Consider the following 144,179-nt stretch of genomic DNA (forward strand, 5'->3'; position numbering starts at 1 on the left):
GAATCCTCCCCAGCAGGGAGGCGCCGGAGAAAAGATGGAAAGGCCTTACACACTAAACTGTGAGTCTAAAGGTACAGGAAGAGGCTTGTCCCAGAGGGTCAAATCTTTACCAACAATTCCTCCAGACTCGCAAACTGTCCTTACACAAAAATATCCCCAAATCTCTCAACACACTTCCTTTCCCAGACCTAAACATCGAGTCTAAAGCGACAACACCAATAGGTGGTTATCACAAATAGGGCCAACAGTGACATGGATCCGAGCTTAAAATGCTGCCTAAATTGCTTCCATATCCGAAAGGTGGACACCACCACCTGGTTCGACGAATACCTCACCGGGGAAAACGGCAACACGGCTGTAACCGATGCACCTAATCTAGAATCCCTACACAAACCCGCCTCCACCTGTACCCATATGGGAGCCCGGATCACTGAGTCATCTCACAACTTCTTAATATTGGCGCCCAATATTAGAAAAGCAAATTGGGCAACGTTAGACCCCCGACTGCCTATCCCCCTGAAGAACTACTCTATGTATCGATGAAGTACTCAGGGAGTCCGGTAATAATAGCTTCATTGAGAATTTGGAGGCAGTTTCGTCAACACTTCGGGTTAGGGGCAGGGTCAAGGGAAATGCCAATTCGGGGGAACCACAGATTTGAGCCAGGGAGGTGGGATGGAAATTGTCGGAAATGGGAGGAGAAGGGGATTAAGACAGTAAAAGATTTGTTTCTTAGGGGTCGGTTTGCAAGGCTGAAGGAGTTGGAAGCGAAGTATGGGCTGGAGCAGGGGGAAATGTTTAGACACATGCAGGTTCGAGATTTTGCCAGAAAGGAGCTTCCCGGTGGAGCCAGCCTCCACATTGCTGGAGGAGGTGCTGACGACAGGGGGACTGGAGAAGGGGGTAGTGTCAGCAGTCTACGGAGCTATTTTGGCAGAGGAGAAGGCACCACTGGAAGGGATCAAAGCAAAGTGGGAGGAAGAGTTGGGAGAGGATATGGAGGAGGGGTTCTGGTGTGAGGTGCTCCGGAGAATGAATGCCTCCAACTCGTGCGCGAGGTTGGGGCTGATACAGCTGAAGGTGGTATACAGAGCACACCTCACAAGGGCGAGGGTGAGCCGATTCTTTGAAGAAGTAGAAGATGTGTGTGAACGTTGCATATAACCACATCCCCCTTTTTTTCGTGTTACATATTTTCTGTACAGTGTTAAAGAAAAATTGAACAAAAACAGGTAAATATGTGATGACATGTACAAGTTATGATGACTGTGATGACGATACAAGATCAAGGAATAGTTATGATGACGTTGAGGATTATACAATACCAAATAATAGTTATGAATCCAAAGTTCATGAATTTACACGGTCGAGTGGCTTTCTTGTGCTGTTATGGAAGTGTCGATGTTGATGTTGTCATTCCCTTGTGAATTCCGTCAGTGTCCTGATGTGTACGTAACCAAGAAGTCATCAGGAGGTGGTCAAATGGTCAAATCACTTCATTGTCTGAGGTGAACTCTTTTCTTTTTATGTTTGTGGTAGCAATTCTTGATGACATCTTTCCTGAAAGCTGGTTTGCTTGTCCGTAGTGTAGCAAATATGAATTGGTAAGATGCGTTGACATGCATGTCTGTTTGCACTCTCGTCATTGTTCTGAGCTGAGCAGTAACATTGTCCTTCATGGGCAGAGTTGTACCATGTCGTACCAGTTGTTGTTCAATTGTTGTTGTCATTGTTGTTATTGACGTGTTTGTTGTTGTGTTAGTTGCGCTCAATGACTACATTCGAGTCCTTCACAAAGTTACTTGTGTCAGTGACCTTTGTGGCATCTGCAGTTTCATTGAGCATGCCGTCTCTGATTCCTCGGCGCTCCCCGTCTGGAGTCATGTCCGGTTCACTGGAATCATCTTTGGCTTGTCGATACTCCCAGTCTGGAGCCCTTTCTGGTTCACCTGAATCACCTTTGGTTTCTTGGTGCTCCCCGTCTGGAGTCATTCTTGTAGAGAGGCTCGAGTAGATGAGGTTTGAATTAACGTGGTGTCACTGGAGTCACTAGTAGCCTCACTTTGATTGTCGAGTGTCTCTGTACATACTAGCTGAGATCTGTCAATCTTGAGAGGTTGCACATCTTGAATGGGAATTGCGAAGCCTTTTTGTCACTTAAGACCATAAGACATAGGAGCGGAAGTAAGGCCATTCGGCCCATCGAGTCCACTCCGCCATTCAATCATGGCTGATTTCAACTCCATTTACCCGCTCTCTCTCCATAGCCCTTAATTCCTCGAGAAATCAAGAATTTATCAACTTCTGTCTTAAAGACACTAAACGTCCCGGGCTCCACCGCCCTCTGTGGCAATGAATTCCACAGACCCACCACTCTCTGGCAGAAGAAATTTCTCCTCATCTCTGTTCTAAAGTGACTCCGAAAGTGACTCCCTGTCGCACATACAGTGGGTAGACCTTCAGTGTCTTCTTGTCGATTAGATGAGCTGGGTAGACTGTCAGAGTCTTCTTCTGGTGGCTCAAATAATCTGGGTAGACTGTCATAGTCTTTTTGTTGTTCATGTGAGCGTGGTAGACTGTGATAGTCTTCTTGCTGTGCACTTGGGCGTGGCAGACTTGCATCGTCTGCTGCTGGTTGCTCAGATAAGGTTGCTAGACCTTCATGGTCTTGTTCATGCAAGGACTGCGCTCTGGAGTCTTGCGTTGCTTCCATCGTGGAGTCTGTCAACGAACTCGCTTTGGAGGCTTGTACCGCTCTCTGTCTCTTGGCGTCAGGCCGCAGCAGAATCCTGTACTCATGGGTCGGGATGTCGTCTATGCTGGGCTGAGGATCCTCAAATCCGAAGAACTCGTCCATGACTGTGTCGGATGCTTCAATGTATAACACATCTCGTTGCGATTCGGATTTGGTACTGAGTTCGCCACGTCCAATGATGAAATCATCGTCTGAGTCGTAGTCTTCAAGGACTAAATCATCTTTTAAGGCGGTGCTAAATGCTTGTTGCAGGGTTCTGTGGGGGTTGCTTTCAGCTACTGGTCGAAGTTCAGGCATTGTGCTGTCGTTCCAGGTGAAAGAATTGTGTTTTCTGGCTCTAAATTTTTTTTCTCACTATTTTCGGACATTTTCCCTTTAAGTGGGTGTGGTCCGGGGCCTCTGACGTCATGACGCTTGTGATGTAGAGCATAAGAATGTATTGCACATGCGCAGATCGCTTTTCCTTCACTGTGCGCTCTTTTCGCAACTGCGCATGTGCGGCTCCTTGCGCAAGATGGCTGCCAATCAAAATTGCCGTTTGCGTCTGTTGCAAGCCTACCTTTGCCTCATGGTGAGTATAGACACCAGTTTTACCGATTTCTGTTGTGTTCACCTCGCCGTAGTTTTCAAACTTGTCCAGGACTATATGGAAGTCTCTCTTGTCCTGCCATTTGGAGTACTTGAAGGAGCTGAGGATTTCTGTTGCATTTTCACCCACAATGAAGATGTACCTTCTCAGCATCGGCCATGCCATCTAGGTCGGATGCTACCATGTAAATCTCAAATCTCTGCTTGAATGCACGCTAGTTGGCACTGAGATTGCCGTGGTATCTGAGCTGCTGAGGAACCGGAATCTCGGTCATCTTGCCTGGGTGCTGTTGCTGGTAGTCATGGATCTTGTTGGGCTGAACTATATAGATTCAGCAGGCACTACTGGTACCATGTTGTGTTATGTTATCTCGGATAGCACAGGCTGCAACTCAATGCAGCTTTGACCAAAAGATACTCCAGACTTTGAAGTAAGTTCAATGTGATTTATTGAACCATTAGCACAGTTCTCTATGAGTACGATTCTCCTGCTAATCTTGCACAAGTAACTCAGTCTAACTAACCAGTCTGCTCTAAGCCATGTGGTGGGGGTGTGATGCTTCTATTCTGCCCCTGTCCCACTCTCTAAGTGTCACCTGTGGAAAGAGACAGAGCATGTGTGCCCTGCCCTTATATATGGGTTGTGTAATGCCCCCTTGTGGTAGTGTCACCTCTGGGTGTTTTGACTGCCCATTGGTCGTGTCCTATTCTATGTGTTCATTAGCTGTATGTCTGCAAGTCATGACATTTCTGGTGCTCCCTCTAGTGTTTACTTAGTCATAGTGTATTTACATTAACCCCTTGTATTTACAGTGATGCATATCACCACACCTAACAGCACCTCTTTCGGGGCTTTTGGGAGGAAACTCACGCAGACACGGGGAGAACACCCAGACTCCACACAGTGACCCAAGCCGGGGATCAAACCTGGGACCCTGGCACTGTGAGGGAACAGTGCTAGCCACTGTGCTATTGTGCCGCCCCCAAGGCTGTTGCTTTGCTGGTTTGCATCAGCCAAATACCTTATAATATCTCCTCCGGGCTTAACGTGGTCTCTAAATCCTTCCGAATCTCTCTATCAACCGCTGGAAAGGTCAACTCATCTAAGAACCTCAACATATCCGAAATTTCCTTTGGGGGCTCCGACATGTAAAGATTCCTATAGAATGCCTCAAACGCCTCATTCACTTTGACCGGGGCAGAGACAAAACTTCTGCTCTAATTCCTGACCTGTATGATCTCCCTGGTAGTCTACCTCAAGAAAGCATCCATCAGCCTCTGTCACTCCGTCCTAGCTGCCCTATCCGTCTGCGCCTGAGGAGATTATGTTTCCTCTGATAACCTCGAGGGCTTCCTACAACGTGGAGGGTGAGACAGACTCACTTTTGTTGAACCTAATGTATTCTTCAATGGTGATAACAATGCGCCCACAAAACCCCTTACCCGCTAGCAGTGATGCATCCAACCTCCACTGTGGGTGCTGAGCAGGACCTGGGGCGAAATTCTCCCGAAACGGCGCGATGTCCGCCGACTGGCGCCCAAAACGGCGCCAATCAGACGGGCATCACGCCGCCCCAAAGGTGCGGAATGCTCCGCATCTTTGGGGGCCGAGCCCCAACATTGAGGGGCTAGGCCGACGCCGGAGGAATTTCCGCCCCACCAGCTGGCGAAAACGACCTTTGTTGCCCCGCAGCTGACGCGGAAATGACATCTCGGGGCGGCGCATGCGCGGGAGCATCAGCAGCCGCTGACAGTTTCCCACGTATGCGCAGTGGAGGGAGTCTCTTCCGCCTCCGCCATGGTGGAGACCGTGGCGGAAGGGAAAGAGTGCCCCCATGGCACAGGCCCTCCCGCGGATCGGTGGGCCCCGATCGCGGGCCAGGCCACCGTGGGGGCACCCCGCGGGGTCAGATCGCCCCGCGCCCCTCCCAGGACCCCGGAGCCCGCCCACGCCGCCTTGTCCCGCCGGTAAGTTAGGTGATTTAATTTACGCCGGCAGGACAGGCAATTTATCGGCGGGACTTCGGCCCATCCGGGCCGGAGAATCGAGCGGGGGGGCCCGCGAACCGGCACGGCCCGATTCCCGCCCCCGCCGAATCTCTGGTGCCGGAGACTTCGGCAACCGGCAGGGGCGGGATTCACGCCAGCCCCCCGGCGATTCTCCGACCCGGCGGGGGGTCAGAGAATGTCGCCCCTGATTCCGGAACCAAATCCACAAAGTGCGCAGCATGGTCCGAAATTACGATGGCCGAGTGCTCAGCCTTCCTCACCACAGGAAGATGAGACCAGTCCAGCAGGAAGACGTCTAGCCTGGAAAAAACCTTATGCACATGGGAAAAAACAAAAAGTTCCTTATCCTTTGGGTGTAAAAACCGCCACAGGCCTGCCCTCCCACCTGTTCCATAAAGGCCAACAGTGCCCTCGCTACCTCCGAAGGAGCCAACGACTTAGGCCTAGATCGATTCAACCTAGAATCAAGTGCACAGTTAAAGACACCACCCGGGCGGCACAGTGGTTAGCTCTGCTTCTTCATGGTGTTGAGACCCGGGTTCGATCCTGGCTCCAGATCACTACCCGTGTGAAGTTTGCTCATTGGATTTGTTTATTGCCACTTGTACCGAGGTACAGTGAAAAGTATTTTTCTGCAAGCAGCTCAAGCCCATCATTTAGTACATGAAAAGACATTCTTCCCATGTCACCCCCCACAACCCACTCGGGGAGAAGACAACTCAGTCACCTCGACTGTACTGTGGCTAGCCTAAGAGCCCCTCCAGTAACAAACAGGAGGAAGATCATCCAGCAGAGGCAGCAGAAGAGGATGCTGGGAGAAGTCAACTCAGTCACCTCGACTGTGGGTATGTGAGGATGTGGTGGAAGCAGACACATTAGCAACATTTAAGAGGCATCTGGTTGGGTACATGAATAGGGAGGAAATAGAGAGTTAAGGACCAAGTAAGGGCAGAAGGTTTTTTTTTAAGTTAGGGCATCATGATCGGCACAGGCTTGGAGGGCCGAAGAGCCTATTCCTGTGCTGTTCTTTGTACTTTCTATTTAAGCATGTGGGGTTAGATCAACAATCCACCAAGCAGCTGTCTCTGGAGTAATAAAACTGTCAATCACTGGCTAATACAAGGTATTGCTGTGTGTAATTGAATGGTAGAGCTGCATTTCAAAGGCTGTCAAGGGATTTGAAGCCCTTTGAAGTATACTCTGCTTTCCAGGAAGCCTCTGACACTTGTAACAGCTGCTGCTTTAAACACTTTTGTCTGAGGCAGCAGATGTAAGGGAAAGGTAAGTGAAAGTGCAGGGATCTTTACTATTCTGCTGGACTATTCTTCAACTTTCAGGCAGGGGTCTCTGATGGTGGGGTCTGTTGGGGAGGTGGACAGGATTTATGTTGTGGAGTGGAGGATGGATTTTGGGGGGCACCTCGGTCATGCATCAAACCCACTTGACCCATTGAGCGGTCCACAACATCAGGGCCACGCTTGGGAAATTTGCTCCCATTTGCCTTCTCCTGCCGCCATGGGGCATGTAGCTCGCTGCCCCTGCCAGCAGGCGATCGGAGCATTGGAACGATCCTGTTTTGGGGCTGACACTCCATTCACCACCAGATCAGGAAATGCGCTACCGGCACCAGGTAATGGAGTATCACCCCATTTAGCGTTGAGTTGGTAAGACCCCAAGGTTCTATCCTTAGTTACTTTAATACCATTCATGGATTATGTGAGTTCCCCATTGCTCTTATTCGTTTACCATTGTCTGCATTAAATTTCATTGGCAACATTGCTGCCTACTTACATATTTTATCCAATTATATTGGTAGAACTTGTAATATCTTCAAATCCTGCTGTCATTGTTTTGCATCATCTGCAAATTTGACCTGTTTTCTTTGCATTGCTGAATCCAAGTAATTGAGGCAAATTAAAAGTGGTAATGGCCCCACAGATATTTCCTAACGCACTAAATATTTCCAGCATTTTCTGTTGATATTTCAGGTTTTGAGCATTTGCATTATTTTGCTTTTGTATTGTAGCCGTAGTCCCTGTAGCACCATCGATCACACACGAGGCGAGACGTAAAGAACTTCAATCGAGGCTTTATTGAGCAGACTTGTTCAGACACGTTCCCCAGCAGCTCACTCACAGAATGCAGCTGCGGGGATTACCCAGGTTCTTATATCCCTCCTATCTGGGTGGAGCCCAGTAGGTGGAGGATCCAATCGGGATCCAGCATCTGTCCTCCAATAGCTGCTCGGCATTCCTGGTGTACCGTATTACCCCTAATACATACCACCACATTCTCCCCTTGTTAAAAAAGAACCCTGCTGGGTGGTGGGTGGTATGGTGGTAAGGGTTTACAGGGTCGGTACCTTAACCATTGAACTATATACAATCATGCCGCTTTTACTGGGCCACCGAATTATTCACATTTTACCCGATTTGCAGCGTTAACTATTTACAACAATGCCGCTTTGCTGGGCCACTGAATTATATACATCTTAAGTCGATTCGATGAGTCGAGATGGTGCTCTGGTCGCCCTTTCCGATTGTCTCAGCCTGGGTGGTGGTGGTGCTGGCTCGGGTCCGTTCGACTCTGGGAGCATCGCGCTGTCCCCTTCTGTTTCCTTACTCCTGGACGGGCCTGGGAGGAGGACCGATCCCCCCGGGAAGGGGGTAGCTGTGGGATGCACCGGCGGGAGTGAGGGCGAGGTGATTTGTGTTGGGGGGGGGGGTGGGGAGCTCCGGCGGGCGCCAGGTCGGCCGTCTGGGTACGCCACGTAGGCGTACTGCGGGTTTGCGTGGAGTAGATGTACCTTTTCCACCAGCGGGTCTGATTTGTGCGCCCGCACATGTTTCCGGAGCAGGATGGGTCCCGGGGCCGCCAGCCAGGTCGGCAGCGACGTTCCGGAGGAGGACTTCCTGGGGAAGACAAGGAGGCACTTGTGAGGCGTTTGGTTAGTGGTGGTGCACAGCAGGGACCGGATAGAATGAAGTGCATCCGGGAGGACTTCCTGCCAGCGGGAAGTTGGGAGACTCCTAGACCGTAGGGCCAGTAGGACGGTCTTCCAGACCGTTCCGTTCTCCCTCTCTACCTGCCCATTCCCCCGGGGGTTGTAGCTGGTCGTCCTGCTCGAGGCTATACCCTTGCTGAGCAGGAATTGACGCAGCTCGTCACTCATGAAGGAGGACCCCCTGTCGCTATGGATGTAGGCGGGGAAACCGAACAGGGTAAAGATGGTGCCGAGGGCTTTAATGATCGTGGCCGCGGTCATGTCGGGGCAGGGGATGGCAAAGGGGAAGCGGGAGTATTCGTCAACGACGTTAAGAAAGTACGTGTTGCGATCGGTGGAGGGGAGGGGGCCTTTGAAATCCAAACTGAGGCGTTCAAAGGGACGGGAAGCCTTTATCAGGTGAGCTCTATCTGGCCTGAAAAAATGTGGTTTGCATTCTGCGCAGATTTGGCAGTTCCTGGTGACTGTTCGGACGTCCTCAACGGAGTAAGGGAGGTTGCGAGCCTTTATGAAGTGGTAGAAACGAGTGACCCCTGGGTGGCAGAGGTCCTCGTGGAGGGCTTGGAGACGGTCCACTTGTGCGTTGGCACAAGTGCCGCGAGATAGGGCATTGGACGGCTCGTTCAGCTTTCCGGGACGGTACAAGATCTCGTAGTTGTAGGTGGAGAGTTTGATCCTCCACCGCAGGATCTTGTCGTTTTTTATCTTGCCCCGCTGCGCATTATCGAACATGAAGGCTACCGACCGTTGGTCAGTGAGGAGAGTGAATTTCCTGCCGGCCAGGTAACGCCTCCAATGTCGCACAGCTTCCACTATGGCTTGGGCCTCCTTTTCTACTGAGGAGTGGCGAATTTCTGAAGCGTGTAGGGTCCGGGAGAAAAAGGCCACGGGTCTGCCCGCTTGGTTGAGCGTGGCCGCCAGAGCGACGTCGGACGCGTCGCTCTCGACTTGGAAGGGGAGGGACTCGTCGATGGCGCGCATCGTGGCCTTTGCGATATCCGTTTTGATGCGGCTGAAGGCCTGGCAGGCCTCTGACGACAGGGGAAAAGTAGTGGACTGGATTAGTGGGCGGGCCTTGTCTGCGTACTGGGGGACCCACTGGGCGTAATAAGAAAAGAAGCCCAGGCAGCGTTTCAGGGCTTTGGTACAGTGGGGGAGAGGGAACTCCATGAGGGGGTGCATGCGTTCGGGGTCGGGGCCTATCACTCCATTACGCACTACGTAGCCCAGGATGGCTAGACGGTTGGTGCTAAACACGCATTTTTCCTCGTTGTACGTGAGGTTGAGGGCGTTAGCGGTCTGGAGGAATTTGCGGAGGTTGGCGTCGTGGTCCTGCTGGTCGTGGCCGCAGATGGTGACGTTGTCGAGGTACGGGAACGTGGCCCGTAAACCGTGCTGGTCGACCATTCGGTCCATCTCTCGTTGGAAGACCGAGACTCCGTTCGTGACGCCGAATGGAACCCTTAAGAAGTGGTATAGCCGCCCGTCTGCTTCAAAGGCAGTGTACTTGCGGTCACCCGGGCGAATGGGGAGCTGGTGGTAGGCGGACTTAAGGTCCACGGTGGAGAAGACCTTGTACTGTGCAATCCGATTGACCATGTCGGATATGCGGGGAAGAGGGTACGCATCTAGCTGCGTGTACCTGTTGATGGTCTGACTGTAGTCTACGACCATCCTTTGCTTCTCCCCTGTCTTCACTACTACCACCTGGGCTCTCCAGGGACTATTGCTGGCCTGGATTATGCCTTCCCTCAGCAGCCGCTGTACTTCGGACCTGATAAACGTCCGGTCCTGGGTGCTGTACCGTCTGCTCCTAGTGGCGACGGGTTTGCAATCCGGGGTGAGGTTCGCAAACAGGGAGGGCGGTTCGACCTTGAGTGTCGCGAGGCCGCAGATAGTCAGTGGGGGTATAGGGCCGCCAAATTTGAATGTTAAGCTCTGGAGGTTGCATTGGAAGTCCAACCCCAGGAGGGTGGGAGCGCAGAGGTGGGGAAGGACGTACAGCCGGTAATTTTTGAACTCTCTCCCCTGCACCGTTAGGTTTGCGATGCAGAACCCTTTGATTTCAACGGAGTGGGACCCCGCCGCCAGGAAGATTTTTTGGGTGCTTGGCCGAATTACAAGGGAACAGCGTCTTACCGTGTCCGGGTGAATAAAACTCTCCGTGCTCCCCGAGTCGATCAAACACGGCGTTTCGTGGCCGTTCACCAGCACCTTTGTCGTTGTCGTCTGGAGCGTCCGGGGCCGCGACTGGTTGAGGGTCACCGATGCCAAACGTGGTTGGTGTATCAGACCGTTGTCTTCAGGCAGTGTGGAGCCGGCCACACCGGGGTCCTTGCCTGTCAGCCAAGATGGCGGCGTCCATGGATCGCACGCGGTTGGGGGTGGACAAAATGGCCGCTCCCATGAGTCGCACGCGGCCGGGGGTGGACAAAATGGCCGCTCCCATGAGTCGCACGCAGCCGGGGGTGGACAAAATGGCCACTCCCATGGATCGCACGCGGCCTGTGGGTAGGAAGATGGCGGCGCCCGTCCCCCCCTCGTGGTGTCCGGGGTCCAAAATGGCGGCGCCCGTTGGCCGCCCGTGGGTCGCTGGGAGAGTTGAGCCCGTGGTCCCATTTGTTCCCCGGAGATAGCGGCGACCCCACGGGACTGGCACACCGCTGCGTAGTGCCCCTTTTTACCGCAGCTTTTGCAGGTGGCCGAGCGGGCCGGGCAGCGCTGGCGGGGGTGTTTTGACTGCCCGCAAAAGTAGCAGCTGGGGCCCCCCGGGTGGTCTGGGATTCTGGCTGCGCACGCTTGCGGAGGGGTTGGGGTTGCCGGGGGGTCGGTCGCGGCAGGGGTCCACGGAGCCCAAGGGGCTGCAGCGCGGTCGGGGGCATAGACGCGGGCGTTTTGGGAGGCCACGTCGAGGGAGGCTGCGAGGGCCCGTACCTCTGTTAGTCCAAGAGAGTCTTTCTCTAAAAGTCTCTGGCAAATTTGCGACGATGCCAAACCTGCTACGTAAGCGTCTCTGATCAGGAGGTCCGTATGTTCGTTCGCCGTAACCGCTGGGCAGTTGCAGTTTCGTCCCAGGATCGTTAGAGCGTTGAAGAAATCGTCCAGCGATTCCCCGGGGATTTGTCGTCTCGTCGCGAGCTGGTAGCGTGCGTAGACCTGGTTGACGGGCTTAATGTAGATCTCCTTCAGCAAGTTGATCGCCTCTGGGAATTCTTCCGCGCCCTCGATGAGTGAGTAGATTTCGGGACTCACCCTGGAATGCAGGACCTGCATCTTCTGGTCTTCGGTTTGTCTGCCGGAGGCTGTTCGAAGGTCTCCCTCAAAACACACCAGCCAGTGTTTAAACGCGGATGTTGCGTTTGCTGCGTGGGGGCTGATTCGCAGGCACTCCGGGGTGATCCGGAGCTCCATATTCCTTTTTAAGTCTGCTCAATAAATTGTAGCACCATCGATCACACACGAGGCGAGACGTAAAGAACTTCAATCGAGGCTTTATTGAGCAGACTTGTTCAGACACGTTCCCCAGCAGCTCACTCACAGAATGCAGCTGCGGGGATTACCCAGGTTCTTATATCCCTCCTATCTGGGTGGAGCCCAGTAGGTGGAGGATCCAATCGGGATCCAGCATCTGTCCTCCAATAGCTGCTCGGCATTCCTGGTGTACCGTATTACCCCTAATACATACCACCACAGTCCCAAAATCGGAGTCATCCCATTTAGTACTTTTCCCCATCCCAACACAATCTCTCTAATAAGAACCCATTTTAAATCGCATTTGACGAAGTCAAGGATGAGCTGGCTGTTTGAGGGTACTTGTGAACGGTGTGGGAGGAACCCGGCTAATCGTGCACATGTTCTGGTCCTGCCCGAAGTTGGAGAAATTTTGTGGGTCGTTTTTCAGCCCCATGTCATCGATACTGCATGAGTTTGGAGCCGTGCCCCCTGGGGATCATATTCGTGGTATTGGACCTCCCGGAGTTGCAGACTGGAGCGGGGGCAGATGTTTTAGCCTCATTGATTGCTCGCAGGCCGTTCCTGTTCGGGTGGAGGTCAATCCACCCTGTGTCTCGATGTGGCTGGGGGATCTAATGGAGTTCTTACATCTTGAGAAGGAGAAATTTGCTCTAAAAGGTGCAAATGAGAGGCTCCAGGCTTCACAAGAGATGGAGTTTGTTTATTTTGCATTTCGGAGAGCTAGTTACTGCCAACAGTTAGAGCGAGAGGCGTTGGTGCAAGGTTTATTGTATTTGGGGGTGTAATTTATTTTTTTGTTTTGTAAAATGTTAATTGCTAAAAATTTGAATAAAAATACTAAAAAAAAAAACCCATTGCAAATGCTTTGCTATTCAACTCTTTGGGTTACATTTTACAATAAAATTAAGAGCAATGAAAATGTAAATAAAATGTAGCTGGGAATTTGTGGGGTGGCAGACAGAAGAACTAATGCCAGGAGAGAGATGGTAACCTATCCTTGCAGCTCGGTGGAGGTTGTTGGTCTTCTTCCTCAATTTTATGGCAGTCCTTGTTGTCATGCTGCCCAAACTGACAGCTGCTGCCACTGTCTCCCAGCAGCCCTGCTACTGGCCAACTGGCTCACTCGGGGGAACAGGATACCTGTCGCTCATCGATGGCATCAAGGAGCCTGGTTGGGTCGGCATCGCCAAAGTGAGGAGCAAGTCTGCGTGTTGCCATGCTTGTGTTCACTGGGAGTGAGTGGTGAGGGAGCGCCTAAAAGCAGCTCCCCCTTGTTAGCGGCGAGCTCCTGAAGCATGGGTCAGGCGATTCAAACAGCAAGTAGCGGTGAGAAGCAGGTGGGGGCTCATTTTCAGCCGTTAAGTACAGGTCGCAATCTCGCCACCACGGCCCTCGAGAAACACCCCGCCAATCGCAGCCAAAATGACCCTTATTAATGTTTCCGTTAAATTGTGCTCTATGTCTGCAATTCATGAAATGACTCCGAGTCATGAGGTCAAGGGTTTAATGCTCAGAAACATAGGTGCTACTGCTGAACCAAGGATAAAATGTGCAGCATTCAGCTGCTGCTAATGATCTTGGATATACCTCTTGGTCTTTGGAGCAGCAATAATCTAGGATGACACTTTAGCACAGTACGGAGGTTACAGAGATACCATCTTGTGACTTGAGCCCACAGCCTTGTGAATAAGAGACAAGAGGCGCTACCAACTGAGCCATAATACAAGAATAAACTGTTGACTGGCTTATCTGGCAGAAGGCCTGAAAGGGTTTTCTGGCATTGAAGCTTAATGTACTGACCTAGACAGCTCCAGGAAGGGCTGTCCCAGTTCTTAATGTCTACAGATCAATGTGCAGCAGATGGCATTGCCTCGCTTGTGAAACAATGCCTCTGAAGACAAGTGCAACCTGAGGTGTATAGATAGCAATGCTATTGTCTGTAAGCATCGATTTCTGAGTGATAACAGGTGCAGAGGTGTCTCTGTACCTGAAGGTGTTGACCTAGAAAATCCATGGGGGTGTTGGATTATGGTATAAATATTGGAATGTGCGTCTGTTACCATTCCCATGGGTTTCTGGGGTGACAAACAAAAGCTTTGTGGAATTCCGAGCCATTGGTAGTTGAGGCGGTTACTGACCAGAATTTTCTAAACATGTAGGAGATGCTCAGATTCTGATTAAGAATGGGGGGGAAAAAAATACTATTCTTACCTGACCCTGTGTCAGGGGCCACATGTAATCTTTTTAAAAAGTATTTGTTTTGTTCATCTTCAAAGGTCTTTGCATCCTGCCCTGTAGGTAAGACATGTATGAGACCGAGTGTAATTACACCAACCTGCCGTCAGGTCCCAACTGAAGGCAACAGTATTGAAATTTCTGACTGAGGAGTGGGATTTTACATCACTCGAAATACATTCACTTTCTCAGGGATAAAATCGGGGCATCCTTGACCCCCCCCCCGGCCGCTCACTGTTGGTTGGCCTTTTAGTTGCAGGAAGAGGGCAAATCCTCCCCTCCACAGTGCCATTTCAGAAGCTTTGCCCTTGGCTGAGGATCTGGTGTATCCGAGTCCCTTATGAATGTACGACTTTGCTGGCAGTTCCCTGCCAGAATTAATTTGCGAGTTCACATTTTCAGCCTGTCACCCTTTTCATGAATTGACTCGCCTCTTCCAATTCACACAGCACTAAGGGAATATGGAATAGTTTCCCATTTTTTCATTATGGTTAGCTGCAATTTGCATTGCCAAGACCTCAGGAAATGTAGCTTCAATATTGGAACAATTGTAATAAATATTGAGGTAGGTCAGAAATGTTCCCATCCCAAGTGGAGCAGAAGTACACAGAAAGTAGGGATTGGAGCATTGCCCAACTCATAAGAATTATTGGGACCTGATATGCGTATTTTGATTACAATAATTTGGGTTGTGCCTGCAATAAGGTCATTCCATCTCTCGAAATTGCAGGAAATTCAGGCATGCAGAGTAGGAACATAAGAGCTTTAGGAACAGAAGACCATGTAGCCCCTTGAGAATGTTAAGCCGTCCAATTGGATCATTTCAAATCGACTCAACTCTATTTCTGCACCATGGCTCCATATCTCTTAATACCTAAACCTAAAACCCAACAAGGTCAACATTCCATTAGTGTTTATGGGCGGCACGGTAGCGCAGTGGTTAGCACTGTTGCTTCACAGGGACAGGGTCCCAGGTTCGATTCCCGGCTTGGGTCACTGTTCTCCCAGTGTCTGCGTGGGTTTCTACCGGGTGCTCCGATTTCCTCCCACATGTTCCAAAAGGTATGCTTGTTAGGTGAATTGGACATTGTGAATTCTCCCTCAGTGTACCCGAACAGGTGCTGGAATGTGGCGACTAGGGGCTTTTCAGCAGTGTTAGTGTAAGCCTACCTGTAATGATAAAGATTATTATTTCAATGATGTGTATATTAGGCAACCAATCACTTTTGTGCCATTTAGAAAATATTCCGCTTTATGTTTCTTCTGTCTAAACCTCACACCTGCACATATTGAACTTCATTTGGCATAGTTTTGCCCACTCATTAATCTGGTAATGGCTCTTTGCAACTTCCTGCTCCTATCTCCACACTTACTATCCCTTCCATCTTAGTGTCTGTTGCAAACTTAGATGTACAACTCACTGTTCCTTCTTTCAAATTATTATTAAACATGGTGAAATGTTGAGCATCCAGAACAGATTTCTGCGAAAGTCCACAAGTCACAACCTGGTAGACAGAGTATATACCTTTCATTCCCCACTCCAACTAATTTCTAACCCTGGTCAAAATGCCACAATGTGCTTTCATTCTTACGGGGAGCCATACGTTCCAATTTGCATCTGCCACATGGGAGGCACACACCAAGCTGCAACAAGCTGGAACTTTACTACCCGGGTTTATGAAGAACGACCACTTGAGTAGCATGTTGCTCAGCATCTGTTGAATCATATTCAGACAGAGGTTACCTCCTTAATGAAAGAAGGGGAGGGAAGGGTAAAGGTAAAAACTGGCAGGAACAAAAAGAAATTCAGAAATGTTCAAGCTTTTATAATATGTTATTCATCTGAACACAATTACAGTACTTCACATTTATTGTTTCAATGTTCTCTCTATTGTAGATTTGGTGTTGCAACTCAAAAAGAAGTTTCTGCAGAGACAGTTATTTTGTAGATATTCTGGCTGTACACTGATGTTTATTTCTAGCTAACAAAGGTCTTTGAAGTTCTGCCATTTCCTGCTCACATGGCTGTCTTCCAAAACTCTGATCAAATCACTGTGCATGCATCAATTACTTAAGAATGTAAGACTTTATTTAAAGGTGAAGTATTTATTAATAGGGGTTAACCAACATTGATATCACTAGTACGTCAATCAGTTCACTGCTGTCATCACAACTTCCTTAACTCACCACAAACCATTATTACGATCCCAGACCAGACCCCAACAGTGGCTAGGATACTGGACGAAAACCCCAATATTTTAGTTTACTTGTAAGGCTCTGCAAATGGAATGATTCACTCCAGGCGAAATTGCATGAAGAAATAGAGCTTTGGTATTTTAAAAATAAAATTTTATTATGAATACAATATTAAACATTTTACTCCACACCCGAAAAGAAAAGCTTACTCCTCAAACACCACTACTCAATTTCCCATTAAACAATCAGGAAAGAAACATACAGCTCTCAATCTACCTTACTGTGGGAGAATTGTGGACTCAACATCAGGCAGATCAGAATTCAACTCCTCTCTCCAAGGTTTCTCCACAAAAACTGCCTCTCCAATGCTTTTCAAAATGTCTCTCTGCGTTCCTTGGCTCCACCGTGCAATGACTGAACTGAAAAACAAATTATCTTTGCAGGCTGTAAAGCACATAAACTCCCCAGGGACTTTCCCAGTCAACCACAGTCCATTAGTCCAGACTGAAAACACATTCCTTTGTCAATTTCACCTTCTGGCAGCTAAAAGCACCCAAGCCCTGCAAAACAGAATTATTTTTTTAAAAACATGAGCACTGCAGTCAAACAAACTTTATCACAGGCTTTTAACCTTCAAATTGCCGAATACTTACGAGTCTAATATTCCTAAAGTCTTCCAGTCGTCATATCATGGGCGGTACAGGGTGGGAAGTGCTACTTGAAGCAATACTCACGGAAAATGCTGCAAGTGCTCGGGAGACATTTTGCTGCAAAATTATTAAAGTTTAGCTAGTTAAATAATTTTTAAAAACTAGTAGCTGCACAACTTTATGAATTCGTAAGATCCTTTCAATACATGGGAATCCTTTTGGTAGTTGCGCTCTAGATAGGGGAAGAAAACCAGTAGAAATGGGAGGAAGGCACAAACAGGTCTGCAACTGCAGGTGGACCTGTTAGAAGGAGGCAAGATCATAGGAATTCTTATTCTCACAACAAATAAATTAGGTTCAGGACTATGTATCTGCAATTTTCTGAGGAGCTGTGTATAAGGAGGTTGTGCTGCCCTGAGGGAAACCATCAGAGTTATCTCGCCACTTGCAACAAGATCTGCTACCCATGGCAAAAGCTGGTACTGCATTAATTGTTTCTCTCAAAGTCACTGCAGCCTGAACTTCTTTGCCTCCGACACCTTCCAGCATACAACAAGGTTTAAAAAATATATTTATTTATTCATGAGATGTGGCTTCGCTGGCGAGGGCAGCATTTATTTCCCATCCTTAATTTCCCTTGAGAAGGTGCTGATGAAAAGCTTCCTTGAACCGCTGCAGTCCATGTGGTACAGGTACACCCACACAGTGCAGTTAGGAAGGGAATTCTTGGGTTTTGATCCAGCAACAATGAAAGACCCACAATATAATTCCAAGTCAGGATGGTGTTTGGCTTGGAGGTGGTGATGTTTCCATGCATCTGCTGCCCCTGTCCTTCTAGCTAGTCACGGTCGAAGATTTTGGAGGTGCAGTCGAAGGAGCCTTGGTGAGTTGCCATGCTTCTACCGTGTCGGTTGTGGAGGAAATGAAGGTTTAAGATGGGGGATAGGGTGCCAGTCAAGCGCTGCAGTGTCCTGGAAGGTATTGAGCTTCTTGAATGATGTTGCCGCTGTACTCAGTGGGTTGTGCCTTATATGGCTGGTCCAGTTCAGTTTCTGGTCAATGGTAACCTCAGGATATTGATAGTGGGGACTCGCCGATGGTAATGCCATTGAATGTCAATGGGAAATGGTTAGCTTCTCTCTTGTTGGAGATACTCATTGCCTGGCGCTTGTGGCACGAATGTTACTTGTCAGCCCAAGCCTGAATATTGTCCAGGTCTTTATGTAGAGTTGCAAATGGTGCTGAACACTGTGCACTCATCTGCAAACATTTGCATTTCTGACTTTATGATGGTCATTGATGAAGCAGCTGAAGATGGTTGAGCCTTGGACATTAGCCTGAGGAACTCCAACAGCAATGTCCTGACACAGAGGTGATTGACCCCCAAAAACCACAAAGATCTTTCTTTGTGCCACATACGGCTTCAGTTAGTGGAGGAGTTCTCTCAATTCCCATTGACTTCAGTTTCACTAGGGGTCTTTGATACCACACTTGGTCAAATGTTGCCTTGATGGAGGAGTCACTCTTAATCTCACTTCTTGAATTCAGCTCTTTTGTCCATGTTTGTGCCAAGGCTGTAATGCGTTCAGGAGCTGGGTGGCAAAATCCAAATTGAGTATCAGTCAGCAAGATATAGGAACATAAAATTTCAGCTGAACAATCTCTGCTTCCCCACATCTAGTGCTCCCATAAAGTGATTCTTTAGCATGGGAGGTGGTGCTGTTACAGCTGGGAAAAGGATCCTTGGGATCCTCGTGGTCAGCGACCTCTAGGAGTTCATGCTGAGCTGCAAATTAGTGGCTGCTGAGTAAGTCAGAGTCAACTGGTGTTTATGGGACAAGAGTGGTTCGTTGAAGGTGTTGGCGAGAGAGTAGATATGCTGTCACCCTAATGGAGGACAACATGTTCTAGTCCCATTCTACAAAGCCTTTGCTATTGGGCTACAGATTTGTACATGCACTGATCTGTGGAAGAATAGTCTAGGAATATATGATCTGATGGAAATTTCTATCCCGTTGGTCCTCAACTGGTCAAAGGTGACAGAGAGGAGAGCCTGAAAGATGCGAACACTGGTGCCTGCCACTTGCAAAAGTCTATTTATGGCGTGTGCCAATACTGCACACACACTACATGCTGGTAGAGGGGTCCTGCACAATTACCCATGTTTTGGGCACCCTTTCGAAAACAGTCTGACACATTCATCAATGACCTGAGCATATTTCTCTTTTAAAGCTGTGCAGCTGTAGTCTGTTCCTATCTCCCAGCAGAGCTAAGACCGAGGTCTGCTCTCAGATGATCCTTTTTCCTAGGCTACCCTTTCCACTTCTTCAGCTCACAAGTGCTCGGAGTTCAGTTCATGGTAGCGAAGACTGTTGTTAGTCTTTTGTTGTTAAATATCAGATTTCAGGACGGCACGGTGGCGCAGTGGTTAGCACTTGTAGTTTTTACCTCACCACTATTCTTAGAATTCCCCCTATACCAAAAAAGGGCCGATTTATTCTAAATGGTGAGCAGGGATTCTCCTTCCCCGACTCCTACGCAGACTTTGGCGGATGCTATTCGGGTCAAACTAGTGTTTCAAGTTATCCCCCGGTATAACCCGTATCTTCGTAGAAGAATTTTATCTACTTACCACTTAGTAACTTACACACGGGTCCAGCTTGCTAAGTTAAGTAAAGTAAACTTTAAAGAGAAAATAATAACCACTCTTTCAGGTTATCAATTTGAATTTAACTTTATTTTCAAGTTAAAAGAGAATAACTAATTTTACAGAAAGGTAGAAAGATCTTTTCCTGTTCGGACCAGTTGCAGACTTTCAAGTCTCGCTTGGCAATCAGGCTTCTTTAACTTTTGGTCTTCTGCTGAGTTCTCTGGGCTGCTCGGTCTATCGATGTTGCTTGTCCCATTACCGAGGAAGGTGCTCTTCTGATTATCTGCTCATTATCCCCAGTTTTTATAGCCATTTGGGGCCCCTTAACCTTTGAACCTGGCACCCTTCAGTCTGTCTGCATGACATTTGGTAGGCTAAATTTTAGCAGTTTAGAAGCGTGGTTGTGCTTGTAGAGATAGTGCAGTTTCATCCTCCCTAGCTCGCCATCCTTAACTGCATTTTTCTCGCTTTGCTTGACATGTCATGAATTTATGTGCCTTAGTTCGCACTCTTTTGGTTTCATGTCTTTTCTGATGCACTTTTTCTCTGATTCGACTCAGGTCATCTTCAGGTTAAGATAATGTCATGTTAGTGTTATCCCCCCTGACTCTAACTTTATCTGCTTTGGCCATCTTCAAAAGGTTTCAACTTCAAATGTGATGTAGTTATAATGTTACCTTGTCACCATTTAGTTTCCTCAATTTATTAATCAGTTGTTTCATTTTATTACTTTTCACACTTTAACATTTGTTCCTTATCTTGTACTTTTGATTCTGGCTGCTTTTCCTAATTGTTCAATTAAGTAACTTCTTACTAAAGGTTTGTGAGATACTGTTCCTTTTCATATAACTTTAAGAGTTTTTAAGTCAATCAAATGTATTTTCTAACTTTGTGAATTAAAATGAAGCTCCTATCTGTTTTCATCCCTGTCTGTGAAGTTGTCTTTCAAAACAGGCTGCTGCTGTTAACCCCTTGTGGGACTTCTCCTTTTCATTTAAACGCCTTAGGTATTCTTAGTGTTATTTTCATGTTTCAAATTTCATATTCTTCCAAGTTTTCACAACACACTGCTGTCTTATGGCTCCAAGGATTGGATTCGATCCTGGCCCCAGGTCACTGTCCATGTGGAGTTAGCACATCCCCCCCCCCAGTGTTTATGTGGGTCTCACCCCCACAACCCAAAAAGATGTGCAGGGTCAGTGGATTGGCCACTCTTTTGAGGTCAACCAAATAGATGGAAGGAAACAAATGTAGGGACAAAGCAAAAAGGGCCGCTCCTGTTAGGGGCATTGCCCAAACGTAACAAAGATCAACGGAAACTTAAAATCAAATGAGAGTGCAATTAAAGGGGCAATAAAGCACTCCACCCCCTGTGGGGCCCACCGGGCATGGAAGGCCTCAATGGTGCCTGTGGACACCACATGCTCCCTTTTTAGGGACACCTGGCCATGAATGTAGTCGCAAGAGAGGGGCCGACAGTCTGGTCAGACGAGCCCCTCCCACAAAACTCTGCAAGCATTCTTGCTGGACGGATCTGGGGAGAAGAGGGTGATGTAGGAGCTTCGGATTTGGGCCCTGACTTCCTCCAGATTCAAGATGAGGGACCCATCATCGGCCAGCAGCAAAGGAGTTTCTGACGGACCCTACGCCTTTTTCCAGCGAGTAAAAGGGGGAGCCGCGGTCCATGTCCGTCCGTGAGGATCTTTCTTCAAGCAAAAGTTCACTCATCTTGGCACCATCGCCGTACGCGCCGTGGGACCTGATAGGTTGTAGGTCCTGCACCGTGCCCTTTTTCTCTCCGTACACCAGCCGCAAGGCCGGGTCCTCATTGGATTGACCGACTCCGGGTCGAGCACGTCCTTCTTCAACTCCCCAACCCTGGATTTCCGTCTCTTTATCGACGTCCTGGCTGGAGTCAGGATGGAGAGTCCGCCAGACGTCCACCACTGCACGACAGCCGCACCGGGTACCAAGATGATCCTTTGTCCTGAGGGTGCAATTAAACGCCCCCCCCCCCACCCCCGGCCAGGACGATGCGCTCGCCCATGGCGATGGTGCCAGGATGAGTGGACATTTGCTCGAAGAAAGTCGCCTGCTGCTGGCCAGCCTGGGGAGCACCTCTCCCTCCACCTCGCGGACCGTCAGGTGCAGCAACCGGCCTGGCACTGTCTCTTGACCCTCAAGAACTCCGGTTGAAAATGTTTGGCTAACAAGATAACCACCCCACCTAAACGTGAGGTCAGGTGACTCATGTAGACCCCCCCCACTCGCCATGTGGCTTTGTCTCACGGAGTTGTGTGGGTTTCTTGCAGGAAGCATGGCACATACTTTCCGTCCCGGATGACCCTCCGGGCAGTCGCCATCTGGGATTGAGTACCCTGCCACATTTGAGTGTGGAGGACTGTACGGACCCACCAACTAACCCTGGATCTGCCTCGATCCCACACCCCAGATGTTGACAGACGGTTCCTAGTGTGCTCCTCTCAGGATTTCGGGCCAGAGAGAGGTGGTGGCTCAGCCCTGCTCCTCTTGCGGAGCCGGGCCACAGGACAGATCCGGGATCAATTCCGGGAAAAGCTCCAGAATGGAGATTGAGGCGCCCGGTGTCGGAGGTTGGGGCGGAGAGGGAGGACCTTGCACGCCACCACTGCCCAATGACCCTTAGGTCAGGGATCTGCCCAGCCCTCCGACGTGGTGAAAACGAACGCCTTCGGGGTGCAAAATTGCACCGGGTGAAACGAGCCCTCTGGGGTCCCACTTGCAACCGGCCCTGAGGTGTCCTGATGGAGAGGGCTGAGACAGCTCAGGGGTGAATATATGCTTCTCTTTTTCAGTATTCTTTTTAAAAAAAAATATGTTTATTCAGATTTCTCCAACAAAATTTTTAACAAACCCCCCCATAACAAAAAGAAAAACAAACACAACAATCGAAAATAATACAAAACTTATACATTGGGTTTCCCCCATATACAGTAACCCCCCCCATATGACATTCAAAGGTACCCTTGGGGAAGCCCCCCCCCCACCCAAATACCCCCCCCCCCCCCCGCCCTTGGGTTGCTGCTGACCTCCTCCTAACGCTCCGCGAGATAGTCTAGGAACGGTTGCCACCGCCTGAAGAACCCCTGCGCAGACCCTCTCAAGGCAAACTTTATCCTCTCCAGCTTGATGAACCCTGCCATGTAATTTATCCAGGCTTCCACACTGGGGGGCTCCCCGTCCTTCCATAATAGCAAGATCCACCGCCGGGCTACCAGGGACGCAAAGGCCAGGATACCGGCCTCTTTCGCCTCCTGCACTCCCGGCTCGTCCGTTACCCCAAATAATGCCAACCCCCAGCTCGGCTTGACCTGGACTTTCACCACCTTGGACATAGTCCTCGCGAAACCCCTCCAGAACCCATCCAGTGCCGGGCACGACCAGAACAAGTGGACGTGATTTGCCGAGCTTCCCGAGCACCTCCCACATCTGTCCTCTACCCCAAAGAACCTACTCAACCTCACCCCTGTCATATGCGCTCTATGAGTAATCTTGAATTGTATTAGGCTGAGCCTGGCGCAAGAGGAAGAGGAATTAACCCTACTCAGGGCATCAGCCCACAGACCCTCATCTATCCCCTCCCCAAGCTCCTCCTCCCACTTGCCCTTTAACTCCTCTACCAAGGCCTCCTCCTCTTCTTTCAGCTCCTGATAGATCGCTGAAACCTTGCCTTCCCCAACCCATACGCCCGAAATCACCCTGTCCTGAATCCCCTGTGCCGGGAGCAACGGTAAATCCCTCACCTGCCGCCTCACAAACGCCCTCACTTGCATATACCTGAATGCATTTCCCGGGGGTAACCCAAACTTCTTCTCCAGCGCCCCTAGGCTCGCAACGTCCCATCTATAAACAGGTCCCCCATTCTTCTAATCCCTGCCCGATGCCAGCTCCGAAACCCCCATCCATCCTTCCCGGGACGAACCGATGGTTCTCCCGAATCGGGGACCAAATCGAGGCTCCTACCTCGCCCCTATGCCGTCTCCACTGCCCCCAGATCTTCAACGTTGCCGCCACCACTGGACTCGTGGTGTACCTTGTCGGCGAGAGCGGCAGCGGTGCCGTCACCAGCGCCCTCAGGCTCGTGCCCACGCAGGACGTCATCTCCAACCTCTTCCACGCCGCCCCCTCTCCCTCTATTACCCACTTACGGATCATCGCCACGTTGGCTGCCCAATAACAGCTGCACAGATTCGGCAGCGCCAGCCCTCCCCTGTCCCTGCTACGCTCCAGAAACACCCTCTTTACCCTCGGGGTCTTATTTGCCCACACGAAACCCATGATGCTCCTACCTACCCGTTTAAAAAAGGCCTTGGTAATCATAATGGGAAGGCACTAGAACACAAAGAGAAACCTCGGGAGGACCATCATTTTAACCAATTGTACCCTGCCCGCTAGCGAGAGTGGCAGCACATCCCATCTTTTGAAATCTTCCTCCACCTGTTCCACCAACCGTGTCAAATTGAGCTTGTGCAGGGCCCCCCAACTCCCAGCCACCTGGATCACCAAGTACCGAAAGCTCCTTTCCGCCCTCTTCAATGGTAGGTCGTCTATCCCCCTTCCCTGGTCCCCTGGATGCACCACAAAGAGCTCACTTTTCTCCATGTTGAGGTTATATTCCGAGAAGTCCCCAAACTCCCTTAGGATCCACGTGACCTCCACCATCCCCTCCACTGGATCTGCCACACACAGCAACAGGGTGTCCGCATACAGCGACACCCGATGTTCCTCTCCCCCTCGGACCAGTGCCCTCCATTTCCTGGACATGGCCAAAGGCTCAATTGCCAATGCAAACAATAAGGGGGACAGGGGGCACCCCTGCCTCGTCCCTCGGTACAGCTGAAAGTACTCCGACCTCCGCCGATTCGTAGCCACACTCGCCACCGGGGCTCTATATAGCAGCCTGATCCAGCTGATGAACCCCTCGGAACCCAAACCTCCTCAACACTTCCCAAAGATACTCCCACTCCACCCGGTCGAAGGCCTTCTCCGCGCCCATAGCTGCCACTACCTCCACTTCTCCCTCCACCGATGGCATCATAATCACATTGAGGAGCCTCCGCACATTAGTGTTTAGCTGCCTGCCCTTTACAAATCCTGTCTGGTCCTCATGGATCACCCCCGGGCCACAGTTCTCAATTCTCGTAGCCAGCACTTTTGCCAGCAACTTAGCATCCACATTGAGGAGCGAGATCGATCTATACAACCCACATTGCAGTGGGTCCTTGTCCCGCTTCAGGATCAGAGAGATCAACTCCCCGTACATTGTCGGGGGCAGGGTCCCCCCCTCCCTTGCCTCATTGAAAGTCCTCACTAGCAACGGGCCTAGCAGGTCCACATATTTCCTATAAAACTCGACCGGGAATCCATCTGGCCCCGGGGCCTTCCCCGCCTGCATGTTCCCCAATCCTTTAACCAGCTCCTCCAGCCCAATTGGCGCCCCAAACCAGCCAGCTCCTGCTCCTCCACCCTCGGGAACCTCAGTTGATCCAAAAATTGTCGCATCCCCTCTTCCCCCGCTGGGGGCTCAGATCTGTACAGCTCCTTATAGAAGTCCTTGAATACCTCATTTACTCTCACCGCACCGTATTCCCCCCGCTATCCTTAACTTCACCTATCTCCCTCGCTGCCTCCCTCTTACGAAGCTGGTGTGCCAGCATCGGGCTTGCCTTCTCCCCATACTCGTACGTCGCCCCCTGTGCTTTCCTCCACTGTGCCTCTGCTTTCCCTGTGGTCAACAGGTCGAACTCCGTCTGGAGGCTCGGCCGCTCCCTGAGTAGTCCATCCTGGGAGGCCTCTGCATATCTCCTGTCCACCCTTAAGATCTCCCCCGCCAACCTCTCCCTCTCCCTGCCCTCTCTCTTCTCCCTGTGGGCCCTGATGGAGATTAACTCTCCCCTGACCACCGCCTTCAACGCCTCTCAGACTACCCCCACCTGCACCTCTCCGTTGTCATTGGTCTCTAAATATCTCTCAATGCACCCCCGCACCCTCCTCATCCGCCAATAATCCCACATCAAGACGCCACAGCGGGCGCTGATCCCTCTCCTCTCCTAACTCCAGCTCCACCCAGTGCGGGGCGTGGTCTGAGATGGCTATGGCCGAATACTCCATTCCTTCCACTTTCGGGATTAGCGCCCTACTCAAAACAAAAAAATCTATCCGGGAGTAGGCTCTATGTACATGGGAAAAGGGGCCAGGGGCCTAGCAAACCTCCATGGATCCACTGCCCGCTTCCCCACCAGTATTGCAACCCCTCTGTTCTTCGCATCCAGCCCCGAATGGAATACCTGTCCTACCCATCCCTTTCTCAGCCTGACCTGATCTGCCACCTTCAAATGTGTCTCCTGAAGCATGGCCACGTCTGCCTTCAGTCCCTTTAAGTGCGCGAACACCCGGGCCCCCTTAACCGGCCCATTCAGGCCCCTCACATTCCAAGTTATCAGCCGGATTGTGGGGCTGCTCCTCCCCCCCCCCGCTTGCCGACTAGCCATCTCCTTTTCTAGGCCAGTCACGTGCTCGCACCTCCAGTCCCCCAGATGGCGGACCCCCGCCCCGACCACCTCTCCTATTTCCAGTTCCCCTTTGGCCAATGCAGCAGCAACCCTATACCCCCCTCTCCTCCCCCCCCGCTAGGTCCACATCTGGCTCTTTTGCTCCCCCCATAACACTCCCGTAAGTCAGCTGATTCCTGCTGACCCCGGCCTCTCCCGCCATTCCCTCGACCCCCCCAGTGTGGGAATCCCCCCTCCCCCTCCTCCCTGGCAATAAGTGTGCGCTCCTCTCCAGTACCGCCCCCCCCCCCCCCTCCAACCCCCACCCCCGTCCTTCCCTAGCGCGGGAAAAAGCTCCTTTTGCGGCCCTACCCCATCCCCGGGCCTCCACTCCCCCTCTTCCCTCGTGGGGGTCTGCCCCTCCAACGCCCACACTCTCCCACAGTCTCCCCATCAAATCCCTTCGCCCATCCCCATCCAGCACCCAACCAAGGGAACATTCCCTAAGCGTAGTTAAAACCATATATACAGCAAACATCCCCCCCACAACAACAAACCCTCAATTTGAGTCCAACTTTTCAGTCTGTATAAAGCTCCAAGCCTCATCAGGCGTTTCAAAATAGTGGTGCCAATCCTGGAACGTGGCCCACAATCGCGCTGGCTGCAGCATCCCGAACTTCACCCCCTTCCGATGGAGCACCGCCTTAGCCTGATTAAAGCCAGCTCTCTTCTTGGCCACCTATGCACTCCAGTCCTGGTAGATTCGGATCTCCGTGTTCTCCCACCTGCTGCTCCGCTCTTTCTTGGCCCATCTCAAGACACACTCTCTGTCCATAAAGTGGTGAAACCTCACCACTACAGCTCTTGATGGCTCGTTGGCCTTGGGTCTCCTTGCTAGGACCCGGTGCGCCCCATCTAGCTCCAGGGGCCTCGGGAAGGCTCCCGCACCCATCAGCGAATTGAGCATCGTGCTCACATATGTCCTGGCATCGGGCCCCTCCACTCCTTCAGGGAGACCCAGAATCCGAAGATTCTTCCTCCTCGACCTGTTCTCCAGGTCCTCAAATCTTTCCGCCCACCTCTTGTGCAGCGCCTCGTGTGCTCCACCTTCACCGCCAGTCCCAAGATCTCGTCCTCGTTCTCCGAGGCTTTTTGCCGCACCTCTCGGATCGCCGCCCCTTGGGCCTTCTGGGTCTCCACTAGCTTCTCAATCGCCGCCTTCATTGGTGCCAGCATTTCGGTTTTCAGCTCCTCAAAGCAGCGTTTAAGAAACCCCTGCTGCTCCTGCGACCACTGCGCCCATGCTGCTTGGTCTCCGCCCGCCGCCATCTTGCTTTTTCTCCCTCTCACTTTTCGCTGCTCCAAGATCCCTTTTTTCACCGCTCCACGCCTGGTCTGATCCATATACTCCATAGACAAGGTCGGGGGGACCTTGCTGTCACCTTCCCACACTGGAAGCCATCGAACAATTGCCGTTGGGGCCCCTCTAGAGAGCCCAAAAGTCCGTTCCCGGCAGGAGCTGCCGAACGTGTGACCTATCTAGGCATGGCCGCAACCGGAAGTCTTTTTCAGTATTCTTGAGGGGTGGGGTGTGATGTCGAGGGGCAGGGATTGGCGCGTCACCCTCTCCGCACCAGGGGGATGGCCACAATGTTTTTCTCCCCCCTCCAAGGAGTGGTGCCATTACAGGCGTCAATGGGCCTGGATGAGGTGGAGCGTCCGTGGGGCTAGCAATTTCAGGAGCCCCCCCGAGCCAGTCTTCTGGGGCGCTGGTTTCTCCAGGCCAATCCCCTCCTCACCTTTTTACGGGTCTTGTGGCCTGGTGGATGCCTTCCCTCCAGCAGCCAGTGGTGGGGTGGTAACATCAGTGGAGGGAGAGGGACAGAGGTGATCAGCCCTCTCAGCCATCAGGAAAAACACAACTTTCCCGTACATGCAAGAGGTGGCTACAAGGGCCCCGAACGCACGCCTCTATGGTCATGGCGGGGTGAGCGTAACACTTGACCCCGAGCTTCCGGTATGTGCCTGAGGGGGGCATTCTTCAGGCCAAAAGGGAGCGGCACCACCTCGGAATGTACGTCCCGCAGTAGATGGAGGTGGGGGAGAAGAAGCTCTGTAGGGAGATAAGGCGATGATGCCACCGCCCCCACGTAGGTGACTTTAGTCAGCCCTGTCACCGGCGTCAATGGAGTGGCCTTTAGGGCAAGTGCCACACACCCCCTGATGTGGGCTTTCTCGTGATCTTAAAATAAACGGGAGGGGGGATGGGACTTAAGTGGCGGAGGACCCTCTTGAGACCCACCACTGAGAGGGCCATACTTTCAAATGCCCCGCCTTACCTCCCTTCGGAGCTCCTCCTTCCCCACCTCCATCTATTGGGGGATGAGAAGAGAGAGGTGGGATTCTGCAGAGGAACAAGGAAAGGAAGGAGAGAGAGAGAAAGGGACATAGTGGGAAGAGGATGATGGCGGTACAGAAGGGCGAGGCACCGAGGATGGGCTGGTGTCTGTGATGGGAGATTCCTGTGAAGCTGGAGAGTAGGAGGATAGGGGAGACCATAAGACTAAGTAGATCTTCAGCCTGGGAGGGGCTCAACAAATACAGTCTGTATTCCCACCCGAGGACGACCAGACTGTTGGAAAGTAGATGTTGGTGTGCGAGGTCTTCAGCCCGGAAGGGGCCCGGCAAACACACCGTCCGTGTTCCCAACTTTGAACGACCACATTGATGAAAAATTAGAGGTCGTCCCTGTTGAAAGTTGCTCGTTTGCGAGGTCTTCAGCAGGAGGAGCTCAGCAAACACACCGTCTACTAAATCCCCCTGCCCTGGGACGAGCACACATGATAAAAGAAGAAAAAGGCTTCGTCCTCGCTGAAGGCAGTTGTTGATGGGTGGGAGGACCGGTCCGGGCAGGGCCCTAAACCCGGCAGTGGTTTCGCTCTCACCTTTGTCTTGAAGTTGTCTTCTTCTTCTCCTTCCTTCCCGCCTCCCTCCAGTCAGCTCAGCAACAAACAGCACTGGGAACAGGCAGCAAACTGATGAGCAACAGAGAGCAGCAGCCACTCTCCACCATAGCAACAACTCCAAAGTCTGCATTGTAGGTGCCTGCTTCGGATTGGCCCCATATTTAGAAAAATAAAAAAGAATATCAGATTTCATGCTGGTTGAAGAAAAATCAACTAATTGTATCTTTTGTAAACCTCTCAAATCCAACTTGGGCAGCACGGTAGCTCCAGAGTCCCAGGTTTGATTCCCAACTTGGGTCACTGTCTGTTTGGAGTCTGCACGTTCTCCCCGTGTCTGCGTGGGTTTCCTCCCACAAGTCCCGAAAGATCTGCTGTTCGGTAATTTGGACATTCTGAATTCTCCCTCTGTGTACCCAAACAGGTGCCGGAATGTGGCGACTAAGGACTTTTCACAGTAACTTGTTAATGTAAGCCTACTTGTGATAATAAAGATTAATTATTGTTCAGGGCGTTGCTTTCTGAGCATGGGTAAGAGGATGTGGTGGTGAATCTTGGGGAGGGTTGTCACCCTCCATCAATGTTGTTGTATGGTCTGAGTATTTTCAATGACCTGGGGGGAAAAAGAGGGTTAGCCTGTAATGGTGAGTGTAAACAGTGGCAGAAGGGTGGCAGCTCCAGCTTGCCCTGCTGTGTGTGTTTGCGAGCTAAGCTGTCTCCAATACTCGCTCTTCACTCTGCCAATAATGTTGAGGGCGCTGTGGGTCCTTTAAGTTTGCGATATGGCAGGGTCGTCTCCTGAGGTCACCCTGTTGGGAGTTTTCTATAGGCCTCCGAAAAGTTCCAGAGATGTAGAGATAAAGATTGCAAAGATGATTCTACATAGGAGCGAAAGTAACAGGGTAGTTGTTATGGGGGAACTTTAACTTTCCAAATATTGACTGGAAACGCTATAGTTCAAGTACTTTAGATGGGTCTGTTTTTCTCCAATGTGTGCAGGAGGGTTTCCTGACACAGTATGTAGATAGGCCAATGAGAGGCGAGGCCAAATTGGATTTGGTACTGGGTAATGAACCAGGACAGGTGTTAGATTTGGAGGTAGGTGAGCACTTTGGTGATAGTGACCACAATTGGGTTACGTTTACTTTAGCGATGGAAAGGGATAGGTATATACCGCAGGACAAGAGTTATAGCTGGGGAAAAGACAATTATGATGCGATAAGGCAAGACTGAGGATGCATCGGATGGCGAGGAAAACTGCAGGGTATGGGCACAATTGAAATGTGGAGCATGTTCAAGGAACAGCTACTGCGTGTCCTTGATAAGTATGTACCTGTCAGGGAGGGAGTGGTCGAGCAAGGGAACCGTGGTTTACTAAAGTAGTTGAATCACTTGCCAAGAGGAAGAAGGAGGCTTATGTAAAGATGAGATGTGAAGGTTCAGTTAGGGCACTTGAGTTACAAGTTAGCCAGGAAGGACCTAAAGAGATAGGTAAGAACAGCCAGGAGGGGACATGAGAAGTCCTTGGCAGATAGGATCAGGGAAAACCCCAAAGCTTTCTATAGATTTGTCAGGAATAAAAGAATGACTAGGGCAAGAGTAGGGCCAGTCAAGGACAGTAGTGGGAAGTTGTGCGTGGAGTCCGAGGAGATAGGAGAGGCGCTAAATGAATATTTTTTGTCAGTATTCACATGGGAAAAAGACAATGTTGTTGAGGAGAATACTGAGATACAGACTACTAGACTAGACAGAATTGAGGTTCATAAGGAGGTGTTAGCAATTCTGGAAAGTGTGAAAATAGATAAGTCCCCTGGGCCGGATAGGATTTATCCTAGGGTTCTCTGGGAAGCTAGGATGGAGATTGCAGAGCCTTTGGCTTTGATCTTTATGTCGTCATTGTCTACAGGAATAGTGCCAGAAGACTGGAGGATAGCAAATGTTGTCCCCTTGTTCAAGAAGGGGAGTAGAGACAACCCCGGTAACTATAGACCAGTGAGCCTTACTTCTGTTGTGGGCAAAGTCTTGGAAAGGATTATAATAGATAGGATTTATAATCATCTAGAAAGGAATAATTTGATTCGGGATAATCAACACGGTTTTGTGAAGGGTAGGTCGTGCCTCACAAACCTTATTGAGTTCTTTGAGAAGGTGACCAAACAGGTGGATGAGGGTAAAGCAGTTGATGTGGTGTACATGGATTTCAGTAAAGCGTTTGATAAGGTTCCCCACGGTAGGCTATTGCAGAAAATACAGAAGCATGGGATTGAGGGTGATTTAGCGGTTTGGATCAGAAATTGGCTAGCTGTAAGACAGAGGGTGGTGGTTGATGGGAAATGTTCAGCCTGGAGTTCAGTTACTAGTGGTGTACCACAAGGATCTGTTTTGGGGCCACTGCTGTTTGTTATTTTTATAAATGACCTGGAGGAGAGCGTAGAAGGATGGGTGAGTAAATTTGCGGATGACACTAAAGTCGGCGGAATTGTCGACAGTGCGGAAAGATGTTGCAGGTTAGAGGGACATAGATAAGCTGCCGAGCTGGGCTGAGAAGTGGCAAATGGAGTTTAATGCAGAAAAGTGTGAGGTGATTCATTTTGGAAGGAGTAACGGGAATACAGAGTACTGGGCTAATGGTAGGATTCTTGGTAGTGTGGATGAGCAGAGTTCTCGGTGTCCATGTACATAGATGCCTGAAAGTTGCCACCCAGGCTGATAGGGTTGTTAAGAAGGCGTACGGTGTGTTAGCTTTTATTGGTAGAGGGATTGAGTTTTGGAGCCATGAGGTCATGTTGCAGCTGTACAAAACTCTGGTGCGGCCGCATTTGGAGTATTGCGTGCAGTTCTGGTCGCTGCATTATAGGATGTGGAAGCATTGGACAGTGTGCAAAGGAGATTTACCAGGATGTTGCCTGGTATGGAGGGATGATCTTATGAGGAAAGGCTGAGGGACTTGTGGCTGTTTTCGTTAGAGAGAAGGTTAAGAGGTGCCTTAATAGAGGCATACAAGATGATCAGAGGATTAGATAGGGTGGACAGTGAGAGCTTTTTTCCTCGGATGGTGATGGCTAGTACGAGGGGCCATAGCTTTAAATTGAGGGGAGATAGATATAGGACAGTTGTCAGAGGTAGGTTCTTTACTCAGAGAGTAGTAAGGGTGTGGAATACCCTGCCTGCAACAGTAGTGGAGTCGCCAACACTAAGGGCATTTAAATGGTCATTGGATAAACATATGGATGCTAATGGAATAGTGTAGACGGGCTTTAGATTGGTTTCACAGGTGGGCGCAACATTGAGGGCCGAAGGGCCTGTACTGCGCTGTAATGTTCTATTGTTTTGACATTGATTGTGACCATCTGCAATTTCCTGGTACCAGCAGTGGACGAGACTGTTGGTGCTCTGGTCACTAGATGGTGCTGAAAAACGCTTATGGTTTGATGGTAGCGAGGATTGTTACTCTATTCAGATTTTTTGCTGATTGAAGAAACAGACCATAACTACTGTGCGCGTTTTAAAATATAGTAACTTGAATATTGGTATAGAAAGAAACGCATTACATTGTGGACATGATGGACCAATCCCTCGGTTGATTTTATTGCACTAAAAATATTCATACCTTAAGTGTTTAATAGTCAATATCCTGTCCTCGGTTGTGAATGAATAATTAATTGATGCAATTCGAATGAAGACATTAAACCGCGGGATTAAAACCCATCTGAATTATTATCGATAAACACTACGGTTTAACCTGTACTGTTCGTACAATGTCCGTCGTTGTTCCTTTAAGCACTAAAGTTTAATAATGTAAAGGCTCCTTCAAGTTTTGATTGCAATTTGTTTCCTCGTTTGAAACTTTCAGAAAGATTTAACCGTGACGACGAACACTATTTTATAATATCGCAATTAAAAGTTGCACAGTCATCCTTAAAAAAAAGCAAAATCGGAGGCGTCAACTTAATTTAAAACCAGTCAGTAATCCGGTAATGAGTTTGCAAATTTTTAAGGAAACGGTTAAGCGCCCGTTTGAAAATAAACTCACAGTCCTAATGTATTCATGAAGGCGCCGAGCACCCGAAAGTATTTAAAGAGAAAATCTTCAGAGGGGAGAGTTTTGTATTGGTGTTAGATGAAGTGAGGATGTTATAACTTTCCCGCCGAAGCCCCCCGCCCGGGCTGGCTGTGTGCAGCAGCGGCGGGGGCTCCCGCGCGTTCAAACCATCGCCGGGGTGGGTAATCGAAATTGCCGCCAAGGTCGGCGGGTGCCGATTGGCCGGCGGGTGCTCTGACGTCATAATTGGGGGGCGGTCCCGTCGCCGATTGGCCGGCGGGATTCGGCGCCAAATTCCGACTAGTATTTGAGAGCGAAGCCGGCGCGCGGGCTGGACAGCAGCAGAGACCCCGAGACAGAGGTACAGCCAGACTCAGTCAGGAACCTGCCCGCTCAAAGCAAGCAATCTATTTCTACAACCTCATACACGTCAACGTTACTTCAAAATTTAGTTCTCTTCTGTATTTTTTGTTGCATCTATCCCAATCCTTCCAACTAGTCAGCAGGTCTGATCTTGTATTTAAAAAAAGAAGAACCACTATTTTATTTTAAAACCAATCAATCCGTCCAGTTACCAAAATGCTGTCAGTCCGCACCCCCCTCGCTGCCAAGAATGAGAATGTCGTCTCTGCTCAGATGAGCAACCTCTCTCTGAAGGAGAATACGGTGAGTATAAAAATAAACTTGCAAATATGCCGGGCGGTCCTTTTTAAAAAAAACTTAGTGGAGTTGACTGCTTTGTTGTTACTCTTCTGCAGCCGCCTTCTTTGAATAGCACTCGAGTCCTGGCCAGTAAAACAGCTCGCAAGATCTTGGTGGACGCTGATGTCAAGGTATGTTTAAAGCAGAGGCGTTTGAGTGTGACGCTATTTAAAAAAGAAATATTCTACCCAGCCTCTCCCCTCCAACTCTTATTTAGTGCAATGATGTGCTGTTCCATTCTGGCGCCAAATAGTTGTGCGCCTCCCCACCTCCATCCAGCGTTTACTGCAGGGAATTCCTAATGCTTTCTGTAAACTAATCTTTGTGTTTATTACAAATAACAATTTAACAACAAGGCAGCACTTTAAACTCGGTTACTTTTTTTGGGGGGGTGGGGGGGCGTAGTGAATGACGCCAAAGGTAAATGTGGAATGAACCAGCGATTTTGTGACTTTATAGACGTGACCTCTTAAAAAAATTATTTTAATGTTTTTGTCTCCAGGCACAATCTGAAAACTTGATTAATTCCTCGAGGTTAGACGACGAGCCTTTGTTGAGGGACAATCCGCGCCGTTTTGTCATCTTTCCTATACAGTACCACGACATCTGGCGGATGTATAAGAAAGCAGAGGCTTCCTTTTGGACCGCAGAAGAGGTATATTATTGCCGTAAAAAGTATTCAATTGCGATTCTTTCACCATCGATTTTGATATCTATTCTGTTTCCAGACCCCCACCCAGAATGTTCTGAGTAAAGTCTCCAGTGGCCTCAATTCTTTTGCTAGGTAACCCCTCTCAATGTTATCCCAAATAGGCCACTAGGAGGAGGTGTCCTCTCCCTATCTCCTTGCTTTTGATTTCTTCATACGTGTTGCACAATGCCGAACTGCTTGATCAATACGAAACATCCAATCAGATTTTGGGAAGCTGCAATACGGGCAATTGACTCCTGTCTGGAATATACTGTGGCAGCAATTGGGTTCATAACTCACCTGTGGAAGTTCACGACGAAGTGGCAGTGTTAAACGTTTCCAGAATTGCTGCCATTGCTTTATGACCACGTCCATGGAGAAATTGTTATCCAGATAATACTCTTTCATGTTCTCCCCCCCCCCCCCCCCCCCCTAAATAATAATTGCTTATTGTCACAAGGAGGCTTCATTGAAGTTACTGAGAAGTCCATAGTCTCCACATTTTGGCTCTGGCGCCTGCCTTCACTCACTGACCTTCCATCCATTGCATTTGCTGGGGGGGTGATCTGTATTTATCGGCATCTGCCCTTTTGCAATAGCCCCATGCAAGTAATAACCTTTTTTACTTTGCCCATACACATCAATACATGCCTTTAAGAATCTACCTACCTGTCTAAAAAAATATTCAACGACTCCCATGGCCTACAGGGGCAGCGTTCCAAAGTTACACAACATTGAAATAAATCTCTCTTTCTCTCCTCCTCCCCCCCCCCCCACACACACACCACCCTAAAAGGATGACCCTAATTTTAAAATAATGTCCCCAAGTTCTTGACTTGCCCAGAAGAGAGTGCTTTCCACGTTGTCACGAGCAGTTAGGATCCTGTGCACTTCAATCCAGTCATGCTAAAGTTTAGCATTTCATTAGCCTCTGCCAGATTTTTGCCTGCTAATCTGATATCCACCCCTCTGATATCCACCTGTAACCTCTATCCTCACCTCAACAGGTCCTGGCCCTGGGTCACTGTCCGTGTGGAGTTTGCACATTCTCCCAGTGTTTGCAAAAGATATGTAGGGTAGGTGGATTGGCCATGCTAAATTGCCCCTTAAATGGAAAAAATGAATTGGGTACTCTAATTTAAAAAAAAACATACTTTCTACCTATCGTATGAGTTCACTATCCTCCATTACCTAGCTCCCATGAAACACCATTATCTTGACAACCCTCTTACCCATGCCCTCGGATGGTATCTGCTCCCTAGGGGCTGGTTTAGCACATAACTAAATTGTTGGCTTTGAAAGCAGGCCAACAGCACGGTTCAATTCCCGTGCCAGCCTCCCTGAACAGGCGCTGGAATGTGGCGACTAGGGGCTTTTCACAGTAACTTCATTTGAAGCCAATAAGTGATTATCATTTCATTGTCCCAATCACTGGTCAGGGGTGGGATTCTCTGACCCGCTGCACCAGTGCCCCTGCCAGAGGTGAGATTCTCTGGCTCACCAGCTGGGCAATGGGGTTTCCCTGTGGGCAGCCTCGTGCTGCTCCAAAATCCCTGGGTGTCATTATGCTGCTGGTGCGACAATCCAGCCCCGGATCTTTGTAATCCACAGCATTCTCATTCCCCTCCAACTTCTCATCCTCCTATGCTCACCCAATTTCAAAGTTCATCATAATTCTACAGCTACCAATCTACTTGGATGCTATTTCCTCAGAAAGAAAGAAACATTCCACATTAATACTTGTGCTTTTGTAACAATTTTTGCTTTTTTTCCTGAGTAGCATTTTATTCTTGAATTGTGTACTATATGACTAATGTTTATAAATAACAGGTTGACCTCTCGAAGGATCTTCAGCACTGGGATTCCCTGAAGTCTGAAGAGAGACATTTCATTTCTTACGTCTTGGCATTCTTTGCAGCAAGTGATGGCATTGTTAATGAGAACTTGGTAAGAATTTGTTCTTTGACTGGAATTCCATTCTCTGGGGCATCTTTATTTGAATTGTTGAGTTTTATGCTTATTTAATCGTTTTATTTGTCATAGGTGGAACGTTTCAGTCAAGAAGTTCAAGTGACTGAAGCTCGTTGCTTCTATGGATTCCAGATTGCAATGGAAAATATTCACTCTGAAATGTACAGTCTTCTTATTGAAACATACATTAAGGATTCTCAGGAGAGGTAATTGGATTCTCAGTGCATTGGAGATACATAGGCTACTCTGTTCATTTTAAGCATTTAAAAAAAATCAAATTGTGTATCTTCCTAGGGACTATCTGTTCAATGCAGTTGAAACTTTGCCATGTGTGAAAAAGAAGGCTGACTGGGCACTGTACTGGATTGGTAACCATAGAGCAACATTTGGTAAGTACAGTGAGTATATTATTTGTGGAGGAGAAATGTTTTTTTTCATTCAATTGTGTTCACCACTATCGCCACCCTGCAATCTAACTAGTCCTCTACACAATGCATGTTTACTCCAGATAGCCATCTAATCTGGCAAATCACCCTCTTTGTAGCCCCATGTCTGATCTATTTGATCATGGCTGATATGTTTCTCAGTCCCATTCTGCTGCCATGTCTCCATATCCCTGATCACCTTGTTAATCAAAGTCCTATCTATCTCTGTCTAAAGGTGGCCTCAAATTCCTCCTCCATTTTAAAGGATTGTCTCTTCAGCCTGAGGGTTGGCAACAAATGTTGGCATTGCCACTGATACCCCAACAGCTGGTGAAGGCATTGAAACAAAAAGACAGCTTCTAACAGTGGTCCAAAAATGTGCATGGATTGTAAAACATGCAAGTTCAGAGCTGCATGTGTGTCAGTACCCTGAGGAGATCTGACATGTGTGCTGAAAGGTTCAGCACAGCTCGTGGAGGCGACTTGGGCCAGTGTGGAATTCCTACATACTTGCTCTGAAAATGTTACATGCTTTAGTATCCAGCCTAACTGATCAATCTGTGTATAACAGCACCATCCATTATTCATCCATACTAACTCCAGTCACTTGCCGGAAAGATTTAGACTTTAAAAATAAAACTTGACTGAATACGCCAGCTACTGTGAAAAGGGGGCATGTGCTCCCTTTCATTGTCCAAATGTCTCCGGTTATGCTGATGCTGACCCTTTGTTACTTTAGCTGGGGTCCTGGTTGAAAAATCTTAAAACGCCAGAAACCAGGAATTGAAGTTGTGAAACCTTTCTTGACATCTCAAATCATCATGCAGCACGGATTCAACCAGAATAGCCCACCTCTTCACAATCTTGGCACTGGGGCGACAGATGAATTTATAAATGCTTTATTATAAATATGTCCCATGTATGTTTGGAAATGCATTATATTGGAATAAATTACTGAGCTATTTGTGAATTGGTATTTTGATTAAAATGTGTCCATTATTATATGATAGTTAACATTTGAACATTTTAATTCACCAGGTGAGCGAATTGTAGCATTTGCTGCTGTTGAAGGAATCTTTTTCTCCGGATCCTTTGCTGCTATTTTCTGGTTGAAGAAACGAGGGTTGATGCCTGGGTTAACGTTCTCCAATGAACTTATTAGCCGAGATGAGGTATGATTCTTGAGTGAGTTGTTCATCTAGTGCATTCAAGTCTTTCATCCTGGACTTGACCATGACTTTTTTAAAAAATACATTTTATTCAAGATTTTTTGGCCAAACATAAAACAGTACACAGTTTTTCTTTTTAACAACAATAAAACAATATAAATAACAGTGGCCAGTTTTAAACAAATAAATAATATATAAACAAAAACTAAATGGCAACTGCCTTCTCAAAAATAGTTACACTCAAAGTACAATCTAACAGTCCCAATATACATTACCTAAAACAAATTCCTATACATATACAATAACATCCCTGAGAGCCTGCCTGGGTCCTCTCCCCCTCCCCCCTGGGTTGCTGCTGTTGCCTTCTTTCTTTTCCATTCCCTCTATCGTTCTGTGAGGTAGTTGACGAACGGTTGCCACCGCCTGGTGAACCCCTTAATACAAACTTGATCCGTTCTAGCTTTATAAACCCAGCCATGTCATTTATCCAGGTCTCCATGCCCGGGGGTTTGGCATCCTTCCACATAAGCAATATCCTGCGCCGGGCTACTAGGGACGCAAAGGCCAAAACATCAGACTCTCTTGCCTCCTGTACTCCCGGCTCTTCTGCGACCCCGAATATAGCCAACCCCCAGCTTGGCTCGACCCGGACCCCCACCACCTTCGAAAGCACCTTCGCCACCCCCACCCAGAACCCCTGTAGTGCCGGACATGACCAGAACATGTGGGTGTGATTCGCTGGGCTTCTCGAGCATCTCCCACACCTACCCTCTACCCCGAAAAATTTACTGAGCCGTGCTCCAGTCATATGCGCCCTGTGTAAAACCTTAAATTGTATCAAGCTTAGCCTGGCACACGAGGACGACGGGTTTACCCTACGTAGGGCATCAGCCCATAGCCCCTCTTCGATCTCTTTCCCCCAACTCTTCCTCCCATTTCCCTCTCAGCTCATCTATCATGATCTCACCCTCGTCCCTCATTTCCCTATATATCCGACACCCTACCATCCCCCACCCATGTCTCTGAGATCACTCTATCTTGCACCTCCTGCGTCGGAAGCTGTGGGAATTCCCTCACCTGTTGCCTCGCAAAAGCCCTCAGTTGCATATACCTAAACGCATTCCCTTGGGGCAACCCATACCTTTCTGTCAGCGCTCCCATACTTGCAAACGTCCCATCCAGGAACAGGTCTCTGTTGTACTACCCCAGCTCTTTGCCATACTCCAAATCCATCCATTCTCCCCGGAACAAACCTATGGTTATTTCTTATCGGGGACCGCACCGAGGCTCCCGTCCTTCCCCTATGCCGTCTCCACTGCCCCCAAATTTTTAGTGTTGCCACCACCACTGGGCTTGTGGTGTATTTCTTCGGTGAGAACGGCAACGGTGCTGTCACCATTGCTTGTAGGCTGGTCCCCTTGCAGGACGCCCTCTCCAATCTCTTCCACGCCGCTCCCTCCCCTTCTCCCATCCACTTACACACCATTGAGATATTGGCGGCCCAGTAATCTCTACTACGCTGCAAGAACCCCCTCCTCCCTCTCAGGGTCTTCCCGGCCCACACAAAACTCATAATACTTTTCTCAATTCTCTTTTTAAAAAAAAAAAGCCTTCGTGACCATCACCGGGAGGCACTGAAACACAAAGAGGAATCTCGGGAGGACCACCATTTTAACCGCCTGCACCCTACCTGCCAGTGACAGGGATGTCCCATCTCTTGAAATCCTCCTCCATCTGTTCCACCAATCGTGTTAAATTAAGCCGGTGTAAGGTTCCCCAATTCTTGGCTATCTGAATCCCTAAGTACCGGAAGTCTCTTGTTACCTTCCTCAGCGGTAAATCCTCTATTTCCCTGCTCTGCTCCCCTGGATGCACCACAAACCACTCACTTTTCCCCATGTTCAATTTGTACCCCGAAAAATCCCCAAACTCCGCATTATCTCTGGCATCCCCTCCACCGAGTCCGCAACATACAACAACAAATCGTCCGCATACAAAGATACCCGGTGTTCTCTTTGCCACCCCCACCCAAAACCCCTGTAGTGCCGGGCATGACCAGAACATGTGGGTGTGATTTGCTGGGCTTCTCGAGCATCTCTCACACCTATCCTCTACCCCCAAAAATTTACGGAGCCGTGCTCCAGTCATATGCGCCCTGTGTAACACCTTAAATTGTATCAGGCTTAGCCTGGCACACGAGGACGATGAGTTTACCCTACGTAGGGCATCAGCCCACAGCCCCTCCTCAATCTCCTCCCCCAGCTCTTCTTCCCATTTCCCTTTCAGCTCATCTACCATGATCTCCCCCTCGTCCCTAATTTCCCTATATATGTCCAACACCTTACCATCCCCCACCCATGTCTCTGAGATCACTCTATCCTGCACCTCCTGCGTCGGGAGCTGCGGGAATTCCCTCACCTGTTGCCTCACAAAAGCCCTCAGTTGCATATACCGAAATGCATTCCCTTGGGGCAACCCATATTTTTCCGTCAGCGCTCCCAGACTCGCAAACGTCCCATCTACGAACAGATCTCTCAATTGTGCTACCCCTGCTCTTTGCCATGCTCCAAATCCTCCATCCATTCTCCCCGGAACAAACCTATGGTTATTTCTTATCTGGGACCGCACCGAGGCTCCCGTTTTTCCCCTATGCCGTCTCCACTGCCCCCAAATTTTCAATGTAGCCACCACCACCGGGCTTGTGGTGTATTTCTTCGGTGAGAACGGCAGCGGCGCCGTCACCATAGCTTGTAGGCTAGTCCCACTGCAGGACGCCCTCTCCAATCTCTTCCACGCCGCTCCCTCCTCTTCTCCCATCCACTTACACACCATTTAAATATTGGCGGCCCAGTAGTACTCACTTAGGCTCGGTAGTGCCATCCCCCCCTGTCCCTACTACGCTGCAAAAATCCCCTCCTCACTCTCGGGGTCTTCCCGGCCCACACAAAACTCATAATACTCTTCTCGATTCTTTTGAAAAAAGCCTTCGTGACCACCACCGGGAGGCACTGAAACACAAAGGAATCTCGGGAGGACCACCATTTTAACCGCCTGCACCCTCCCTGCCAGTGGCAAGGACACCATGTCCCATCTCTTAAAGTCCTCCTCCATCTGTTCCACCAACCGCGTTAAATTAAGCCTATGTAATGTACCCCAATTCTTGGCTATCTGGATCCCCAAGTACCGAAAGTCCCTTGTTACCTTCCTCAACGGTAAATCCTCTATTTCTCTGCACCTGGATGCACCACAAACAACTCACTTTTCCCCATGTTCAATTTATACCCTGAAAAATCCCCAAACTCCCCAAGTATCCGCATTATCTCTGGCATCCCCTCCGCCGGGTCCGCCACATATAGCAACAAATCATCCGCATACAGAGATACCCGGTGTTCTTCTCCTCCCCTGAGTACTCCCCTCCACTTCCTGGAACCCCTCGATGCTATGGCCAGGGGCTCAATCGCCAATGCAAACCATAACGGAGATAGGGGACATCCCTGCCTCGTCCCTCTGAAGCCGGAAATAATCAGACCTCCGTCCATTCGTGACCACACTCTCCATCGGTGCCCTATACAGCAACTGTACCCATCTCCAAAGCCGCACCTCCCACAGATAATCCCACTCCACTCTGTCGAATGCTTTCTCAGCATCCATCGCCACCACTATCTCCGCTTCCCCCTCTGGCGGGGGCATCATCATTACCCCTAGCAACCTCCGTATGGTCTTGTTCAGCTGTCTCCCCTTCACAAACCCGGTTTGGTCCTCATGGACCACCCCTGGGACACGGTCCTCTATCCTCGTCGCCATCACCTTGGCCAGAATCCACGTTTAAAAGGGAAATGGGCCTATAGGACCCACATTGCAGCGGGTCTTTTTCCTACTTTAAGTCTCCTGCAGCATAACCACATCTGCCTTTAATTTCTTTAGGTGTGCGAGTACCCGTGCCCTTTTAATCGGCCCGTTCAGCCCCCTCACATTCCACGTGATCAGCCGGGTTGGGTGGCTCTTTACCCCCCCCCCCCCCCCCCCCCCCTTGTCAACTAGCCATCCCCTTTTTTAATCCAGCCCCTCACCCGGTTCCCACATACCCGTGTTTCCCCCCTCGACGGCGCCCTCCTGCCTCGACCACCCCACCCTGTACCAGCTCCCCCTTCTCCCCAGCAGCAGCAACCCAGTTAACACCCCCCCCCCCCCCCTTTCTAGCGTAGTTGCACCCCCCATGTTACTACCAGAAATCAGCAAACTCTGGCTGACCTCGGCTTCCCCCATGACCGAGGCCCCCACTGCGAGGCCCCCTGCTTCCCTGTTCCCGCCATGATTACCATAGCGTGGGAACAAAGCCTGCGTTTCCCACTTGGCCCCGCCCCTAATGACCGGTGCCCACTGTTCCTCATCCTCCTCCCCCCCCCACCACAACATGGGGAAGAGAGAAGTTACAGGGTCGCAAGATTAACAACTTGAAAAATCATCCCCTCCCCCTTTTTCACCCCACGTAATCACCCCACCACTTTGTCCCAACCGTTCTTTTTCTTGCCCGCCTATTCCAGCTTCTCATCCACAATAAATATCCATGCCTCTTCTGCCGTCTCAAAGTACTGGTGCTTCCCTTGGTGTGTGACCCACAATCTTGCCGGCTGCAACATTCCGAATTTGACCTTCCTTTTGTGAAGCACCGCCTTAGCCCAATTAAAACTTGCCCTCCTTCTCGCCACCTCCGCACTCCAGTCTTGATATACGCGGATCACCGCGTTCTCCCACCTACAGCTCCGAGTTTTCTTTGCCCATCTGAGGACCATCTCTCTGTCATTATAGCAGAGAAATCTCACCACTATGACTCGAGGTATTTCGCGCCATAACTCGATAAGCTCCCTCCACCTCCCAACGGGCCTGTCGGGGCCTCCGATCCCATTAACGAGTGAAGCATCGTGCTCACATATGCCCCGACGTCCGCCCCTTCTGCGCCTTCAGGAAGACCAAGAATCCTTAAATTCTTCCTCCTCGCATTATTCTTCAGCACCTCCAGCCTTTCCACACCTTTTGTGTTGTGCCTCGTGCATCTGTCTTCACCACCAGGCCCTGTATGTCGTCCTCATTCTCAGCGGCCTTTGCCTTCACGACCCGAAGCTCCTGCTCCTGGGTCTTTTGCTCCTCCTTTATCCCTTCAATCGCCTGTAATATCGGGGCCAGCAGCTCCTTCTCCTTTTTTAGTTCTTCCACACAGCGCTGCAGGAACTCTTGTTGGTCAGGGCCCCATACCAAACGGCCACCTTCCGACGCCATCTTGCTTTGTGCTTGCCTTCCTTGCCGCTGCTCTAGAGGATCCTCCGCAATCTGGCCGCTTTCCTCCTTTTTCCATCCGTATCCAGGGGGGATTCCCTTCTGGTTTACCACAGTGTTTTTAGCCATTAAAATTGCTGTTGGGGCTCCTATTAAGAGCCCAAAAGTCTGTTCCACCGGGAGCTGCCGAAACGTGCGACTTAGCTGGTCATCGCCGCACCCGGAAGTCACTTGACCATGACTTGGTTGACCTGGTTTCCCCTTAGCTCAGATTCCTAAGCTGCTCCCATTGGTGCGAAGTTAGTTTTTTTGGTCTCCTTTTTGATGGCGAGTACTTTTTTCCTGCTTGTGAAAGCATCAACTCCAGTGTTGGTTTTTTGGGGCTATGCCTTTTTCCCGTTTTCAGCTTCTTGACTGGAGGAACAGAGAACCTGTTTAGTCCTTGCAGAGGTGGTTTCACCAGTTGTTTAAATAAGTTTTGGTCTAATTGCAGAAATATTCTATACTGGAGTAACTGTCACTCAGTTGAACATTTTGTAAATTTTTTAATACTAGAATGTGCTTAGTATTGTGGCTGTATGATGTCCTATTACAAATGGCAGTGCTCTATTCGCAACGCAGATTTTTTTTCTCTCGTTACTTCAGGGTCTACATTGTGACTTTGCCTGCCTGATGTTCAAGCACTTGGTACACAAACCCTCAGAAGACCGGGTGCGAGCAGTTATTCAAAATGCTGTCGAAATTGAGCAGGTAATTGATTTTGTTTTAACGTCTGGATTGCTAGGTTGAAATTGACATGGCGATTTATTTTATTGACGTGCACCAAGTATTGTAACACCCAGCTGATATCTAAGGTTCTGCTACTTCACTTCAGACTGGATCCCAACATCATGGTGCTCATGTGCTGTAATTCTTCAATTGGAAAGCCACTAACTGGGCCTCTGGTGAGCTTGGTGGCCAGTCTTGCCATTGAATTACAGACAGGAAATCAGTGAGCTTGCAGTGTCACTATGCATATGAGTGACCAAACACTCAATTGGGATGTACTTCATTTTGCAATGCCCACTTTTGTCCATTATTATTCTTTATCGATGAGGCTTTTGACAGGTGCGCACTAACATGCAGAAGGTATTCACTTTGAAAATCTTCTGGTCATGCACAGCCTATTAAGCACTTCCAAGAAGCTTCACCGGCCGTTCATGGGAGGGGAGTAGTTAGCCAGCCCTCCTTGTGCTGCCTCTTTGAAAATGGCAGCATTTCCAAAGGTGTGAAAAGGCTGACTTGCGATCTAGACATGCTATTCTCAAAGTACACCTCCATCTGACTGTCCCCAGATGTTTGGAAATATGAATGAAGTGTAATTTACAATGGGGTGAACTGAATTGGTAGAAAGATGCAATGAAATATAAATTGTTTTCCTTTTTCAGGAATTTCTGACTGAATCTTTGCCAGTAAACCTGATTGGAATGAACTGCACCTTAATGAAACGTTACATTGAGTTTGTAGCTGACCGATTGATGTTGGAACTGGGTTTCAGTAAGGTATGTTATAACTAGATTAAATCTACAGGGCTAAGTTCAAATGAAAAGGAACCATGTTAATGGCTTCTGTCTCTTTGTAGATCTATAAAGCTGAGAATCCATTCGACTTCATGGAGAACATTTCTTTGGAAGGCAAAACTAACTTTTTCGAAAAGCGAGTTGGAGAGTACCAGAGAATGGGTGTGATGGCTAAGACAGCTGATAATGCATTCACGCTGGATGCTGACTTTTGAAAGGACTTTGCATATGTCTGATGCAGACTGGATTGAAAATCCACTTGAGCTGGTGGTTCCAGAGATCACTGGTCACTAACCTGTATGATTTACATTTCAGAATTAGTGAATTGCACATTCTTTTAATAGGCTTCTGAACTCTGTGGCAGATGTTCACATTACCTCCGAATATGTAATTGTAAAATTGCATAGTTTACACAACAGTCAAAACTACATTGGTGCATGCCATATTAATGGCGCAGGAGCATTTTGGTTATGCAGTAGTATTTTGGTGTCAAAATGGTTTTGGCAGCCAAAGTGCTTACCCTTTGTTTAATACAGTTATTGTTAATTTTTATGGTGTACATATTTTAATGAAAATGCACTTTCTGAATAAAATTCAAAGCTACTTAATTTACAGTGCTTGTGTTCACTGGCCTGTTTTTGGTGTCCAGCAGGGGGTTTGGGTTCACTGGGTAGACACAATGGAAATAGTGGTGATCAGTAGGATTAACTAATGAAGGAAGGTGGGTCCTTTCCACTTTGAAGAAACTGTCAAGGGTGTATCAAATGGTAAAACATTTAGTCCTTCGAGCCTGCTTGCCCATTCCAAGAGTCATTGATGGATCTCCACGATCCCTTTAATTTCCATAGTACCTAAACACCCACTGACCTTTTGCTGTGACTAGTCAATGATTGAGAATGTTCTTTCTACCCAGGCGGGAGGACTCTGGGCCTTGCTTCATTTTCATTTTGCCCTAATAAATAAATAAGGAATGCTGGTCTTGCAGCATCTGGAGAAATGGTATTTCAGATCTGTAACCTAATTAAGGAAAAAATGGAGATGTTCATTTTTACCAAATTGCAGGGGCAGTGTGTGGGAGGAAGGGTAAGGTGTGATAAATGAGATTAAATGATGGTGCAAGATGGTAAAGAAAATGCATCTAGAGGAACTAAATGGCAGGATAGGTGCATCTGAACCACAAAGTAGAGGGAGAAGTAGAAGCCAGAAAAAAAAACTTGCATGATGGGGAGAAGGCAGGAGAATGGGAATGTGAAACATCAGCCAGGATTGAATGGTGGAGCAGACATAATGGTTTGGCCTAATTCTGCTCCGATGTCTTGCGGTTTTATGATTTCTGAATGCAATACACCTGGCTGGGGTGTTTGCTGAATATTGTGTGGTGTTCCATACCATTTGCAGTTGCCTGAATACTGCAAGATCAGGACAACATTTCATGCTTGGGTTGAAAAGTGCCAAATAACAAGTCCCAGGCAGTGACCATCTCCAACAAGAGAATCTTAACCATTGCCCCCTTGACATTCAATGACATTACCATCGCTGAATCACCCATCATCTACAAGCCTGGAGTAAGGTGGAATATTCTACTTTCTTGGATGTGTGCAGCTCTGGTGCACTCCAGCTCAAAACCATCTGGGGGGAAAAAAGCAGCCTGTTCAGCACTCCATCCGCTACTGGGGTAATGGCAGCATTGTATGCCGTTTAGATATGTTGCAGCCTCCTTCAAGTGCACTTTCCAAGCTTGCAACCTATCTTGCCGAGGAGGAAAGGGAGGGGGGAGGCGATGTGTCCAATATGTAGGATGAGTTTGGGGATGGGGGCAGAGTCCATGGGTCACGATGGACTCTGGGGGTAAGGGAGGTGCCAGCCTCTGGTGAAATATGGAATGTTCACGGGTTAGACAGCCAGTTAAGCTGTCCTGGGTATTCACACGTTTGAGAGCAGAGGTGATAGAACATAGAAAATACAGCTTGGAACAGGCCCTTCGGCCCACGATGTTGTGCCAAACCTTTGTCCTTGATTTATCATAGAATTTACAGTGCAGAAGGAAGCCATTCGGCCCATCGACTGCACCGCCTCTTGGAAAGAGTAACCCCACCCAACACTAATGGCAATTTTGGACACTAAGGGCAATTTATCATGGTCAATCCACCTAATCTGCACATTTTTGGACTGGGAGGAAACCGGAGCACCCAGAGGAAACCCATGCACACACGGGGAGGATGTGCAGACAGTGACCCAAGCCTGAATCGAACCTGGGACCCTGGAGCTGTGAAGCAGTTTTGCTATCCACAATGCTACCGTGCTGCCCTTAAGAACAAATTAATCCACACTATATCATTTTACCGTAATCCATGTACCTATCCAATAGCTGCTTGAAGGTCCCTAATGTTTCCGACTCAACTACTTCCACAGGCAGTGCATTCCATGGCTGCAGGAAGGTGACAATGGCAATTAAGAATTATGAGCTCAATCAAAATTGGGAGGCCACGTTTTGGGGTCTCTGAAAGCAGTGGTCCGGGGGGGAATTATCTTGTTCAAGACCCATTATGCGGTGGGAGAAAGGCTGCAGGGGCAGTTTGACCTGAGGGCAATGGATCAGGCCCGGGGTGGGTGCAGTATGTTGCGACAGGCAGTGTCGAGGGAAGTCTTGTGAGTTAAGTGGGTCCCCAATTATGCAGACAATGCCCGCCCACTAATGAAGGTCACCATCTTTCCACTGGCAACTGAGGCCCGCCAGGCCTTCAGCTGCATCAAGGCGGACATCGCCAAAGCCGCTATGCGCACAGTGGACGAGTCCGTCCCCTTCCAGGTGGAGAGCGACGCATCAAGAGGTTGCTCTCGCCGCCACCCTCAACCAAGCAGGCAGAGCAGTAGCGTTCTTTTCGCGCACCCTCACCTGAAATTGGACACTCAGGTCGAAAAAGAAGCCCAAGCCATCGTGGAAGCCGTGCGGCACTGGAGGCACTAACTCGTTGGTAGGAGGTTTACCCTCGCCACCGACCAACAATCGGTAGCCTTCATGTTCGACAATACGCAGCGGGGCAAAATCAAGAACGATAAGATCTTGAGGTGGAGGATCGAACTCTCCACCTATAACTGCGATATAGTATATCATCCTGGGAAGCTCAACGAGCCCCCAGATGCCCTGTCCCGCGGCACATGCGCCAGCACGCAAGATGACCGACTATGGGCTATCCACGATGACCTCTGCCACCCGGGGGTCACCCGGCCCGTCCATTATATCAAGGCCTGCAACCTGCCCTACTCCACTGAGGAGGTCAGAGCCATGACCAGGGACTGCCCAATCTGTGCGGAGTGTAAGCCGCACTTCTATCGACTGGATAAGGCCCACCTGGTAAAGGCATCCCGACCCTTTGAACGCCTCAGTATCGATTTCAAAGGGCCCCTCCCCTCCAATAACCGCAATACATATTTCCTCAACATCATAGATGAGTTCTCCCGCTTCCTATTTGCAATCCCCTGCCCCGATAAGACCACATCCACTGAGTGCTGAATTTGGTGCATTTTGAGTGCTATAGTAAGGGTTTGGTGACCGAGGGAGTTAGGTGAGGAGGGAGTAAGGTGCTCCTTTCATTTTGTTTCTGACATTTCCACAAAGAGTGAGAAGAGAGCCAGGAGTTTACAGAAAGTGTAGCTGACTGGGAGCAGAGTCGGAGGGCGGAGATCTAGTTAGTCCACAGGGCAGCTATATTCTGTCAGGTAAGAGGGGATGGAGGCTAGGCCAGTTGTATGCTCCTGTAGGATGTGGGTGGTGAGGGATACCACCGGTGTCCCCGCTGACTATACCTGCGGGAAGTGCACCCAACTTCAGCTCCTCAAAGACCGTGTTAGGGAACTGGACCTGAAGATGGATGAACTTCGGATCATCCGGGAGGCAGAGGGGGTGATTGAGAAGAGTTACAGGGAGGTAACCACACCCAAGGTACAGGACAAGAATAGCTGGGTTACAGTCAGGGGGAAAAAAACAAACAGGCAGACAGTGCAGGGATCCCTCGTGGCCGTTCCCCTTCAAAACAAGTATACCGTTTTGGATGCTGTTGGGGGGGATGACCTGCCGGGGGAAGACCCTAGCGGCCAGGTCTCTGGCACTGACTCTGGCTCATGGGCTCAGAAGGGAAGGGGGGAGAATAGAAAAGCAATAGTTGTAGGAGATTCAATGGTTAGGGGAATAGATAGGAGATTCTGTGGTCGCGAGCGAGACTCCCGGAAGGTATGTTGCCTCCCGGGTGCCAGGGCCAGGGATGTCTCGGATCGTGGCTTCAGGATCCTTAAGGGGGAGGGTGAGCAGCCAGAAGTCGTGATGCACATTGGTACCAACGACATAGGTAGGAAAAGGGGTGTGGAGGTAATAAACAAGTTTAGGGAGTTAGGCTGGAAGTTAAAAGCCAGGACAGACAGAGTTGTCATCTCTGGTTTGTTGCCGGTGCCACGTGATAGCGAGGCGAGGAATAGGGAGAGAGTGCAGTTGGACACGTGGCTGCAGGAATGATGTAGGAGGGAGGGCTTCAGGTATTTGGATAATTGGAGCGCATTCTGGGGAAGGTGGGACCTGTACAAGCAGGACGGGTTGCATCTGAACCAGAGGGGCACCAATATCCTGGGAGGGAGGTTTTCTAGTACTCTTCGGGAGGGTTTAAACTAATTTGGCACGGGAATGGGAACCGGATTTGTAGTCCAGCAACTAAGGTAGCCGATATTCAGGATGCCAAAGCGTGTAATGAGGCAGTAGGGAAGGGAACACTGACAAAGGAGAGTACTTGCAGGCACGGAGATGGGTTGAAGTGTGTATACTTCAACGCAAGAAGCATCAAGAATAAGGTGGGTGAACTTAAGGCATGGATCGGTACTTGGGACTACGATGTGGTGGCCAGCACGGAAACTTGGATAGAAGAGGGGCAGAAATGGTTGTTGGAGGTCCCTGGTTATAGATGTTTCAATAAGATTAGGGAGGGTGGTAAAAGAGGTGGGGGGGGGGGGGTGCATTGTTAATTAGAGATAGTATAACAGCTGCAGAAAGGCAGTTCGAGGAGTATCACCCTAATGAGGTAGTATGGGTTGAAGTCAGAAATAGGAAAGGAGCAGTCACCTTGTTAGGAGTTTTCTATAGGCCCCCCAATAGTAGCAGAGATGTGGAGGAACAGATTGGGAAACAGATTTTGGAAAGGTGCAGAAGTCACAGGGTAGTAGTCATGGGTGACTTTAACTTCCCAAATATTGAGTGGAAACTCTTTAGATCAAATAGTTTGGATGGGGTGGTGTTTGTGCAGTGTGTCCAGGAAGCTTTTCTAACACAGTATGTAGATTGTCCGACCAGAGGAGGGGCAATATTGGATTTAGTACTTCGTAATGAACCAGGGCAAATGATAGATTTGTTAGTGGGGGAGCATTTTGGAGATAGTGACCACAATTCTGTGGCTTTCACTTTAGTAATGGAGAGGGATAGGTGCGTGCAACAGGGCAAGGTTTACAATTGGGGGAAGGGTAAATACGATGTTGTCAGACAAGAATTGAAGTGCATAAGTTGGGAACATAGGCTGTCAGGGAAGGACAAAAGTGAAATGTGGAACTTGTTCAAGGAACAGGTACTACGTGTCCTTGATATGTATGTCCCTGTCAGGCAGGGAAGAGATGGTCGAGTGAGGGAACCATGGTTGACAAGAGAGGTTGAATGTCTTGTTAAGATGAAAAAGGAGACTTATGTAAGGCTGAGGAAACAAGGTTCAGACAGGGCATTGGAGGGATACAAGATAGCCAGGAGGGAACTGAAGAAAGGGATTAGGAGAGCTAAGAGAGGGCATGAACAATCTTTGGCGGGTAGGATCAAGGAAAACCCCAAGGCCTTTTACACATATGTGAGAAATATGAGAATGACTAGAGCGAGGGTAGGTCCGATCAAGGACAGTAGCGGGAGATTGTGTATTGAGTCTGAAGAGATAGGAGAGGTCTTGAACGAGTACTTTTCTTCTGTATTTACAAATGAGAGGGGCGATATTGTTGGAGAGGACAGTGTGAAACAGATTGGTAAGCTCGAGGAAATACTTGTTAGGAAGGAAGATGTGTTGGGCATTTTGAAAAACTTGAGGATAGACAAGTCCCCCGGGCCTGACGGGGTATATCCAAGGATTCTATGGGAAGCAAGAGATGAAATTGCAGAGCCGTTGGCAATTATCTTTTCGTCCTCACTGTCAACAGGGGTGGTACCAGGGGATTGGAGAGTGGCGAATGTCGTGCCCCTGTTCAAAAAAGGGACTAGGGATAACCCTGGGAATTACAGGCCAGTTAGTCTTACTTCGGTGGTAGGCAAAGTAATGGAAAGGGTACTGAAGGATAGGATTTCTGAGCATCTGGAAAGACACTGCTTGATTAGGGATAGTCAGCACGGATTTGTGAGGGGTAGGTCTTGCCTTACAAGTCTTATTGAATTCTTTGAGGAGGTGACCAAGCATGTGGATGAAGGTAAAGCAGTGGATGGAGTGTACATGGATTTTAGTAAGGCATTTGATAAGGTTCCCCATGGTAGGCTTCTGCAGAAAGTAAGGAGGCATGGGATAGTGGGAAATTTGGCCAGTTGGATAACGAACTGGCTAACCGATAGAAGTCAGAGAGTGGTGGTGGATGGCAAATATTCAGCCTGGATCCCAGTTACCAGTGGCATACCGCAGGGATCAGTTCTGGGTCCTCTGCTGTTTGTGATTTTCATTAATGACTTGGATGAGGGAGTTGAAGGGTGGGTCAGTAAATTTGCAGACGATACGAAGATTGGTGGAGTTGTGGATAGTAAAGAGGGCTGTTGTCGGCTGCAAAGAGACATAGATAGGATGCAGAGCTGGGCTGAGAAGTGGCAGATGGAGTTTAACCCTGAAAAGTGTGAGGTTGTCCATTTTGGAAGGACAAATATGAATGCGGAATACAGGGTTAACGGTAGGGTTCTTGGCAATGTGGAGGAGCAGAGAGATCTTGGGGTCTATGTTCATACATCTTTGAAAGTTGCCACTCAAGTGGATAGAGCTGTGAAGAAGGCCTATGGTGTGCTCGCGTTCATTAACAGAGGGATTGAATTTAAGAGCCGTGAGGTGATGATGCAGCTGTACAAAACTTTGGTAAGGCCACATTTGGAGTACTGTGTACAGTTCTGGTCGCCTCATTTTAGGAAGGATGTGGAAGCTTTGGAAAAGGTGCAAAGAAGATTTACCAGGATGTTGCCTGGAATGGAGAGTAGGTCTTACGAGGAAAGGTTGAGGGTGCTAGGCCTTTTCTCATTAGAACGGAGAAGGATGAGGGGCGACTTGATAGAGGTTTATAAGATGATCAGGGGAATAGATAGAGTAGACAGTCAGAGACTTTCCCCGGGTGGAACAAACCATAACAAGGGGACATAAATTTAAGGTGAAAGGTGGAAGATATAGGGGCGATGTCAGAGGTAGGTTCTTTACCCAGAGAGTAGTGGGGGCATGGAATGCACTGCCTGTGGAAGTAGTTGAGTCGGAAACATTAGGGACCTTCAAGCAGCTATTGGATAGGTACATGGATTACGGTAAAATGATATAGTGTAGATTTATTTGTTCTTAAGGGCAGCACGGTAGCATTGTGGATAGCACAATTGCTTCACAGCTCCAGGGTTCCAGGTTCGATTCCGGCTTGGGTCACTGTCTGTGCGGAGTCTGCACGTCTTCCCCGTGTCTGCGTGGGTTTCCTCCGGGTGCTCCGGTTTCCTCCCACAGTCCAAAGATGTGCAGGTTAGGTGGATTGGCCATGATAAATTGCCCTTAGTGTCCAAAATTGCCCTTGGTGTTGGGTGGAGGTGTTGAGTTTGGGTAGGGTGCTCTTGCCAAGAGCCGGTGCAGACTCAAAGGGCCGACAGGCCTCCTTCTGCACTGTAAATTCAATGATAATCTATGATTAATCTAGGACAAAGGTTCGGCACAACATCGTGGGCCGAAGGGCCTGTTCTGTGCTGTATTTTCTATGTTCTATGTTCTGTCATTAGAGCCCTGCATAGTGTCTTCACCCTGTTTGGTTTCCCCAGTTATGTCCACAGCGACCGGGGTTCGTCGTTCATGAATGACGAACTGCGTCAGTACATGCTCAGTAAGAGCATCGCCTCGAGCAGGACTACCAGTATAACCCCAAGGGAAACGGGCAGGTGGAGAGGGAGAACACGACGGTCTGGAAGACCCTCCTACTGACGCTGCGGTCCAGGAATCTCCCAGTTTCTCACTGGCAGGAGGTCCTCCCCGATGCGCTCCACTCTATCAGGTCCCTCCTTTGCACGGCCACAAACCAGACTCCTCATGACCGCTTGTTTGTTTTCCATAGGGGAGCTACCTCCGGAGCCTCGCTTCCGTCCTGGCTGAAGACACTGGGACCAGTCCTCCTCAGAAAACACGTCAGGAGCCATAAGACCGACCCTCTGGTGGAGAGGGTCCAGCTCCTACACTCCAACCCCCAGTATTATGTCGAACACCCTGATGGCCGACAAGATACCGTCTCCCTCCGGAACCTGGCCCCCGCAGGCTCCACCACCACCACAGCCCCCTCACTATATCCGCCCAAACTACCATGTCCAGTGCCCCCACCCCTATATGGCTCCCGCACTCCCTCCCGCCCACCACACCAGTCCACAGGAATGAAGCTCCAGAAGAGGCGCTCCGAAGTCCACACATGTGCCCGCACCGGCCCCACCTTCGCTGCCAGCATGGGTGAGCCCGACACCCGGACCAGCAGCAACACCACAATCCGTGCGCCGGACTGGCTGAACTTATGAGCCCGTCACCCCCGCTGGACTTCATTTTTTTTAACAGGGGGTGAATGTGGTGAATGTTTAGTACTAGTAATTCACCAGTGTATTAGTATCATGTTCTGCCATTGTGTTACAGCTATGTTATGTTGTTAACCCTGTGGGCTCCACCTTTGGGCCATTGTGTGGCTTCACCCACAGGGGGTTATGTTGGGGCATGCACGAGCTCCGCCCATATCTCCTCCCCGTGAAAGGATGTATAAAGAGCAGTTGACCTGTAGGCAGTTCCCAGTATTGTACCAGTCGCAGGCAGGCACTGCTCTAAGCTGATTAAAACCACGGTTTACTTCTACTCGTGTCTTTGAGTGAATTGATGGTCGCATCACAAGCATACTAGATAAAGGAAACTAGCGAAATGTATGACCGACTGGTAGAAAGGGCCGACACCGCACTAGACACAACAAGAAAGAAATGGGAGGAGGACCTGGGGATTGAAATAGAGTGGAGTCTCTGGAGCGAAGCACTGCATAGGGTCAACTCCACCTCCACGTGTGCAAGGCTCAGCCTGACGCAACTAAAAGTGGTACATAGAGCCCATTTAACAAGAACCCGTATGAGTAGGTTCTTCCCGGAAGTGGAGGATAGATGTGAACGGTGCCAAGGAGGCCCGGCCAACCACGCCCACATGTTCTGGTCTTGCCCCAGACTTACAGGGTACTGGACAGCCTTCTTCTAGGCAATGTCCAAAGTGGTGGGGTTAAGGTGGAGCCATGCCTGAAAGTGGCAGTCTTCGGGGTTTCAGACCAGTCAGATCTATTCCTGGGGAGGACGCCCTTGCCTTTGTCTCCCTGATCGCCCGCCGCAGAATCCTATTTGGCTGGCGGTCAGCAGCACCACCCAAAGCTGCAGACTGGCTGTCCGACCTCTCAGAATCTCTCCAAATGGAGAAAACCAAATTCGTCATCCGAGGGTCAGACGACGGCTTCCACAGAACGTGGGAGCCATTCACCCAATTGTTCTGAGACCTGTTTGTGGCCAATGAACAAGCAGAATAGCCAGGTAGCCAAAAATCAGTGGAAAGTAGCCAAAGCATGAGAGGGAGAGATAGACCAGGAAGTGGGGGGGGGGGGGGGGGGGGGGGTGCAGCTAAACCTAAGAAAAAAAAAGAGGAAGGAAAGGCGAACCATAGGAGGGGGGAGGGGGCAGAAGCGGGGGCGAGGGGGGGGGGGAGAGGGAAGGGACAGGGAACAATAGAGGAGAACCAGGGAGGTGGGGGGGGGGGGTAGGGGGGGAGGCAGGGAAACGTTAACAAACTTGGCATCTACAGGAACAAAGAACAAGGAGAATGCAGGAGAAAAACGGAAGGAACGGCTGAAGTGAAGGTGAGCACGATATGACAACGGCAGCGAGATCCGTCCGGGAGAAGCAAGCGGCAACACTAACACCAGACCCATTCGAGTATTTTCTAAATGGGGAAATGCTTAGGAAGTGCAAAGGGATTTAGGAGTCCTAGATCAGGATTCTCTTAAGGTTAACCTGAAGGTTCAGTCGGCAGTTCGGATGGCAAATGCAATGTTAGCATTCATGTCGAGAGGACTTGAATACAAGACCAGGGATGTACCTCTGAGGCTGTATAAGGCTCTGGCCAGACCCCATTTGGAGTACTGTGAGCAGCTTTGGGCCCCTTTTCTAAGGAAGGATGTGCTGGCCTTGGAAAGGGTCCAGAAGAGAGCCACAAGAATGATCCCTGGAATGAAGAGCTTGTCATTTGAGGAATGGTTGAGGATTCTGGATCTGTACTCGTTGGAGTTTAGAAGGGTGAGGGGGGATCTTATTGAAACTTACAGGATACTGCGAGGCCTGGATAGAGTGGATGTGGAGAGGATGTTTCCACTAGTAGGTGTCATGTGAGAGCACCTTTAAGAAATGGATGTTTATCGGATGGCTGCAGTGATGTAAGAGTGTGGGTGGAGCTGGGCTGTCTGTCTGCTTTTACTTTCACTTCGGGCTGTCTGCTACAGGGTGTGTTTTTAGTTTCGTTTTGAGAGCTGGATAGCTGCAGTCACAGCAAGAAGCTGTATTAGTCTCTCTCTCTGCAATCTAAAGGCTGTCTCTAGATCCTTTGGTGAGTTAACAATAATACCTGTTTCTGTGGAGAAGTTAAACCTGATGTCTTTCTGTAAAAAGTTTTTTTTTTGTCGCAGAAGGCTGTGGAGGCCAAATCACTGAGTGTCTTTAAGACAGAGATAGATAGGTTCTTGATTAATAAGGGTATCAGGGGTTATGGGGCGAAGGCAGGAGAATGGGGATGAGAAAAATTTCAGCCATGATTGAATGACGGAGCAGACTCGATGGGCTGAGTGGCCTAATTCTGCTCCTATGTCTTATGGTCTTATGTACAAATTGTACACTCTGGATGTTAAAGTTGTGTTATTATGTTAAACATGTTTGGAATAAAATACCTTTAAAAATAAATCTTCAAGCAAACTGCTAATTAATTGTTCTGGCCATTGGATAAATTCCTGTTATTTTAAACTCTGAGGTTATTTAGCAGCTCAACTGATGATTGGTTTGTGTGATTCCTAATTTAATAAGGCAATGGGAGTCCACAGCGAGACCAGTTCACACATGAGGCCCAGTCAATCTCACTCGTACTCCTCGAGGAGGACGGGGAAACAACCGTCCCCGCACCGCACGTCCCGTGCTGGTTAATACACCAAACAAATCCAACATTTACACTTAATTTTCACCATCCAGGGCAGCACGGTGGTGCAGAGGTCCCAGGTCCGAATCCGGCTCTGGGTCACTGTCCGTGTGGCATTTGCACATTCTCCCCGTGTTTGCATGGGTTTCGCCCCCACAACCCAAAAAGACGTGCAGGGTAGGTGGATTGGCCACGCTAAATTGCCACTTAATTGGAAAAAATGAATTGGGTACTCAAATTTATATTTTAAAAAAGTTGCACCATCCTGGGGCGGCACGGTGGCGCAGTGGTTGGCACTGCAGCGTCATGGTGCCGAAGACCCGGGTTCGATCCCGGCTCTGGGTCACTATCCTTGTGGAGTTTGCACATTCTCCCCGTGTCGGCGTGGGTCTCACCCCCACAACCCAAAGATGTGCAGGGTAGGTGGATTGGCCACGCTCAATTGTCCCTTAAATCGGGAAAAAAAGAATTAGGTACCCTACATTTATTTTTTTAAAGCTTGCTTCGCCCTTATGACCTGTGATTAGTTCAGTCTTTCAGTACTATTAACGTTCTTGTATAGGCTGCACAGTCAAATTATAACTGGAAATTTTGTGTAGATTAGCTACATGCAGTGCTGCCACCTTGTGGGCACAGCCACTAACAGTGCATACCAGGGACATGGGGCTGGATTCTCCAAAAATGGGGCTATGCCCCCACGCCTGTGTAAAAACGCTGGTGTTCTACTCCAGACTTTCCTTGAAAATATATACAGCTATTCCTGCAGAGGGCTGGCAGGGCCCCGGGGAACTTCACGCAGATTTGGCTGCGGTTACGGGCCCCTGCACATCCGGTTCCGAGTCCGCGCACGGCAGCGGCCTCCGGCGGCCGAGTCGAACGCGATGGCGAATTCAGCCGGCGGACCTGGACCAAAATCCAAGGTCCCAACGATTTGCCCTGCGCCGCTCCATCTAACCTGCCCAATTGTCGCCCCAGCCGCCCATAAGGCCCCCCCCCCCGGTATTTGATCCCCCCGCTCCCCACCAGGGCGGCTGCAGACCGAGTCCGCAGCCGCCGCGCGACAGTCCCGACCGGCCATACGTGGTTAGAACCACGCCGTCGGGAATTTGGCCGGTTGGGACCGGAGCATCGCTAGGAGGGCCCCAGCCACTTTGCGGAGAATCGCGGGAGCGAAGCCGGGCCCAATCCTCGCGTAAATGTGGATTCTCCGCCCCCGCGCCAAACGCAAATTTCGGCGCGAGGCTGCGGAGAATTCAGCCCATAGTATATGGTGTTCTCTGAAGTTGATCCCATCTAGGTTATAAAGCTTTTGTTAAATTTGTTTGTAACTAATAGCTAAGTTGCTTTACAATTGGTTTCAGTAACAATTGAAGATAACAGTGCCTATAGCATTGCACACACTACCCTCTAAACAAGTCCCGAAAGACATGCTGTGTCTGCATGGGTTTCCTCCGGGTGCTCCGGTTTCCTCCCACAAGTCCTGAAAGACGTGCTGTTAGGTGAATTCTCCCTCAGTGTACCCGAATAGGCACCGGAATGCGGCGACAGGGGGATTTTCACAGTAACTTCCTTGCAGTGTTAATATAAGCCTGCTTGTGACAATAATAAAGATTATTATATTATTATAAATGATACGCTGGCTTTCCAAGCATACAACTATAAGAAGGAATGGTAGTGAGGTGGAGAGGTTTGGGGAAGAAATTCTTGAGTTTATGGCCTTGGCACCTGGAAGCAGAGCTGCCAATGGAGGAACAATTAAAATCTGACATCTAGGAGGTAAGAATTTGAAGAATGCAGAGATCTCACAGGTGGTAGGGCTTTAAAGACGGGAAGTGGTGTGGCCATGGAGGGATTTGGAAACAATGATGAGAGATGTTGCATGACAAGGAGCCAATGTAGATCAGTGAGTACAGGGTTGATGGGTGAATGGAACTTGAACTTGGCAGGGGTATAATTGGACAATGCCATGGAGGCAGAATTAGGTGGTCTTGATGATGGCAAGGATATGATCTGAAGTGCAGCTCAGTCTAATATGACACCAAGTATTAAATAGTCTGGATCTGACCTCAGTTGACAGAGGGATGGAGTTGGTGACTAGGGAACTGATTAGCGGGGGGCGGGGGGGGGGGGGGCATAGTGTTTTCAGTCTTCCCAATATTTAATCAGGAAATTCCTGCTCCTCCAGGACTGGATATTGGACAAGGAGTCTGATAATTTCAAGACAGTGGAGTGATGCTGAGGTAGACCTGGTGTTCATGTAGATGAGGCATAGGATGGGATCAATCTTCGGGGAACACTGGAAGTAATGTTTCATGAGCGGAACGAGGAGCTGTTGCAAGTGGGACTTTGGCTATGACTAGATAGATAAGAATGGAATACAGTCCCAGCTGGGTGACAATGGAGGAGCACATTTCTAACTTGGATTCCCTTCTTTAGCTCTCAAACTACCGTTTAGTCACAGTGTTAAATAATTAGGTCCTTCCCTTGACAACCTCATCCTGACAAGACCAAAGTTTGTGTCCCATGACAAACTCTTCCCCTCAGCGCAGAAAAAGGCCATTTGACTTGTTAAGTTTGTGCTGTTGTGTTTTCTCCCACATCAGCTACCTGCTACTATGGTACAACAGTGGCAACACATCAAAATGGGATTGGCGATCACTGGGATGGATCAGGACGGACTCCCTGAGCCTGAATGGAGACCACCAGGGTTCACTAGGCAGTCTCCCCTGTCGTGTTGGGTGTTCCGCTATACAAAAGAACCAACACGGTTGTAGATGGTACAACTCTGTTTTATTATTCTTGATAACATCTACTGTATACTTTTGGTTGTGGTTCGTACTTTACCAGTTAACCTGCGGACCCAGCCCTTGCACTATCTTAGAGAGGCACTCAGCACATGGTGTATGTCTGAGTGGCACGCCCTGAGCTCTGTGCTCTGAGCTATCTCCTGGTGGAAAGAGCGGGAACTGTGGTGTTCCCTGTTTTATAGTGTGTGTGCTCTCACTGGTGATTGGCTGTGATGTTGCGTGTGTGTTGATTGGCCCGTTGATCTGTCAATCAGTGTGTGTGTGTTTGCACCATGATATGTTTATATGAATATCATGACATCCCCCCTTTTCACAAGAATATGTGCCTCTATGGTAATAAATATTGGTGTGTACTGAGTGCAGCTGAATATGTGTGTGCAATATTTACAATATGTACATGAGGCTAAACTATATACATAGAAAGGTGTCAGGTGCAACATAGCAACGAGGTTGTACCACAAACAAAACAAGTGCAATCATTAAATATCGAAAGAGAACTCCTGGAACGACAAAAAGAGAAACACATTAACATTGTTGCACAACAATTCAGTGAGTCCAATGTGCAAACAGGCTCATAAGTCCAGCCTAGTAGGTGGGCGACGAACTCGGGTTGACCGCCTCAAGGGTGGGTCAAGATCCACCGGCTGAGGAATGGGCCTGGCCACGGGCGATAGAGGAATAGGCATAGTGGCAGGAAGCTCCACAAAGCTGACATCAGGGACAACAGGAGGGCGTGGCACAGGTGCATGATCACGTAGCGAGTGCGGAAGCAGCCGAAGGGCCCGCCGATTATGCCAGCGAATGGAGCCATCAGGCATGCGAGCCAGGAACGAGCGGGGAGCCACGTGGCGGAGAACTTCGGCAGTTGCCGACCAGCCACCCTCTGGTAGGTGTATGCGGACGTTGTCTCCAGGCGCCAGGGCAGGAAGATCAATTGCCCGAGTGTCATGTGCCACCTTCTGCTGAGCACGCTGCTGTCGCATCCTTTGCAGTACTGGAGCATGGTCGGGTTTAGGAACATGAATGGACGGTACAGTGGTCCTAAGGGCGCGACCCATCAACAGCTGGGCTGGCGAGAGGCCAGCAGGGCTAAACAGAAGTCAGATCCGGCATCAGTAGCCTTGCGGAGGAGCCGCTTCACGATATGGACGCCCTTTTCCGCCTTGCCATTTGACTGGGGATGCAGAGGTCTGGACGTCACGTGTGTGAAGCCATACGAAGCGGCAAAAGAAGACCATTCTTGGCTTGCAAAACAGGGCCCATTGTCCGACATGACGGTAAGCGGAATGCCATGGTGAGCGAAGGTTTCCTTGCATGTTCTGATTACAGCTGATGATGTCAAATCGTGCAGGCGTTTGACTTCTGGATAATTTGAAAAATAGTCAATTATGATGACGTAGTCCCTGCCGAGCGCATGAAAAAGGTCCACACCCACCTTCGCCCAGGGGGACGTTACCAACTCATGGGGCTGAAGTGTCTCAGGGGGTTGCGCCGGCTGAAACCTTTGGCAGGTGGGACAGTTGAGCACCATGTTGGCGATGTCATCGCTGATGCCCGGCCAGTACACAGCTTCTCGGGCCCTCCGCCTGCACTTCTCAACCCCGAGATGGCCTTCGTGTAATTGTTCGAGGACCAGCCTGTGCATGCTGTGTGGAATCACAATCCGGTCCAACTTTAGGAGGACACCGTCAATGACGGCCAAGTCGTCCCGGACATTGTAGAATTGTGGGCACTGTCCTTTGAGCCACCCTTCCGTCATGTGGCGCATCACACGTTGTAGAAGGGGGTCAGCCGCAGTCTCCTGGCGAATACGGGCCAGATTTGCATCATCAGCTGGCAGATTTGCCGATGTGAAGGCCACATGCGCTTTGACCTGACAGACGAACCCCTCCCCGATTCGGGCGGTGTGCTCACTGCTCTGGACAGCGCATCCGCGATGATGAGGTCCTTTCCCGGGGTGTAGACCAGTTGGGAGTCGTACCTCCGGAGCTTGAGCAGAATGCGCTGGAGGCGAGGGGTCATCTCATTAAGGTCCTTTTGTATGATGCCGACCAGGGGGTGATGGTCGGTTTCCACGGTGAACTGAGGGAGACCATACAGATAGTCGTGGAATTTATCTATGCCGGTTAACAAACCCAGGCACTCCTTCTCAATCTGCGCATCGCGCTGTTCTGTGGGGGTCATGGCCCGCGAGGCATAGGCGACCGGGGCCCATGATGCAGTGTCGTCCCGTTGCAGGAGTACCGCCCCAATGCCGGACTGGCTGGCATCAGTCGAGAGCTTTGTATCTCGAGTAGTGTCGAAGAACGCCAATACCGGGGCTGTGGTGAGCTTGATCTTGAGCTTCTCCCATTCCTTCTGGTGTGCGGGCAGCCACTGGAACTCCGTGGTCTTCTTCACCAGGTGGCGAAGAGCCGTTGTGTGGGAGGCAAGGCTGGGAATGAACTTCCCCAGGAAGTTGACCATCCCGAGAAAGCGTAGCACTGCCTTCTTGTCTGCCGGCTGCGGCATGGCTGGAATAGCTGTCACTTTGTCTGCATCCGGACGCACCCCTGACCGGGATATGTGGTCCCCCAGAAACTTTAGCTCAATTTGGCCAAAAAAACACTTGGCTCGGTTGAGGCGCAGGCCGTGTTCTCATATCCGAGCAACGACGCGCTCGAGACGACTGATGTGCTCCTGTAGTGTGGTGGACCAGATGATGACGTCGTCAACATAGACGCGCACCCCTTCGATGCCCTCTATCATCTGTTCCATGATCCGATGAAACACCAAAGGATGATGCCAAATGGCATCCTATTATAGCAGTACCTGCCAAAGGGAGTGTTGAAAGTACACAGCTTCCTGCTGGACTGATCCGGTTGAATCTGCCAAAAACCCTTTGAGGCATCAAGCTTTGTAAAAATTTTAGCCCAGGCCATTTCGCTCATGATTTCTTCCTGTTTGGGTATGGGGTAGTGTTCCCTCATGATGTTATTGTTCAGGTCTTTCGGGTCGATGCAGATCCAGAGTTCGCCAGAGGGCTTTTTAATGCACACCATGGAGCTGACCCATGGCGTGGGCTCCGTGACCCGGGAAAGCACTCCTTGGTCCTGGAGATCCTGCAGCTGCTGCTTGAGGCGGTCCTTGAGTGGTGCTGGGACTCTACGAGGTGCGTGAATGACCGGGGTGGCGTACGGTTTGAGCCGTATTCTGTATGTGTAGGGCAGTGTAGGCCCTCGAAAGCCTCCTTGTTGTGGGCGAGGAGCGAGTGGAGCTGTGCCCTAAAGTCTGCATCCGGGAAATCGGACGTGCCTTCTGGAGACAGAGCGTGTACCCGCTGAACGAGGTGGAGATCCTTGCATGCCTGTGAGCCTAACAGAGAGTCCTTCGAGGATCCAACTATCTCAAAAGACAGTGTGGCTGTGTATGAATTGTGTGTAACCTCGAGCTGGCAGGATCCCATGTCGGGATAACATTGCCGTTATAATCGACCATCTGACAGCGGGATGGCCGAATCGGTGGTCTGACCTTCAAGGCGTGGCAGGCTGACCATGCAATGAGATTGGCGGAGGCGCCAGTGTCTAAACGGAATGATTGGTGATCGGTTGACCGTTAGGGTGGCACACCATTCATCATCCGGATTAACGCTGTGCACTGGCATCGGCTGGTGGGTTCTACTTGGGGACATCCGGTTTCTGTCAATTACCGCAACGCGGAAGGCTTCCCGGTCGTCGATATCACCGGTCTGTACATCGTCAGGGTACGACTCGGTGTATGGAGGCTGAATGGCCCGCACGTCCCTGCGAGGCTGGCGGAATTGGGGAACGTTGGCAGGTTGAGCTGCTCGACAGCAGGCCGCGTAGTGGCCCATCTTGCCACAGCGGGCCGATTTGTCGATTTTTCGCTGGACATTGCCGCTTTAAATGTGCGGATCCACAGTTGCCACACGTCGTGATGTCATGGCGTTCGTTGTGCCATCGCGCATGTACAGTTCGGTCCTGCCTAGAGTGCGCCTGCGCGTCACGTCCCTCTGCGTCGACATCTCTTTTGGCGCGTACAAGCGCGGGAGGCCGCGGAAAGCGCTCGAAATAGCCGCCCTCGTCCGGGCCGTGGGCCGGGAGGAACTCAATGGAGTGGACCCGCTCGACCTCGTGGGATCCCTGCCGTGCCGATTCGGCCGCCTGGAATTGGGAGTAGCGGCTGGTCACGTTTTCATGGAGGACGCAGGTTTCGATGCCGGTGGCTAGGGTGAGGCTCTTTATTTTGAGGAGCTGCTGGCGTAGGGTGCCCGAGGTGACCCCAAAAACTATCTGGTCCCAAATCATGGAATCGGAGGTGGCCTCATAGCCGCAGGACTGCGCGAGGATACGGAGGTGTGTCAAAAAAGATTGAAAAGGGTCATCCTTACCCTGCAGGCGCTGCTGGAAGAGGTACCTCTCGAAGTTCTCGTTCACTTCGACGCTGAAGTGTTGCTCAAGTTTTAGAAGTACCGTCTTGTACTTCGTCTTGTCCTCGCCTTCCGTGAATACCAGGGAGTTGTAGATGTGGATGGCGTGTTGCCCTGCCGTGGAGAGGAGGAGGGCGATCTTCCTGGTGTCCGATGCATTCTCCCTGTCTGTGGCTTCTAGGAAGAACTGGAAGCGCTGTTTAAACAGGTTCCAGTTGACGCGGAGATTTCCAATGATTTGGAGTGGCTGCGGCGGGCTGATGGTGTCCATGGAGCAGGATGGCGGATCTCTGAAGATGTGCAGGTAGGTCTCACAGTTGCTGGGTTCCAACCCTGGTATTATGTCGTGTTGGGTGTTCCGATATACACAAACAAACCAACACGGTTGTAGATGGTACAACTCTGTTTTATTATTCTTGATAACATCTACTGTATACTTCTGGCTGTGGTTTGTACTTCACCAGTTAACCTGTGGACCCAGTCCTTGCACTCTCTTAGAGAGACACTCAGCACATGGTGTATGTCTGAGTGGCACGCTGTGAGCTCTGTGCCCTGAGCTATCGCCTGCTGGAATGAGCTTGAACTGCGGTGTTCCCTGTTTTATAGTGCGTGTGCTCTTGCTTGTGATTGGCTGTGATGTTGCATGTGTGTTGATTGGTCTGTTGATCTGTCCATCAGTGTGTGTGTGTGTTTGCACCATGATATGTTTATATGAATATCATGACATCCCCAAGCAGCAGCGGGTCCACCAGACTTTGAAAAGAGTGCTACTGGCAGCAGGAGAGGGCCTTAATTGGCCACTTGCGTGGCTTCTGGGCAGATAGTCCATCCTCCAAGTTCCCTGCTACTGGCAGAATGTCATGGTTCCAGGAAGGCGATTCAACCTTCCCTCTTGATTTTCTGGCCCCCTTTTCATCCCCAATTCCTATCTTGTTCTTGTGGACCCCCTGTTATGAGCCAGGGTTTAGAGAACCCCAAAGTGTATCATGGAGTTCACCTGACACACAACTTTTAATAGATTGTGGTATGGGGAGCACACAGCCCACTCTACAGGTGTGGTACAGCAGAAATAGAAAAGTAATTTTTAAAGCAAAACAATGTTTATTCTATGAACTCAAGGTAACCTTTTTAAAACATACAGAGACCATCTTAGCAACATTAATTCAAATACAACTCCCAAAGAATACAACACTAAATAATCCTTTAAGCTTTCCTTTTAACATTCTTACTTATTTAACATAACTTCCATACAACTTAAAACACCTTTTACCAGAAGCACATCAGGTTAAAGTCATTACTGTTATTAGTTTTAAATCACCAGGATCGATTTACAGTCTTCAGATTACAGAGAGAGATTCATACACCTTCTGGCTGTGACTGCAGCTATCCAGCTCTCAAAAAGGTAACTAAAACAAACCCTGCAGCAAACAGCCTAAAACGAAAGTAAAAAGCTGACAGACAGCCCAGTTCCACCCACTCTCTGACATCACTGTAGTACTAAACACCCATTTCTTAAAGGTACTCTCACTACAGATATTTATATACATACCCATTTATAAACACCCATTTCTTAAAGGTACTCTCACATGACACCTCCCCCCAAGAAAAAATAAATAAACCATCAACTTCAAGATGGTCTCATTTTTCTCCTTTTCACTATCCTTTAAGAAATGCATACAGTAAATATACTTCTTCGTTTCAAAAAACAACACACGCAAAAAGGTATAGTAATATAGTCAATTTTTTTTCTTCTCCAACTGGAATCCTTCTCGATTGACAGTCTCTTTGAACAAGAAGGTCCTTGCACGATCTGTCCATTTCTCTACACCTCAGCATTTTTCTTTAAAGTCAGATACTTTAGTTCAATCTGATCACAGAGTCTCTTGTAATTCTCCAACAGAGGAGCATTGGTTATCACAGCTTTCAGGCAGTCAAATGTGTGTTGAAAGTCTACTGTCCATTGAAATTTTCGATGTTTCCTCAGCAAATCCATCAGTGGAGCAACCACGCTACAAACATTTTTCACAAATGTTCGATCAAATCTACTCATGCCAAGAAATTGCATTATTTTCCTTCGTCTTGAGGGTATCGGAAACTCCTCAAGGAAAGTGACTTGGGTTTTTCCAAATTCACTTTTGGCTAAGTTTATCACCAAACCCGCCTCCTGAAGTCGATCAAATAACTCCATCAGATGTTTTAATTGTTCTTTCCATGTCTGGCTTAAAATTACCAGATCGTCGATGTATACCGCACAATTGGGTAATCCTGAAACAACTTTGTTAGTTAACTGTTGAAATGTGGCTGGGGCGTTTTTCATGCCAAATGGCATAACTTTGAATTGGTATATAGCATCTGGAGTCATAAAAGCTGAAATCTCCTTCGTCCTTTCAAATAAAGGTACCTGCCAGTAACCTTTAAGTAAATCCAGTTTGGAAATAAAAGCTGATTGTCCCACTTTCTCAATGCAATCCTCCAAACGTGGGATAGGATAGGAGTCTGTTCTTGTAACTGCATTAACCTTTCTATAGTCCACACACAACCATTGGGTACAGTCTGGTTCTGGTACCATCACTATGGGTGAGCTCCATTGGCTGCAACCTACTTCAAGCATACTCTCAATTTCTTTGTTAACCTGTGCCAATTTTAAAGGGTTAAGTCTGTATAGAAAATAGAACATTACAGCGCAGTACACGCCCTTCGGCCCTCGATGTTGCGCCGACCTGTGAAACCACTCTAAAGCCCATCTACACTATTCCCTCATCGTCCATATGTCTATCCAATGACCATTTGAATGCCCTTAGTGTTGGCGAGTCCACTACTGTTGCAGGCAGGGCATTACACTTCCTTACTACTCTCTGAGTAAAGAACCTACCTCTGACATCTGTCCTATATCTATTTCCGCTCAATTTAAAGCTATGTCCGCTCGTGCTAGACATCACCATCCGCGGAAAAAGGCTCTCACTGTCCACCCTATCCAATCCTCTGATCATCTTGTATGCCACAATTAAGTCACCTCTTAACCTTCTCTCTAACGAAAACAGCTTCAAGTCCCTCAGCCTTCCCTCATAAGATCTTCCCTCCATACCAGGCAACATTCTGGTAAATCTCCTCTGCACCCTTTCCAATGCTTCCACATCCTTCCTATAATGAGGCGACCAGAATTGCACGCAATACTCCAAATGCGGCCGCACCAGAGTTTTGTACAGCTGCAACATGACCTCATGGCTCCGAAACCCAATCCCTCTACCAATAAAAGCTAACACACCGTACGCCTTCTTAACAATCCTCTCAACCTTGCTGGCAACTGTCAGGGATCTATGTACATGGACACCGAGATCTCTCTGCTCATCCACACTGCCAAGAATCTTGCCATTAGCCCAGTACTCTGTCTTCCTGTTATCCCTTCCAAAATGAATCACCTCACACTTTTCTGCATGAGACTCCATTTGCCACCTCTCAGCCCAGTGCTGCAGCTTATCTATGTCCCTCTGTAACTTGTAACATCCTTCCGCACTGTCCACAACTCCACCGACTTTAGTGTCATCTGCAAATTTACTCACCCATCCTTCTACGCCCTCCTCCAGGTCATTTATAAAAATGACAAACAGCAGTGGCCCCAAAACAGATCCTTGTGGTACACCACTAGTAACTGGACTCCAGTCTGAACATTTCCCATCAACCACCACCCTTTGTCTTCTTCCAGCTAACCAATTTCTGATCCAAACTGCTAAATCACCCTGAATCCCATGCCTCCGTATTTTCTGCAGTAGTCTACCATGGGGAACCTTATCAAACACTTTACTGAACTCCATATACACCACATCAACTGCTTTACACTCATCCACCTGTTTGGTCACCTTCTCAAAGAACTCAATAAGGTTTGTGAGGTACGGCCTACCCTTCACAAAACCGTGTTGACTATCTCTAATCAAATTATTCCTTTCCAGATGATTATACATCCTATCTCTTATAAACTTTTCCAAGATTTTGCCCACAACAGAAGTAAGGCTCACTGGTCTATAGTTACCGGGATTGTCTCTGCTCCCCTTCTTGAACAAGGGGACAACATTTGCTATCCTCCAGTCTTCTGGCACTATTCCTGTAGACAAAGATGACTTAAAGATCAAAGTACGAAGTCTTACAACACCAGGTTAAAGTCCAACAGGTTTGTTTCGATGTCACTAGCTTTCGGAGCGCTGCTTCTTCCTCAGGTGAATGAAGAGGTATGTTCCAGAAACACATATATAGACAAATTCAAAGATGCCAAACAATGCTTGGAATGCGACCATTAGCAGGTGATTAAATCTTTACAGATCCAGAGATGGGGTAACCCCAGGTTAAAGAGGTGTGAATTGCATCAAGCCAGGACAGTTGGTAGGATTTCGCAGGCCAGATGGTGGGGGATGAATGTAATGTGACATGAATCCCAGGTCCCGGTTGAGGCCGCACTCATGTGTGCGGAACTTGGCTATAAGTTTCTGCTCGGCGATTCTGCGTTGTTGCGCGTCCTGAAGGCCGCCTTGGAGAACACTTACCCGGAGATCAGAGGCTGAATGCCCTTGACTGCTGAAGTGTTCGCCGACTGGAAGGGAACATTCCTGCCTGGTGATTGTTGCGCGATGTCCGTTCATTCGTTGTCGCAGCGTCTGCATGGTCTCGCCAATGTACCCGCAGATCCGACCAAGGAACACATCCGCCAACTTAACAGACAGATCAAGACCTTGGATCCAGATCTTCAGAGCACCCTACGTGCTCTCATCCCAAGTACTCCCCGCATTGGAGATCTCTACTGCCTCCCGAAAATACATAAGGCCAACACACCAGGCCGCCCTATCGTTTCAGGCAATGGGACATTATGTGAGAACCTTTCTGGCTACATCGAGGGCATCTTGAAACCCATCGTACAAGGTACGCCCAGCTTCTGTCGCGACACGACGGACTTCCTACAGAAACTCAGCACCCATGGACCAGTTGAACCAGGAACATTCCTCGTCACAATGGACGTCTCGGCACTCTACACCAGCATCCCCCATGACGACGGCATTGCTGCAACAGCCTCAGTACTCAACACCGACAACTGCCAATCTCCAGACGCAATTCTGCAACTCATCCGCTTCATTCTGGATCACAACGTCTTCACCTTCGACTACAAGTTCTTCATCCTGACGCACGGAACAGCCATGGGGACCAAATTCGCACCCCAATACGCCAACATCTTCATGCACAAGTTTGAACAGGACCTACTCACCGCACAGGACCTTCAACCGACGTTATACACCAGATACATCGATGACATTTTTTTCCTTTGGACCCACGGCGAAGAATCACTGAAACGACTACACGATGACATTAATAAGTTCCATCCAACCATCAGACTCACCATGGACTACTCTCCAAAATCAGTTGCATTCTTGGACACACTCGTCTCCATCAAGGATGGTCACCTCAGCACTTCGCTTTACCGCAAACCCACGGATAACCTCATGATGCTCCACTTCTCCAGCTTCCACCCTAAACACATTAAAGAAGCCATCCCCTATGGACAAGCGCTCCGTATACACAGGATCTGCTCAGACGAGGAGGAGCGTAACAGACATCTACAGACGTTGAAAGATGCCCTCGTACGAACGGGATATGGCACTCGACTCATCGATCGACAGTTCCAACGCGCCACAGCGAAAAACTGCACCGACCTCCTCAGAAGACAAACATGGGACACAACCGACAGAATACCCTTCGTCGTCCAGTACTTCCCCGGAGCGGAGAAACTACTTCATCTTCTTCACAGCCTTCAACACGTCATTGATGACGATGAACATCTTGCCAAGGTCATCCCCACACCCCCACTACTTGGCTTCAAACAACCGCGCAACCTCAAACGAACCATTGTTTGCAGCAAACTACCCAGTCTTCAGAACAGTGACCACGACACCACACAACCCTGCCATGGCAATCTCTGCAAGACGTGCCAGATCATTGACATGGATACCACTATTACACGCGAGAACACCACCTACCAGGTACGTGGTACGTACTCGTGCGACTCGGCCAACGTTGTCTACCTCATACGCTGCAGGAAAGGATGTCCCGAAGCGTGGTACATTGGCGAGACCATGCAGACGCTGCGACAACGAATGAACGGACATCGCGCAACAATCACCAGGCAGGAATGTTCCCTTCCAGTCGGCGAACACTTCAGCAGTCAAGGGCATTCAGCCTCTGATCTCCGGGTAAGCGTTCTCCAAGGCGGCCTTCAGGACGCGCAACAACGCAGAATCGCCGAGCAGAAACTTATAGCCAAGTTCCGCACACATGAGTGCGGCCTCAACCGGGACCTGGGATTCATGTCACATTACATTCATCCCCCACCATCTGGCCTGCGAAATCCTACCAACTGTCCTGGCTTGATGCAATTCACACCTCTTTAACCTGGGGTTACCCCATCTCTGGATCTGTAAAGATTTAATCACCTGCTAATGGTCGCATTCCAAGCATTGTTTGGCATCTTTGAATTTGTCTATATATGTGTTTCTGGAACATACCTCTTCATTCACCTGAGGAAGGAGCAGCGCTCTGAAAGCTAGTGACATCGAAACAAACCTGTTGGACTTTAACCTGGTGTTGTAAGACTTCGTACTGTGCTCACCCCAGTCCAACGCCGGCATCTCCACATTAAAGATCAAAACCAAAGGCTCAGCAATCTCCTCCCTAGCTTCCCAGAGAATCCTAGGATAAATCCCCTCCGGCCCAGGGGACTTATCTATTTTCACACTTTCCAGAACTGCTAACACCTCCTCCTTATGAACCTCAAGCCCTTCTAGCCTAGTAGCCTGAACCTCAGTATCCTCCTCGACAACATTGTCTTTTTCCCGTGTGAATACTGACGTAAAATATTCATTTAGCACCTCTCCTATCTCCTCGGACTCCAAGCACAACTTCCCACTACTGTCCTTGACTGGCCCTACTCTTACCCTAGTCATTCGTTTATTCCTGACATATCTATAGAAAGCTTTAGGGTTATCCTTGATCCTACCTGCCAAAGACTTCTCATGTCCCCTCCTGGCTCTTCTTAGCTCTCTCTTTAGCTCCTTCCTAGCTAACTTGTAACTCTCGAGCGCCCTAACTGAACCTTCATGTCTCATCTTTACATAAGCCTCCTTCTTCCTCTTGACAAGTGTTTCGACTGCTTTAGTAAACCACGGTTCCCTTGCTCGACCACTTCCTCCCTGCCTGACAGGTTCATACTTATCAAGCTCCACATTTCCATTGTGCCCATCCCCTGCAGTTTTCCTCTCCATCCGATGCATCCTAAGTCTTGCCTCATCGCACCATAATTGCCAGATATAACTCTTGCCCTGCGGTGTATACCTATCCCTTTCCATCACTAAAGTAAACTTAATCGAATTGTGGCCACTATCACCAAAGTGCTCACCTACCTCCAAATCTAACACCTGTCCTGGTTCATTACCTAGTACCAAATCCAATATGGTCTCGCCTCTCGTTGGCCTATCTACATACTGTGTCAGGAAACCCTCCTGCACACATTGGACAGAAACAGACCCATCTAAAGTGCTCGAACTATAGCGTTTCCAGTCAATATTTGGAAAGTTAAAGTCCCCCATAACAACTACCCTGTTGCTTTCGCTCCTATCCAGAATCATCTTTGCAATCCTTTCCTCTACATCTCTGGAACTTTTTGGAGGCCTATAGAAAATCCCTAAGAGGGTGACCTCTCCTTTCCTGTTTCTAACCTCAGCCCATACTACATCAGTAGACAAGTCCTCATCAAACGTCCTTTCTGCCACCGTAATACTGTCCTTGACTAACAATGCCACCCCTCACCCTCTTTTACCACCTTCCCTGAGCTTACTGAAATATCCAAACCCCGGCACCTGCAACAACCATTCCTGTCCTTGCTCTATCCATGTCTCCGAAATGGTCACAACATCGAAGTCCCAGGTACCAACCCATGCCGCCAGTTCACCCACCTTATTCTGGATGCTCCTGGCATTGAAGTAGACACACTTTAAACCACCTTCCTGCCTGCCGGTACACTCCTGCAACTTTGAAACCTTACTCATGACCTCACTACTCTCAACCTCCTGTATACTGGAGCTACAATTCAGGTTCCCAAGCCCCTGCTGAACTAGTTTAAACCCTCCCGAAGAGCATTAGCAAATTTCCCCCCAAGGATATTGGTACCCCTCTGGTCCAGGTGTAGACCATCCCATTTGTAGAGGTCCCACCGACCCCGGAATGAGCCCTAATTATCCAGAAATCCGAAACCCTCCCTCTTGCACCATCCCTGTAGCCACGTGTTCAACTCCTCTCTCTCCCTATTCCTCGCCTCGCTATCACATGGCATGGGTAACAACCCAGAGATAATAACTCTGTTTGTCCTAGATCTAAGTTTCCACCCTAGCTCCCTGAATTCCTGCTTTACATCTGTAGCCACCTAAATTGGCCAACTCCCGATTTAAAATGGCGAACGGCAAAGGCTGAAGGGAAAATCAGCCAACACAGACAGAAACCAGCAGGTGCAGGTTTGCTGTGTATTTAACTCCGCAAAAGGCCAGACCACATTGATACCAGCGACCATCAGCATAACAATGTAGCAGCCATCTACACACTGATGAGCAATCCCCGGGAACAATAAGTAACATTTGGGACACACAAAGCAAAGCCAGACTCCCCGGCGCCAGCAGGAGCCAACACAAAGGAGGTGAACGAACACCTCAAGACCGCCCATCGATCAGGGAACCGCTCCAGTATTGGAGAAATCGAACCAAGCGATTGGGACAAAGTCCAATCACTTGGGGACCAGGTACAGGGTCCGCCACGAAAGTGGGGACGCCCTGGGGACTATAAGAGTTAAGCCCCAAGTTCAAATCTCTCTCTCTCTTTGTCCTGCCCAGGTCACCCAGCAACACAAACCAACATTGACCGTGACCGGTGCAGTGACCACCGACAGAAGTAAGTCTTAATTCAACCCTCGCTACGAGATAGGCGCTCCGAGCTACCAATCCGTACCAACTTCGAATCCCGCAGACTCAGAACACGAACGAAAGGCCATTTGTTCCCCTGACCTGGTCGGCTAGTCCGAAGTTAAGTATAGGCCTGTTAGTTGTAGAAGTAGCTTAGACGTAGAATTTGTGCATGAGTAGCGATTACTGTGCATAATAAATGTGCTTTGATTTGAATCTTACTCATCGGTGTATTGAGTTATTGATCATTACTCGGACTTGAACCTCGTGGTGGTATCATAAAGATACATGGCGACTCGAGAGCAAAGGTAATAAAACAGAGCAATTAAACCAACCGCAAAGTTAGCAATACATACCTATCCCTTTCCCTACCTGTGTCGTTGGTACCTATGTGGACCATGACCTGGGGCTGCTCCCTTTTCCTCTTAAGGATCCCGAAAACACGATCCGAGACATCGCGGACCCTGGCACCTGGGAGGCAACACACCAACTGCGAGTCTCTCTCGTTCACACAGAATCTCCTATCTATCCCCCTAACTATGGAGTATCCAATGACTAATGCTCTACTCCTCTCCCCTCTTCCCTTCTGAGCAACAGGGACAGACTCTGTGCCAGAGACCTGTACCCCATGGCTTACCCATGGTAAGCCGCCCCCCCCCAACAGTATCCAACGCAGTATACTTGTTACTAAGGGGAACGACCACAGGGTATCCCTGTACTGACTGCTTCCAACCAGCCCCTCTCACCGTCCCACCCATCTATCTTTATTCTTCGGAGTAACTACATCCCTGAAGCTTCTATCTATGACCACCTCTGCCTCCCGAATGATCCGAAGTTCATCCAGCTCCAGGTCCAGTTCCCTAACGCGGTTTCCGAGGAGCTGGAGATGGGTGCACTTCCCACAGATGAAATCAGCAGGGACACTGACGGCGTCCCTCACCTCAAACATTCTGCAGGAGGAACATTGCGCTACCTTCCCTGCCATCACCTCTAGATAAAAAAAGAAAAAGAAAGAAAGAGCTTACCTGTTATTCACTCCCCTTCTCAGCAAGCACTCACTCAGCAACTCTGCGCCCCGCACGATAACACCTGGGGGAAAATAAAAGAAAAAACTACTTACCAGTCACCAGCCAGTCCCTTACCTGCAGGCTGTGACGTCACGGTTCAACTTCTTTCGACTTCTATCTGCTCTCGAGCCTTCCTCTTGATCTTAACAGCGGTTGTTGTTTTTTTGGTTAGAGGAGGGGGTAGGGAGAGAAACACTGAAGAAGTGTTTCGCGTTTAAGTGTCACTTGACAACAGCTCCTCCACAAACCACCTTCAAGTTAGGGTGAGCACACGGACGCATGCAAATTACCCCCTCAACAGCCAATAAGCAGCTCTGCTCTACTGCCCTCTGCTGGATGTTGTTTGATCGGAACAGCCTTTCCCACATCTACATCATGTATAGCCATTTTAGTACTTCCCAATTTATCTCCACAAACTTGACAATGTGATATCAACAACTCTTTCAGGTCAGTTCATTTTTCCTCTGGAAGGTGACTCAACAATTTATCCCAATATTTAAGAACACCCTCGTTTTCCAATTTAATTTGAGGTATGTCAAATTCACAGTCATCTGGATTTGGTTCATCACTTTGAGCTAGAATCATTAAAACCTCCTCCTTTTTCTCTCCTTCCCTTTCAAAATACCTTTTAAGCATATTCACATGACACACTCGGTGAGTCTTCCTTCTATCTGGTGTTTTTACCACATAATTCACCTCACGTAATTTCCTTTCAATCTGATAAGGTCCACAAAACCTTGCTTTTAAAGGTTCACCTACCACTGGTAACAACACTAAAACTTTATCTCCACTGGCAAAACTACGAACTTTGGATTTCTTGTCCGCTACCCGTTTCATCACATTTTGTGCAACTTTTAAATGTTGTCTAGTCAATTCACCTGCTCTATTTAATCGTTCCCTAAAATTTGACACGTAATCCAATAATTTAATTTACGATTTCTCACTCACCAATCTTTGCTTAATCAATTTAAGTGGTCCTCTTACCTCATGACCAAAAATGAATTCAAAAGGACAAATTTTGGTTGACTAATTCGGTCCATCCCTAATTGCAAACAATACGAATGGAATTACTTTATCCCAACCCTCTGGATAATCTTGACAATAAGCCCTCAACATTGTCTTTAATGTCTGATGCCATCCTTCTCATGCTCCGTGATTCTGGATGATACGCAGTTGATTGAAATTGTTTCATTCGTAAGCTATCCATAACTGAAAAACCTCGAGGTAAAATTTGATCCTTGATCCGATTGTATTTCTGTGGGTAGTCCATATCTAGTAAAGAATTGAAGTAGCTCCTCCACAATCTTTTTAGCTGTAATATTACGTACTGGAATGGCCTCTGGAAACCTAGTACACACATCTATTATCGTCAAAAGATATTGATTCCCACTTTTTGTTTTAGGAAACGGTCCTACGCAATCAATTAGGACCCATGTAAAAGGTTCCTCAAATGCTGGAATGGGTATTAAGGGCGCTGGTGTTATCACTGCTTGAGGTTTCCCTATCACTTGACATGTGTGACATGATTGACAAAATTTTACTACACCTTTATGTAGTCCAGGCCAATAAAAATGTTTCTGGATTTTAGCTTGAGTTTTTCTGATTCCCAAATGACCTCCCACTGGTACCTCATGTGCAACTCGCTACACCTCCTTTCTATACCTTACCGGCAATACTACTTGATGAACGTCTGCCCACTTTTAATCCGCCTGCATATGTAGAAGTCTCCATTTTCTCATCAAGACATTACCTTTACGGTAATAGCACTCTGGTATACACCCAGATTCCTCTTCTGTGTATGCTTTCTGATACATCCGTTTTATTTCTACATCTTTCTGTTGTAACTCCGCCAATCTTCCTGAACTCAGAATATCCGTCTCATCCTCCACCTGTTCTTGTTCTTTTTCAACCATCCGATCTAAAACCGTTTCTGGTAATTGCACTTCCACTTCATCTTCACCCTTTGATTTAACCTGTGACTTTGCGACCTTGTTACTCCACAATCCGGAAAAGTCCCAGGCTATTCGTCCTTCAACACTTCAGTTGTCTGATTTTCCACTGGCTTATCCACCACAGTAGGCATCACTCCCACCTGCAATCCTGCTATATCATTATCCAAGATAAACTGTATTCCTGGACAAGATAGTTTCTCTATTACTCCTACTACCACTCCACCACTCTTCACTGGACTTTCCAACCTTACCTTATATAATGGAACACTACTCTGCTCACCCTGAATTCCACATATTACCACCTTTTCTGGCAATATTCTTCCCAGACTACATAACTCCTCATCTCTGACCATTAAAGATTGACTAGCTCCCGTTATCTCTTAAAATTATGACTTCTTTACCGCCTCCTCCTGATACAGATAAATAAACTTTACCCACACAAGTAAATTCTTTAAAGAGATCTGGCACCTTCTTATCATCAATCACCTCTTGATCAGGCTGTACAATCTTTTGCACCTCCTTCACTTCACTTGGGCTTTCCTTTACCACTTTAACAAACCCCACTGTCTTATCCTGTTTTACATCAGCCTTCCCAGTGCTTTTCTTCAACCACCAACACTGTGACTTTACATGGTCTAGTTTATTACAGTGAAAACATTTGAAACTTTTCATTTCTTTTCCACCCTCCTGGATGTCTTTTTAATCTGAGTAACACTCTCCTTATTATCTCCCATCAGATCACCTTTACCTTTACCACTTGACTATTTCTCATGTCCCCAGTTTCTATCCCTCACAGACTGAAACTGATGTCGGAAACCAAGCTTAGATTTATGAACGAATTCATAATCATCTGCCATTTCTGCTGCTAATCTCGCAATTTTAACCTTCTGCTCTTTCACATGAGTTCTCACTACATCAGGAATTGAATTTTTAAACTCCTCCAAAAGTATAATTTCTCTAAGAGCTTCATACGTTTTGGTCTATTTTCAAAGCCCTTATCCACCTATCAAAATTACACTGTTTGATCCTTTCAAACTCCATATATGTTTGACCAAATTCTTTCCTTAAATTTCTAAACCTTTGTCTTCAGGCACTAGTTCATATGCACCTAAGATGGATTTTTTCACCTCCTCATACAACTCAGATACCTCCTCCGGTAGTGATCCAAACACTTCACTAGCCCTACCTACCAGCTTTGTTTGAATCAGTAATACCCACATGTCCTGTGGCCATTTCATTTGTTTAGCTACCTTCTCAAATAAAATGAAAAAGGCTTCTACCTCCTTCTCATCAAACCTTGGCAATGCTTGGACATATTTAAATAGATCCCCACCAAGCCTTCGACTATGACGCTTTTTCTCACTGTCCTCATCACTATCATCCAACTGTACGTTTCCCTTTATGCCTGCCAATTTTAACTGACTGTCATGTTTCATGGCCATTTTCTGAAGTTCAAACTCTCTCTCTTTATCTTTTTCCCTGATCTGTATCTCCCTTTCTCTTTCTTTTTCCTCTCTATCTCTTTTGTATTCAAGCTGCTTTAATTCTTTCTCATGTTCCATTTGTTTAAGTTGTAACTGAATTTTTGCCATTTCCAATTAATCAAACTGTATCTCAGGCAACGTCAAATGCTCAGCCACCGCCATAATTACCTCATCTTTTCACATTTTGTCAGGTAATGTTAACTGCAATGTTTGTGCCAAATCTATCAGTCTGCTCTGTCCGAAAGGTATTGCGTGTGACCGTCTCCACCCCCAAAAACTTCAGAGCCTCTGAAAGAGCCATTGTCGACAACACACTCCCTACTTAAACTAAAATACCACACCTGAAAAGCACCCACAATAAACACTTTTACTCAATCTCCCACACAATCTCCGACACATTGTCGACAACACACTCCCTACTTAAACTAAAATACCACACCTGAAAAGCACCCACAATAAACAATATGCCCACCCTTCACTGTCTTTAAGTTCACTAAGCCAATCCAATAGATAGACTTTTATCCCGGACGAGCCCCCAATTTGTTATGGGCCAGGCTTTAGAGAACCCCAAAGTGTATCATGGAGTTCACCTGACCCACAACTTTTAATAGATTTTGGTATGGAGAGCACACCGCCCACTCTACAGGTGTGGTACAGCGGAACTGGAAAAGTATTTTTTAAAGCAAAACAATGTTTATTCTATGAACTCAAGGTAACCTTTTTAAAACATACAGTGAACATCTTAGCAACCATTAATTCAAATACAACCCCCAAAGACTACAACACTAAGTAATCCTTTCAGCTTTCCTTTTAACATCCATATGACTTAAAACACCTTTTACCAGAAGCACATCAGGTTAAAGTCATTACTGTTATTAGTTTTAAATCACCAGGATCGATTTACAGTCTTTAGATTACAGAGAGAGATTCATACAACTTCTCGCTGTGACAGCAGCTATCCAGCTCTGAAAACGAAACTAAAACAATCCCTGCAGCAAACAGTCTAAAACAAAAGTAAAAAGCTGACAGACAGCCCAGCTCCACCCACTCTCTGACATCACTGCAGTAATAAACCCCCATTTCTTAAAGGTATTCTCGCTACAGATATTTATATACAAACCCATTTATAAACACCCATTTCTTAAAGGTACCCTCACATGACACCCCCAAAATGTAGCTGACCATGTGCAGATTCTACCTCTGCCACCCTCTAAAGTATACACATTGCCAATATCTGAGCTGGTAGCTGTGTATGGGAGATTGAGTAAAAGTGTTTATTCTTCATCAGTGTCCTCTTGAACTTAACCCTCTTGCACCACTGCCTGGCAAGATGACAGTACCTGGGCATCTGAAATTGTAGAAGGGAAAGTTTTCAGTGAGGGAAAGAGGAGAAAGATAGAGATTGATGCGCACACCATCAGAAGAGATTGTCATTTGTGCAAAGGTGGATTTGGTAGGAACATACCAATATCTTCAATGATTTAAGCCCTCCACTGTTCATAACTTCAGTTGTGGTAGCTCCAATGACAGCCAGCACTGTCTCTGTCAATGGAGTGCAGGCATGCAGACCTGCCTGTACTTTGCTAATTAGGTGCTGCTGCTTTGTCCCATAAGAGAGAAGGGAGTGTGCTTGGGTGATGTACCAGTGTGAAGTGTATGAGGGTGAGGTGAACCCGAGTGTGAGATCTGACACAAGATTGGCAGGGATTGTTGGTCGATGAGTGACGGGTGTTTCATAAATGGAGCAGTGTATGAGGTTAGTAGTTCATTTGTAAGGATATAGTATTTGAAAATGCATTCATTGACTTTGACATGTAAGATCATTACACTTCTTCCTTTTCTGCATCCAGGTCCTTGGAGCTACACTGCTGGCATTGATCACAGTGGATATCTGGGGACCTTCTGGGTCCCTGCAGGATGAGGGCCGCTGTCCTCCCATCCATCAACTATAACAAGACCTCCACTGCTGCAATATCAGAGAATCTTGGAGAACATTTTCTGTCAAGTTGTGCTACTTTCACTCTTCCTGGAGATTCCTCCGGAACCAGATCCAGCACCTGTTGCAACCAGAATGCACCTCTTCTTAAAGAGGTTCATTTTGACTTAAGATATGCAGGCTAGCTTTAAGTGGTACTTGTCTTGTGGTACCCTGGGCCCTTGCTGAGGAGTGCAGCCACTGTGTGGCCTGCATTGCACTGGGCTGCACGCTAGTAGCACTTAAGTAAGATTGCATTTGAGCATGGTGGCATAGTGGTTAGCACTGCTACATCACGGCGTTGAGGTCCCAGATTTGATCCCGGCCCTGGGTCACTGTCTGTGTGGAGTTTGCTCATTCTCCCCGTGCATGCGTGGGTCTCACCCCCACAGCCCAAAGATGTGCAATGTAGGTGGACTGGCCACGCTAAATTGCCCTTAAATTGGAAAAATGAATTGGGTACTCTAAAGTTATTTTGAAAAAGTAAGATTGGTGGAATTCCATAAGACATTTTCGGGGGTTCTGGGATCGCTGCTGGTAAGGGCCTTCAATGAAGCAAAGGAGTTGAGAGTGCTCCCCCCGGGCATCGATCTCTCTCTTCTTAAAATGGGATAAGGATCTGGAAAATTGTGGGTCGTTATAGGCCGATCTCCAGGTTAAATGTGGATGCCAAACTATTGGCAAAGATCCTGGCCACAAGAATCGAGGACTGCGTCCCAGGGGTAATAGGGGAGACCAGACAGGGTTTGTTAAGGGGCGGCACTTGGCGATCAACATTAGGAGGTTGCTTAATGTTATTATGATGCCTCTAGAGGGGTGCGAGGTTGAGTTAGTGGTGGCCATGGACGCAGAGAAGGCCTTTGATCGGGTGGAGTGGGAATATTTATGGGAGGTCCTGGGGCGATTTGGGTTCGGGCAGGTATTTGTGGATTGGGTTTGGTTGCTATACCAGGCACCAGTGGCGAGCATGCGGACGAATCGGGTGAGATCGGACTACTTCAGGTTGTACCAGGGGGGACGAGACAGGGATGTCCACTTTCCCCACTGTTGTTTGCCTTGGCTATAGAGCTGTTGGCATTGGCATTGAGAACGCCGAGGGTCTGCCAGGAGCTGGTGTGGGGATGGGGGGGGGGGGGGGGGAGTGGACCACAGGGTCTCGCTCTACCTGGACTATCTGCTTCTGTACATATCAGACCCGCTGGGGGGAATTGGAGGGATTCTGGGGATATTAGAGGAATTCGGCCGGTTTTCGGGATACAAATTGAATATGGGTAAGAGTGAGGTCTTAGCGATCCAGGCGAGGGGGCAGAAGAGATTGGGTGAAATGCCGTTCAAGGTGGTGAGAGGGAGCTTTTGATATTTGAGTATTCAGGTGGCAGGGAGTGGGAGCAGCTGCATAAACTAAATTTGGGTTGGTGGGTAGATCAGATGAGGGGGGACTTTCGGAGGTGGGACACGCTCCCGTTGGCATTGGTGGGGCGGGTTCAGATGGTTAAAATGACAGTCCTCCCGAGGTTTCTGTTTGTTTTCCAGAGCCTCCCAATTTTTATTCCCAAGGTGCTCTTCAAAAAGGTGAATGCAGAGATCTCGGGATTTGTTTGGGCGGGTAAAAGCCCGCGGGTGAAAAAGGTGCTGCTGGAGCGGGGGAGGGGGAGGGGGCTGGCTCTCCCGAATGTTATTAACTAATACTGGGCGGCGAATATTGCGTTGGTCAGGAAGTGGGTAGTGGGCGGGGGGGGGGGGGGGGGGGGGGGGGGGGAGAGAGAGTGGGGGGGTGGGGGGTGGTGTTGATACGGGAATGGGTGGAGGCAGCCTCATATAAGGACATGGGTTTGGGCACTGTTAACATCACCTCTGCCGTTCTTGCCGGCTCGGTAGTGGTGGCAGCCCTGAGGGCTTGGGGACTGTGGAGGCAGCAAATGGAGTTAGATGGGGGGTTCGTTCTGGGGGGGCTGGACGGGGAGGTTTCGGAGATGGCAGCGGGTGGGGACCGAGAGATTTGTGGATTTATTTATTGATGTGGGTTTCCCGAGCCTGGAGGAACTGAAGGAGGAGTTTGAGTTGCCAACGGGGAATGGGTTCCGGTATTTGCAGGTGAGGTTTTTTTTGCGGAGGCAGATTTCGATCTTCCCGCACCTGGCACCCCAGGGGCTACAGGATAAGGTGGTGTCGAGAACAGGAGTGGGAGAAGGGAAGGTCTCAGAGATCTATAAGGAGCTGATGGATTGGGAGGGGGCCCCGATAGGGGAGGTGAAGAGAATGTGGGAAGAAGAGCTGGGTGGGGAGTTGAAGGCCGGGTTGTGGGAGGAGGCCCTGAGGAGAGTTAGTGCATCCTCATCATGCTCCAGGCTCAACCTGATACAGTTTAAGGTGGTCCACAGGGCATACATGACTGTGGCCCGGATGAGCAGGTTCTTTGAGGAGGTGGAGGATAGGTGTGGACACTGCGGGGGGTCCTGCGAACCATGTCCATATGTTTTGGGCGTGTCTGAGGCTGAGGGGTTTCTGGCAGGGATTTGCTGATGTCATGACAGAGGTCTTACAAATGAGGGTGGCGCCGAGTCCCGAGGTGGCGATCTTTGGTGTGTCGGAAGATCCGGGAGCCCAGGGGGTGAGAGAGGCCAACGTCCTGGCCTATGCCTCCCTGGTGGCTCGGAGACAGAACTTACTAGGGTGGAGGGACTCAGAGCCCCCAAAATCGGGGGTATAGGTTAGTGACAAGGCGGGGTTCCTCAGACTCGAGAAAATTAAATTCGCCTTGAGGGGGTCATTGCAGGGGTTTGCTCGGAGGTAGCAGCCATTCATCGACTTCTTCCAGAAGAATTAAGCTGTCAGTTGGTGGTGGGGGGGGCTAGGGGAGGCATGAGAGAGACGAGCAAGGGCAGGAGAACCAACGGAGGGGTCGTTGGGGAAGGTGGCACTGTCTGTGTAAGCCATGTTGGCTGGGGGGTTTTGTACTGGGGGGGTTTGTTGGTTATATTGTTGTGTTTTTCTTTTTGTTGAAAACGTGGTATGTAAAATTGCTAAAATTATTAATGCCTCAATAAAATATTTTCTAAAAAAAAAGTAAGATTGCATTCCAGGCCTAATTATTGCCCTGGGGAGTTTAAAGCAATAATTAATCCCAAGATTTATTGTGCTGTTGCTCGTAATAATATAATGGAATTATTGATTGATTCAATCTAAATACTGTCCATACGATCTTCATATCATTAAGTATGACGTGGAGATGCTGGCGTGGAATGAGCACAGTAAGAAGTCTTACAACACCAGGTTAAAGTACAACAGATTTGTTTCGAATCACAAGATTTCGGAGTGCAGCTCCTCCCTCAGGTTCTACTCCTCTGAAAGCTAGTGATTCGAAACAAACCTGTTAGACTTTAACCTGGTGTTTTATGCATGCATTCTACAGCAGAGGGCGCTCATTAGCTAAAAACTCAGCTAATATTTTGTGGACTTCCCACGGACAATAATATACAGAAATGAATGCAGTTACAGTGTCTCAAATCCAACTGTCCAAACACTGGAGTTGCCTGAAAACCGAACACTTCTATAATACTCCATGCATCAATTTTAACTGAGTAAAATGTTTAAAAAAACTTAACTGGACAATTTGGCTAGGTGCTGTAGGATAACTATCGGCATTGCCGTTCTGTACCATGCACCAAGCGACCCTTGACCTCCAATGACCTAGCCTGACTCGAACTGCCCGTGGCCCAAACTAACCAACCTCAAATCCGTCAGTCGCTGAAATCTGGCACAGCTCCGTCTTGAGCTTGCCGGATTTGAAGTACTGCGCCTCTAACAGTGGACGAATTTCAATATTGTTGAAGGATTTATTTTGCTTCTGTAAGGCAATCAGTGGTTCACATAGAAGCGAAGTCACCTGATTTTTATTTTGTGTTTCTGATCTCCAAAAGCATTGATGCATTGTGCTTGGGTGATGTGCCTGTCATCGTTGACTAGCTGACAGTTTGTGCAAACTGAGAGATTTGGGTGTGAAGCTTGCAGCCGTGCTAAATGTGTGGGGATGAGGTGACCCGATGAATGTGAGGTCTGGTTCGTGCTTGGTACAGATCATTAGTAGGTGAGGGAAGGTGGTTTATTGAATTAAGCAGCGTGAGCTTGAGTATTTTCATTCATAGCACTGGAACTCGTAAAACACCAACAAAAAAAAGCTGACTCTTACAGGCCTAGACTATTTCTTTTACACCGGACATCTTCCCTCCCTGTATATAAAATTCCCATTCCTACTCTGTTTGGCTGCCAAACTTCCTGATGCCAGTTACCAGGGCAGCATGGTGGCACAGTGGTTGGCACTGTTGCTTCACAGCACCAGGGTCCCAGGTTCCATTCCCGGCTTGGGTCATGTGCAGAGTCTACACGTTCTCCCCGTGCCTGCGTGGGTTTCCTACGGGTGCTCCTGTTTCCTCCCACAAGTCCTGAAAGACGGGCTGTTAGGTAATTTGGACATTCTGAATTTTCCCACTGTGTACCGAACAGGTGTCATCAGGGGCTTTTCACAGTAACTTCATTGCAGTGTTAATGTGAGCCTACTTTTGTAAATAATAAAGATTATTATTATTATTTTGCTGAAGTATAAAATTATAACAGATTTATTTTTTTCTTATCCATTTTCACTCAGTGCTAAGAAACCACTGATACTCCTTCAATGTCCCAGTGAATAAATATATGGTGCAAACGCTTCTACTGAGCAACAAAGTGTGACGTTTAATCCTTGTCCTGTACTGCGTTAGTCGATCTCAGTCAGCGCTGGGGCTGTTGGGAGCAGCAATTGATCTTGGCAGCACTGAGCTAAACCCAGATGCTGGAAAGTGAACATTTGTGGACATTATGTAAAATCTGGATTGGGCTTGGTTATGATAGTTTCTATGGTTAAAAAGCTGTTTGATGATCTAGTCTTGCCTCCTACATGAAGCATAGCAGCTTGGGTGACCATCAGAAGTCTTTTGCAACTTTGGTGTCAACCTTCGCTCAGTGAGAGCACTCTCACCTGAGCCAGGAAAAAAAGAACGGCAAAAATTAAAGGCACCAAAGGCTGACAGATCCCCTGGACTTGATGACCTGCATCCCAGGGCCTTAATGAAGTGACTGGAGAGATAGTGGATCCATTGGTGGTAATTTTCCAAAATTCCCTACATTTTGGAAAGGTTCCAGTGGATTGAAAAACTACAAATATAAGGACCCTACAAAGGAGAAAGGCAGAAATCCAGAGACTATTCGCCAATTAGCTTACAACTTCAGAAACATTGCAATCTGTCAAACAGCTTTGCTTTTAGTATTGTGGAATGAGTAATAATGTTGGATTCACAGTATAGATATAGAATACCAGAACCTATTATTAAGGAAATAAAAGCAGGACATTAAAAGAAATCGTGTGGTTTCTATAGGTATGTCAGGAATAAACGAATGACTAGGGAAAGAGTAGGACCAGTCAAGGACAGGGATGGGAAGTTGTGTGTGGAGTCTGAAGAGATAGGCGAGATACTAAATGAATATTTTTCGTCAGTATTCACTCAGGAAAAAGATAATGTTGTGGAGGAGAATGCTGAGCCCCAGGCTAATAGAATAGATGGCATTGAGGTACGTAGGGAAGAGGTGTTGGCAAATCTGAACAGGCTGAAAATAGATAAGTCCCCGGGTCCTGATGGGATTTATCCTAGGATTCTCTGGGAGGCCAGGGAAGAGATTGCTGGACCTTTGGCTTTGATTTTTATGTCATCATTGGCTACAGGAATAGTGCCAGAGGACTGGAGGATAGCAAATGTGGTCCCTTTGTTCAAAAAGGGGAGCAGAGACAACCCCGGCAACTATAGACCGGTAAGCCTCACGTCTGTAGTGGGTAAAGTCTTGGAGGGGATTATAAGAGACAAGATTTATAATCATCTAGATAGGAATAATATGATCAGGGATAGTCAGCATGGCTTTGTGAAGGGTATGTCATGCCTCACAAACCTTATCGAGTTCTTTGAGAAGGTGACTGAACAGGTAGACGAGGGTAGAGCAGTTGATGGGGTGTATATGGATTTCAGCAAAGCGTTTGATAAGGTTCCCCACGGTAGGCTATTGCAGAAAATACGGAGGCTGGGGATTGAGGGTGATTTAGAGATGTGGATCAGAAATTGGCTAGCTGAAAGAAGACAGAGGGTGGTGGTTGATGGGAAATGTTCAGAATGGAGTTCAGTTACAAGTTACAAGTGGAGTACCACAAGGATCTGTTCTGGGGCCGTTGCTGTTTGTCATTTTTATCAATGACCTAGAGGAAGGCGCAGAAGGGTGGGTGAGTAAATTTGCAGACGATACTAAAGTCGGTGGTGTTGTCGATAGTGTGGAAGGATGTAGCAGGTTACAGAGGGATATAGATAAGCTGCAGAGCTGGGCTGAGAGGTGGCAAATGGAGTTTAATGTAGAGAAGTGTGAGGTGATTCACTTTGGAAGGAATAACAGGAATGCGGAATATTTGGCTAATGGTAAAGTTCTTGGAAGTGTGGATGAGCAGAGGGATCTAGGTGTCCATGTACATAGATCCCTGAAAGTTGCCACCCAGGTTGGTAGGGTTGTGAAGAAGGCCTATGGAGTGTTGGCCTTTATTGGTCGAGGGATTGAGTTCCGGAGTCAGGAGGTCATGTTGCAGCTGTACAGAACTCTGGTACGGCCGCATTTGGAGTATTGCGTACAGTTCTGGTCACCGCATTATAGGAAGGACGTGGAGGCTTTGGAGCGGGTGCAGAGGAGATTTACCAGGATGTTGCCTGGTATGGAGGGAAAATCTTATGAGGAAAGGCTGATGGACTTGAGGTTGTTTTCGTTGGAGAGAAAAAGGTTAAGGGGAGACTTAATAGAGGCATACAAAATGATCAGGTGGTTGGATAGGGTGGACAGTGAGAGCCTTCTCCCGCGGATGGAAATGGCTGGCACGAGGGGACATAACTTTAAACTGAGGGGTAATAGATATAGGACAGGGGTCAGAGGTAGGTTCTTTACGCAAAGAGTAGTGAGGCCGTGGAATGCCCTACCTGCTACAGTAGTGAACTCGCCAACATTGAGGGCATTTAAAAGTTTATTGGATAAACATATGGATGATAATGGCATAGTGAAGGTTAGATGGCTTTTGTTTCGGTGCAACATCGTGGGCCGAAGGGCCTGTACTGCGCTGTATTGTTCTATGTTCTATGTTCTATGTTCTAAATCCCCTCCGGCCCAGGGGACTTATCTATTTTCACACTTTCCAGAATTGCTAACACCGTTCTATGTTCTATGTTCTATGTTCTATGTAACACAATCAAGCAATGTGATTTTATGAATGGGAAATCATGTTTGACAAATTGTTGTAGTTCTTTGTGGATGTAACAAGTGGAATAGATAAAGGGGAACCAGTAGATGTATTATATTTAGAGTACCAATAGGCATTTGATAAGGTGCCACATAATAGGCTACTGCATAAGATAAGAAAATGAAAGAAAATGAAATGAAAATTCCTTATTGTCACAAGTAGGCTTCAATGAAGTTACTGTGAAAAGCCCCTAGTCGCCACATTCCAGCGCCTGTTCGGGGAGGCTGGTACGGGAATTGAACCGTGCTGCTAGCCTGCTTGGTCTGCTTTGAAAGCCAGCGGTTTAGCCCAGTGTGCTAAACTAGCCCCATGCTAAACCAGAGCTCATGATGCTGGGGGGGCGGGGGTGGGGGGGGGGATATATTATGATGGAAAGCGGATTGACCAACAGGAAACAGAGAGCTGGGATAAATAGGGCTTTCTTGGTTGGCACACTGTAATGTTGCCTGCAGCAGGGATCAGTGTGCTAGGGTTTCAACTATTTACAATTCATATGAATGATTTGGATGGTGGGACAAGATGCATTGTAGCCAAATTTGCTAATGATACAAAGATAGGTGGAAAACAAGTTGTAAGGAGGACACAAGAGTGCAAAGGGAAGCTTCCGGTGGCAGCTTTGGCTTCCGATGGCGGCTATGAAGGAGTAAGTCGCACATTTGGTGGCTCCCGCTCTGATCGGACTTTTGGACCTTTCCCCCGTTTTTCTACCGGACTTGAATTGTAAAACGGATGTTAGTGGCAATTGTTTACTGAATGCATGGAGTGAAGGACTGGAAGTGTTCGTAAGGGCAGAAACAAAAAGACAGAGAAGGCTTGGGCTGTTGCTGCAACAGAAGACAGCATGGCGGAGGACCGGACCTCTGGCTTGTCGACCCAGCGGTCTATGGAGCAGCTGATGCAAGTCATGCAGGAAGGCTTTGCTATGCAGAAACGGGACAGCTTGGACCCGATAAAAGAGTCGATTGAGCGGTTGGAGCATAGATTGGACACCCAGGATCGGGCGATCCAGAAGGTGGAGATGGCGCTGGCTGAGCAGGAGGAACACCAGACTGTAGGGATGCTGAGGGACCAGCAGAAGAAACTCCTGGAGAAGGTGGAGGACCCAGAAAATAGGTCCCGCCGACAGAACCTAAGAATCATCGGGCTCCCGGAGGGGTCCGAAGGAACGGATGGTGGGGCATACGTCGCAGACATATTTATGAAGCTGCTGGGGGATGGGGCATTCTCCCGGCCCTTGGAGGTGGACAGGGCTCTCAGAGCACTCGCGAGGAAGCTGCGAATGGGAGACCCCCCCGAGGGCAATGGTGGTGAGATTCCACAGGTTTTCGGATAAGGAGCGCATTCTACAATGGGCCAAGCAGACACGGAGCTGTAAATGGGACAATAGCATCCTGCGGGTTTACCAGGACCTGAGTGTGGAGGTGGCCAGGAGGAGAGCAGGCTTCAATCAGATCAGGTTGATCCTTTTTAAGAAAAGGGTGAAGTTTGGACTGTTATACCCAGCCCGTCTCTGGGTCACGCATGAGGATCAGCACTTCTACTTCGAGTCGCCTGAAGACGCGTTGAACTTTGCGAAAAAGAAAGGACTGGTGATGGATTGAGAACTTTTGAACTTGGCTGCAAGGTTCATGTTTTTGTATTTTCTTTTTGTTTCTCTGTTTGTGTCAAAGGTTTCTCATTTTGCGTTTCATGGAAGATGTTTGTGATGCCGTTTGCATTGATTTGGATCCAGCGGTAGAGCTGAGTGAGTTAAGGTTTTCATTTGAACTGTTGGGGGGGTGGAAGTGTGCTTGTTTTGATCTTGGTGTTTTTCTGTTGGGCAATTGTGTGGGGATTGTTTGATGTTGGAGTTTGTTTGTATGAGCGGGAGGAGGGTGGGGAGGGAACAATAGGTGGGAGACCATCTGGCGCAGGGGATGGGTGCCACCAAGCTAGCTGGGCGAGCTAGCTCTCGGAAGCACAGTGGGGTGTGTGCATATGTTTGGTTTCGTAAAGGGGTTGGGTTACAGGGTGTTGTTACTTGGGGGGGGGGGAAGGGGGGTGAATGTTCCGCTGACGAGGGAGGGTCTTGGGCTGAGGGACAGAGAGGAGGTTTGGGGCGTTGGCTGCCTGGGGATGGACCGGTGGAGGCGTGGAGCACAGGCTGGAGGTGGGCCTAAAAAAGGGGATGGCTGATCGGGGGGGGGGGCAATGAGCCCCCCAACTAGGCTGATCACCTGGAATGTTTGAGGGTTAAATGGGCCGGTCAATGGGCCGGTGTTCGTGCATCTTAGGGGATTGAAGGCGGATGTGGTAATGCTGCAGGAGACGCACCTTAGAGTAAGGGACCAGGTTAGACTGAGAAAAGGCTGGGTCAGTCAGGTCTTTCACTCGGGACTAGATTCAAAGACTAGAGGGGTGGCGATCCTGATCAATAAGTGGGAGGTGTTTGAGGCGGGTAGAATAGACTTGGACGTGGGTGGTCGGTACATTATGGTCAGTGGGAAACTAGAGGGGGTGCAGGTGGTATTAGTAAATGTGTATGTGCCAAATTGGGATGATGTGAAGTTTATAAAGAGGATGCTGGGGAAGATGCAGGACCTGGACTCGCACAGGTTGGTCATAAGAGGGGACTTCAACACAGTTATTGACCCTGGCTTGGACCGGTCAAGCTCGAAAACGGGCAGGGTGCCAGCAATGGGAAAGGAACTAAACGGGTTCATGGAGCAGATGGGGGGGGGATCCATGGAGATTTGGGCAGCAGAGAGTGAAGGAGTTCTCCTTCTACTCACATGTGCATGAAGTGTATTCCCGGATTGATTTTTTAATTTTGAGCAGGGCCTTGCTGGCTGGGGTGGTGGACACGGGGTACTCGGCGATTAAAATCTCAGACCATGCTCCGCACTGGGTTGACCTGCAGGTTAGTAAAGACAGTAACCAGCGCCCGCACTGGAGGTTAGATGTGGGACTTTTGGCGGATGAGGGGGTGTGCGAGCGGCTGAGGAAATGTATTCAGGGCTACCTGCAGGTCAATGACACGGGGAAATTTCAGCAGCGGTGGTCTGGGAAGCACTGAAGGTGGTGGTCAGAACATAGAATATAGAACATTACAGCGCAGTACAGGCCCTTCGGCCCTCGATGTTGCGCCGACCCGTGAAACCATTCTAAAGCCCATCTACACTATTCCCTCATCGTCCATATGTCTATCCAATGACCATTTGAATGCCCTTAGTGTTGGCGAGTCCACTACTGTTGCAGGCAGGGCATTACACGCCCTTACTACACTCTGAGTAAAGAACCTACCTCTGACATCTGTCCTATATCTATCTCCCCTGAATTTAAAGCTATGTCCCCTCGTGCTAGACATCACCATCCGAGGAAAAAGGCTCTCACTGTCCACCCTATCGAATCCTCTGATCATCGTGTATGCCTCAATTAAGTCACCTCTTAACCTTATTCTCTCTAACGAAAACAGCTTCAAGTCCCTCAGCCTTCCCTCATAAGATCTTCCCTCCATACCAGGCAACATTCTGGTAAATCTCCTCTGCACCCTTTCCAATGCTTCCACATCCTTCCTATAATGCGGCGGCCAGAATTGCACGCAATACTCCAAATGCGGCCGCACCAGAGTTTTGTACAGCTGCAACATGACCTCATGGCTCTGAAACTCAATCACCCTACCAACAAAAGCTAACACACCATACGCCTTCTTAACAACCCTCTCAACCTAGGTGGCAACTTTCAGGGATCTATGTACATGGACACCGAGATCTCATTGCTCATCCACACTACCAAGAATCTTACCATTAGCCCAGTACTCTGTCTTCCTGTTATTCCTTCCAAAATGAATCACCTCTCACTTTTCTGCATTAAACTACATTTGCCACCTCTCAGCCCAGCTCTGCAGCTTATCTATGTCCCTCTGTAAATTGTAACATCCTTCCGCACTGTCGACAACTCCACCGACTTGAGCGTCATCTGCAAATTTACTCACCCATCCTTCTAAGCCCTCCTCCAGGTCATTTATAAAAATAACAAACAGCAGTGGCCCCAAAACAGATCCTTGTGGTACACCACTAGTAACTGGACTCCAGGCTAAACATTTCCCACCAACCACCACCCTTTGTCTTCTTCCAGCTAGCCAATTTCTGATCCAAATTCTAAATCACCCTGAATCCCATGCCTCCGTATTTTCTGCAATAGCTTACGTGGGGAACCTTATCAAACGCTTTACTGAAATCCATATACACCACATCAACTGCTTTACCCTCATCCACCTGCTTGGTCACCTTTTCAAAGAACTCAATAAGGTTTGTGAGGCACGACCTACCCTTCACAAAACCGTGTTGACTATCTCTAATCAAATTATTCCTTTCCAGATGATTATACATCCTATCTCTTATAAACCTTTCTAAGACTTTGTCCACAACAGAAGTACGGCTCACTGGTCTATAGTCACTGGGGTTGTCTCTCCTCTCCTTCTTGAACAAGGGGACAACATTTGCTATCCTCCAGTCTTCTGGCACTATTCCTGTAGACAAAAATGACTTAAAGATCAAAGCCAAAGGCTCAGCAATCTCCTCCCTAGTTTCCCAGAAAATCCTAGGATAAATCCCATCCGGCCCCGGGGACTTATCTATTTTCACACTTTCCAGAATTGCTAACACCTCCTCCTTATGAACCTCAAGCCCTTCTAGTCTAGTAGTCTGTATCTCAGTATTCTCCTCGACAACCTTGTAATTTTCCTGTGTGAATACTGACGAAAAATATTCATTTAGCACCTCTCCTATCTCCTCGGACTCCACACACAACTTCCCACTACTGTCCTTGACTGGCCCTACTCTTATCCTTGTCATTCTTTTATTCCTGACATATCTATAGAAAACTTTAGGGTTATCCTAGATCCTACCTGCCTTCTCATGTTCCCTCCTTAGACTTCTCATGTCCCCTCCTTAGCTCTCTCTTTCGGTCCTTCCTAGCTAATTGTAACTCTCGAGCGCCCTAACTGAACCTTCACGTCTCATCTTTACATAAGCCTCCTTCTTCCTCTTGACAAGTGTTTCAACTGCTTTAGTAAACCACGATTCCCTCGCTTGAACAATTCCTCCCTGCCTGACAGGTACATACCTATCCAGGACACGCAGTAGCTGTTCCTTGAACAAGCTCCACATTTCCATTGTGCCCATCCCCTGCAGTTTTCCTCTCCATCCGATGCATCCTAAGTCTTACCTCATCACATCATAATTGCCTTTCCCCCAGATATAACTCTTGCCCTGCGGTATACACCTATCCCTTTCCATCACTAAAGTAAACGTAATCGAATTGTGGTCACAATCACCAAAGTGCTCACCTACCTCCAAATCTAACACCTGTCCTGGTATATTACCCAGTACCAAATCCAATATGGCTTTGCCTCACGTTGTCCTATCTACATACTGTGTCAGGAAACCCTCCTGCACACATTGGACAAAAACAGACCCATCTAAAGTACTCGAACTATAGCATTTCCAGTCAATATTTGGAAAGTTAAAGTCCCCCATAACAACCACCCTGTTACTTTCGCCCCTATCTAGAATCATCTTTGCAATCCTTTCCTCTACATCTCTGGAACTTTTTGGAGGCCTATAGAAAACTCCTAACAGGGTGACCTCTCCTTTCCTGTTTCTAACCTCAGCCCATACTACGTCAGTAGACGAATCCTCATCAAACGTCCTTTCTGCCACCGTAATACTGTCCTTGACTAACAATGCCACCCCTCCCCCTCTTTTACCACCTTCCCTGAGCTTACTGAAATATCTAAACCCCGGCACCTGCAACAATCATTCCTGTCCCTGCTCTATTCATGTCTCCGAAATGGCCACAACATCGAAGAGCCAGGTACCAACACATGCTGCAAGTTCACCCACCATATTCCGGATGCTCCTGGCATTGAAGTAGACACACTTTAAACCACCTTCCTGCCTGCCGGTACACTCCTGCAACTTTGAAACCTTACTCATGACCCCACTACTCTCTACCTCCTGTACACTGGAGCTACAATTCAGGTTCCCAATCCCCTGCTGAACTAGTTTAAACCTTCCCGAAGAGCATTAGCAAATTTCCTCCGCACGATATTGGTACCCCTCTGGTCCAGGTGTAGACCATCACGTCTGTAGAGGTCCCACCTACCCCAGAATGAGCCCCAATTATCCAGGAATCTGAAACCCTCCCTCCTGCACCATCCCTGTAGCCACGTGTTCAACTGCTCTCTCTCCCTATTCCTCGTCTCGCTATCACGTGGCACGGGTAGCAACCCAGAGATAATAACTCTGTTTGTCCTAGATCTAAGTTTCCACCCTAGCTCCCTGAATTCCTGCCTTACATCCCTATTCCCTTTCCTACCTATGTCGTTGGTACCTATGTGGACCACGACTTGCGGCTGCTCCCCACCCCCTTAAGGATCTCGAAAACACGATCCGAGACATCGCGGACCCTGGCACCTGGGAGGCAACACACCAACTGCGAGTCTGTCCCGTTCCCACAGAATCTCCTATCTATCCCCCGGACTATGGAGTCTCCAATGACTAATGCTCTACTCCTCTCCCCCTTCCCTTCTGAGCAACAGGGACAGACTTTGTGCTAGAGACCTGTACCCTATGGCTTACCCCTGGTAAGTCCACCCCCCCCAACAGTATCCAAAGCGGTATACTTGTTACTAATGGGAATGACCACAGGGGATCCCTGTACTGACTGCTTCCTCCCAGTCCCTCTCACCGTCATCCATCTATCTTTATTCTTCGGAGTTACTACATCCCTGAAGCTTCTATCTATGACCACCTCTGTCTCCCGAATGTTCCGAAGTTCATCCAGCTGCAGCTCCAGTTCCCTAACACGGTTTCTGAGGAGCTGGAGATGGGTGCATTTCCCATAGATGAAATCAGCAGGGACACAGGCGGCGTCCCTCACCTCAAACATTCTGCAGGAGGAACATTGTACTGCCTTCCCTGCCATCCCCTCCAGATAAAACAAGAAAAAGAAAGGCAGAGCTTACCTGATATTCACCCAACCCCTTAGGTTAGAGGAGGTAGAAGGGTGGGTGACTCTACAAGTGTAGTGTCTCGAGTTTAGCAACCGCCCAACTTATATACAGGTACTCACAAATCTTCCCAGAAATCCCCACGGCCGACTTTCTGCAGCTGTAAAGATCAGTTTTTAAAGTTACACTTACCTTCCTGACAGGCCCCTGGACACTGCTCCCACCGAAAATCTGAAGGCTGCTTCTCCTGCAAGGTAAGCTTTTAAAGTTAACCTTACCTTCCCGACAGGCCCCTGGACACTGCTCCCACCGAAAATCTGAAGGGAGGAGCTGATCTCGATCCGGGCCCATAGGGAGAAGGTGGACAGTGCAGAGATGGACCGACTGGTAAAGGAGATACTACAGATTGATAGGAGGTATGCGGAGACGCCAGAGGCAGGGCTTTTAAGGTATCGGCGGAGGCTACAGGTGGAGTTTAGCTTGCTGACCACAGCGAGGGCGGTGGAGCAGCTGAGAAAGGCGAGGGGGGTGATCTATGAACATGGACAGAAGGCCAGCAGAATGCTTGCACAGCAGCTTAGGAAGAGGAAGGGAGCTAGGGAGAGAGGGAAAGTAAAGGATGGAGATGGGAACCTGGCTGGTGATTCAGTAGGGGTGAATAAGGTGTTTAGAGATTTCTACAGCAGGCTGTACAGGTCAGAACCCCCTACGGGGCTGGAAGGGATGAGGCACTTCTTGAATTTCCCAAAGGTGGACGGGGAGCGTGGAGAAGGGCTGGGGGCCCCAATCGGGCTGGAAGAGATAGCGGAGGGCTTGAAAGCCAGGCAGGTGGGTAAGGCCCCAGGTCCGGACGGGTACCCAGTGGTGTTTTATAAAACGCTCTCGGGGATATTGGGGCCGGTGTTGTTGAGGATGTTCAATGAGGCAAGGAAAAGAGGGGTGCTGCCCCTGACAATGCCACAGGCAACGATTTAGCTGATTCTGCAGCGGGACAAGAACCCGGAGCTGTGTGGGTCCTACAGGCTGATCACCTTGTTGAATGTAGATGGCAAGTTGCTGGCCAAAGTCTTGTCCTCCAGGATCGAGGATTGTGTTCCGGCGTTATTGGGGAGGACCAGATGGGGTTTGTTAAGGGCAGGCAGTTGGTGGCCAATGTAAGAAGGCTGTTAATTTTATCATGATGCCCCCGGAAGGTAGGGAGGTGGAGGTAGTGATCGCAATGGATGCAGAAAAGGCTTTTGATCGGGTAGAATGGGACTATCTATGGGAGATACTGGGATGGTTCGGATTTGGGCGGGGCTTTATTGACTGGGTCAGGTTACTGTACCAGGTCCTGTGGCAAGTGTACGGACGAATAGGACAACATCGGACTATTTTAGACTGAACCGAGGGACGAGACAGGGATGCCCCCTCGCCCCACTGTTGTTTGCGCTGGCTGTAGAGCCGTTGGCAATTGGTCTGAGAGCCTCGAGGGGCTGGAGATGACTGGTCCGGCGGGGGGTTGGAGCACAGGGTTTCGCTCTATGCGGATGACCTGCTTCTGCACGTTTCGGACCCAATAGCGGGGATGGAAGAAATCATGAGGATTCTAGGGAAATTTGGCCGGTTTTCGGGGTACAAGCTTAATATGGGAAAGAGTGAGATGTTTGTGGTCCAGCCGAGGGTCCAGGAGAGGCGATTGGGGGAGCTGCCGTTTAGATTAGTAGGGGGAAACTTTAGGCATTCAAGTGGCGCGGGAATGGGACCAGCTGCATAAATTAAATCTGGCCTGGTTGGTGGACCAAATGAAGGACGATTTTCGGAGGTGGGACGCGCTTCCGCTGTCTCTGGCTGGGAGGGTGCAGACGGTGAAGGTGACGGTCCACCCGAGATTCCTATTTGTATTTCAGTGTCTCCCCATCTTTTTTCCGCAGTCCTTTTTTAAGCGGATCAACAGAGTGATCACGGGCTTCGTCTGGGCGGGCAAGACCCCGCGGGTAAGGAAGGTAATGCTTGAGTGGAGTCGGGGAGAGGGCGGGCTGGCGCTGCCAAATTTTAGTAACTATTACTGGCTGGCGAATATAGCCATGATCAGGAAGTGGGTGGTGGGGGAGGGGTCGGCATGGGAGTGTATGGAGGCGGCTTCATGCAAGGGCACCAATCTGGGGGCGTTGGTAACTGCGCCTCTGCTGTTCCCGCCAGCACAGTACTCCACCAGTCCAGTGGTGGTGGCGGCCCTGAGAGTCTGGGAGCAGTGGAGGAGACATGTGGGAGCAGAGGGAGCATCGGTCTGAGCCCCAATCTGTGATAATCACCGGTTTGCCCCGGGGAGTATGGACGGGGGGTTCCGGTTATGGCGAGAGCGGGGATTGAGAGGATGGGGGATATGTTTATAGAGTGGAGCTTTCCGAGTATGAGGGCGTTGGAGGAAAAGTTTGTGTTGGCGAGGGGAAACAAATTCAGGTATCTGCAGGTGCGGGACTTCCTTCGTAAACAGGTGTCAACCTTCCCGCTCCTACCACTAAGGGGGATTCAGGACAGGGTAGTTTCCAGAGGGTGGGTAGGAGAAGGGAGCGTTTCGGACATTTATAAGGAGCTTATGGGGTCAGAGGAGACGCAGACCGAGGAGCTGGAGCTCAAGTGGGAGGAGGAGCTGGGAGGTGAGATAGAGGATGGTCTATGGGCAGACACGTTGAGTAGAGTCAACACGTCCGCATCATGTGCCAGGCTCAGCCTGATACAATTTAAGGTTGTTCACCGGGCTCACATGACAGTGGCCCGGATGAGCAGATTCTTTGGGGTGGAGAACAGGTGTGCAAAATGTGCGGGAGGACCAGCGAACCATGTCCACATGTTCTGGGCATGTCCAAAGCTTATGGGATTTTGGCAGGTGTTTGCGGACGTCATGTCCACAGTGTTAAAAACAAGGGTGGCACTGAGTCCAGAGGTGGCGATTTTCGGGGTGTCGGAAGACCCGGGAATCCAGGAGGAGAAAGAAGCAGATGTTCTGGCCTTTGCATCCCTGGTAGCCCGGAGACGGATACTATTAGCTTGGAGGGACTCAAAGCCCCCGAAGTCGGAGTCCTGGCTATCGGACATGGCTAGCTTTCTCTGTTCGGAGAAAATCAAGTTCGCCTTGAGAGGGTCACTGTTAGGGTTCGCCCGGAGGTGGCAACCGTTCGTCGACTTCTTTGCGGGAAATTAATCGTCAGCAGACCGGGGGAGGGGGGGGGCGGTGGGGAGTAGTTTAGATTAGAACAGGGGGTCAATCAGGGTGGGACCTGTACGAGAGGTAAATGGCTTTTGTGCTACGTTTGTGGTTTCATGTATATTGTTTATTTTGTTGTTGTTACTATACCAAAAATGCCTCAATAAAATGTTTGTTAAAAAAAAAAGAATGCAAAAGAATATGGAATGGTTCAATGAGTTGACAAAAAATTGACAGATGAAGTATAACCGGGGAAGATGTGGCGTTATCCACTTTGCTAGGAAGAATAGAAAAACAAAATATTATTGAAGTGGAACGAATCTACGGAATGGTACAGAGGGATCTGGGTATCCTCGTACATGAATCACAAATAGTAAGTCTGCAGGCACAGGAAGTAATTGGGAAGGCAATGAAATGTGGCCTTTATTTCAAGAGGGTAGAGTATAAACGTAGGGAGGTCTTGCTATAACTACAGGCATTGGTGAGATTGGGTGGGATTCTCCGGCCTCCCAGCTGCGTATTTCTTGGCAGTGGGAGGCGTGTGCCGTTTGCTGGAGCGGAATTCTCTGCTCCTACAGTTGTCAATGGGATTTCCCATTGAAGTCACTCCATGCCACCGGGAAACCCATGGCCGGGGTGTACTGCTGGCAGGACCCGAAAATCCCGCCGCCAGTGAACAGCCGGAGAATTCCGGCCCTTATTTAAAGAGAGATATACATGCAACCGAGGCAGGTAGAGAAGGTTCACTATGTTGTTTCCTGGGAAAATCAATGGAAAACCTGACACGAATTGCCAGGCATCCTCCCTCGACAGTGAGTCCTCCACCTTCCAATGATGGAATACTTAAGAGCCTCATTTGGCCTTTGGGCAAGAATCCGGATGCAAGCTTTCCTACCCTGGATTTGATCAGGAGGACCTACCCATCCGATCACACGGTCCAATTACCACCAGCCCCTCACCCCCACAACATTCAAACACTCAGAACTCACCTGGGGGTGGGGGGGTGGGGGGGACATTGAATTGTGAACTTGACTGTTTTACTGCACTGATGCAACCTGACCTGCTGAGTGTTTCCAGCATTTTATGTTTATCTTTCATTAATAAATGATGATCCGACCATTATATCTCACAGCTTCTTTTGGGATCTCGCGTAATGCAAATTGGCCACCACAGTTCCTACACTACAAGCGTGTCTGCACTTGAAAAGGACTTAGTTGACTGTGAGTCATTTTGGGATGTCCTGAGGATGCGTGCCATGCGAGACAAATAGTTGTTTCTTTTGTACTTCAGTACAAATGAACACCTTGAGAAAGAAAATTGGAAGTGAAGAGAGGAAGTCAATAGAATTAATGTCTAGTTACACATACAGCAATGATTATCATACATTGGATGGTAAATCCAATGATTTCTGAGTTAAATTTTAATTATAGAACCGTCGCCAATCAGTTTTAGAAAGGAAAGGCTGTGTTCAGTTCTGAAAAGGCCCCAGGTCCGGAGATTTGGAACTAAAGAGCTGGGTAGAAAACGCGGCAGTTTAACTCGAGCTGAAATAAAGAACAATTGTCTGGGTTGTTGTTCAGATCTGGCTTTGAGACATATCACAATTATGCCAATTTAAGGGCTTACCAGCATAAACTGGCAAGTGGACCTACTGCTTAAATCCTTGCCTCGTGTCACCCATCTGCCTCTCACCTATTATGTCACCCCCCCCCTGGGTAAGTGAAGGAAACTATTGGATTGGAGGCAGGGCCTATGATAGAAGTATAAGACTATATAAGTTGTGTAAGAATTGTTTGTTGGTGGCGGTACAGTTTACAAAAATGTTGTACAGGCATTCCCAAGCATCCAGGCATATCTTACAGAAATAAAAATTTGATTTAAAAGTTGAGATCAGTGCTGAGGAGGGGCAGTCTCTCTCTGACAGTATAAATCAAGCACAGATCTGGGTCATCACTTTCAGCTGTCACTGCTGGGTAATAGACTTCATTGAATGTCTAGTCTTTACACAGTGAATCCAACATTGTTGCTCATTTCACAATACGAAAAGCTGACTGACAGATTGCAATGTTCCTGAAGTTGTCATTTCAAATCTTAGGATATCCAATAACTAACAATCAGTTCAGCTTGCTTCCAAGGAAGCTTCCAAGAAACGTACCCATTTTTTACAGAGCGTGACAGGGTGGAAGTAGATGAAATATTTCCCTTGGCTAGTGAGTCTAAAACCAGGGGACATAATCTCAGGATAAAGAGTTGGCTATTTAAGACTGAGATGAGGAGGAATTTCTTCACTCAGAGGGTGGTGAATCTTTGGAATTCTCTACCCCAGAGAACTGTGGAAACTCAATTATTGAGCATGTTCAAGGCAGAAATGGATAGATTTCTGGAACTACTGACATCCGGGGATATGGAGATAATGTGGGAAAATGGCATTGAGGTAGATAATCAGCCATGATCTAATTGAATTACAGAGCAAGCTCGATGGGCTGAATGGTCTGCTCCTATGTTCCTAGGCTTTTTGGAATCATTGAACAAAAAACAAAAATGTAATAAATAGGAGATAAAGCTTTTTCTTCCAGCTTTATCATGTATGAGTGACACATATCTACTGATTGGGGGCAGATTTCCCCCCCAAAATGACCAAATGTCATTTCCGGTGTGAATATTCGGTGCAAATCCTATCGACTCCGGTGGCGCAATCAGGATTGCAATCTTTAGGCACTTTTTTTACCCCCATGTTGACACAGTGACTGCAATGCTGAATGGAAGAGTCCCAAAGCCTTCAGTCGCACAAGATGTTGGCGGCCTCTCCTGGTACCCAGGCCAAGACTACAACGGTGGTATCCGCAGTGGAAAGCCTAGGGAAAGACCTCCGAGCCATGACTGAAGAACTCCGAAGCATAGCTCCATCCCAGAGGACCATGGCTGAGAGGTTCAACACCGTGGCTCCAGTGGCCCGCTGTCCCATGGAGTAACCCAGGAGCTCATGAGCACCCGGAGGAAGGAGGAACTGCTGGAGCAAATCCTGGGGCTTTTAATGCAGGAGACTCTGGGAGTGACCAGCCCTTCTGAATCCCCCTTCCTTATACCAGAGCATCTCAGAGGCAGCGGGCAGAACATGGTGGACGTGGTAACATCAGTGTCACCCGAGAGGGCAGTGACTGTGAAATACTGCACAGGTCACCCGTTGAGCCCTGGAATGATCCAATGATGTTGAGCTTTCGGGTTACTGTGAACATCACGGCCACGGGGAGTGGATGCCCTCTTCCGTCATGTGGCTCCAAGTTGGCAAGAATGTTGTGCAAGTGCCGCACTGTCTCCCTTTTGAGGTAGCGCTTCCTGTGGCACATCTTGTCTGACAGCACCATGAAGGACACCCGGGTCCTATAAACTCTTGGTTTCCTTCTTCACCTTCGTGCCCGCTGTTCGGCTTGTGCTGCATCCGGCCCTTGACCCTGCCACCCCCCTGACCTCCTGGCGCTGGGTTCTCCCTGGGTGCGGCCACTCGTTGCTGCTGGAGACTGTGCTCCTCCAGTGTTGTTATAATCAGAATTAGCAGCTTCACTCCTTCATCCTGAGATCTGTCAGAGAGCTGCGAGGGATGAGAGACAGAGAGGAAGAGAGTCAGGCTGATGCCCCAGCCGATTACCTTCAGACAATCCCGATCCTGGAAGCAGACTTTGCTACACCTTATCCATCAGCTAGCTCTCACATGTCTGGTGCCCTTCTCTCTTCAGTGTTTGACTGGCTGGTTGATGCCGTCACCCCATCAGAGTCACCTGTGTCCTCCAATCTGGTTGTCACATCCTCAAATATATACATCAGGTTCTGACAGGCTGTTTCAATGGTCGCTCATCATTCATGGGCAGGGTTAACTGGATGCCTGTGTACACCATGAAGGCTAATGGATCCTCTATGGCAGGCGCTGGGGTCCGGCAATTGTGCTTCCCTCTCGATCCTCTTCACCCAACCTTTTATCCTTGAAACATGAGCTTTCACCCATATCCTTGACTTTAACAATGTGGGCAGGTGATATTGTTGAGGGTTAACTCAGGAATGTTGGAGGCACAATTACTCCAAATCAGGGATAGGTAAGACTAAGAGGCACCATTCTTACTCAGGCTGCAGCATCCCAAGACTCAGGCTCAGACACTTAAGACTCCTGGACCCTGAATTTTAAATGCACCCCCCCCCCCAGGCCGATCACCGTCTTGCCTTCTGTTTCAGGGTCTCATCCAACCAGCCCTTTACTGGCCTCCCTCAGTCTCATCACACCCTTCCCCCCTCCTTGTGGGCCCCGCACCCATAGACACCTCACACCCCATGCCACTAACAGCTGAGTAAACAGAGCGCTCATTTTCAATTCCATACAACACTGAAGGAGGCAAGAGAGGAAATTGCTGAGGCCTTGACAGAAATCTTTGGATCCTCACTGTCTTCAGGTGATGTCCCGGAGGACTGGAGAAGAGCCAATGTTGTTCCTTTGTTTAAGAAGGGTAGCAAGGATAATCGAGGGAACTACAGGCCGGTGAGCCTTACGTCAGTGGTAGGGAAATTACTGGAGAGAATTCTTCGAGACAGGATCTACTCCCATTTGGAAGCAAATGGACGTATTAGTGAGAGGCAGCATGGTTTTGTGAAGGCGAGGTCGTGTCGCACTAACTTGATAGAGTTTTTCGAGGAGGTCACAAAGATGATTGATGCAGGTAGGGCAGTGGATGTTGTCTATATGGACTTCAGTAAGGCCTTTGACAAGGTCCCTCATGGTAGACTAGTACAAAAGGTGAAGTCACACGGGATCAGGGGTGAGCTGGCAAGGAGGATACAGAACTGGCTAGGTCATAGAAGGCAGAGAGTAGCAATGGAAGGATGCTTTTCTAATTGGAGGGCTGTGACTAGTGGTGTTCCGCAGGGATCAGTGTTGGGACCTTTGCTGTTCGTAGTATATATAAATGATTTGGAGGAAAATGTAACTGGTCTGATTAGTACGTTTGCAGACGACACAAAGGTTGATGGAATTGAGAATAGCGATGAGGACTGTCAGAGGATACAGCAGGATTTAGATTGTTTGGAGACTTGGGCGGAGAGATGGCAGATGGAGTTTAATCCGGATAAATGTGAGGTAATGCATTTTGGAAGGTCTAATGCAGGTAGGGAATATACAGTGAATGGTAGAACCCTCAAGAGTATTGAAAGTCAGAGAGATTTAGGTGTACAGGTCCACAGGTCATTGAAAGGGGCAACACAGGTGGAGAAGGTAGTCAAGAAGGCATACGGCATGCTTGCCTTCATTGGCCGGGGCATTGAGTATAAGAATTGGCAAGTCATGTTGCAGCTGTATAGAACCTTAGTTAGGCCACACTTGGAGTATAGTGTTCAATTCTGGTCACCACAGTACCAGAAGGATGTGGAGGCTTTAGAGAGGGTGCAGAAGAGATTTACCAGAATGTTGCCTGGTATGGAGGGCATTAGCTATGAGGAGCGGTTGAATAAACTCGGTTTCTTCTCACTGGAACGACGGAGGTTGAGGGGCGACCTGATAGAGGTCTACAAAATTATGAGGGGCATAGACAGAGTGGACAGTCGGAGGCTTTTCCCCAGGGTAGAGGGGTCAATTACTAGGGGGCATAGGTTTAAGGTGCGAGGGGCAAGGTTTAGAGTAGATGTACGAGGCAAGTTTTTTACACAGAGGGTAGTGGGTGCCTGGAACTCGCTGCCGGAGGAGGTGGTGGAAGCAGGGACAGGAGTGACGTTTAAGGGGCATCTTGACAAATACATGAATAGGATGGAAATAGAGGGATACGGACCCAGGAAGTGTAGAAGGTTGTAGTTTAGTCGGGCAGCATGGTTGGCACGGGCTTGGAGGGCCGAAGGGCCTGCTCCTGTGCTGTACTTGTCTTTGTTCTTTGTTCTAACACAGCCTGCAGACTGACACGGCACTCTGAAAACCCTTTAAAATACACAGCCTGCAAAATTCAGGACAACACACACAAGCCGTGACCCCCATCCCGGAGAAGGTCTCGACCCCACTCACCTCAAAACTCCCCTCAGCCCTAACCACCCCAACACCCTTGAACTACTCCCCTCTGGAGTTGGCCAGTAGGAAGTGTCCCCTTGTGGAGACAGGGCCTGTAGGAAGTGTCCCCTTGTGGAGACAGGGTCACCTCCTTCCTCCCTCTCGGATGTCATGGTGCCTGGTTCCCGTTTTAAAAAAACAGTAGTAATTCACGCCTGGGGGGTGGGAAGATTCAACGAGGAGTGAAGATTTGACTTTAAACTCGCTAATTAGATTCAAATTCATTCAGATCAGGTTCTTGCCTGAACCTGAACGTGTCAGCAGAGAGGGCCCAGGAAGTTCATAATCGGAAATCTCGTCGGAGCAAATCCCGTTTTTGGCCTCTCGCAATATTTTGCAAACAGTCCGGAATTTGTGACCGCAGCCTGCAAAATTGCGCTCATAGAGTCAAACATTAATCCATACTTTTGCCTTTAGGATTGATCAATGAAGCTACGCTCGTGTCTGTAATATATCTAATATGTTCATCAAGTGGAGATTGTGTTCTGGAAAGGGTGTTCCTAAGTCCTTTTACTAGAAAGGGAACCACAAATAGGACATATTTTATAGATTAATTTGCAACATATTTGAATCTATAATATGTGAATAATCTGTGTTCTAACATTTACCTTTCCTGTTTATAGATGGCTTTGATTGATCATTTATGCAGCTCCTGTCAAACTACATTTTTGCTCATGGTGAGATTGTTGATCAGCTGGTGAAAAACATTGAGTATAATTTTTATGTTTCCAGCTTCATGGACTTAATCAAGACAAATGGATTTTATTTTTCTCAGTATTCCTTTTATTTACCTATTAATGTTTATGTTGAAAAAAATTGTTTCTGAACAAGGTGACTGGGTAGAGGGTTAGGATGCTGAGTTGGTTAGATTCAGTGAAATTAACAATATATTTGTTAAATGATCCTGCGTGTCCTGAAGAGTGACTCTTCAATCAGTAGAATCATAGAATCATTACAGTGCAGGAGGAGGCTATTCAGCCCATCGGGTCTGCACCGGCCCTCTGAAAGGGCACCCTACCTAGGCCCAGCCCCAACCCTATCCCTGTAACCCAGTAAGCCCACCTAACCATTGGACACTAAGGGACAATTTTAGCATGGCCTATCCACCTAACCTGCACATCTTTGGCTTATGGGAGGAAACTGGAGCACCCGGAGGAAACCCACGCACACACGAGGAGAACATGCAGACTCCGCACAGACAGTGACCCAAGCCGGGAATCGAACCTGGGACCCTGGAGCTGTGAAACAATTGTGTTAACCACTCTGCCACCCTAGGAAACCAACCGGCAGTTTAAAGGTGTCGAAGAAGTTGTCAATGTTTGCAGGTCAGCGTGCATAAGTTAAACTCGGTAACATTTATAGTTCTGTGTCACATGAATGGATGTTATGATCATTAGTTTCCTGTTTGCTCCATTACATAAATGTGTGAGGTAACTGCTGTAAACAATAGCATTAAATATTGTTGGCAACCAGTGTTGTATTACTCAACAACAACTTGTCTTTATATAGTGGCTTTGATGAAGAAAAAGGTCCAAGGTGCTTCACAGGAACATCACCAAACAAAATTTGACAGTGAGCCACATAAGGAGATATTCGGGAAAATTATCAAAAATTATGCCAAAACTCAAGGTTTTAAAGAACATCTTGAAAGAGGAAAGAGCAATAAAGCAGCAGAGAGATTTAGGGAGGGAATTCCTGAACATAGCATCTTGGCAGCTGAAGGCACAGTCGCCAGTGGTGGATGGGTGGCACAGTGACACAGTGGTTAGCACTGATCTAGGTTCAATTCCAGCTTTGGGTGACTGTCTATGTGGAGTTTGTACTTTCTCCCCATGTCTGCATGGGTTTGCTCCGGTTTCTTCCCACTGTCCAAAGATGTGCAGGTTAGATGGATTGGCTGTGATAAAATTGCCCTTTAGTGTCAGGGATTTGCAGGTTAGGTGGGGTTACAGGTATAGGGTAGGGGAATGGGCCTAGATAGGGTGCTCCTTCAGAGGGTCGGTGCAGACTCGATGGACTGAATGGCCTCCTTCTGCACTGTAAGGATTCTATGGTCCTATAGCTTAATATCGGAGATGCACAGATATCTTAGAGGGTTGTGAGGGTTTCAGCAGCAGATTAGTTGAGACAGGGAGGAGCAGGGTGAAGTTAAGCAGGTAAAGATGGCCGGTCTTATTGAATGCACATACCTGGAGTTGGAATTTCAGTTCAGGGTCAAATATAACAGCAAGGTTTTGAGCAGTCTGGTTCAGTCTCAATCAGCTACACGAGTGAGGGATGGAGTGAGTAGCTAGGAAACAGAACTTGGTACAGGGATTGAAGACAATGGCTTCATTCTTCCCATCATTTAGTTGGAGACAATTTCTGCATCGCCAGAACTGGATGTTGTGACAATTTAGAGACAGTGCAGTGGTCAAGAGAGGTGGTGGTGAGGTAGAGCTGGGTGTCAGCAGCATACGCATGGAATCTGTCCAAAATTTTACATACGAGATTTGGGCGCGCACCCAACCCGAATCACGTGAAGAACAAAGAACAATACAGCACAGGAACAGGCCCTTCTGCCCTCCAAGCCTGTACCGGTCATGATACCACCCTTGGCCAAAACCCTTCGCACTTCATAGTGCCATATCCCGCTATACCCATCCTATCCATGTGTTTGTCAAGATGCCTTTTGAACGCCGTTAATGTAACTGCTTCCACAGCCTCCCCTGGCAACGCGTTCCAGGCACTCACCACCCTCTGTGTAAAAAAACCTGCCTCGCACATCTCCTCTAAACTTTGCCCCACAGACCTTAAACCTATGCCCCCTGGTGACTGACCCCTCCACCCTGGGAAAGAGTGCCTGCCCATCCACTCTATCCATGCCCCTCATAATCTTGTAGGCATCTATCAGGTCACCCCACACCCTCCGTCTTTCTAATGAAAACAGTCCAAGTTTATTCAGCCTCTCCACATAGCTAACGCCCTCCAGACCAGGCAACATCCTGGTAAATCTCCTCTGCACTCTCTCTAAAGCCTCCACACCCTTCTGGTAGTGTGACGACCAGAATTATGCGCAATATTCCAAGTGCGGCCTTACCAAGGTTCTATACAACTGTCGCATGATTTGCCAGTTTTTATACTTGATGCTCCGTCCAATGAAGGCAAGTATTCCATATGCTTTCTTGACTACCTTGTCCACTTGTGTTGCCACCTTCAAAGATCTGTGGACCTGCAAGCCCAGACATCTCTGACTTTCTATGTTCCTAAGAGTTTTACCATTTACGGTGTATTTCCCCTCTATGTTAGACCTACCAAAATGCATTACCTCACATTTGTCTGGATTAAACTCCATTTGCCATTTCTCTGCCCAAGTCTCCAACCTAACTATATCCTGCTGTATCTTCTGACAATCCTCAACACTATCTGCCACTCCACCAACCTTGGTGTCATCCGCGAACTTACTAATCAGACCGGCTACATTTTCCTCCAAATCGTTTATGTACACCACAAGTAACAGCGGCCCAAGCTCCGATCCTGTGGACCACCAATGGTCACAACCTTCCATCCAGGAAAACACCCTTCTACTGCTACCCTTTGCCTTCTGTGACCGAGCCAATTCTGTATCCATCTTACCATCTCACCTCTGATCCCGTGTGACTTCATCTTTTGTACCAGTCTGCCATGAAGGACCTTGCCAAAGGCTTTACTGAAGTCCATGTAAACAACATCTACCGCCCTTCCCTCATCAATCATCTTTGTCACCTCCTCAAAAAACTCGATCAAGTTAGTGAGGCACAACCTCCCTTTCACAAAACCATGTTGCCTATCGCTTATGAATCCATTTGTTTTCAAATGGGTAGAAATCCTGTCCCTGAGAATTCTCCAATACTTTACCTATTACCGACGTGAGGCTCACCAGCCTATAGTTACCAGGATTATCCCTGCTATCTTTCTTAAACAGCGGTGCCATATTCGCTATTCTCCAGTCCTCTGGGACCTCACCTGTAGCCAATGAGGATACAAAGATGTTTTCTTTTCTTTTTTCTTTTGAAAATCTTTTTATTGGCTTTTCTCTTATCTATAAACAGTTGTGTATATACATTACATTTTTCTTGCCCATGGTAATTTACTTGATTTTACAGAGAGGTTTGTTTTGTCCTTCATTTAACTAACTCTATGTACATTTTGTTTTTCCTCTGGATTGGCCTATGATAACCCCCCCCTTCCTAACTCCTCCTCCCCCATTGGCTTCATCACCCTTCCTTTCCCAATGACAAAGATGTCAGTCAAGGTCCCAGCAATTTCCTCCATTGCTTCCCTCAGTATTCTGGGATAAATCCCACCTGGCCCAGGAGACTTATCTACCTTGATATCTTTTAAAAGACCCAATACCTGCTCCTTTTCCATGTTAACATGATCCAGGCTGTCCACACACCCTACCCAGGAATCAATTTCCACAAAGTCTCTTTCTTTAGTGAACACTGATACAAAGTATTAATTTAGTACCTCGCTCATTTCGTCTGGCTCAACACATAGATTCCCCCCATTGTCCTTAGGTAATCCAATCCTTTCCCTGGCCACCCTCTTGTTTTTTACATATGAATAAAAAGTTTTGCGATTCACCTTAATCCTACTTGCTAATGACTTTTCATGACCCCTCCTAGCCCTCCTAATTTCCCGCTTCAGTACCTCCCTACTTTCTTTATACTCCTCAAGGGTTTCGACTGTTCCCACTCTTCTAGACCAAACAAAATTCTCCTTTTTCTTTTTTAAAAATAAATTTAGAGCACCCAATTAATTTTTTCCAATTAAGGGGTAATTTAGCATGGCCAATCCACCTAGCCTGCACATCTTTTGGGTTGTGGGGGCGAAACCCACGCAGACATGGGGAGAATGTGCAAACTCCACACAGACAGTGACCCAGAGCCGGGATCGAACCTGGGACCTCGGCGCCGTGAGACAGCAGGGCTAACCCACTGAGCCCTGTGCTGCCCCTCCTTTTTCTTTTTGATGAGGTTCACAATATCGCTCATTATTCAAGGCTCCCTAAACTTCCCATACTTATCCTTCATTCTCTCAGGAACGTGACTTTCCTGAATCCTAATCAACTGTCACTTGAAAGACTTCCACATGTCCGATGTTGATTCCCCTCCAATAGCCGCACCCAATCCAAATTCTTCAATTCCTGTCTAATGTTATCGTAATTTGCCTTTCCCCGGTTCAGCACCTTAACGCGAGGGTTACCCTCATCCCTGTCCAAAAGTACCCTAAAACTTACAGAATTATGGTCACTACTCCCAAAATGTTCCCCTATTGAAACTTCAACCACCTGTCCAGGCTCATTCCCCAATACCAGATCCAGTACTGCCCCTTCCCTGTTGGATTATCTACATATTGCATCAAGAAGGCTTCCTGGATACACCTTAAAAGACCTGCCCCATCCAAACCTCTAGCACTAAGTGAGTCCCAGTCAATATAGGTGTTTTGTTATGTTTCCTTTGTAACATAAGCGGCTTCCTTGTGTTGCATTTGTCAAGGAAGGTCGAGACGTGTAAATACCTTCAACTCATTTATTTACACTATGTACACTTTTATAACTTGAGTTGACACTACTGCTAATCCTATTGCAGCTACCTAAACTGACTAACCAGCTGCTGTCTTCCACGTGGTGGGTGTGATAATGAATCAACCCTGTGCCTCTCCTCACTGACTGTCTCCACTGGCCAAAGGGGGCTGATCATGTGTGTGGTGTCCTTAATGTATGGGTTGGTGTAATGCCCCCCTGTGGTCGTGTCACCTCCTTGTGTATCGTGAATGTCCATTGGTTGAGTGTGTGTGTGTGATGTTTCTGGTGCTCCCTCTAGTGTCTGTCTAGCTTACATGTATTTACAGTGATGCACATCACCACAATAGGGAAATTAAAATCCCCTACCACAACAACCCTGTTACTTTTGCACCTATCCAAAATCTCTCTACCTAATTGCTCCTCTATCTCTTGCTGGCAGTTGGGGGGCCGGTAATAAACAGCCAACATTGTGATTGCCCCCTTCCTGTTCCTGAGCTCTACCCAGATTGTCTCATTGTATGAGCTCGCCAAGGTGTCCTCTCGCAGTACGGCTATAATATTCTCCTTAACCACTAATGTTACTCCTCCACCCCTTTGACATCTCCCTCTATCTCTCCTGAAGCATCTATATCCTTCAACGTTCAGCTGTCAATCCTGCCCTTCCTTTAACCATGTTTCTATGATAGCCACAACATCGTAATTCCAAGTACTAATAAATGCTCTAAGTTCATCTGCCTTACCTGCTAAACTTCTGGCATTGAAACCAATACACTTCAAACCACTGTGTTTGAGCAGACAGGGTGATGTTGTTCTCTTATTTTAGTTCTCTAATTCCCCTTCAGTTATCACACTTTCTAAGCTAGGCTCTGATTCCCACACCCCTGCCACACTAGTCATATCAGAATACATTGAGTGTGCATCCTGACATCATCACGTGCTTGCGCGATATTTTGGTTGGAGGGTGCGTGCAAGAATTGCAATTGAACCTCCTGACAATCAAAAAGCCAATTTAAATTAATTAAATGCTAATTAACTGAAACTTTACATTGCCCATCTACCTTTACCGTGGGATAATTGGCAAGCTACAACCTCGATCCAGAACGAGATGAAAAGTCAGGGGCTGGATTCTCTGCCAGGAAGATCCTCCGCTTCGCTGGCAGGGCGCTCACGCCTGTGGATTTCCCAACGGTGCCCACAATGGGAAACCCCATTGGCCGGCTGCTGGGATGGAGGATCCCGCTGTTGGTGGGGGTGTGCTGCACCAAAAGCGGGTGCGGTAGGACGGGGAATCCTGCCCCAGGTGTCTGGGACTGAGGTCTGTGTTTGATTGTGCTGCCTAGACACTTGTGGCACATTTTTTCTGTTGATAATTATCTTTCTCGGGTCCGCAGCTCCCTCAGACAGTTCCCCAGCGGCTATCCCCATGAGGGAGCACATTGGAAGAGCCAGCACAGACCCTCCCTTTCCTCAGCGCCCGCCCTCTTCCTGTCTTCCTTGGCAGCGCTCAGCTATTCACAGGGCCCCTGTCACGCTGGCTGACCGTTAATTGGACAAGCAGAGTGAAATTGTGCTTCGTGCTCACCAAGTGCATGCCCCCGATGGGTGGTAAATTCAGGATCTCGTGCTTTTTGAAAGATGATGCTGCCAAGAGGCAGAATGCAGATGAGAAGTAGTGAACCAGGGATAGGGCCTTGTGAAACTCAAAGATAATAGTGCAGGAGAGAAGCTATTGCAAGTGATTTTCTGGCAATGATTAGATAGGTAAGAATAAAACTGGACAATAGTGGGGAAGCAATGTTGGAGGATGGTGTGGGCAGCTGTGTAAAAGGTTGCAGTCAATTTGAGAAGGCTGGGAGAAAAAGTTTACCTTTGGCATAATCACAAAGGATGTCATTTGTTACTTTTATCAAAGCCTCTTCGCTGGTGTGACAGGGACCTGACCTGTCTGGAGGAATTCAAACATCACCAACTATTTCTGAGGCTCTATGTGTGGGGGCTGGTATAGCTCAATTGGCTGGGTACTTGGTTAATGATGCAGAGCAAGGCCAACAGCATGGGTTCAATCCCTATACCAACAGAGATTATTCATCATGAAGGCCCCACCTTCTCAACCATGCCCCTTGCCTGAGGTGTGGTGATCTTCAGGTTAAATCACCACCCGTTAGCTCTCCCCCTCAAACAGGTCATCTGGGAATCTGGCAATACTATGACCCTTTTAAAAAATTCTTTGTGCAATGCTTCCATAAAAGGTGTTGCACAAATACACGTTTTCATTTTCTTTTTATGGGCTTAATGAAAGGAATCGATGGTTTCCAGGGACTGAACGTCTCACCCGGCGGCACATACACCCAGAAGCAGACATAAAATGTGCTTCTGGCCAGGATCAGCCCTGGCACGCGATTTCACACTGGCTGACCAATTAACAGGCAGTCAGTGTGAAACATGCGCTGGAACAGATTCAGTGCTGCTGGGGAAGGCGAAAAGAGGGCAGGTACTGAGGAAAGGAAGGGTGCGGGCTGACTTCTAATGTGCTCCCTTAGGGAGACAGCTGCTGCGGAGCTGTGTCAGGGAGCTGCAGATCTGCACAAAATAAATGGCGATGGAAAAATTGTGCAAAGTGCCTGGGCGGCACATTCAAACACAAACGTCAGTCCCCAAACGCCTCTTCAATTTTTATTTCACCCTGGATCGAGGTTGCAGCTGAAATGTAAAGGCCGCCTGGCTAATCTGCCCACTCGCCAGTTGTAAAAGCAGATGGCCGAGTAAAAAGGGCGGCACGGTAGCACAGTGGTTAGCATTGCTGCTTCACAGCGCAAGAGCCTGGGTTTTATTCCCGGTGAGTCACTGTCTGTGCGAAGTCTGCACGTTCTCCCTGTGTCTGCATGAGATTCCTCCGGGTGCTCCGGTTTCCTCCCACAAGTCCCAAAGACGTGTTCGTTCAGGTGAATTGGACATTCTGAATTCTCCCTCTGTACCCAAGCAGGTGCCGGAATGTGGTAGCTAGGGGCTTTTCACAGTAACTTCATTGCAGTGTTAATGTAAGCCAGTTATGACAATAATAATAATGATTATTATTGTTATTATAAATTATATTCAGTTGGACCCATAACGGGCTAAATTGCTTGCTTGATTGTTCTCATGTGCTGACCAAAATATTGCACGACTGCATGATGACATCGGGATGTGTGCCCGACATCTCCTTGTGTGATTTTACTCGCTTTTGGATCGGCCACGTGCCCACCTGGACAACATTAAATTCTGGCCTGGTCTTCTTCACTGCTGCTTACATTAATGATGGCAATGCTTCACGTCTATCATTGCTCTTGAATTCCCATGACACTATTGTCATCCTCATAGGCTCACCAAATTGTCTGTGTGACTTTCTCTCAGTGAGTCGGCCTCCTAACACTGAGGCAACAAAGAGTCAGCTTGAATGCCAAGTCTTTGTAGGAGCAATTCTAAAAATAACCATTCAATGTTGGCAAACTCTACCTTTGAGCACACGTTACTCCTGCAACTTACATTTCAAAATCCTGGAGCACAAAGATATGAAAGCTTCATCCATCAATCACTGTATCACAACATGACATAATAATTTAATAATACCCATGATAGTTAGAACATCAGCATATGAGACTTATATTGGGTCTGGCACCTCAAACTTTTCCAGCGTATGGGAGGGCTGTTTATATTGAATTATAGATAAATGAAAAGGAATTAAGTCACTTGAAGGTAAGTGGGTAACTATATGGCGGCATAAATTCTGAAACCTTTTAGAAAGGCGCTCTCCCTGCTGTGAAACTGCAACTGCCTTTTTAGAGACTTATACGAAGAGGGAAAGACGAGTCCATCAACATTTATGTAGAGGCGGATAGTTGAATGTGTGGGTAAATGGTGGAGCAGTGTTGCGCCTGCTGAATGATTATCATGGTGGACAGTCTCCTACATAAGGTGAATACAGAAAAAAGTTGGTTAAGAAACGCTGCCAAGATAAGTGTATCCAACATTAGGATAATTAGGAAAGCTAATAGAATGTTACCATTTATTGTGAGGGGAATTGATTACAAAGTTAGGGAAGTTATACTTCAGTTGTACAGTGCATTGGTGACACCACATCTGGATGTATTGTGTGCAATATCGATCACCTTATTTTATTTCAGAAACGATATATGTGTTAGCAGCAGTTCAGAGAAGGTTTCCTTGACTAATACCAGGAATGGGTGGCTTATGTGATGAGGAAAGGTTGGAGAGGTTAGGTTTTTATCCACTAGAGTTTAGAAGATTAAGAGGTGACTTGATTTTAAGATCCTGAGGGGTATTGACAGGGTGGATGTGGAGAGGATGTTCACTTTTGTCAGAGAAGCTAGAACTAGGGGTCACTGTTTAAAAATAAGTGATTGCTCATTTAAGACAGAGATGAGGGGGAAAAAATTCTCTCAGAGAGTTGCAAGTCTCTGGAACTCTCTTCCTCAAAAGGCAGTGGAAGCAGAGTCTTTGAGCATTTTTAAGGCTGAGCTAGATAGATTCTTGATTAGCAGAGGGTGTGAAAGATTATCGGGGGTATTAAGGAATTTGGGGTTGAAGTTACAATGCAATCAACCATGATCTTACTGAATGTAGAAGCAGGCTCGAGGGGCCGAGTGGCCGACCCCTGGTCCTAATTTGTATGTTCGTATGTAACATTTCTCATCTACATAGTCCATGTATACAAGTCACACTGTTTTTATGTAACCAAGGCCTACAGGTCTCTCATCATTGATTCTTTACCCCGATGGGAGAAAGATTACAACAATAACTTATAATCAAAAGCTATACCTTCAAAGAACTTCACATACTGTAACACAAACTCGATGTTTGATGTTTGGTTATTTAATGGCATCCATAATGAGTTGCAACACTTGCAAGGTTGTCACTAAGTTTGTGCCTCTTAACCATCAACATGTCAAATATTAACTTGTATGTCCTCGTCACAATTTGGCCTGACCAGCTGTGTGTTTTGCAGCATTTGTAGTTTTTGTTTCAAGACTACTTTCTTATTTACACAACAACATAGGCAAAGGAACTGTACGGGTCAGAAATTTAATACCCTTGACTCACTTTGTGGGGACAACCTTGCCTAGGAGACTGTCAAGAGGGGAAATGAAGATGAATCCGCAAGCCATGAGCTAGCCCCAGGTTCTCTGAGGTTCCACGGTGAGTTATGCCACATTGGCATCAGTGAAAAGTCAGTTGTCGCTATTGATAATCTGGGGAGCTGTTTGCACAGGCATTTCATGGGTTACCTTTCATATTCAGTGAACGGGTGACAGGAATCCAAAGTGCAGCCTTTAAAAAGTCAGTTCTGGCCGATGACTGCAGCAGCACAGAGGGAGCAGCTGGCAAGTACCGCAGTGCTTGACAGCAATTCACTACCCCATAGTTTAATCTGATGTTTTATGGCTATTTTTATACCACTTTGCAAGAAGGTCTACACAAGAGCTGGTGGAAGTGACACTGCATTGTACAGAGGCAGAAAGGAACTACAGCATTCAAAGGGTCAGATCTGCAACGCTACCTGAATGAAATAAAGCAGCAAAGAGACAGTGGGAGAAAGTTTCCTAAAAAATATCTTGTGCTGAGAGGGAAGTGTCACTGACAACACAGAAGTAGGCCATTCAGTCCCTCGAGCCTGCTCCACCATTCAATCAGATCATGGCTGATCTCTTCTTGGTCTCAAATCCACCTCCCTACCTGTTGCCCAAATCCCTTTAACCCGATTTGTATCAGAATGCCAGCTGCAGGAACTTTTAAAGCCCCTCCTGACCTGTCAAGATGGTTAATGCATCCCTCAATGGTCCTCTTGTTAATCACTTTGGCCGAGGAATTTCCCTCATTGTATTAACACTTTGTTGTCTTTCAGACCACTCTTGGTTGGAGGGTCATTATCCATGGGAGAGGGACATAAGTCTTGTAATCCACAAGCCAGTTGTTGTCTTTGATATTCTTCTTTATTATCAGGGAGGGCCAAATTGAAAAGAATTAATTTGTAACATGACATTAGTTCTGCAGCTTGAGGTGATGACAATTTAGGTGATAGATTTCCCAGATTTCCCGTAACAGCCTCCCCGAACAGGCGCCGGAATGTGGCGACTAGGGGCTTGTCACAGTAACTTCATTTGAAGCCTACTTGTCACAATAAGCGATTTTCATTTTCATTTCATTTCAGTTCGCCCCTCCCCCCTTAAACTGCATTACTCACCTGACAAATGTGTGCCAAACTGCACCATGGCAGGATTTTCCAGTTCCGCCCGTCTCTGGCATCATCCAATCCGGGAGAAAGTCAATGGACATTTGGCTGGCCTGCTGCATATCCCGCTGGAAAGTCCGGGCCCACGGCTAATATTACTGTGATTCCCTCATGGTGGCCTGAGCTGTCAACAGCCTCATAGTCAGAGACTGAGTAGCATAGGCACAAAAGAGCAGAGTGAAGTGTATTTTCTAATAATCTGTTCCACCACTTATTCACCTACCATGGTCTTTCTCAGGCTCTCAGCTGATGCACGTGCACCTTAAGTGCGGCTTCTTCATTTCCTCTCCTTATGCTTATGTGAAGCCTCTACGTGTTGTCACCAGTCCTCTAACTCAAGTCGGCAGTTGACTCCTTCTCAATGTCCCGTTATTCGTGTTATTCACCCTGGGGTAACACGGACTGCAACACAATGCAGTTAAATGATCAAGCATACACCAAACATAGGCGTTGGTTCAATAAGATTTATTGAACTTCAGTTACGAAGCACACAGCATCCTGTGGGTTGACTCTCTACTACTCTATGTAAACTAACATTAACTACCAAGACCAGTCTAGCTCTGATCTACGTGTAGAAGGTGTTGAATGATTTGTACACCCTGACTGTCACTACAGTTGTCACCAGTGGAAAGAGGCAGAGTGCTGATGCCTCGTGTGTTTTATAGTTGGAAGCCCCCCTTTGGTGTTCTGTCTGGTGATTGGTCGTGTTCTGTTCTGTATGTTGATTGGCTCACCTGGGTGTCTGTCACTGCCTGCTTTTACCTCATGATGTGCATGGGTGCATATTATGACACTAAACAGCCTTTCAACCTTGAGGACATTCCTTCTCATCATCAGCAAATTTGCAATCTGGCTTCTTGGTAATGTCCAGTTTCAGCAATTAATTGTCCTTTGTCTTTTTCCTGTACAATTTACCCGGAAAATCATAGCTTACAATCATTACTTCCTCTCTTGGTTCTGATGGCTTTGCTCTCTTTAATTTGTATGCACAAATTCTAACAGACTGTTTTTGGTCCATAATTTAGTAATCTAATCTCACTGCTGCTCTGGCTGATGGGGAGGGTGGAGAAGGCCATGGTTAGTGAGAATCATAGAGGCCACCTGACCCATTGAGTCTGCACCGCCCCTTGGAAAGAGCACCCTACTTAAGCCTACACCTCCACCTTATCCCTGTAACCCAGTAACCCCACCTAACCTTTTGGACACTAAGGACAATTTAGCATGGCCAATCCACCTAACCTGCACATCTTTGAACTGTGGGAGGAAACCGGAGCACCCGGAGGAAACCCACGCATACACGGGGAGAACGTGCAGATTCCGCACAGACTCCACCGGGAATAGAACCTGGGACCCTGGAGCTGTGATGCAACAGTGCTAACCACTGTGCTACCGTGCCGCCCAAGGAGAAGGACTGAGAAAGCTGTGATCTCTGAGGGGATTTGCATGGCTGAAAATATATCAATACACTTTACATTGCTGTAAAAATTTATAAAACTGTATTCAAAAATCTATTGAATTTCAAGCAGGATTTTAAGCTGCATTCGCTTCTCACCGCAGAATTACTTGATTTCAGTGTTTCTATTTTGCAAAGCTGCACTTTGTAATTTGATTGAAAAATGTTCTTTTTAACCAAAGTCTGCCTCCAGAGGAGAATAATAGCGGCTATGTGAAACTTTGCTCCAGCTCAGCTAATGACAGTCAGAAATAGTACTGTAAAAAATTGATAACACACAGGTGTCACCATACTGCTCGAGGTCACGAGGTCATGGCATAGAAGGATTTGCAGCTTTAGTTGCTCGTCTTCTGTTATTCATCATTATTTTTCTTATTCTGCAACTTTGTTCTATTTAATTCTTTGTGGGGTTAATTCTTTTTATGTTGAATTAATCACCTTTGATGCATCAAAATATGTTTTGTTTTTCTTTCTTGCCATTTAAATCTTTCACCAATTTTGAGTGGATATTTTTTGTCCTTAATGTTGCTTTTGCTTTATGTTGCTTCCCTGCCTGAGTGGACCTCTTGCAAATAATTGATTGTCTTATTATCTAGGAGAGTTGAGGGGAAACAAAATTAGGCGATTTTGATGGAGAAACCAAGCATTAAGTACGCAGAATGTATTGTTTCTTTCTGCATGGCTGATGGGGCCTTACGGCCTGACTGCAGAGTTCCAGCAGCAGTATCCTTTAACATAAGTGGAACACAGCCTCAGAGTTCATAAGGGGCAGCAGCAGTTGGGAGCAGAGTGCGGACTGAAGGCAGCACACTGCTATTCCGGTTCCCTCTCAACAGTACTGCTTGTATTATCTATCAGGAACAGAACAACAGAGGTCAAAAGGAAGTCTTGGATGCTGATTGAAGGTTGGGGGTGGGACGGGGTGGGGTGCGGGGTGGGGGGGGGGGGCGTTAGTCGGGGTAGGGTGGCGCAGGAGAGGGAAGGAAAGTGTAGTATACTGCAAGAGCTGACCATTTTGCGATGTTAAGCTCTTTGTTGGAGGGTGGTGAACCATGTGACAATGGGAACTGGAAAAGTAAAGGTAAAACCTGGAAACAAGAGTGGCGAACCAGGCAGTGGCAAATGTGTGAGTACGTGACAAAGCTAGGAATATAAGGACATAAGAAACAGGAGCAGGCTTGCTGAGCTTGCTTCACCATTTAATATGATCATGGCTGACCTTGGGCTTCAACTTCACTTCTCTGCATACTTCCCAGGGCAGCACGGTAGCACAGGTGGCTAGCATTGTGACTTCACAGCGCCAGGGTCCCAGGTCCGATTCCCCTTCTGGGTCACTGTCTGTGCGGAGTCTGCACGTTCTCCCTGTGTCTGCGTGGGTTTCCTCCGGGTGCTCCGGTTTCCTCCCACAGTCCAAAGACGTGCAGGTTAGGTAGATTGGCCATGCTAAATCGCCCTTAGTGTCCAAAAAGGTTAGGAGGGGTTATTGGGTTATGGGGATAGGGTGGAAGTGAGGGCCTACGTGGGTCGGTGCACACTCGATGGGCCGAATGGGCCGAATGGCCTCCTTCTGCTCTGTGTGTTCTATGTTTGTTCCCATATCCCTCGACTCTCTGAGAGACCAAAACTCTGTCTCGCTCAGCCTTAAATATATTCAATGATGGCACATCCGCAACCCACCGGAGAAGGGAATTTCAAAGATTCAGAACCCTTTGAGTGAAGAACTTTCTCCTCAAGACCTCGGCCCTACATTCTGGCTCCTTATCCTGAAATTGATCCCACTTATTCTAGATTCTCCAGCCAGGTGTAACAACCTCTCAGTATCTACCTTGTCAAGCTCCTTCATGTTTCTGTGAGATCGCCTCTCATTCTTCTAAACTCCAAAGAATATAAACCGAATTTACTCAGCCTCTCATCATTAGACAACCCTCTGATTCCAAGGACTACTCTAGTGAACGTTTGCTGTACTGTATCCAATAGCATATCCCATCTGAAACTGGATCTTAAATCTAAATGAAGGAAACTACAAACGTATGAGGTGTGTGTTGGTTAAGATAGATTGGGGAATTTGTATATCGCGATCCAGTGGAGGGGATGGCAGAGGTCATGCAGAACCTTAGGGAGTTTGGAGACTTCTCGGGATACAAGCTCAATGTTGGGAAGAGCGAGCTCTTTGTGGTGCATGCGAGGGGTCAGGAGAAGAGGCTGGAGGAGCTGCCGCTCAAGAGGGTGGAGAGGAGTTTCTGGTAATTGGGTATCCAGGTGGCCAAGAGTTGGGGGGTCCTGCATAAGCTCAACTTGGCGCAGTTGGTGGACCAGATGGAGGAGGACTTTAAGAGATGGGACGTGTTGCCACTCTCCCTGGCGGGCAGGGTGCAGTCCATTAAGGTGATAGTCCTCCCTAGGTTCTTGTTCGTGTTCCAGTGCCTGCCTATTCTCATCTCTAAGGCCTTTTTCAAGCGAGTGAGCAAGATGGGGTTTGCAACGCATTATGGGGTTTGTATGGGCAAGTAAGACCCCGAGGGGTTAAGAGACTGTTCTTGGAGCGCAGTCGGGGGGGGGGGGGGGGGGGGGGGGGCTGGCGCTGCCGAATTTGTGTAGCTATTACTGGGCAGCTAATGTGGCAATGATTTGGAAATGGGTAATGGAGGGAGAGAGGGGGGGGGGGGGGAAAGACTGGAGGCGGCGTCATGTGTAAGTACTAGCCTGGGGGGCACTGGTGACTGCACCGTTGCCGCTACCGCCGATGCGGTACACCACGAGCTCGGTGGTGGCGGCGACATTGAGGATCTGGGGGCAGTGGAGACTGCACAGGGGGAAGGTAGGGGCCTCAATCTGGTCCCCGATATGGAACAACCATAGGTTTGCACCGGGCAGGATGGATGGCGGATTCCTAAGTTGGCATTGGGAGGGAATTAAAATGATGGGGGACTTATTCATTGATGGGACTTTTGCCGGTCTGAGGGCACTGGAGGAGAAATCTGGGTTACCCCCGGGAAATGCCTTCAGGTATATGCAGGTTAGGGCATTTGTGAGGAGGCAGGTAGGGGAATTACCGCTGCTGCCAGCCTGGAAGATACAGGACAGGGTGATTTCGGGCATGTGGGTCAGAGAGGGTACGGTCTCGGCGATATACCAGGAGCTGCAGGAGGCAGAGGAAGCCTCGGTGGAGGAGCTGAAGGGCAAGTGGGAGGAGGAGCTGGGTGAGGAGCTGGATGAGGGCCTGTGGGCTGACGCCCTGGGCAGGGTCAATTCCTCCTCATCTTGCGCCAGGCTCAGCCTGATCCAGTTTAAAGTGGTGCACAGGGTGCATATGACAGGGGCGAGGATGAGTACGTTTTTTGGGGTAGAGGACAGATGTGTGAGATGTTCGGGGAGCCCAGCAAACCACACCCATATGTTTTGGTGTGTCCGGCGCTTGCGGGGTTTTGGAGGGGCTTCGCAAGGGCTATGTCCAGAGTCTTGGATACTCGGGTAAAACCGAGCTGTGGGATAGCAATATTTGGGGTGTCAGACGAGCCGGGAGTGCAGGAGCCGAAAGAGGCCGGAGTTCTGGCCTTTGCCTCTTTGGTAGCCCGGAGAAGGATCTTACTAATGTGGAGGGTCGCGAAGCCCCCAAGCGTGGAGGCTTGGATCAATGACATGGCGGGGTTTTTCAGGTTGGAGAAGATAAAGTTTGCCTTGAGAGGGTCCTTGCAGGGGTTCTCCAGGCGGTGTAAACGTTCCTAGACTTTCTCACGGAACATTAGGTGGAGGTCAATAGCAGCAACCCGGGAGGGGGGGGGTTTCTTGTTTGGTTTATGCAAGGGGCGCTTGCCCCATTTTGTTCTTAATTTGTTAAATCGTTTAAGGGTTAGAGGATTAAGTTGCTTTGGTTGTTGGCGTAATGCCCTTTTTCTTTTTCTTTTGTATATTTCCTTTCCTTTTTGAGTGTTCTGTACAAATTATTGGAAAACTTTGAATAAACATATTTTTAAAAAAAAGATAGATTGGGGAACGTCACTGAAAGACATGATGGTGCTTAGGTAATGGCTAACTTTAAAGGAACAAATGTATGCTTTGCAACAGTTATACATTCCTTCTTGGCCCAAAAACACATGGAAAGCGGCCCAACCATGGCTTGCCAAAGAAATTAGGGAAAGTATTAGATCCAAAGAGAAGTCAGGTAAAGTTTGCTAGAAAAAGTAGCAAGCCTGGGATTGAAAGCTAATAAACCGCCAGGGCCTAATAATCTACATTCCAAGGTACTGAAGGAGGTGGCCATGGAAATAGTGGATGCGTTGATTGTCATCTTCCAAAATTCTGTAGATTGTGGTGCTGGCCCATCCCGGGTGGCCCCTCTCCAGCCTCCGTGGAGAACACCTCGGAGGAGAACGAGGATGCCACCGTAATAGTCGCGACACACTGTTATTGCCACCCTCCACCAGTACAGATACACGCACCTTGGTGGGAAATGTTAGTGGTAAGGCTTCTGGGGCACAATCTGGTGAGCACCACACTGCTGTGATGTACATCAGGTGGAGGCAGGAACCCCCAGGCGAGACAGCAGTCGGAGGTCTGCCGGATCCCAGGACCCAGCTGGGCCCAAACCTGATGCTGAGCCTGTGGAACAGGTATACATGAAGCTGATGGAGATGTTAGGGAGTGTTCGGGACATTCAGAGGGAGGTGTCAGCAATACCCCAAAGCTTTTGGAAGAATCCTAGAGGCGACGGGCGCAGGAGATGTCACCGGCAATATGTGGCACCGAGGCCAACATTGTTAGGGTGGCGACCGCATTAGAGAGCCTGGTGCACGATGTTAGCACCACTAGTGAGGGTGTCCAAGGCGTCGTGCAGTCGGTGATGGCCATGACTGAGGTTCTTGACAGAATGTCCGCCTCGCTGAGGCATGTCACCCAGTACCAGGCCGACATTGATGAGGTTCTGCGGGACATGTCTTGCTCTCAGATGGGCATGGCTGGGGCACTGGATTTGGGTCAGAGCATCGAGGAGCATCGCTGAGGGCGTTGACATGATGGTGCAGACCATGGGGAACCACCAGAGCTGGCACAGCCAGATGATACAGAGGCAGCCGGGGCTTGAACCAGCTGCCGCTCGATCCCTAGGTGAACCCCGGGCCCTATGGGCACCGAACGAGAGGAAGGGGCGCCGGGTGCCTACCCAAATCCATCCCATGAAGTGGCGAGGTGGCCATCAGCTCCCCGGGTTCCACCCCTCTGTTGAGGCTGGGTCTCGCAACCAGCATACGGGACAGGGCGACACGGCTGTGCATGTGCCGCTGACATTTGATTCGGGGCCCTCTGGTTCAGAGCCCCCCAGAGGACGCCCGCTTGGAGCTTTGAAGGCCACGGGACGAGGTGGGCAGCTGGCTGCCTCCACCTCAGATGTGTATCCTGGGGACACACCTAGAAGTGGTGGTAGAACTAGGAGGGCCACGGACGTTGGAGATCACTGAGGGCACCGGGGGAGGGATGGGGTGGTAGGTAGGGGGTGAAGAGACCGGGGGTGGGGGAGGGGGCAGCACCATCAGGAGGCTGGGGATTTGTCAAACACAAAAGCACCTTTGTGTACCAGCAGCATGATGCCTCTGTCACTTTCTTCCTCAATGTGGGCTGACCACCGAACCCTTGGCCCATCTCTCCAGGCATCCCCTCCCCCTGCCTGTGGCACTCACCCACTTTCTGCCTGTGGACATGTCCCCAGAGCTGTGTCCCATCCCCTGGGTGTTAGGATGTTGGCTGCTGCATGTGTGGTATTGCCTCCTGCAGTGTTCAAGCATAGTGTCCAGGCAATGACTGCCACATGCTACATGGCCAGTTTACCCACAGTGGCCCACCCCTGCGGAGGGTTCCCCCCCCACAGCCAAGGGTCTCCCACACCCCACCAAGCACTGGGGTGGCATGTCCAGCACCTCCTGATTCTTTGCCTGTGAGCAAAGATGGCTACTCACCTCCTCGGCTCCCCACAGAAGCCCTTCCGCCAAGTTCACATTTTAAAAAAGGAGTACTAATCGGCGCCAGTGTGATCACTTGCTGGGGAGGCCGCTGAATCATGGGAGGCCATTGGATTTGGGGTGGCTCCCATTAATTGTATGGAAATGCGACTTAATTGGTGATAATTGGTTTCTCGCCACGCTACGGCAAGATCCCGATTTCCCCTACGGGGGCAGTCTGGTTGCATTTCAAACTGTTTAGCCCCTGGCGCGGTTCTCGTTTTCTGCCTCTCCCGCTACTCACTGGCCACGTTCCGCTTGAGCGAAAGCGTAACAAGGCCGGAGAATCGGGCCCTAAGTGTCACTGAATAGCGGTGGGGAACTCGCTGGCAGAGCTGGCAGGAAACTCCCTGAAAATTCCGCCACAAATGACCTCAGAAATTATTCCGGAGAACCCCGTCCCCTGTCCCTTCCTGTCCCGCTGAGCTTGTCTTTACCCACATCGATATACTTTCTATTCCCTCTCTATATGTTTCAACCCAGTTTTCCCTAATCTGTCCGTATTTACACTCTTATGTTTGTACGCTCCGTTACGTTCTGTCACACTGCTGCCCGTATTGCTACTGTAGACTATTGCCCTGCCCTCCCTCTTTAACTTTCCATATATCCCCATACCCTCCACTTACCTCCACCATTCCAATCCCCCCCTTTACACCCTCCACCACTATTTAGTTTAAATCCCACTCACCAGGACACTGCACCCAGTACAGTTTAGGTGAAGATCGTCCCAAAGGTACAACTCTCTCTTTCCCAGTACTGGTACCAGTGCCCCACGAATCAAAATCACTTTCTCTCACACCAATCTTTGTTGGATTGGATTTTGTTTGTCACGTGTACCGAGGTACAGTGAAAAGTATTTTTCTGTCAGCAGCTCAACAGATCATTAAGTACATGAAAATAAAACAAAATAAAATAAAATACATAATAGGGCAACACAATGTACACAATGTAACTACATAACACCGGCATCGGGTGAAGCATACAGGGGGGTAGTGTTAATCAGGTCGTTTAGGAGTCTGGTAACAGCGGGGAAGAAGCTGTTTTTGAGTCTATTCGTGCGTGTTCTCGGACTTTTGTAGCTCCCGCCCGATGGAAGAAGTTGGAAGAGTGAGTAAGCCGGGTTGGAAGGGTCCTTGATTATGCTGCCCGCTTTCCCCAGGCAGCGGGAGGTGTAAATGGGAGGCAAGTTTATGTGACGGACTGGACTGTGTTCACGACTCTCTGAAGTTTCTTGCGATCTTAGGCCGAGCAGTTGCCATACCAGGCTGTAATGTAGTCAGATAGGATGCTTTTTACGGTGCTTCTGTAAAAGTTGGTAAGAGTTCATGTGGACATGCCAAATTTCCTTAGTTTCCTGAGGAAGTATAGGTGCTATTGTGCTTTCTTGGTGGTAGTGTCAACGTGGGTGGACCAGGACAGATTTTTGGAGATGTGTACCCCAAGGAATTTGAAGCTGCTAACCATCTCCACCTCGGCCCCGTTCACTTTCAGGAAGGCCGATCTGATTTTGAAAGCTGTGATGGTGGGTATGGATGTGTTATGGGCTGCTGGGGCACTCGACAGCGGATTGTTGGTTTCCAGCTCGAACTGAGCATAGAATGCAGTGAGTTCATCGGGAGGGGTGCGTTGCTGTTGGAGATGCTGCTCGGCTTCGCTTTGTAGCCTGTTATGTTGTTAAGGCCTTGCTGCAACCGCCAAGAGTCAGTAACGCTAGTCTGTGGCTGTAGCTTGGTCTGATATTCTCTCTTGGCATCTCGGATGGCTTTGCGGAGATTGTACCTGGATTTCTTGTATAGGCCAGAGTCGCCTGACTTGAACGTCAGACCTGTCCTTCAGTAGGGAGTCAATCTCGTGATTGAGCCATGGTTTCCGGTTGGGGAACGTACGTACTGCTTTCTTTGGCATGCAGTCACCCACACATTTGCTGATGAAGTCTGTGACAGTGGTGGCATACACATTTAAGTTGGCCGCTGGGTTCTTAAATATGGACCAGTCCACTGTCTCTAAGCAGTCTCGTAAGAGCTCTTCTGTTTCCTCGGACCAGCACTGCACGACCTTCTTAGCTGGATTCTCCCGCTTGAGTTTCTGCTTGTAGGCCGGGAGAAGGAGCACCACCTTGTTGAAGTCTCTGGCCACGATGAGCAAGGCCTCCGGGTGTTCTGTTTTGTAGTTGTTTATAACTATGTTCAGTTCATCCAGTGACTTCTTCACTTCTGCCTGTGGTGGGATGTAGATCGCTGTGATAATGGCTGAAGTGAACTCACATGGAAGATGCTATGGGCAGCACTTCACGATCAGGTATTCCAGGTCCGGGGAACAGTAGGTCGCCAGGATCGCCACATCCAAGTACCAGGAGGAGTTGATGAGGAGGCAAACCCCTCCACCCTTCGCTTTGCCTGATGATGCCGTATGGTCCGCCCAGTGAATTGAGAAGCCTTCAGGTTGTATGGCTCAGTCCGGTGAGGTGGGGGTGAGCCATGTCTCTGTGAAACAGAGCACACAGCAGTCTCTTACTTCCCTCTGAGAGGTAAGTCTTTGAGCCACACATCCAACTCTCTGATCTTATTTGTCCTATACTAATTTGCTCATGGCTCAGGTAGTAAACCAAAAGTTTTTACCTTTGTGGTTCTGCTTTTAAATTTAGACCCTAGCTGTTCATACTAACTCAGCAGAAGCTCTTCCTTCGTCCTCCTTATTTCATTGGTACTCACGGCACGGTGGCACAGTGGTTAGCAATGCTGCCTTACAGCTCCAGGGGCCCGGATTCAATTCCGACCAGCCTTGGACGTCTGTCGTTCTCCCTTTGTCTCGTGGGTTTCCTCCGGGTGCTGTGGTTTCCTTCCACAGTCCAAAGATGTGCAGGGTAGGTGGATTGATCATGCTAAATTTATTCTAGTGTCCATGGATGTGCAGGTTAGGCGGGATTACGGGAAGTGGGCCTGTGTAGGGTGCTCTTTCAGAGGATCTGTGTAGATTCGTAGGGCTGAATGGCCTCCTTCAACACTGTAGGGATTCTATGATTGTCTATATCTATGAATGAACCATGACAACTGGATGCCCCTGGCCCCACTGCATGTTCCTCTCCAGCCCTGGGGTGATGTCCTTGACCCTGGTACTGGGCAGGTAACACAGCCTTCAGACCCCAGGTCTGCAGTGATCAGTAACTACCTCCCTAACCATACTGTCCCCTACTATAACGACATTACTTTTCACTCCTGCTACTTCAATGGCTCCCTGCACAATGGTGACGTAGTTAGTTTGCTTAGCCATTCTGTAGTCTCTGCTCTCATTCACACAGCTGCAAGAACCTCGCACCTTTTCCATTATTGCAGGGGCTGAGGCTCCGCCAGTGCCACCTTCTGCGTCACCATTCCTGCCTCACTCATCATCATAACCCCAAGTTCCTGACCACAGATCAAATCCAAAATTCCAAGTTTAAGGGGTGTGACTACCTCCTGGAATAAAGTGTCCTGGTAGATTTCCCCTCCCTGATGCATCCCTTTAAAAGGGGGTGGTGGTGTGGGCTCCACACACCACATGACCGGCTGAGGCCAATTGTGTGGGATCATGTGAAACCCAGCCAATGGGGAGTTTGTGTCGGACCCTGGGGCAGGACCCCGGGGGGGGCAGTGTGTACAAGGGAGCTGAAGTGTAAAGATCTGTTGTATAATGTAAGGGTAGCAAGGTAGCACAGTGGTTAGCACTACTGCCTCACGGCGCCAGGGACCCAGGTTCAATTCCAGCCTTGGGTGACTGTGTGGAGTTTGCACTTTCTCCCCGTGTGTGCGTGGGTTTCCTCCGGGTGCTCCAGTTTCCTCCCACAGTCCAAAGATGTGCAGGTTAGTTGGGTTTGCCACGCTAAATTACGTCCAAAAGGTTAGGTGGGGCTACTGGGCATTGGGGATAGGGTGGGGCGTGTGTTTAGATAGGGTGCTCTTTCAGAGGGTCGATACAGACTTGATGGCTTGTGGTAAACCACTGTTACATCTTTATTAGGTGATGTAAGGTAGGACCTGTACTACAGGTTTGCCAGTAGTCCCTACCTGCTGGCTCCGCCCAGTAGGCGGAGTATAAATATGCGTGTCCTCCATTCAGCAGCCATTTCGCCAGCTGCTGTGGGAAGCCACACATCTTAGAGCAATAAAGCCTCAGTTGTTTCCAACTCTAGTCTTTGTTCAATTGATCGTGCATCATGGCTTCAATGGCCTCCTTCTGTACTGTGGGGATTCTACGTTCTGGGCCTGTCATCTAATTGTCTTTGCCTTTCATCAATGAACTCTTTTTTTATCTACTGGAAGCCTCCAGTGTATGTCTCAAGCCACCACATTGCCAATGAGGTAAAAGTTTTCGATCGCAGCCGACACTCCTCAGGAATTGTGGGGAAGGACAGATCAGTTGAGAAAGTAGAGAAGTTCCTGCGAGAGTCGGAATTATTTAAAACATGAGTGAAAATGCCGATCATTGGGAAAATGGACCTATTTAACCAGGGGTTGTCATGGAGTTAGTACATCCAATGGTTCATTTTTTTAAACCGCAAACAAGATCACAGGTGTGGACAAGCAGAAGGCCATTCTTCAGACAGTTTGCAGGCCCCAAACATATAATTTGATCAGGAACCTCACATCCCTGGAGGCACCCAATGCGAAGACCTTTGACCAGATAGTGAAATTGGTTTAAGAACATTTCAATCCAAGGTTATCGATTATCCTCCAAGGTTATAAGTTTAACTCTGCAGTGAGGTACCATGAAGAGTCTGTCTCAGCCTTCATAGCCAGGCTTCACCAGCTTGCTGAGCACTGAGTTTGAGACTGCGTTTAGTGACATATTGTGCGGCAGGCTGGTTTGTGGAATCCATAGCCTTAATATCCAGGCGGAACATCTGGTGGAGACCATTATTCCATTGGAAAAAGCAATCGAGATAGCCCAGGTGACAGAGTGTGCCAAAACGAGGTGACACTGAGCTTAAAAGAGTGGCTGAAGGGGTGTTTAACCAGGTGGGATAGTATGACTGTGAAGTCTGTGGCGGGATCAACAGGCACCAGACAGGACCAAACATGGTCCTCGGGACAGGACCAGAACCCAAAGAGTGGGAAGGAGTCAGGACGCTAACCCAATTCTAAGGTGGATTGTTAACGTTGCGGGGGAGAGGGGGGGGGGGGGGGTACCAACCCCAGGAGTCGTGCCATATTTGGGAGTTTGTGTCCTTCTGATGCACCAAAGGGACATATTTAAGCACATTGTCATGCAAGGCAATGCGGGGCCAATGCAAAAAAAAACAACAGCATCAGCAGTCCAGAGCGCCATTGAACATAGTGGAGATGAGCACTGAGAAAGAGCATGCGATGTATGAGTTGAATGCAGCTCAATTGAATAAGATCACTACTGGGGCTTCGGTGACCATAGTGGGTGAGCAGACTTTCTAATGTCTTTGTGCAGGAACACAGTCTTTCAGCATGAAGAGTAACACAGCCAAGCTTCCAACATATGTTGGGGAAATTTTCAAGGTCCTTGGAACAGCCAAGACCTCCGTGGCCTACGGAGGGCAGGAGGCTAATCTGCCTTTCGTTGTCATGGAATGACATAGACCCAGTGTGTTGGGAAGAGTTATAGAAGATTAGGCTCAACTGGCTGGAAATCTTCAAAATATCTAACGGCATCCTTAAAGATGCCAAGATGTCTTAAGGAGATATGAAGACGTCTTCCACAAGGAATTGGGCTGGATTAAGGGCATAAAAATCAGGATATATTATAATCCGGATTCAACGCCAAAATTCTTCAGAGCCAGACCAGTGCCAGTGATTTCAGAGGGTGCCAATAGCCCCTATCCTTAAACCTGATCGTTCGATAAGGATTTATGGGGACTATAAACTGGCAATAAATCAGGTTGCCCAGGCCGATTAGTATCTCCCTGAATTGAGGACCTCTGCGCTAAGATGGCAGTGGACCTTACCTATTCAAAATTAGACATCAGTCACGCCTAGGGAGGTGTCAGCTTAGTGGTATTGTCACTGGACTAGTACTTCAGAGACCCAGAGTACTCTGAGTCACAGGTTCAAGTCCAGCCACTGCAGATGGTAATATTTGAATTCAATAAAAATCTGGAATTAAAAGTCTAATGATGACCATGAAACTATTGTCGATTGTTGTAGAAACCCATCTGGCCTTTAGGCAAGGAAATCTGCTTTCCTTACCTGGTCTCGCAGCACCGTGGCAACAGTAGTTAACCCCTTCGTTAACTACTGTTGCCTCACAGCTCCGGGGACCCGGCTTCAATTCCAGCCTCGGGTAACTACGTGTGTGGACTTTTCCCCGTGTCTGCATGGGTTCCCTCTGGTTTCCTCCCACAGTCCAAAGATGTGCAGGTTAGGTGGATTGGCCCTACTAAATTGCCCCTTAGTGTCCAAAGGTTAGGTGGGGTTACGGGGATAGGGTGGAGGCATGGGCTTAAGTAGGGTGCTCTTTCCAAAGGCCAGTGCAGACTTGATGGGCCGAATGGCCTCCTTCTGCACTGCAAATTCTATGATTCTACATGTGACTTCAGATCCACAGAAATGTGGTTGACTCTTTACTGCCCCCTCGAGGGCAATTAGGGATGTGCAATAAATGCTGGCACAGCCTGGGACGCCAGTTATTTAACTGCCTTTGTGGTGCATCAATAAACCCCTTTGTTAACTACTGGAAGCCTCCAGTGTATGTCTTGAACTACCGCACGAAGGTATTTTCATTATATAACTTGAAGAACACGTATATAGGAACCAGTGCAAAACTGCAGCACCAGATCACAGATGTCACAATAATCAGAGTGTAAGTGCATTATGTGGGAAGTGATGACTGAAGATTTCACTTGCATATTAATGCTCTGATAAGAACATAAGAACATAAGAACTAGGAACAGGAGTAGGCCATCTGGCCCTTCGAGCTTGCTCCGCCATTTAATGAGATCATGGCTGATCTTTGTGGACTCAGCTCCACTCTCCGGCCCGTACACCATATCCCCGAATCCCTTTATTCTTTAGAAAGGTATCTATCTTTTTCTTTAAAACGTTGAAAGAAGGAGCCTCAACTGCTTCACTGGGCAAGGAATTCCAGAGATTCACAACCCTTTGGGTGAAGAAGTTCCTCCTACACTCAGTCCTAAATCTACTTCCCCTTATTTTGAGGCTATGCCCCCTGGTTTTGCTTTCCCCGACCAGTGGAAACAACCTGCCTGCATCTATCCTATCTATTCCCTTCATAATCTTATATGTTTCAATAACATCCCCCCGCATCCTTCTAAACTCCAATGAGTACAGTCCCAGTCTACTCAACCTCGCGTCATAATCTAATCCCCTCAACTCTGGGATAAACCTAGTGAATCTTCTCTGCACTCCCTCCAGTGCCAATATGTCCTTTCTCAGGTAAGGAGAGCAAAACTGAACACAATACTCCAGATGTGGCCTCACCAACACCTTATACAATTGCAGCATAACCTCCCTAGTCTTGAACTCCATCCCTCTAGCAATGAAAGACAAAACTCGATTAGCCTTCTTAATCACCTGTTGCACCTGCACTCCAACGTTTTGCGACTCGTGCACCAGCACACCCAGGTCCCTCTGCACAGCAGCATGTTTTAACATCTTACCGTTTAAATAATAACCATTCTGCTGTTATTCCTCCCAAAATGGATAGCCTCACACTTGGCAACATTGAATTCCATCTGCCAGACCCTAGCCCATTCACCTAACCTATCCAAATCCTTCTGCAGACTTCCGGTATCCTCTGCACCTTTTGCTTTACCACTCATCTTAGTGTCGTCTGCAAACTTTGACACATTGCACTTGGTCCCCAACTCCAAATCATCTAGTAGATTGTGAACAAGTGCGGGCCCAACACTGATCCTTGAGGGACCCCACTAGTTACAGGTTGCCAACCAGAGAAACACCCATTTATCCTCACTCTCTGCTTTCTGTTAGTTAACCAATCCTCTACCCATGCTACCACTTTACCCTCAATTCCATGCATCTTTAGTTTATGCAGCAACCTTTTGTGTGGCACCTTGTCAAAAGCTTTCTGGAAATCCAGATATACCATATCCATTGGCTCCCCGTTATCTACTGCACTGGTAACGTCCTCAAAACATTCTACCAAATTAGTCAGACACGACCTCCCCTTTATGAACCCATGCTGCGTCTGCCCAATGGGACAATTTCCCTCCAGGTGCCCCGCTATTTCCTCCTGAATGATAGATTCCAGCATTTTCCCTGCAACCGAAGTTAAGCTTACCGGCCTATAATTACCCGCTTTCTGCCGACCTTTTTTAAACAGTGGTGTCACATTTGCTACTTTCCAATCCTCTGGGACCACCCCAGAGTATAGTGAATTTTGATAAATTATCACTAGTGCGTTTACAATTTCCCTAGCCATCTCTTTTAACACTCTGGGATGCATCCCATCAGGGCCAGGAGACTTGTCTACCTTTAGCCCCATTAGCTTGCCCAATACTGCCTCCTTATTGATTACAATCATCTCAAGGTCCTCACCTATCATATCTTTATTTCCATCAGTCACTGGCATGTTATTTGTGTCTTCCACTGTGAAGACTGACCCAAAAAACCTGTTCAGCTCCTCAGCCATTTCCCCGTCTCCTATTATTAAATCTCCCTTCTCATCTTCCAAAGGACCAATATTTACCTTAGCCACTCTTTATTGTCATATATATTTGTAGAAGCTTTTACTACCTGCTTTTATGTTCTGAGCCAGTTTACTTTCATAGTCTACCTTACTCTTCTTTATGGCTTTTTTAGTAGCTTTCTGTTGTCCCCTAAAGACTTCCCAGTCCTCTAGTCTCCCACTAATTTTTGCCACTTTGTATGTTTTTTCCTTCAATTTGATACTCTCCCTCACCTCCTTAGATATCCACGGTCGATTTTTCTCTTTTCTACCGTCTTTCTTTTTTGTCGGTATGAACCTTTTCTGAACACTGTGAAAGATCGCTCGGAAGGTTCTCCACTGTTCCTCAACTGCTTCACCATGAAGTCTTTGCTCCCAGTCTACCTTAGCTAGTTCTTCTCTCATCCCATTGTAATCGCCTTTGTTTAAGCACAAAACACTAGTGTTTGATTTTACCTTGTCATCCTCCAACTGTATTTTAAATTCCACCATATTGTGGTTGCTCCTTCCAAGAGGATCCCGAACTATGAGATCATGAATCAATCCAGCCTCATTACACAGGACCAGATCTAAGACCGCTTGTTCCCTTGTAGGTTCCATTACATACTGTTCCAGGAAATTATCCCGGACACATTCTATAAACTCCTCCTCAAGGCTGCCTTTACCAACCAATCGACATGCAGATTAAAATCTCCCATGATAACCGCTGTACCATTTCTACATGCATCCGTTATTTCTTTGCTTATTGCCTGCCCTACCATCCTGTTACTATTTGGTGGCCTATAGACTACTCCTATCAGTGACCTTTTCGCCTTACTATTCCTGATTTCCACCCAAATTGATTCAACCTAGTCCTCCATAGCACCAATATCATCCCTTACTATTGCCCGATGCCATCCTTAAACAACAAAGCTACACCACCGCCCTTACTGTCCATTCTATCCTTTTGTATAGTTTGATACCCTTGGATATTTAACTCCCAGTCGTGACCATCTTTTAACCATGTTTCAGTAATGGCCACTAAATCATAGTCATTCATGATGATTTGCGCCATCAACTCATTCACCTTATTCCGTATACTACGAGCATTCAGGTAAAGTACACTTATGCTGTTTTTTATGTCTTTGTTATGAATCTTAACACCTTGATCAGTAACTTTTTGCAAATTATTTTTCCTCTTACCCTTTCTCCTAATTTTCCTTGTCTTTGAAGCCATATCTCTACATAATAAACTGTCACGTAACCTGCTGCCTGATCTCCATTAACCATTATACTGTCCATAGCTTTACCCTTCCCTTCCCCCCAACTTGCTAGTTTAAAGTCCTTGTGACCAACCTATTTATCCTATTCGCTAGAACACTGGTCCCAGAATGGTTCAGGTGAAGACCGTCCCAACGGTACAGGTCCCTCCTGCCCCAGTACTGATGCCAATGCCCCATGAAATGGAATCCCTCTTTCCTGCACCACTCCTTTAGCCACGTGTTAACTTCCCTAATTTTCTCAACCCTATGCCAATTGGCATGTGGCTCGGGTAGTAATCCAGAGATTATAACCCTGGAGGACCTGTTCTTTAATTTAGTCCCTAGTGTTTGATAATCCCCAAACAGGTCCTCTTTCCTAGTCTTACCTATGTTGTTAGTCCCAACGTGGACCATAACAACTGGATCCTCCCCCTCCCTCTCCAAAATCCTTTCAAGCCGATCAGAGATGTCCCACACCCTGGCACCGGGAAGGCAATATACCATGCGGGATTCACGATCTGGCTTACAAAGGATGCCATCAATCCCCCTAATTATAGAATCCCCAACAACTACCACTTGTCTTTTTGCTCCCCCTCTTGAATGGCTTCCTGTACCACGGTGCAGTGGTCAGTCAACGCATCCTCCCTACAGCCCTCTTCCTCATCCACACAGGGAGCAAGTACCTCATACCTGTTGGACAAGGTCAAGGGATGAGGCTCCTCAACTCCTAAACTCAGGATCCCCCTACCTGCCTCCCTTGCAGTCACACCACTCTGTCCCTGACCACTGACCGAATTAACAGTATTTATTCTACCGGGTGTGACTGCCTCCTGAAACAAAGCGTCCAGGTAATGTTCCCCCTCCCTGATGTGCCGCAGTGTGTGCAGCTCGGTCTCCAGCTCATCAATTCTGAGCCGAAGTTCCTCGAGCAGCCAACACTTGCTGCAGATGTGGTCACTGACGGTCTCAATGGGATCCACCAGTTCCATCATCATACAGCAACAGCACATCACCTGTCCAGCCATATTCAACGAGTTAATTAATTTAAATAATTTAAACATTTTTTTTTTAATAGAACCTCAAGGATAAACCTGAACACCAACAAAAACACAGCCCTCTCTCGCCACTCACCCGAACTCAGTCACTCACCTAAACTCAGATGCACTCTGTTCCAATCAGCACTCAGTCACTCACCTAAACTCAGATGCACTCTGTTCCAATCAGCACTCAGTCTCTCACCTAAACTCAGATGCACTCACTTATCCTGTATACAGAGTAAGTATTTGTTATTTATGTGAAATTATGTCAGCTTATGAATTAATTATGCTCCAGCTTTCTTTCCTCTTTCCATTTTGCGTTTCAGCCATGGCCCCTTCCCCTATTGATTGCTGGTCACAAACACGTCTTGGAACAGACTGGTGAATAGCTTCCATGTGTTTCGAAAGCCTTCCTCCGATTCCCAGCAGTTCTTACCAGCATTGTGAACAGCAGCTGTAAAGGCAGGAAGTAGATTAGCGCAATTTTGCTTCCGATCAAAGACTACTTAGCTCTGCTGCCTTACAGCATCAGTGACCCGGGTTCAATTCCAGCCTTGGGTGACTGTTTGGAGTCTGCACGTTCTCCCCCTGTCTGCGTGGATTTCCTCAGGGTGCTCCGGCTTCTTCCCACAGTCCAAAAATGTCCAGACAGGGATGGGATAGGGAAGTGGGCCTTGGTAGGGTGATCTTTCAGAGGGTCAGTGCAGACTCGATGGGCCAAATGGCCTCCTTCTGCATTGTAGGATTCTATGATTCTACTTGTGAGCAATGCTACTGGAGAGTCACAGCATTGAGAGTTTGGTGGGACACTCGTCTTGGCCAGGTTGGTGTTTGGGGCAACATATGCAGCGAGTGTATGATGGTAAACAAGTAGAGGAACTGGATCCTGGCTGTGCTCTCCAGATGTTTTGTCAATAGAGATTCCCTGATTTAATTAGAAATGATGAGGTAGGACACTGAATGGCTGTGCTTCTCATAAGGAAAAGGTGGTTGATGTTCTGTCCCTTGTAGTTGCAGTGATTGTCAAACCTTTCCATTGAAGGACTCTTTTTCAAAAGAATATGTAATCACAGAGCTCCCAAATAACCAGATTATACAATGCTCACAGTAAGAAAGTGCTGCAGGCAAAGGTTATTTTAGTAATGCTTTTAAGAAAACATATAGTTGCTGCAATCAGTGAAATAGATGTGCCTGCTTCTCAATGTGCAACCTGTTTCTCCCCATCAAGAGCACTGGGAGAGAAGGAGCACAAAGGGAAAACAGGAGCATGGGGAGAAAACAGGAGCACGGGGAGAAAACAGGAGCATGGGGAGAAAACAGGAGCATGGGGAGAGAACAGGAGCATGGGGGAAAACAGGAGCATGGGGAGAAAACAGGAGCATGGGGAGAAAACAGGAGCATGGGGAGAAAACAGGAGCATGGGGAGAAAACAGGAGCATGGGGGAAAACAGGAGCATGGGGAGAAAACAGGAGCATGGGGGGAAAACAGGAGCACGGGGAGAGAACAGGAGCATGGGGAGAAAACAGGAGCATGGGGAGAAAACAGGAGCACAAAGAGAAAACAGGAGCATGGGGAGAAAACAGGGGCATGGGGGAGAAAACAGGAGCATGGGGAGAAAACAGGAGCATGGAGAGAAAACAGGAGCATGGGGAGAAAACAGGAGCATGGGGAGAAAACAGGAGCATGGGGAGAAAACAGGAGCATGGAGAGAAAACAGGAGCATGGGGAGAAAACAGGAGCACGGGGAGAAAACAGGAGCACGGGGAGAAAACAGGAGCATGGGGAGAAAACAGGAGCATGGGGAGAAAACAGGAGCATGGGGAGAAAACAGGAGCATGGGGAGAAAACAGGAACATGGGGAGAAAACAGGAGCATGGGGAGATAACAGGAGCATGAAGAGAAAACAGGAGCATGGGGAGAAAACAGGAGCATGGGGAGAAAACAGGAGCATGGGGAGAAAACAGGAGCATGGGGAGAAAACAGGAGCATGGGGAGAAAACAGGAGCATGGGGAGAAAACAGGAGCATGGGGGGAAAACAGGAGCATGGGGAGAAAACAGGAGCATGGGGAGAAAACAGGAGCATGGAGAGAAAACAGGAGCATGGGGAGAAAACAGGAGCATGGGGAGAAAACAGGAGCATGGGGGGAAAACAGGAGCATGGGGAGAAAACAGGAGCATGGGGAGAAAACAGGAGCATGGAGAGAAAACAGGAGCATGGGGAGAAAACAGAGGCATGGGGAGAAAACAGGAGCATGGGGAGAAACAGGAGCATGGGGAGGAAACAGGAGCATGGGGAGGAAACAGGAGCATGGGGAGAAAACAGGAGCATGGGGAGGAAACAGGAGCATGGGGAGAAACAGGAGCATGGGGAGGAAACAGAGGCATGGGGAGAAAACAGGAGCATGGGGAGGAAACAGAGGCATGGGGAGAAAACAGAAGCATGGGGAGAAACAGGAGCATGGGGAGAAAACAGGGGCATGGGGAGAAAACAGGAGCATGGGGAGGAAACAGGAGCATGGGGAGGAAACAGGAGCATGGGGAGGAAACAGGAGCATGGGGAGGAAACAGGAGCATGGGGAGAAAACAGGAGCATGGGGAGAAAACAGGAGCATGGGGAGAAACAGGAGCATGGGGAGGAAACAGGAGCATGGGGAGGAAACAGGAGCATGGGGAGGAAACAGGAGCATGGGGAGAAACAGGAACATGGGCAGAAAACAGAGGCATGGGGAGGAAACAGGAGCATGGGGAGAAAACAGGAGCATGGGGAGGAAACAGGAGCATGGGGAGAAAACAGAGGCATGGGGAGAAAACAGGAGCATGGGGAGAAAACAGGAGCATGGGGAGAAAACAGAAGCATGGGGAGAAACAGGAGCATGGGGAGGAAACAGGAGCATGGGGAGGAAACAGGAGCATGGGGGAAAACAGGAGCATGGGGAGGAAACAGGAGCACGGTGAGAAAACAGGAGCATGGGGAGAAAACAGGAGCATGGGGAGAAAACAGGAGCATGGGGAGAAAACAGGAGCATGGGGAGAAAACAGGAACATGGGGAGAAAACAGGAGCATGGGGAGAAAACAGGAGCACAAAGAGATAACAGGGTGTGGTGGTATGTATTAGGGGTAGTACGGTACCTGTGATGCCGAGAGGCTATTGGTAGACAGACACTGGGTCCTGATTGGATCTGCCGCCTGCTGGCTCCACCCAGTAAGGCGGAGTATAAGAACCCGGGTTCTCCCAGCAGCCGCATTCTGTAACTGAGCTGCTGGGGAACAAGTCTGCTTAATAAAGCCTTCGATTGACTTCATCTCTTCTCGTCTCGTGAGTAATTGATTGTGCTACAATTTATTAAGCAGACTTAAAAAGACTACGGAGCTCCGGATCGCCCCGGAGTGTCTGCGAATCAGCCCCCATGCAGCAAACTCAGCGGCCGTATTTAAACACTGGCTAGCGTGCTTCGAGGGATACCTCCGAACGGCCCCTGGCCGGATCACAGAAGACCAGAAAATGCAGGTCCTGCATTCCAGGGTGAGCCCGGAGATCTACACGCTCATCGAAGACGCGGAGGATTTCCCGACGGCGCTCACCATGCTGAAAGGAGGCTACATTCGGCCCGTAAACCAAGTCTACGCACGCCACCAACTCGCGATGAGATGGCAAATCCCCGGGGAATCGCTGGACGAGTTCTACAGCACGCTGCTAATATTGGGAATGAACTGCAACTGCCCATCGGTGAGCGCAAACGAAGCTCCTACGGAGCTCCTAATCAGGGATGCTTTTTGTAGCAGGTATGACCTCATCCCAAATCCACCAGCAACTGCTGGAGAGAGACTCACTTGGGCTCACAGAGGCACGGGCCCTTGCGGCCTCCGTCGATGTGGCCTCGCAAAATGCCAGTGCTTACGGCCCCTACCGCGCGGCAACCCCTTGGGCTCCGTGGACCCCCACTGCGACCGACTCCCCGGCACCCCCCACCCCCCCGCAAGCCTATGTGGCCAGAGCACCAGACCACCCGGGTGGGCCCCGCTGCTATTTTTGCGGGCAGTCGAAACACCCCCGGCAGCGCTGCCCGGCCCGCTCGGCCACCTGTAAAAGTTGCGGCAAGAAGGGGCACTATTCGGCGGTGTGCCAGTCCCGGGGGGTCGCCGCAATTTCTGGGGGAGAACGGGGACAGCAGACTCAACCCTCAACCCCCCCCAATGATCCATGTGCGGCCACCAGGCGCCGCCATTCTGGGTCCTGGACTCCACGCGGGGAGGTTGGGCGCCGCCATCTTGTGACCCTCCGGACACGTGCGATCCATGGGCGTGGCCATTTTGTCCGCCCCCGACCGCGTGCGATCCATAGACGCCGCCATGTTGGCTGATAGCCAAGGACCCCAGCATGGACAGCTCCACGGGGTCTGAAGAAAACGTCCCGATGCAGCAACCACGACTGGCTTCGGTGACCCTGGACCAGTCGTGGCCCCAGACGCTCCAAACGGCAACAACGACGGTGCTGGTTAACGGATACGAAACGCCATGCCTGATCGACTCTGGGAGCACGGAAAGTTTTATCCATCCGGATACGGTAAGACGCTGTTTTCTTTCAAACCATCCGAGTGCCCAAAATATTTTCCTGGCAGCGGGATCCCATTCCGTAGAAATCAAAGGGTTCTGCATCGCGAACCGAACAGTGCAAGGGAGAGAGTTTAAGAATTATCGGCTTTATGTCCTCCCCCACCTCTGCGCTCCCACTCTCCTAGGGTTAGATTTCCAATGTAACCTCTAGAGCTTAACGTTCCAATTTGGCGACCCTATACCCCCACTCACAATCTGCAGCCTCGCGACCCTCAAGGTTGAACCGCCTTCCTTGTTTGCGAACCTCACCCCGAATTGCAAACCCGTCGCCACTAGGAGCAGGAAGTACAGCACCCAGGACCGAACGTTTATCTGGTCTGAAGTCCAGCGGCTGCTGAAGGAAGGCATAATCCAGGCCAGCAATAGTCCCTGGAGAGCCCAGGTGGTAGTTGTAAGAGGAGAGAAGCAGAGGATGGTCGTAGACTATAGTCAAACCATCAATAGGTACACGCAGCTAGATGCGTACACTCTCCCCCGCATATCCGACATATCCGACCAATCGGATTGCACAATACAAGGTCTTTTCCACCGTGGACCTTAAGTCCGCATACCATCAGCTCCCCATCCGCCCGAGCGACCGCAAGTACACTGCCTTCGAAGCAGACGGGCGGCTCTACCTCTTTTTAAGGGTCCCATTTGGCATCACTAACGGAGTCTCGGTCTTCCAACGGGAGATGGACCGAATGGTTGACCAGCACGGTTTGCGGGCCACGTTCCCATACCTCGACAATGTAACCATCTGCGGCCATGACCAGCAGGACCACGACGCCAACCTCCGCAAATTCCTCCAGACCGCTAACGCACTGAACCTCACCTATAACGAGGAAAAATGCGTGTTTAGCACCGACCGTCTAGCCATCCTGAGCTACGTAGTGCGTAATGGAGTGATAGGCCCCGACCCTGAATGCGCCCCCTTTTGGAGTTCCCCCTCCCCCACTGCTCCAAAGCCCTGAAACGCTGCCTGGGCTTCTTCTCGTACTACGCCCAGTGGGTCCCCCACTATGCGGACAAGGCCCGCCCCTAATACAGACCACTACCTTCCCCCTGTCGACAGAGGCCTCCCAGGCTTTCAGCCGCATCAAAGCGGATATCGCAAAGGCCACGATGCACGCAATCGACGAGTCCCTCCCCTTCCAAGTCGAGAGCGACGCATCCGACGTAGCTCTGGCGGCCACTCTCAACCAAGCGGGCAGACCCGTGGCCTTTTTCTCCCGGACCCTCCACGCCTCAGAAATCCGCCACTCCTCAGTGGAAAAGGAAGCCCAAGCCATAATGGAAGCTGTGCGACATTGGAGGCATTACCTGGCCGGCAGGAGATTCACTCTCCTCACTGACCAACGGTCGGTAGCCTTTATGTTCGATAATGCACAGCGGGGCAAAATCAAGAACGACAAGATCTTGAGGTGGAGGATCGAGCTCTCCACCTATAACTATGAGATCTTGTACCGTCCCGGAAAGCTGAACGAGCCGTCCGATGCCCTATCCCGCGGCACATGTGCCAACGCACAAGTAGACCGCCTCCAAGTCCTGCACGAGGACCTCTGCCACCCAGGGGTCACTCGGTTCTACCACTTTGTGAAGACCCGCAACCTCCCCTACTCTGTTGAGGAGGTTCGAACAACCACCAAGAACTGCCAAATCTGCGCAGAGTGCAAGCCGCACTTTTTCAGGCCAGATAGAGCGCACCTGATCAAGGCTTCCCGACCCTTTGACCGCCTCAGTCTGGATTTCAAAGGCCCCCTCCCCTCCACCGACCATAACACATACTTCCTAAACGTGGTGGACGAATACTCCCGTTTACCTTTCGTCATCCCCTGTCCTGACATGACCACGGCCATGGTCATTAAAGCCCTCTGCACCATCTTTACACTGTTCGGTTTCCCCGCATACATCCATAGCGATATGGAGTCCTCCTTCATGAGCGACGAACTGCGTCAATTCCTGCTCAGCAAGGGCATTGCCTCGAGCAGGACGACCAGTTACAACCCCCGGGTAAACGGTCAGGTAGAGAGGGAGAACGGTTCGGTCTGGAAGACTGTCCTACTGGCCCTACTTCCAGAAGTCTCCCAGTTTCCCATTGGCAGGAAGTCCTCCCGGATGCCCTCCACTCCATCCGGTCGCTGCTGTGCACCACAACTAATCAAACGCCTCACGAGCGCCTCCTTATCTTCCCTAGGAAGTCCTCCTCCGGAACGTCACTTCCAAGCTGGCTGGCAGCCCCAGGACCCATCTTGCTCCGAAAGCATGTGCGGGCGCACAAATCGGACCCATTGGTCGAGAGGGTTCATCTTCTCCATGCAAACCCCCATTACGCCTACGTGGCATACCCCGACGGCCGACAGGACACGGTCTCCCTGCGGGACCTGGCGCCCGCCGGAACCACACACACACACCCAACACCAATCACCCCCTCCCTCCCGCCGGCGCACCCCACGGCCGCTCCCTTCCCGGATGGATTGGTCCTCCTCCCGTGTCCGCCCACGATTAGTGAAACAGGAACAAACAGCGCGACGCTCCCAGTGACGACAGTGCCCGAGCCAGCATCTGCACCACCACCGGGGCTGAGACGATCGACAAGGACGACCAGGGCACCCACTCGACTCGTGGAATCCGTGTGACAAAGCAAAACCTGTAAATAATTCAATCGCCCAGTAAGGCGGCAGTGTAAATAGTTCACCGTGGAGATCGATGCATAGCACTGTGTTAAGATAATTCCAGTACCAACTTTGTAAACCCCTACCACCATGCGACCCACCACCCGGCCAGGATCTTTTTAAAAAAGGGGTGAATGTGGTGGTATGTATTAGGGGTAGTACGGTGCCTGTGATACCGAGAGGCTATTGGTAGACAGACACTGGGTCCTGATTGGATCTGCCGCCTGCTGGCTCCACCCAGTAAGGCGGAGTATAAGAACCCGGGTTCTCCCAGCAGCCGCATTCTGTAACTGAGCTGCTGGGGAACAAGTCTGCTTAATAAAGCCTTCGATTGACTTCATCTCTTCTCGTCTCGTGAATAATTTATTGTGCTACACAGGGGCACAGAGAAAACAGGAGCATGGGGAAAAAACAGGACCACAAAAAGAAAACAGGGGCACAGAGAAAACAGGAGCATGGGGAGAAAACAGGAGCATGGGGAGAAAACAAACATGGGGAGAAAACGAGCATGGGAGGAAACAGGAGCACGGGGAAAACAGGAGCATGGGGAGAAAACAGGAGCATGGGGAGAAAACAGGGGTACAGAGAAAACAGGAGCATGGGGAGAAAACAGGAGCATGGGGAGAAAATAAGAGCACGGGGAGAAAACAAGCAAGGGGAGAAAACGAGCATGGGGAGAAAATAGGAGCACGGGGAGAAAACAGGAGCATGGGGAGAGCAGGGGCATGGGGGAGAAAACAGGAGCATGGGGAGAAAACAGGAGCATGGGGAGAAAATAAGAACATGGGGAGAAAACAGGAGCATGGGGAGAAAACGAGCATGGGGAGAAAACAGGAGCACGGGGAGAAAATAAGAACATGGGGAGAAAACAGGAGCATGGGGAGAAAACAAGCATGGGGAGAAAACAGGAGCATGGGGAGAAAACAAGCATGGGGAGAAAACAGGAGCACGGGGAAAACAGGAGCATGGGGAGAAAATAAGAACATGGGGAGAAAACAGGAGCACGGGGAAAACAGGAGCATGGGGAGAAAACAGGAGCATGGGGAGAGCAGGGGCACAGAGAAAACAGGAGCATGGGGAGAAAACAGGAGCATGGGGAGAAAACAGGAGCATGGGGAGAAAACAGGAGCATGGGGTGAAAACAGAAGCATGGGGAGAAAACAGAGGCATGGGGAGAAAACAGGAGCACGGGGAGAAAACAGGAGCATGGGAAGAGCAGGGGCACAGAGAAAACAGGAGCAAGGGGAGAAAACAGGAGCATGGGGAGAAAACAGGAGCATGGGGAGAAAACAGGAGCATGGGGAGAAAACAGGAGCATGGGGTGAAAACAGGAACATGGGGAGAAAACGAGCATGGGGAGAAAACAGGAGCACGGGGAGAAAACAGGAGCATGGGGAGAGCAGGGGCACAGAGAAAACAGGAGCAAGGGGAGAAAACAGGAGAATGGGGAGAAAACAGGAGCATGGGGAGAAAACAGGAGCATGGGGAGAAAACAGGAGCATGGGGAGAAAACGAGCATGGGGAAAAAACAGGAGCATGGGGAGAAAACAGGAGCATGGGGAGAAAACAGGGGCATGGGGAGAAAACAGGAGCATGGGGAGGAAACAGGAGCATGGGGAGAAACAGGAGCATGGGGAGAAAACAGGAGCATGGGGAGAAAACAGGAGCATGGGGAGAAAACAGGAGCATGGAGAGAAAACAGGAGCATGGGGAGATAACAGGAACATGGGAAGAGCAGGGGCATGGAGAGAAAACAGGAGCACGGGGAGAAAACAGGAGCATGGGGAGAAAACAGGAGCATGGGGAGAAAACAGGAGCATGGGGAGAAAACAGAGGCATGGGGAGAAAACAGGAGCATGGGGAGAAAACAGGAGCATGGGGAGGAAACAGAGGCATGGGGAGAAAACAGGGGCATGGGGAGAAAACAGGAGCATGGGGAGAAAACAGAGGCATGGGGAGAAAACAGGGGCATGGGGAGAAAACAGGAGCATGGGGATGAAACAGGGGCCTGGGGAGAAAACAGGAGCATGGGGAGAAAACAGGAGCATGGGGAGAAAACAGGAGCATGGGCAGAAAACAGGAGCATGGGGAGAAAACTGGAGCATGGGGAGGAAACAGGAGCACGGGGAGGAAACAGGAGCATGGGGAGAAAACAGGAGCATGGGGAGAGCAGGGGCACAGAGAAAACAGGAGCATGGGGAGAAAACAGGAGCATGGGGAGAAAACAGGAGCATGGGGAGAAAATAAGAACATGGGGAGAAAACAGGAGCATGGGGAGAAAACGAGCATGGGGAGAAAACAGGAGCACGGGGAGAAAATAAGAACATGGGGAGAAAACAGGAGCATGGGGAGAAAACAGGAGCATGTGGAGAAAACAGGAGCATGGGGAGAAAACAGGAGCATGGGGAGAAAACAGGAGCATGGGGTGAAAACAGGAGCATGGGGAGAAAACAGGAGCATGGGGAGAAAACAGGAGCATGGGGAGAAAACAGGGGCATGGGGAGAAAACAGGAGCATGGGGAGGAAACAGGAGCATGGGGAGAAACAGGAGCATGGGGAGAAAACAGGAGCATGGGGAGAAAACAGGAGCATGGGGAGAAAACAGGAGCATGGAGAGAAAACAGGAGCATGGGGAGATAACAGGATCATGGGGAGAAAACAGGAGCATGGGGAGAAAACAGGAGCATGGAGAGAAAACAGGAGCATGGGGAGAAAACAGAGGCATGGGGAGAAAACAGGAGCATGGGGAGAAAACAGGAGCATGGGGAGGAAACAGAGGCATGGGGAGAAAACAGGGGCATGGGGAGAAAACAGGAGCATGGGGAGAAAACAGAGGCATGGGGAGAAAACAGGGGCATGGGGAGAAAACAGGAGCATGGGGAGAAAACAGGAGCACGGTGAGAAAACAGGAGCATGGGGAGAAAACAGGGGCATGGGGAGAAAACGAGCATTGGGAGAAAACAGGAGCATGGGATGAAAACAGGAGCATGGGGATGAAACAGGGGCCTGGGGAGAAAACAGGAGCATGGGGAGAAAACAGGAGCATGGGGAGAAAACAGGAGCATGGGGAGAAAACAGGAGCATGGGGAGGAAACAGGAGCACGGGGAGGAAACAGGAGCACGGGGAGAAAACAGGAGCATGGAGAGAAAACAGGAGCATGGGGAGAAAACAGGAGCACGGGGAAAACAGGAGCATGGGGAGAAAATAAGAACATGGGGAGAAAACAGGAGCATGGGGAGAAAACTGGAGCATGGGGAGAAAACAGGAGCACGGGGAAAACAGGAGCATGGGGAGAAAACTGGAGCATGGGGAGAGCAGGGGCACAGAGAAAACAGGAGCATGGGGAGAAAACAGGAGCATGGGGAGAGCAGGGGCACAGAGAAAACAGGAGCATGGGGAGAAAACAGGAGCATGGGGAGAAAACAGGAGCATGGGGAGAAAACAGGAGCACGGGGAGAAAACAGGAGCATGGGGAGAAAACAGGAGCATGGGGAGGAAACAGAGGCATGGGGAGAAAACAGGGGCATGGGGAGAAAATAGGAGCATGGGGAGAAAACAGAGGCATGGGGAGAAAACAGGGGCATGGGGAGAAAACAGGAGCATGGGGAGAAAACAGGAGCACGGTGAGAAAACAGGAGCATGGGGAGAAAACAGGGGCATGGGGAGAAAACGAGCATTGGGAGAAAACAGGAGCATGGGATGAAAACAGGAGCATGGGGATGAAACAGGGGCCTGGGGAGAAAACAGGAGCATGGGGAGAAAACAGGAGCATGGGGAGAAAACAGGAGCATGGGGAGAAAACAGGAGCATGGGGAGGAAACAGGAGCACGGGGAGGAAACAGGAGCACGGGGAGAAAACAGGAGCATGGAGAGAAAACAGGAGCATGGGGAGAAAACAAGCATGGGGAGAAAACAGGAGCACGGGGAAAACAGGAGCATGGGGAGAAAATAAGAACATGGGGAGAAAACAGGAGCATGGGGAGAAAACTGGAGCATGGGGAGAAAACAGGAGCACGGGGAAAACAGGAGCATGGGGAGAAAACTGGA

The 144,179-nt window shown here is 48.8% G+C and overlaps 1 protein-coding gene and 2 long non-coding RNA genes across 3 annotated transcripts; 1 reads left to right on the forward strand and 2 right to left on the reverse strand.

Annotated features, from left to right (window-relative positions):
- Positions 1 to 16,393: 16,393 nt before the first annotated feature.
- On the reverse strand, positions 16,394 to 19,952 carry LOC140411659 (uncharacterized). The gene is made up of 2 exons (XR_011940936.1): positions 19,545 to 19,952; positions 16,394 to 18,504 (listed from the first exon to the last, which is right to left on the reverse strand). It is a non-coding gene; the product is annotated as an uncharacterized lncRNA (long non-coding RNA).
- A 13,464-nt stretch (positions 19,953 to 33,416) lies between these two features.
- On the forward strand, positions 33,417 to 45,502 carry rrm2 (ribonucleoside-diphosphate reductase subunit M2). The gene is made up of 10 exons (XM_072498770.1): positions 33,417 to 33,763; positions 33,856 to 33,930; positions 34,302 to 34,454; positions 36,321 to 36,437; positions 36,534 to 36,667; positions 36,756 to 36,850; positions 37,925 to 38,058; positions 43,975 to 44,079; positions 44,757 to 44,870; positions 44,951 to 45,502. The coding sequence occupies exons 1-10, from the start codon at positions 33,677 to 33,679 to the stop codon at positions 45,101 to 45,103; spliced, it is 1,167 nt and encodes a 388-aa protein (XP_072354871.1). The 5' UTR covers positions 33,417 to 33,676; the 3' UTR covers positions 45,104 to 45,502.
- Positions 37,934 to 115,090, reverse strand: LOC140410542 (uncharacterized). The gene is made up of 2 exons (XR_011940681.1): positions 114,443 to 115,090; positions 37,934 to 38,123 (listed from the first exon to the last, which is right to left on the reverse strand). It is a non-coding gene; the product is annotated as an uncharacterized lncRNA (long non-coding RNA).
- Positions 115,091 to 144,179: the final 29,089 nt, after the last annotated feature.

The sequence above is a fragment of the Scyliorhinus torazame genome, chromosome 4 (assembly GCF_047496885.1).
Source record: "Scyliorhinus torazame isolate Kashiwa2021f chromosome 4, sScyTor2.1, whole genome shotgun sequence".
Lineage (NCBI taxonomy): Eukaryota > Metazoa > Chordata > Chondrichthyes > Carcharhiniformes > Scyliorhinidae > Scyliorhinus > Scyliorhinus torazame.

What these genes read in the sequence shown, in the direction of transcription:
- rrm2 (XM_072498770.1), top strand. Translation starts at nt 33,677, where the DNA reads ATGCTGTCAGTCCGCACCCCCCTCGCTGCCAAGAATGAGAATGTCGTC. An exon ending in GCATTGTTAATGAGAACTTG is followed by an intron (nt 36,438 to 36,533) that starts GTAAGAATTTGT and finishes TATTTGTCATAG; the next exon opens with GTGGAACGTTTCAGTCAAGA. An exon ending in ATTAAGGATTCTCAGGAGAG is followed by an intron (nt 36,668 to 36,755) that starts GTAATTGGATTC and finishes GTATCTTCCTAG; the next exon opens with GGACTATCTGTTCAATGCAG.